A 121,592-nucleotide genomic window follows, 5' to 3' on the forward strand; every position below is an offset into this window, starting at 1 on the left:
ATATCGCCCTTGCGCCCTCATTTATGATATCCTGCCGCCGGGCCTGCTATAGCGAAACTTTATTGTTTGAGAAGAAACAAAAACGGAAACTGTGCATGAAAACCTGGCTGGGAAGACGGCGATAACATGAATTTTCTGTTCTTCAACGAGAAAAAAAAAAATCGCAGACACGACACAATGACGGCGTTAATTATACAACGCAGTGTTTACGATCATATTAACAACTAACATTAATATCAATAACTCCTCTCGCTTTAGACTTTACCTTTTAGAGCTTGTTCTTGTCGGCGCAATATAAGTTTATTGCATGTATAGCTACGAATCAGATTATGAAGAATGATTAACAGCATGCTTTTCCTTTATTTCATCCTTTCCGTAAGGTTTATTTATTTATTTATTTATTTATTTATTTATTTATTTATTTATTTATTTATTTATAATTTTTTAAATAATGATGACAATATTCACTGTCTAAGCATTCCTCGGTATACTACCAACAAATTACGCCCCTGTACCCAAGTAGCCTACCTAAGTTAATTTACATTTCATGTAAAAAATAAGAAATCAAAAAATACCAAAGTATTATGCTAAATAACCGTACAAACGAACATGTTTGTTGTTTAACTTTCGTTGATAAAACAACACAATACAGCCTATAATAATGTAGGCTAGTTAAATAGAAATAACTTTAACTGCTTGAAACAGTAAACGTTACGTTTTAGAAACTTCACAAATACTAATCAATAATAATATAAATAGTAACGTAGAACAAAAATATTAGCCTAGGCTTGTAACAACATAAGTCAGATGTTGAAAAACCTGGCTGGGAAGACGGCGATAACATTTATTTTCTGTTCTTCAACGAGAAAATAAAATCGCAGACACGACACAATGACGGCGTTAATTATACAACGCAGTGTTTACGATCATATTAACAACTAACATTAATATCAATAACTCCTCTGGCTTTAGACTTTACCTTTTAGAGCTTGTTCTTGTCGGCGCAATATAAGTTTATTGCATGTATAGCTACGAATCAGATTATGAAGAATGATTAACAGCATGCTTTTCCTTTATTTCATCCTTTCCGTAAGGTTTATTTATTTATTTATTTATTTATTTATTTATAATTTTTTAAATAATGATGACAATATTCACTGTCTAAGCATTCCTCGGTATACTACCAACAAATTACGCCCCTGTACCCAAGTAGCCTACCTAAGTTAATTTACATTTCATGTAAAAAATAAGAAATCAAAAAAGACCAAAGTATTATGCTAAATAACCGTACAAACGAACATGTTTGTTGTTTAACTTTCGTTGATAAAACAACACAATACAGCCTATAATAATGTAGGCTAGTTAAATAGAAATAACTTTAACTGCTTGAAACAGTAAACGTTACGTTTTAGAAACTTCACAAATACTAATCAATAATAATATAAATAGTAACGAAGAACAAAAATATTAGCCTAGGCTTGTAACAACATAAGTCAGATGTTGAAAAACCTGGCTGGGAAGACGGCGATAAAATGAATTTTCTGTTCTTCAACGAGAAAATAAAATCGCAGACACGACACAATGACGGCGTTAATTATACAACGCAGTGTTTACGATCATATTAACAACTAACATTAATATCAATAACTCCTCTGGCTTTAGACTTTACCTTTTAGAGCTTGTTCTTGTCGGCGCAATATAAGTTTATTGCATGTATAGCTACGAATCAGATTATGAAGAATGATTAAGAGCATGCTTTTCCTTTATTTCATCCTTTCCGTAAGGTGTTTTATTTATTTATTTATTTATTTATTTATTTATAATTTTTTAAATAATGATGACAATATTCACTGTCTAAGCATTCCTCGGTATACTACCAACAAATTACGCCCCTGTACCCAAGTAGCCTACCTAAGTTAATTTACATTTCATGTAAAAATTAAGAAATCAAAAAAGACCAAAGTATTATGCTAAATAACCGTACAAACGAACATGTTTGTTGCTTAACTTTCGTTGATAAAACAACACAATACAGCCTATAATAATGTAGGCTAGTTAAATAGAAATAACTTTAACTGCTTGAAACAGTAAACGTTACGTTTTAGAAACTTCACAAATACTAATCAATAATAATATAAATAGTAACGAAGAACAAAAATATTAGCCTAGGCTTGTAACAACATAAGTCAGATGTTAAAAAAAAACTGCGTCTCTCCGCCTTTTGTTTTCTATTCATATTTTAAATTCTTTGCCAGAAAAACTAACATGTTGACTTTGTTCGGTTTAAGCGGAGACTTATTTGAGATTACAATGTTTCCAGCAGCACTGAGACGTGTGCCTGTAGCGCATGCAGATACTGTGGCAAAGAGGGTATCTTGCTCCGCCGCCTGCATTTCTCGGAAACCAGCTCTACATCGCGGAGCGGCGCGTTCTCAACTACCAAATATGCTGCTCCATTTCTCATCAACGTCTACTATTTATCAGTTTCTCTTTTGTATTTGGCCATTTTTGAAAAGGCCTCTCTGCCATACCTGGCTGGACTAGCTGGGCATTTGCGTTCAGTAGATGACACCGGAGCTGGCTCCGCATTCCATGGGCTGGGTGACATGACCGCAGCTCTGGAGGTTCGACGTGTTTGTCCATTTAACACTTATTTTTCTAAACAAGTCCAACAAATAGCTTCATCCTAATTATTGATTCGCCTTTCTCGTTCGCCACGAATCCAAAATGTTTCCAGATTGGCGCTGAGCGAGCATAAGCAGAGCGTAAAACACTGGCTGCAGTCAGTAAACAATTTAACAGATGCCCCGTCTGCAGCCAACTTTAAAAATGTATAAAGCATATTTTAATCGTTTAACTGATACCATTCATCGGTTACAAACGTGCCCTTTCGGTTATTGCTTAATCGGTTATTTTGAGCATCCCCAACTAAACCGCATGTGCAAGCTCTATTTTTTTTTTCTCTCACGGCCGCACGCCGGAGATCCGGCATGGTGCCGGAATACTTTAAGCCCTGGTAAGATCATGTTTATTACTAAGAAAACTAAATCAAAATTATATTTTAATTGAACACATCTGATCACACAAGGTACGCACAGAAAAGTCTGTTTAGTGTTGTGGAAAGGCAAAGCTGAATATCTGTGGTTAAACTGCCACCCAGCGGTCAAAAGCTGCTGGCGCACCAAGTACCGCTGTCGCCGCGGTATGAATGGCGCCATAAGGAACACATTGAAGTAGTAACATCTGTATATAAATATATTAGTGCTGTCAATCGATTAAAAAAAATAACTAATTAATCACACTTTTTTGAAAATTAATCCCGATAAATCCCATTTAAAAGACTGAAACTTGTAATTTTGGCTATTCAAATGTAACATTTATGTAAACGCAAAACAAAAACTATTTAAGTTCAAAATATAATTGTTTATTAGAATTTTTGTTTAACTTGTAACACAGATTTCTTCATGTAAACAACATACCCACAATAAACCATCAAGATCCTGGCTTGACAGCCATATTTATTACATAAATTAAAACACAGGCATGGTAATGCCATTTGAATTTCAAAACAATCAATGCCAATAAATAAATAAATTATTTCCAAGTTGGATTCTAAGTGGACTGCAAAAAATGCCAAAATACAGGCATTAAAGGGCACATAGGTTACCCCTTTTTTCATATTTAATATAAGTCTTTTGTGTCCCCAGAATGTGTCTGTCAAGTTTCAACTCAAAACACCCATCAGATTATTTATTATAGCTGTTTGAAGTGTCTATATTATAGCTGAAAAAAAGTTGTTGCTGGTTTTTTGTACTGGGCCTTTAAGGCTAGTCCTCCCCGCCCACCGTTCCCACGTGCCTGTCAGCAATCACCGCCCTCGGCTGCCTCAGGAAGCAGATTACAGCGAGGACACACACACATAGCGCAGACACATACACACACACATAGCGTAGACACACACACACACACACACACACACACACACACATAGCGCAGACACACACACACACACACACAAAGAGAGAGAGACAGCGTGTTAAGCTTTGCACTCATTTTGCACGCATATGTGACATGATACTAGTAACATCCACTGCTGTATGGATGTCTGTTATGTTAATGTACAAAAAAAACCTGATTTAACGTCCACAAACCGGGATTGAAGCGTCTTCTTTTATAATTGTTCATTCTGATTAAGTGAATCGCTATAATTCATTATTCACGTGCACTGTTTTAAAACATTTTAAACTTGTAAAATGCTCTCTTGATCACATTTGATGATGATTGATGATCCTAGCGAACTGAACAGACCTTTTATTCCCGGTTGCTTTGCGCTCGTCCTCTCGTGTTGATATGATTATACATGTGACTACCGGGACATGTTAATGCGTGCAGCTGTCACTCCTACGTCAAGTTGCGGTTGATCTGAAAACCGCTCCAATTGGTCCATCGTTTTTATGTTGTTAAATTAAAAAAAAAAAAGGACTGGGTGTGTTTATATCACCCTAATATGACAGTTTATACACTATACTTACACACATTTCTGTCCAAACAGCTTGTAAAGTAGATTTTTCACCATAGGTGCCCTTTAAAAATATGGAAAATTATAATAACAATAAAGTATTGAATACAAACAATTGTACTCATTGTAAAGTTGTATTGCTGTGAGTTGAGAACATTAATTATAAAGTAGAAACAATTTAGCTTCGTCCTCCTTTACATTCAGCCAGTTGCTAAAACAGTAAAGTCTATTGACATTATCGGGGGACAATGTGGACCTTTTCTTTTGAATGATGTGAGCTGAGAGTGCAACGCAATCTCAGCTCACATCATTTAAAAGAAAAGAGCTGAGAGTGCAACGCAATCTCACAGCAATTTGTAACTTTTGATTTAGTGGCTACGGACAATGACGTTAAGGCAGGTTTGTCATTTAGGCAGGTTTGTTGCTAAAACACACACACACACACACACAACGCGCGCAGGACAGGGCAGCCCGAGCGACTCCCTTCAGATTCAACACGCATGATCGCGTTCATCAAATTTGCTTAAACTAAGCGTTCTAAAGTATGGCTGTATTTCACAAGGATTCTGACACAACAACGCGAAGCATACACTTTACACAAGTTACGTATAAAGGGGGAAACATGTCAAACTTACTGAAACATTGGAGGGCGCATGCTGAAAGCAGAGGAATGCTCTGTCTTTGACAGTTCACGACTTCATCTGGCAATTTCTGAGTACATTTACATGGACACCAATACTCCGATTTTAATATGATTAAGATGATAGTCTTATTAAGAGTCTACCATGTAAGCAGCGATTTTTGATTACCTTATGGCCAATTTCCACTGAGTGGTACAATACGGTACGGTTCAGTTTTGTACGCTTTTATGGCCGTTTCCACTGTCAAAAGGCATACCGAACCAAACCGTACCGTACCACTTTTTCGGCACCCTTTCGAAAGGGTACCAAACACAAGAAAGGGTACCAAAAGGCGGAGCTAGACGTGCAGCTGAACGCTATTGGTTTACAGAGAGGCGTCATTCGCTTACGCAACAAGCCAGATTGAAAACAAAAAACGCGTCATGTTTAAAATACACAGCTGACGAGCCAAGACATAACAGCGGAATTATATATACATATAATAACGAGCCATGGTCGACCTGGGCTCAAACAAACATCATGATGAACAGCCACAAAGCCAAGAAAAAGAGCAGATTTACCCTGTGCCCTGTAGTTTTTTATGAGCCAGTCTGAGGCACGAGGGGTTTTGCTATCTTGCTTGCGCTCGCGCGTTTATATCTGAAATAACAAACTTCTTGAACTGATGATGATAACGTGCACTTGATTATTGACGTGCTTTTGAAACCCGATCCTGTCAGACATTGACAAACGCGAGAGTAAAGCGCGAAAAAAAACAAGGGAGGAGCTGGAAAAAAAGGAGCACATTTTATCAGCAAACGTGAACAAACTGCCTTGTTTTACTATTATTATTATTATCACCTTTTGGACTAATATGAAAAATGATGGAATTGTTCTCTAACAGAGGCTACATGTGCTGCTCAAGATTACAGACACAGATGAGAGGTTTACACTGACTGTAGGCTATGTTTTGGGTTGTTTTTTAACCTAAATACGGACGAAATGTCTGCTGTGTGTAGTTCTTCTGTAGTTGGTAACATGTCGGAGACTGTATGGGGTGGTATGTGTTTATATATGTTCATTTATTTATTTATTTATTTAATATAATTACAGATGTTACAGTAGGCTGTTTCGCACTGTCATTGATCTGCAGTTATAATGAACTCATGTTCATAGAAAAGTTAGTAATAAACATTTCTACACAAGTATTTATGTTTGTAAAGCATCTGTTTTGTTAGAAGTGCTTCTCATATGATATGTGAGCAACCTGTACAGCTTTATTGTAGACATTTCCTCGACGGAGAATGACGTCGACTGAAACTTTCTGTCGTACACCACGCCCACCAAAAGGGTACCCTTGGTAGTGTAAATGCAAGCTTGATAAAAGTGACCCGTACCGACCCGAACCAGTCAGTGGAAACGAGCAATTTAGGACCACCGAGTCACGAAATGTGGAGGTTTTTCTTTCCGTTCGCCATGAATCAGAATCAGAATCAGAATCAGAAAGAGCTTTATTGCCAGGTATGTTCACACATACGAGGAATTTGTTTTCGTGACAAAGCTTCTACAGTGCAACAGGATTACAGAGACAGGACAAAAAACAGATAATAAATATATTTTAAAAAATAGAAGTAAGTAGTGAGTGCAAATATACAGATTGACAAGTGTATGTACATGTTTATTACTATATACAACGTTATATGTGCAGCTGTTATGTGCAAATTGGCATGTAAAGTGTGTTGTTAAATAAGTGTATATGTGTATAAAGTGTATAGCAGTAGTGATGTTGGCTCCACAATTACTATCATCAAGTGTTCATGAGATGGATTGCCTGAGGGAAGAAACTGTTTCTGTGTCGGGCTGTTCTGGTGCGCAGTGCTCTGTAGCGTCGACCAGAAGGTAACAGTTCAAAGAGGCAGTGTGCTGGGTGTGAGGGGTCCAGAGTGATTTTGGCAGCCCTTCTGCTCGCTCTTGATAAGTACAGTTCTTGGGGAGTAGGAAGCATTGTACCAATGATTCGCTCAGCAGTCCGAACTATTCGATGTAGTCTTTGGAGGTCGTATTTAGTAGCTGAGCTAAACCAGACAGTTATTGATGTGCAGATGACTGATTCAATGATGGAGGTGTAGAACTGTTTCAGCAGCTCCTTTGGGAGGTTAAACTTCCTCAGCTGACGAAGAAAGTACAGCCTCTGTTGAGCTTTTTTGACAATGGAGTCAATGTGAGTGTCCCACTTCAGGTCCTGAGAGATGGTGGTGCCCAGGAACCTGAATGACTCCACTGCTGCCACAATGCTGTCCATGATGCTCAGTGGGGGGAGAGCAGGGGGGTTTCTCCTGAAGTCCACTATCATCTCCACTGTTTTGAGCGTGTTGAGCTCCAGGTTGTTGTAACTGCACCAGACAGCCAACTCCTTAACCTCCTGTCTGTAAGCAGACTCGTCACCGTCCTGAATGAGGCCGATAAGTGTGGTGTCGTCTGCAAACTTCAAGAGCTTCACAGAGGAGTCTTTTGAAGTGCAGTCATTTGTGTACAGAGAGAAGAGCAGTGGGGAGAGGACACACCCCTGGGGGGGCGCCAGTGCTGATTGTACGGATACTAGATGAGAATTTTCCCAGCTTCACCAACTGCTGCCTGTCCGTTAGGAAGCTGTTGATCCACTGACAGACAGAGGTGGGCACAGAGAGCTGAGTTAATTTGGGCAGGAGAAGTTTTGGGATGATAGTGTTAAACGCCGAGCTGAAGTCAACAAACAAGATCCTCACATAGGTCCCTGGTCTGTCTAGGTGTTGCAGAGCATAATGCAGTCCCATATTTACTGCATCATCCACAGACCTGTTTGCTCTGTAGGCAAACTGAAGAGAGTCCAGTGAGGGTTCAGTGATGTCCTTCAGGTGGGCCAGCATCAGTTTTTCAAAAGACTTCATGACCACAGATGTTAGCGCCACCGGTCTGTAGTCATTTAGTCCTGTAAGTTTGGGTTTCTTTGGGATGGGGATGATGGTGGAGCGTTTGAGGCAGGAGGGCACTTCACACAGCTCCAGTGATCTGTTGAAGATCAGGGTGAAGATGGGGGCCAGTTGGTCAGCACAGGATTTTAAACAGGCTGGTGTTATAAAATCTGGGCCTGGTGCTTTTTTCCTCTTCTGTTTCTGGAAGACCTGGCGCACCTCCTCTTCACTGAACTGTAGGGCAGGTATGAAGGGGGCAGGGGGTGGTGGAGGTGTTAATGGTGGCGTGAAGAGCAGTTCAGAGTGGGTGTGGGGGGTTTTCTCAAACCGGCAGTAAAACTCATTCAGGTCGTTTGCAAGTCGTTCATTGTCTACAGTGCTGGGGGATGGTGTCTTGTAGTTTGTGATGTTTTTCAGACTTTTCCACACGGATGCTGAGTCGCTGGAAGAGAACTGACTCCTTAGTTTCTCAGAATAGTTCCTTTTGGCGACTCTGATCTCCTTTTCCAGTGTGTATTTGGCCTGCTTATACAAGGCCCTATCCCCATTCCTGTAAGCAACCTCCTTGGCCTGACGTAGCTGTCTGAGTTTTACAGTGAACCATGGTTTGTCATTGTTGTATGTGCGGTATCAAATTCCATTAAAACAGAAGTCAAAAGTTAAAAATGAAACACCCGAAATTAGATGAAACTCTGGGGGAAATGCTGGATGGCCTGGTAATGCGACATTAATTGTTTTATACTGAAACTTGCCTTGAAAAAGTGCTTTCTTGGTTTTATCCATATGTCTTTGCACGTTAAACACACGTCTGCAACAACAGGAAATAAAACTGAAACTGCCTTAAAAAAAAACATTTTAACGTGTTAAATATTTCAAATTAATCGCATGCGTTAACGCACTAATTTTGACAGCACAAATATATATATTATATATTATTTTTTTCCTTTTCCTTTCTCTTCTCCTTCCTGTTCTCTCTTTCCTCTGGTAATCTCATCCCCTCCATTCGTATCGTATATCTTTTGTTTTCATGTTTTTTTCTACATTATGTGCTCCACACTCCTATCCAGTAGGTGGCGGGAATGCACCAAAAGTTGGTCTGCCAACCGTCATTAACCCCACAAGAAGAAGAAGAAGATGAAGAACTTCCCGAATATATTACAGTGGCATGCATCTCGCGATGATCACCGGTAATCTGTTCTGTGCAGAATTTGCCCATCTAAATTTACCGTCTAAATTCTGAGGAAAGGAGGAGGCTCCAAGATGGTGGCATGTTAAGATAACTTTTAGTAGCTCTGCTGATTAAAAAGTAAATAATTCACGTAAAGTGTCTGCGTTAAACTGGTAACTTTAAAAACTTCTTGAGAACACCTTTAAGTACTTTATTGTGGTTGGAATATGCCAAAAAGTGCAGAGAAACGTAAAATTCGGGCGAAAAATCTGATGGATGTCTCTGTCGAAATGCCCGACTATGCAGCTTCTGGTAATTCACATCCTGATTCTGAAAATATTGTGGATGTTTTTTCAACTTCTCTCCCTGAAACTCTGACTAAGCCTCTTTCAACGAAAGGGAAGATGGAAACTATGGAAGACGTGACCGCAATGCTATCGTCTATTTCATCACTGATCAATGAGCGCTTTGATTCTCTGGAGTTGGTGAGTGCTAATGCTATGAAAATTGAGGGTCTGAAAAATACCGTAGACTTTTTCTCTGCTGAAATCAAAGATGTGAAAGGAAAAGTCAACAACGTAACCTCGCGGTTACAACTTGGAGAGCAGCGGATTGACACATGTGAATCCGTTTTAGCTGACCTGGAGAGATACACGAGACGCTGGAATCTTCGACTGAAAGGGCTTCCAGAAAAAGAGAAGGAAAACATCAGGGATGAAATCATTCGCATATGTGAGCAAACACATCCTGACAAGTTCCCTTTTGCGATCGACTCTGTTCACAGATTGGGGAAAAAGCAGAGTCCAAATAGCAGCAAATCTGCTCCTCGTGCTGTTATTATACAGTTCACTTCGCAAATTATCAGGGATGCTGTGTGGAAGGCAGCAAAGTCTTCGTCTTTTCTCAAAGGTAATGGGATGCGCTTTCTGGAAGACCTTACTCTATTTGACAGGGAAACGCAGAAAATGATGGCCCATGGTAGAAGCCGCGCGCACTGCTGGAAAATCCGCTTATTACGTGGGCGCTCGCGCTCGCGCTTACATCAATGGGGTTGAGATTTGTTTGAAGAAGTATAAAACTAATTTCTGTTTCTTTCAAGAGTCTCATTGTACTGTTAATGACTGTAAATTCTGGAAATCACAGTGGGGAGGTGATGCTTGGTTTTCACATGGATCTGAACGTTCAGCAGGTGTTTTAACTCTAAAGAATAAGTTTGCTGGTGAAGTTCTACATCATTATTGTGACCCTTGTGGGCATTGTATTTTGTTGGTGCTTTACGTTAGTAATATCTATTTTTTTTTATTTTCATTTCAAGAGTTCACACTTAGCTGATGATTAATTATAAGCTTGTTTGGCATGCTGTCCCGGGAGAGAGCCCTGAGTTCCTCAAGCCCGGGGCTCTCTCCCATTGCAAGGCGAGAGGGAAGTTTGAGCTCAGGTAGATCTCGAGAACTCCCCCGCTGTAATAATCAATGAACAGCCAGTGATTGCTCTTGAGAGATAAACATTTACTAGGAGCATGTCTATAGTGCCAGTTTGGATTAGTCAATTAACTTATGTTGCATGTTTTTTGGACGGTGGGAGGAAACTGGGGAACCCGGGGGAAACCCACGTGAGCACGGGGAGAAAATGCAAACTCCGCACAGAAATGTCTGCTGGTTTGGTAAAGCCTAGAACCAGAGACATTCTTGCTGTGAGGCAACAGTGCTAAGCACTGGGCCACCGTGTCACCCATCTAGGAAGAAGGAGGAGTAGGGGTGGATGGGGGGATTCTTCAAAACGAAGATAGCGGTGGTACATAACCCAGGGTATTTGTAGTAGCTTAGGAGTCGTCTGATTGGTGCACTGAGAATTGGATAATGCGGATCCAGCCGCTAGCAATCATAAGCACGTGATCCTCTCGAAATTAGTTTATAACTAAACTTCACTTCAAGAGTTCACACTTAGCTGATGATTAATTATAAGCTTGTTTGGCATGCTGTCCTGGGTGAGAGCCCTGAGCTCATAAGATCCTCGAGCCCAGGGCTCCCTCCCATTGCAAGGCGAGAGGGAAGTTTGAGCTCAGGTAGATCTCGAGAACTCCCCAAAATGCCTTATATAGCTCGGGACAGCAGCCGCGTATTTAAGAACCCCCCAAAATGCAGATGTAACAATGCTATATCCGGCTGCAGGATATATTGATATTTTAGGAAGAGAGGAAAGTAGACTCCTGCGGGAGTCCAAGCGGAAGAGTGGGAGGGGCTGGATTGACTCCTGAGGGAGTCAAAGCTTGGATACACTCCTGCGGGAGTGAGAGCTGGGGTGGGCAGGCTCCTGTGGGAGTGGGGAAAGGTATTGGACGGTGAAGACTCCTGCATGCGAGGGTGTGAGGTTGGCCAGGGGGGGCATGAACTCCTGCGAGAGTTGAAGCTCGTTTTAGTCACTCCTGCGGGAGTTAGAGCAGGGGATTGAGGGCCTAAGCGGAAGTAAAAAAGTAGCAGAAACAATGCTGAAAGAAAACAGTTAGCGGAGAAAATTTGCCGCAGGAAGGAGGAAATTATTGGGGGAATTGACAGATAAGGAGATAAGGGAGGAGATAAAAGAAGAGGTAGAAAGGTAGCGGAAGCACTCAATGCAGTAAGGAAGTAGAGAAAGGGCAAATAATTGCCAGGCGGAGGATCTCGACGCCAAAAGGAAGAAAAGGAGAAGGGATATACCTGCATGCGTGCACATGCACGCACACACATTCGCGCACACACACAAACACACACACGCAAATGCACACACATATACCTGCTCGTTCGTGTGTGCCTACCATTCCTAATGGCTGGGGGGCGGTGATAACTCCTGCGGGAGTCGAAGCTCGGGTTAGACCCCTGCGGGGCTCAGAGCTGTTGGGTGGGATGGCAAAGCATAGCAAAGCTTGGAAACGGAAAGGTAGGTATGTACATACACATCATATGCACGCGTGCATACACGACACACAGAAATGCACATGCACACGCGTGCATACCGTGCATACATGACACACACATGCACATACACAAGCACGCGCATGAATACACGCATACATAAAAACACATACATACGCATACGCAATACATGTATACATACACACACCCACACATACATACACACATACATACACATACATACACACACACACACACACACACACACACATGTACATATATATACGCGTACATGCATACATATTTATATATAACACACGCATACATACACATATATATACCCACACGCACGTACATCCATATACAAACATACTCACACATACAGAGGGTCATGCTCAAGCCCTTGTTCTGGAGTATTGTGTTAGCTGGTTAGGGCCAGCTGGGTTTCCTTGAGGTGTGAGCTCAGGCAGAGTGTCACTGCTGCGGCAGTGGTGCAGAGGGGAAAAGAAGCTCAGCTGAGCTTCTCTGCTGTTGCAGAGGTGCAGTGGAAGTTGGTATTGGAAGGCAAGAACTCTTCCGTGGAGGCAGTTTAACTGCTGTGGCAGTGCTGGGGAGTGTGTCAGTAGTGGTATGTTAGATGCAAGTGTATGTGAGCTCAGACAGAGCGTTACTGCTGCGGCAGTGGTGAGGAGGGGAAAAGAAGCTCAGCGGAGCTTTTCTGCTGTAGCAAATGTGCGGTGCAAGTCAAAATTGGAAGGCAAGTGCACTTCCGCAGAGGCGTTTTAACTGATGTTGTAGTGCTGGGGAGTGTGTTGGTAGTGAATGGCTAAATGGAGATGTGTGTGAGCTCAGGTGGAGCGTCACTGCTGCAACGGTGGTGCAGAGGGAGAAAAGGCTCGGCAGAGCGTTTCTTTTGTAGCGGAGATGCAGTGGTAGTCAATATTGGACCGTTATGAGTGCTCCTGCAGGAATGTTAAATGCTGTCAGTAGTGATTGTACAGATGAGAGTAAATAGGGGCTCAGCTAGAGCGTCACTGCAGTTGCTGGTTTGCTATGGGTGAGTGTAGCTCAGCGGGGTGCCTCTGCGGTTGCAGAGGTGCAGTGGTGGTCGGTATTGGAGTTATGAGTGTTCCCACTGGAATGTAAATACTGTCTGTAGTGATATGTAGAGATGAAGGTAAATAAGGGCTTAGCTAGAGCTTCACTGCAGTTGCCGTGGTGCTATGGGTAAGTGTAGCTCGGCGGAGCGTCTATACTGCTGCAGAGGTGCAGTGGGTCAATATGGAGGTAATGTGCGCACCCGTAGAAGCATTGCTGCTGTATGAGAACGTGGGAGTGTGACGATAGTGGTATTGGAAATTAAGGTGTATATGAGCTTGTTTAGAGCATCTCTGCTGTAGCAATTGAGCTCTGGGTGCTCCCTAAATGGGTGGGAGCTGTGGTGAATGGGCGTGAATAGGAGTATGGAATAGCTCAAGTTTGGAGGGAAAGTTAAAAGGAAGTAAAAAGTGGGAAGGGCAGTGAAGGAGCGCCTATTTTAGTAGGAGGGAATAGTGGGAAAAGGCAGAGTCGTGCTTATACCTAGAAATGTGTGTGGGTGAAATTCGGCTGGAGAGGATCAGCTGGGCTTCCCTGAGGGTAAGAATTTGTGTAAGAGTGCTTGGAGGGTTTGGAATGGGTATGTGGGGAGGGGATATCGAGGATGTATCCAGAACGTCCTTAGGAAATTGAGCTATTTGCTTTGCTTAATAAAGAAAGATGGAGTTTCTTCATCCAGCAAAGTTAGATAGGATGTGGTGAGGTGGATTTTGGGATTGACATTTGATGTTAGTTCAGAACATCTTAAAACTAAAAGGGGCTAGTGTGAATATGGCATCGTGGTGTGGGCTGGGTTAGTGGAAATGTATCCTTTGCATGGATTGTGAATGTATTTGGAATGGATGTAGATTGTAATAGGTTGGATGAGGGTCAGCTTCTGGGGCCGTCAGTCATGATCTCTGAAACGAGAAACCAAAGGGAATCAGAAATGAAATCTTTACAACATGGTACATGTACGCCAGACATAATAATTTGTTTTAGCTGATATCCATGCGAGGCATCTTAATAAGGGCATGGGTAACTGTGAATTCAAGCGCCTTTGTTAATGCATGGTATGATAGCCTCATTGACATGAAGTGCAAGGATGGTAGGGGTGGTCATTCGTCCCCCCATGGCATGGCAGATGGATGGAGAGCTGAGGATATGGGTTGTGGCTTGTCTGGTGGTCCTGGAAGTACTTCTTGAAGACAGATACCTCTTGAAGATCTATTGTCAGAAATGTCCTCCTCCTATTTATCAAGGATGGAGTTGTTCCTTTGTTATTATGAACTTGCATGTCACTTTGTGTATGGACATGAGAGTCACATTACGATTTAACTTCTGTGCTAGATGTGTTGAATTTAACTGGTTGGGTAAAAATGTATTTATTTATTTTATTTTTATTTATTTATTTATAATAAATATAATCAACTGCCAACATCAAACTCTGAACTATAAAGTCACCACTTAGAAGACACTGTGTGAATGGAATGTTGTTATAGGCTTTACTTTAATCCATTAACATTACGTTTGGAATCTCAATGCTATTAAATCACGAGCCTATCATTCACAAGGTCTTTGTAGCCGAGTTCATTCATAAATTGTCAAGAGAGAGGGCGGGACCATCTCGAGTTGGGAGCTCATTGGATGGTGACAAGTCTTCTTTCAGCTATTGGCTCAATGGGGTGTCAATCAAAAGATCGGCGGCCATTTTGTTGACCAGAAATACTAGTGTTAATGTGTAGGAGACGCAGCTGCGCTCCTTGACTAGATTGGATGATAACAGCGCATTCTTTCATGTTTCTCTACGCACGGACATGCCGCGGACCAAAGCTTAGGGACTAGATTGCCTGGATCTTTGCAGTCGAATTACTTTGGAATGTTATGGATCTGTGGATGGGCAGGAGGCTTGAAAGGTGAGTTATTGGTTGAAATTTCTCTAGTCACGTGAGTCTTGTCTTTCAAAAGCTTTATAGATGTTTAGTCTTTGTTGGGAAGTAGTTATTTTTTGCGAGGCTTCCCCTTAAAGCATGCGAAATACGTTACTGCAGGTGCACCGCTAAGAGAGCATTGAGTTATTTATTGCAATGGCTTAATCGCCGGTGTCTTGAGAGTTTGAGCGGAGTTCGTGGACGGTGATCGAGTTTTGATTGTGATCTTGCTGGAGAATTGGTTTTGAAGACACAGCGGATGCGTTGTAGTCGTTTTGAAGTAGTGGTGGTAGTAGTAGTAGTAGTAGTTGTTGTTGTTGTTGTTGTAGCAGTAGTAGTTGATTCGGAGCAGAGCTGTCTTCAAAACGAAGATAGCGGTGGTACGTAACCCAGGGTATTTGTAGTAGCATAGGAGTCGTCTGATTGGTGCATTGAGAATTGGATAATGCGGATCCAGCCGCTAGCAATCATAAGCATGTGATCCTCTCGAAATTAGTTTATAACTAAACTTCACTTATGGTTACAATTCCTCAAGTGAAAATAAGATTCTTTTTGAGAAGATTGAAAACAAAATAGTCTTTTGGCTAAATAAGTATCCATCTGGTATGATTTTGATGGGGGGAGATTTTAATATTGCCCCAGATAATATGTTAGATCGATTGCCACCCAAGAGAACCCCATGAAATTTAATGTTTAAAACATTTTATGGGGAAATATTTCCTTATAGATGTATGGAGGCAAAAATATTCAGACAAAAAACTTATACTTGGTGTATCCAATCCAATCCAATCCATCCATCCATCCAATGGATCCAATCCATCCTTCAGTGTATCCATCCTCTGCACTTCAATCACTGTCTGGTTCAGCTCAGCTGCCAAAACCGACCTCCATAGACTACAGCGAATAGTCCGGACTGCTGAACGAATCACTGGCACTACCCTTCCTACACTTCAAGAACTGTACTCTTCCAGAGTGAGTAAAAGGGCTCGCAAAATCACTCTGGACACCTCACACCCAGCACATTTCCTGTTCGAACTGTTACCGTCTGGTCAGCGCTTCAGAGCACCAAGCACAAAAACAGCCAGACACAGGAAACGTTTCTTTCCTCAGGCTATCTACCTTATGAACAGTTAAATATTCCCCTACTGTGCAATAAATATGTGCAATACTTTCTCATACGCACTTGTACACAGTACCTTATATCAATAAACAATGCAATACCTTCTCCATTCGCATTTGTACACAGCACCTTATAACCTGTATATTTATAACAAATCTGTACACACAATTCCACATCCAGATTTTTTGACTAAATGGGTCTCTGTTTAATGTTTATCGTCTTATTTTTCATATTTATTTTGTGTTGTCACTTTTCACTTTATGTACACTGGAAGCTTCTGTAGCCAAAACAAATTCCTTGTGTGTCTGAAGCACGTTTGGCAATAAAACTTTTTGATTCTTATTCTAATTCAGATTTTTCCAGACAGTCAATAATAGATTTTTGGCTTACATCTAAGAATGTTGATTATCACAATATTTCTGTTGACATAATTCCAACTCCTCTTACTGATCACGAGGCAATTATATTTAATATGCAGATATCCACTTATTATAGTCCAGCTGTCACGTTCACCAGCGATTTGTAACTCCCTTGATCGCTGGTTTGCACAAGGACTACAAATCCGCCATTTTGGGACTACATATTCATACATGCTCTCTGTTCACACACACACACATGCTTCCCCATTTCCATTGATTAGACTCCCACAGCTGTTGCAACTTCCAAGACTGATTACACACACTATTTATACATCTCACTCACTCCATGCCTTTGCCGAGTCTTGTCTACTGTATAGTGACTTTACAACGCGTTTCCTTGTCTTGTCTCACCGTGTATTTACCCTAGCCTTGTCTACTGATTTATCCTTGTCTGCCGCCTGCCTTCCGACCTCTCGCCTGTGACTGTTTACGATTCTGGACTGCCCATATACATCTGTTTGCACCTGTGTTGACCCTTGCTTCTCTGACAACGAATAAACCTGCACGTGGATCCTAACCTCAGTTGTCTCTGTCACTCCCCGTGTTACAGAAGACTCGGCCACCCAACATGGATCCAGCGGGTATCGCAATAATGCGTCTTCGTCAGGAAGCCCGGTCTATTGAGGAGTACGTGGAGGAATTCATCGAACTGGCACACCTAACATCAATGAGTGAGTTGTGTTTGATGATTTTCTTTCGTGGAGGACTTTCTGAGCCCCTTTATTCCACGATGCCTTTGTATGAACCCCAAGGGACTTTAGAAAAATACATTGATCTTGCACTGCAACTGAGTGGGTCCCCCTTCACCGTGGGCGAGGTGGAGGAGACCCCTAAATATTTTTTGGGAGGGGGCAATGTACAGCAGGACCAGAGGACAACAGGGCTTGCTGTACATCCCACGGACACATTAATGCTGGCAACACCCATACTCCTGTCTCCAGCTCACAAGATGGCCGCTTCTAGTCCTCCAGCTCACAAGATGGCCGCTTCTAGTCCTCCAGCTCACAAGATGGCCGCTTCTAGTCCTCCAGCTCACAAGATGGCCGCTTCTAGTCCTCCAGCTCACAAGATGGCCGCTTCTAGTCCTCCAGCTCACAAGATGGCCGCTTTCAGTCCTCCAGCTCACAAGATGGCCGCTTCTAGTCCTCCAGCTCACAAGATGGCTGCTTCCAGTTCTCCGGCTCACAAGATGGTTTCCTGTTCCGAGTCTGTTCCTGCCTTTGTTCCTGCCATAGTTCCAGTTCCTGAAAAACCATCGCCAGAGCCACTACTGCCAGAGCCACTACCTGAGCCACTGCTACCAGAGCTGCCAGAACCACTGCCAGAGCCACTGCCACCAGTACTACCAGAGCTGCCAGTTCCTCCAGAGCTGCCAGATCCTCCAGAGCTGCCAGATCCTCCAGAGCTGCCAGATCCTCCAGAGCTGCCAGATCCTCCAGAGCTGCCAGATCCCCCAGAGCTGCCAGATCCCCCAGAGCTGCCAGATCCCCCAGAGCTGCCAGATCCTCCAGAGCTGCCAGATCCTCCAGAGCTGCCAGATCCTCCAGAGCTGCCAGATCCTCCAGAGCTGCCAGATCCGCCAGAGCTGCCAGATCCTCAGTCACTGCCAGAGCTGCCAAATCCTCCAGAGCTGCCAGATCCTCCGTCACCTCCAGAGCTGCCAGAGCCACTGCTGCCAGTACTGCCAGAGCTGCCAGAGCCACTGCCGACAGAGCTGCCAGAGCTGCTGCCAGAACCACTGCCGCCACTGCCGCCTGAGATTCCTGAATGGCTGCCACCGCCGCCTGAGTTTCCTGAATGGCTGCCACCGCCGCCTGAGTTTCCTGAATGGCTGCCACCGCCGCCTGAGTTTCCTGAATGGCTGCCACCGCCGCCTGAGTTTCCTGAATGGCTGCCACCGCCGCCTGAGTTTCCTGAATGGCTGCCACCGCCGCCTGAGCTTCTTGAATGGCTGCCACTGCCGCCTGAGCTTCTTGAATGGCTGCCACCGCCGCCTGAGTTTCCTGAATGGCTACCACCGCCGCCTGAACTTCTTGAATGGCCGCTGCCGCCTGAGCTTCCTGAATGGCCGACGCCTGAGCTTCCTGAATGGCCGCGACCGCCGCCTGAGCTTCTTGAATGGCTGCCACCGCCGCCTGAGTTTCCTGAATGGCCGCCGCCTGCGCTTCCTGAATGGCTGCCGCCTGAGCTTCCTGAATGGCCGCCGCCGCCGCCTGAGCTTCCTGAATGGCCGCCGCCGCCGCCTGAGCTTCCTGAATGGCCGCCGCCGCCGCCTGAGCTCCCTGAATGGCCGCCGCCGCCTAAGCTCCCTGAATGGCCGCCGCCGCCTGAGCTCCCTGAATGGCCGCCGCCGCCTGCGCTTCCTGAATGGTCGTCGCCTGCACTTCCTGAATGGCCGCCGCCTAAGCTTCCTGAATGGCCACCAGGTTCATATGACCCACCGATGTCTGCTGAAAGCAAGGCTCCAGGCTCTCTACAGCTCCATGATCCAGGGCCACTGCAGCTCCACGCTCCAGGCCTTCCTCAGCTCCACTCTCCAGGCCCTCCGCAGCTCCACTCTCCAGGCCTTCCTCAGCTCAGCTCTCCAGGCCCTCCGCAGCTCCACGCCCCAGGCCCTCCGCAGCTCCACGCTCCAGGTCCTCCGCAGCTCCACGCTCCAGGCCCTCCGCAGCTCCACTCTCCAGGCCCTCCGCAGCTCCACTCTCCAGGCCCTCCGCAGCTCCACGCTCCAGGCCTTCCTCAGCTCCACTCTCCAGGCCCTCCACAACTCCACTCTCCAGGCCTTCCTCAGCTCCACGCTCCAGGCCCTCCGCAGCTCCACTCTCCAGGCCTTCCTCAGCTCCATGCTCCAGGTCCTCCTCCTCTACATGGTCCTGGCCCTCCATCCCTCCCCCTCTTCCGCCTCCGCTCCACCTCCCGCCTGATCAGTTTTAGGAGTGTCTGGAAGCCACTCTTAGAGGGGGGGCTCTGTCACGTTCACCAGCGATTTGTAACTCCCTTGATCGCTGGTTTGCACAAGGACTACAAATCCGCCATTTTGGGACTACATATTCATACATGCTCTCTGTTCACACACACACACATGCTTCCCCATTTCCATTGATTAGACTCCCACAGCTGTTGCAACTTCCAAGACTGATTACACACACTATTTATACATCTCACTCACTCCATGCCTTTGCCGAGTCTTGTCTACTGTATAGTGACTTTACAACGCGTTTCCTTGTCTTGTCTCACCGTGTATTTACCCTAGCCTTGTCTACTGATTTATCCTTGTCTGCCGCCTGCCTTCCGACCTCTCGCCTGTGACTGTTTACGATTCTGGACTGCCCATATACATCTGTTTGCACCTGTGTTGACCCTTGCTTCTCTGACAACGAATAAACCTGCACGTGGATCCTAACCTCAGTTGTCTCTGTCACTCCCCGTGTTACACCAGCAAAGCCTTCTTATTGGAAACTTAACAACTCCCTAGAGATTGTACGTCTCATTCTATATTAACTTAAAAAGGCTAATATAGAAAAAAATATTCCAATAATTGGGAAATGTTTAAATTTGAGGTGTCTAAATACTTAAGACACACTGGTAGTCACCTTGCAAAGGCTTATAAACAACAGGAAGATAAAATTATATTTGAAATTACCTCACTCTTTTCCAAAGGATTTAATAACTTTTCAGATATAGATAAAATAAAAATGGCAAAATTACAAAGTCAATTAGACAATATATATAAAAGAAAGGCAGAAGGACCCTTTATAAGGTCTAGGAAAAGATGGCTAGAGGAAGGTGAGCAGAATACTATTCATCAATTAGAAATTAATGGGGAAAAAAATATCAGATGATCCTAAAGAGATTTCAAAGTACTGCTCCGCTTATTATAGTAATCTGTATACATCACAATTTGATGATAAAGCCTCTAATAATTTTCTAAATTCAGTGGGTGAGATTGAAAAAATAGACAGTTTGGATAAAATTATGTGTGATGAACATATTAAATTTGAATAAGTGATCAACTCGATTCATAATTTGAAAAACAATGAATCTACAGCAACTGACGGTTTGACGTCAGAGTTTTATAAACTATTTGCTGAGCATTAAGCCACTTTTCTTCTTCTGGTAATTTCTGAAAGTTTATCTAATTCTATTCTTCCAGCTACTATGACTCCAGGATTAATAACCCTTATTCCTAAATCAAGAAAATATTTGAAAATTATGGATAATTGGCAACCAATTAATCTTTTGTATAATGATTATAAATTAATTGCTTCTATTTTTACTAAAATAATTTTAAAAGTTTTAGACTCAATTATAGACAAAACACAGTCAGGTTTTATGACAAATATACACATTTTAAATAATATATGATTGGTGCTAGATATTTTAGATTATTCTTATTTGGTGGATGACAAAAGCTTTATTTTATTCTTAGATTTCCGTAAAGCATTCGATACTGTGTAGCAAAGTTTTGTATTCTATTCTTTAAGGGTTTTTGGTTTTGGTGAATTTTTTTGCACAGCAGTTAAAACCTTATATAAAATGCCAAAAGTTCAATTAAACTTAAATATGGAACTATTATTAGACAGGGTTGTCCCATCTCCCCTTATCTTTTTCTACTTGTTACCCAATTATTATCTCTATATATTAAAAAACTACCCTTAATGGTATCTCAATTGCGAATAGAGAAGTTATTTTAAGTCAGTTAGCTGATGACACAACTCTCTTTTTGAAAAATAGTGACCAAATTCCAACTGCGATCAAAATAATTAGCAATTTTTCTAGTGCATCTGGTCTGTACTTAAATATTAATAAATGTGAATTGATGGCTGTTAAAGAATGTGATGTTAATAATATATGTAACATTCCTATAAAAGATAGGGTTACATACTTACGAATTATTATTGTTAAAGACCAATTGAAAAGATGTCCTCTTAATTTTAACCCATTAATTGATAAAACTAAAAAAGTAAAATTTTTGGCTTCAGAGAGACCTCTCTCTTAAGGGGAGAGCTCTCCTTACAAAGGCGGAAGGTATAGTCAGACTGACATATGCCTCTTTAGCTTTATATCTCGATAACCATACTAATAAAGATATAGATAAAATGCTATTTGATTTCTTATGGAAAAATCGAACTCATTATATTGAAAAGACTATAATTATTAATTCGTACGAGAATGGTGGCCTTAATTTCCTAGACTTCACCACTATGAACCACACCTTTAAGGTTATTTGGATTAAACACCATTTTACAAAACCCCAATGCTATCTGGAATTTTATCCCTCATTATGTCTTTTCAAATATTGGTGGTCTTAATTTTATTTTGATGTGCAATTATAATATAGACAAAATCCCAGTTAAATTATCTGCCTTCCACAGACGAGTGCTCCTATCATGGTCATTAATATATAAGCAGAATTTCTCTCCACATTGCTATTTCATTTGGAATAATAGACACATTTTATACAAGCGCAAATCTCTTTTTTTTATAATTGGTTTGAAAACAAAATTAATCTAGTTAGTAAGTTATATAATAAAGTAGGTATACTCTTTTTTTTTACAATAAATTCCTCTCTTATTACAAAATCTCAATTACCCAACAAGAGTTTTCAATTGTTATTAGTTAAATTCCTTCAGGGGTCCATAAGTTATTTAGAGGTATTAATCAAAACCATGCTTTTCATGCATCATCTTTTGATATTACTAAATCATATGTTGGCAAAACCTCTTTTACTACATATACCAACAGTAATAATAAGGCTATCCGTACCCTTTTCCAAAGAGAAATGATTACTGTACCTTATATTCATTCTTATTGGATGTCTTTATTAAAGGATCAACTGATTTGCAAGCATCAACTGATCAACTGACCACAGAAATATCATGTTAGGAATAAAATTAAAAATATATCCTATAAACTTCTCCACAGATTTTATGCAGCAAAACATTATTTACAAAAATGTAAAAGTGGGATTGATGTAAAAAAAAATTTTTGTAATGAATATGAGGAGACTGCTTTACACTTATTTTGGCATTGCACATACTCAGTTAACTTATGGAGTGAGGTGCAAAAAATTATTAATAACAAATTACAGTGTTCTAAACCTCTTTCATTGTTGTGGGAAAATGTACTTTTTGGCTTTTCTATGTACCCTAATCAAGAGGAAAATTGTTTTTATTTAATTAATTTAATTATTTTGCTCACAAAATTTTACATTCATAAATGTAAATTTACCAATAAGAAACCGAATTTTAAGGTGTTGATGACTGAATTATGCTTATATATAAGTAGTGTCAGAGACTCTCTAAATAAGAAAGCCCTGCGCACTTTAAAACTTTGTGAACACTACAATGTATTTATTTGATTATTACATATGTACATTATGTATATTTGTATTTGATTTATGCTTACCCCCTGGCATGTATATATATTTTTTGTACTGTTAAAATGTTATAATAATAAAAAAAAAAAATCTTAGGAAATTACGTCATGCACGCAGATTCGATTCAGGACCAGCACTGAAACCAGCAAGACCAAGCATCAAAACATACCTTACTAGCATATACTGTTTTTTTCAGCAGGGGGGCGCTACTGTAATGATGATAAGCATTTTTTTCACTGTGGGGACAAAAGTCTTCAAAAGTACAACTTGACTGTATTATTTGTGTCACCTTTAAAAATGCTCATGAGAAATTGTACCACTGTGTATTGATAGAGGTAAAGTTGTTTTTATATTCGTACATTCGGATTTCGGATCCTTAATAAAATATTAGAAAACTATCGTTTGCAAATTCCAAATAGCGAAACCCTACTAGCAGACAACTAATATCAAATTACAACATTGTTCATGGTCGAAGAAATAGTGCTCATGTTGTTTAATGTGTTACTTACATGCGACTTCAGACTGAATATTAAATATAGCGTGAAAAACAAGGGACTGTGTCACAAGTTGTCAGTTTGTTGAAAAACGATCAAAAGCAATTTAGCCAACTACCATAACAGTACACATCACTCACTTTTTGCATTACAATGACATTTTGTATGTAACTGTGACATTTGATTTGTTTAAATAGGTTTTGAAATCATGGCCTGTGTACACCATCTGTGGACCCTGCAGAACATGCAACCTGTGTCTTGCAGTTTTCCTTACCTCAGTTTTTGTGTTTTGAAGTGTGATATCAATGTTAAACATCAGCTATTTTATAATTGTCTTAACTAATTATTGTAGTACTGTCGTTTCTGTTTTTCTGTTTATGACATGTTGTTGTTCATTAAACTACCATTATATCATAAATGTTGTGCATTTATTATGATGATTTTAATTTGTTGATCCTACAATGATTGGACAACAAGAAATTAAGACCTTTACATACACAATGAAAGACACACACTACAGAAATTCTGCTCAAAAATATTTATATAAACTATTGTAGACCATATATTTCTCAAAACTTACTTGTGAGTGATAGACAATATTATTACTGATGTCTGATGTTAATTTGTTGATCCTACAATGATTGGACAACAAGAAATTAAGACTACTACATTTACCATGAAAAACATACTGTTGAAAACATGCTTATAAATATTAATATAAATTCATTTACAACATATATTTATGAAAATGTACTTGTGAGTGATAGATAATATTATGACTGATGTTAATTTGTATTTCACTCTGAATCTAGAAATCAATTATTTCTTATTTCTAAATCATTGTAGGTTCAACAAAATTATTTCAAGCATTTGATGTTTCATGTTTTGGTGTACTCACATCAATTGTTTTACTAATAATATTTATTTCAATATTTCTTTCTCATTATTTAAGTTTGCCTATAATCAACCTCCCATACATTTATAGATGTAAAAAAATACATATATAGCACTTTAACCAAAATTATTTCCCACATCATTCTTTATCATTTTATGTTGTACTCACATCAATTATTTTACTAATGTGCTTTTAAAGCTTAATTAATTAACTTTTAAAGCATAATTTCTGTAGTGTTTTTTTTTTCACTGTGAATTTAAATATCTTAATATTTTGTTGTCCAATTATTGTAGGATCAACAAATTAACATCACACATCAGTGATAATATTGTCTATCACTCAAGTAATTTTTAATAAACATATGTTGTACATTCATTAATATTTATAAGCCTATTTTCTACAGTATGTTTTCATGGGAAATGTAAATATCTTAATATCATGTTTCACAATCATTGTAGGATCAACAAATTAACATAAGACATCAGTCATACTATTATCTATCATTTACACATAGTTTTTCTTAAATATATGTTGTAAATAAATTTTTATTAATATTAATAAGCATATGTTCTGTTGTGTTTTTCATTGTGAATCTAAATATCTTAATTTCTTGTTGTGCAATAATTGTAGGATCAACAGATTAATATCAGACATCAGTCATAATATTGTCTATCACTCACATGTACATTTTTATAAATATATGTTGTAAATAAATTTATATGTAAATTTATAAGCATATTTTTACAGTAAATTTTTTTCATTGTGAATGTAATTTTAATATCTTGTTTCACAATCATTGTAGGAGTAACAAATTAAAATCAGCCAACAGTAATAATATCGTCTATCACTCACAATTAATTTTTTATACAGTCAGCAAGTATGAACCCATTGTTGTATAATTATTAGTATATACATAATAAATAATTTATATACACTATATTTTTTATATACACTTAGGCAAAATTAAAATAACTCATCTCATATCTTATGCATCTAAAGCATATTGACCAGATATTTATTTACAAATGCTGTAGTCACTGAATCTGAAATTAATTGCCATAGTCCCTTCTTATATTCATATTAATGATAATAATGTTTAATAAAATGACTCATGATGCTCCTCCAAATGATCTGATTTTCTCAAATCTTTATAAAGGTCTTTGACTCTGACATAAAATATTTGCCTACAGAATTCTTATTTCTCTTTTTCTCTAAGGATGCATGTTTGATGTCTTTAAGAAACAACAGGGTCAAAATTAGCGATTAGACATTACAGAAATCTTGCACCCTACAATTTGCAGTAATGTTTACATGTCAGCAACTGGTATAAGTAACAATTAAATGACACTGATATTCCCTCTGGTGTTTTTTTTTTTTTTTTTTTTTGCTAAATTTTTCTAAACATAAATGTCACAAGTTAGAAATGTGTTATCAACAGAGTAAAGTTCAACTGTCTTTATAAAACTTAAAAACAAAAAATATAAAGATTTTTAAAAATCACATTGAAAAACTACACTTTGTGTACACTTAAGTGTTTGAAAATTGGAGTCAGGCATAGATCATCCTTTTACAAAAAATATATAATAATAAAATAAATACAGTGGGGGAGAGTGGGGATTTTGCTATGGATGTCAAGGTTTACAACATCCTTCAATATATATATATATTTTTTTTTTTTTTTCTGTTAAACAGAAGAAACTCATATTGGTTTGGAACAAATCATGGATGAGTAAATGATGACAGAGTTTTCATTTTGGGGTGAACTATCTGTTTTTACCCATCGGATTCAGTGACCTAAAATTCAGATCAACTGTGTCAAAGAATAAGTGAGTCTGGTCAATATTGCTTTATAAAGGAGGAAGATGATGGACTGACACATAACCTTTATCAAATATTATAATCAGTCAGCATATGGGGTAACCTAACATATTTCAATGGTTATGAATATTATGTGTCATTTTCATTGAACATCAAGCTATCTACAAATAAAACATCTCAATAAATCTGAATGTCATTGAGAAGTTGATTAATTTCACCATTTCAATATAATTCATATATTAAATAAACACTTGAAATATATCAATCGGTGTGTAATAAATCTATATAATATACAAATCTATATAATAATAATTGTCTAATTGTAAAAGTAGACATATCAATAAAATAAAAAATATCCTACTTAATAATAATAAAAATAATAATAATTGTCAACATCATCATTAACATTATTAATATCATTATTAAAGTATGAATTTTTTCATTTCCTAATAAATATTAAATATTAAATTTAATTTCTTAATAAGTTTATGGAAGAACTTTAATGGAGTCGTGATATTTTGTTGTTGTTGTCTCCTGGTAGACTGGTAAAACTAAAAAATTTGTTATGAGTTTGAGTTGAAAAAATATATATAAAAAATATATATATATATATATATATATATATATATATATATATATATATATATATATATATATATAATAAGTATATATATAATATATAGAAATATTATAGTTTGTTCATTACAAACGCTAAATACTGAGTTCAAATTACATGTGACACAAGGATTCATAGCCATAGAAGTGTGTTATCCCTGTATAAACTTAATTATAATGCTTAATATTCATTTTGTGTCAGACCTATTCCTGTTTTATAAAACATTGATGACCAGATATCTTTATACAGGTGGATGTCAATAAATTAGAATGTCATCAAAAAGGTGATTATTTGACTAATTAAATTCAAAATGTGAAACACGTATATTATATAGATTTATTACACACCGATTGATATATTTCAAGTGTTTTTTAATATATGAATTATACTGAAATGGTGAAATTAATCAACTTTTCGATGACATTCTAATTTATTGAGATGTTTTATTTGTATATAGACTGATGTTCACTGAAAATGACCCATAAAATTCATTGAAATATGTTAGGCTACCCCATATGCTGACTGATTATAATATTTGATAAAGGTTATGTGTCAGTCCATCATCTTCCTCTTTTATAAAGCAATATTGACCATTCTCACTTATTCTTATACAGTTGATCTGAATTTTAGGTCACTGAATCTAATGAGTAAAAACAGATAGTTCACCCCAAAATGAAAACTCTTGTCATTATTCCAAAACAATGCTTTTGACCCTGTTGTAAGACATAAAAAAATGCACCCTTAAAGAAAAAGAAAAATGACTGCACTAAGACAAAGAGAAATAGGAATTCTGTAGGCAAATATTTTATCTGTCAGCGTCAACGACCTTTATAAAGATTTCAAAATCAGATCATATGGAGGAGCGTCATGAGTCATTTTATTAATATTAAACATTATTTTCAGTTAATTTCAGATTCAGTGACTACAGCATTTGTAAATAAATATCTGGTCAATATACTTTAGATGCATAAGATATGAGATGAGTTATTTTATTAAACATAATCAAACAAATGGCATTTCAATAGCTGAATTTCAGATTCCAGACACAGTTTTGATAAAATATATATTAATCTAAAATCTGGTCAAAATGTTATGCAAATAGAAAGAAGATTGCCTGACTTTCTTAACGTTAAACATTGTAATCTGGCATATGCAGTAGACTATTTAGATGGCTATGAATGTTACCTCAGATTCTGTGAAGCCGATCTACAGTGTCATGTCAGTAGTTTGAATCTGGAATGCATAAACTATTTCATAACGAAACCTACAAACTACGAGTCTATCAGGAGACAGCAACAGCGACAGAATATTTTTATTTTATTTCTTCTTTACAAGAATTTGGATGGTCAACATATCAGGACTGCATTAAAGTTCTTCCATGAACCTGTTTTCTGAATCCCAGGATTTAAAACATCCTTTTACAGCACCGCTCGACGCTGATCGCTTGATTTAAGTGTCTTCGCGTTCACGGTCGCGTGCATGAGCGACAAGCACGTTCCCGAGTGAAATTTTTACTGAACAGCGCCATCTGGTCACAGTTTTCGACGGGTCACAGATTTCGGCACAGCACACGGAGGTCGGAATTTGCGAATATAAAACCAACTTTACCTCTATTATGTATTGTCCCCCCACTGTTAAGTGAAATTTAAGCCCATGGTCAGAAGAAAGGTTTTGAGCTAAAACGGGCTGCCATCTGGAGTTCCATCTCCGCCTGCTACGAAGGATGCTCGTTTTCATTCTGCAGTCACATGAAAACTACGTTTCTCTCTTTTGGACAGGAAAATTTGTTATTTTCCTGTTATTGTGCATTTGCGTCAGAATATCAGGTGAGTACATGCGTTATCTTTGTCGTATGTCAGACATTTGTTATCCACAGTTTAGCGGTACGGAAACATTTAGTTTGTTTCTGTGTTTCAAAAATAGGTTGTAGGTCTTTCTTTGGAGACCCACCCCTTACTAACAAAGGTTCAGCATTTTTCCCCATCGATCTTTGTCAGTCACGTGCGTTTGTTGTGTGTAACGGTGTTCCGGAGAATAGAACTTTTTCACAGCGGAATTGAATACCGGAAGCGCCCTCCGAAGCACTGCGGTCACGCCATCTGCGGTTCCGAGAGAGACGGTCACGCTATCTGTGCTTTAAATTGTAGTGCGCGTCTACTCTGTGTTTTGCGGTAGATTAAAGACGCGTGTGTTTAATGCGCTGCAGTTTTATAATCTTGTTTCACTTTTATTCGCGTAAATGAATTCAAATGAGGGATAATCAGAAATCGTCACTTTTGTTCATATTTGGGTATATAATAATCATGAATTTGAATGTAGGCTATGCTATTATTCCTTTGTTTTGCTGTAATTGTGTTTTATTTGCGAGTTTAAAACAAAATTAATAGTATTAAAGTCATTACCTGGCTGTCATGACTATTCACATTCCTTTTCATATTTACAACTTACTATTTAGGTGTTTACTGTGCAATTATGACTGTTTTATTGGTTTATTTGTGGGGTTTTTTTGTTAATATTTTCCCCTTTTTCATGTGGAATGTTGCTAAATTAATGAAAAAAAAGTTTTTTTTTTGTTTTTTTTTTGTACGAATGTTCATTTTCCCTACTTCAATCACATTTAAATAATAACATACCAAAATCATGTGAAATACTGACTTTTTACCGAAGAGTCATATTAGAAAAATCATAAAAAAATAAAATCAAATTGTTTTCTGCCAACTCCACCAGATTATTATTCTGCATGTCCTGATGTACTACTGTACCCACTTTTCATATCATATTACTGTTGCATATTTTAATAATAGCGTGCTAAAATCATGGAAAATACAGTGTTTTTTACTGTACGGTCATATTAGAAAATTCATAAACAAATAAAATCAAATTGTTTTCTGCCAACGCTATAAGCACGCTAAAATCAAAACAATTTGATTTTATTTTTTAATGAATTTTCTAATATGACCGTACAGTAAAAAAACACTGTATTTTCCATGATTTTAGCACTCATTATTAAAATATGCAACAGTAATATGATATGAAAAGTGGGTACAGTGGTACATCAGGACTTGTAGAATAATAATCTGGTGGAGTTGGCAGAAAACAATTTGATTTTATTTTTTTATGAATTTTCTAATATGACTCTTCAGTAAAAACACTGTATTTTCCATGATTTTAGCACGCTATTATTAAAATATGCAACAGTAATATGATATGAAAAGTGGGTACAGTGGTACATCAGGACATGTAGAATAATAATCTGGTGGAGTTGGCAGAAAACAATTTGATTTTATTTGTTTATGAATTTTCTAATATGACCGTACAGTAAAAAACACTGTATTTTCCATGATTTTAGCACGCTATTATTAAAATATGCAACAGTAATATGATATGAAAAGTGGGTACAGTGGTACATCAGAACATGTAGAATAATAATCTGGTGGAGTTGGCAGAAAACAATTTGATTTTATTTTTTTATAAATTTTCTAATATGACTCTTCAGTAAAAACACTGTATTTTCCATGATTTTAGCACGCTATTATTAAAATATGCAACAGTAATATGATATGAAAAGTGGGTACAGTGGTACATCAGGACTTGTAGAATAATAATCTGGTGGAGTTGGCAGAAAACAATTTGATTTTATTTGTTTATGAATTTTCTAATATGACCGTACAGTAAAAAACACGGTATTTTCCATGATTTTAGCACGCTATTATTAAAATATGCAACAGTAATATGATATGAAAAGTGGGTACAGTAGTACATCAGGACTTGTAGAATAATAATCTGGTGGAGTTGGCAGAAAACAATTTGATTTTATTTTTTTATAAATTTTCTAATATGACTCTTCAGTAAAAACACTGTATTTTCCATGATTTTAGCACGCTATTATTAAAATATGCAACAGTAATATGATATGAAAAGTGGGTACAGTAGTACATCAGGACTTGTAGAAAAATAATCTGGTGGAGTTGGCAGAAAACAATTTGATTTTATTTTTTTATGAATTTTCTAATATGACTCTTCGGTAAAAAACACTGTATTTTCCATGATTTTAGCACTTATTATTAAAATATGCAACAGTAATATGATATGAAAAGTGGGTACAGTGGTACATCAGGACTTGTAGAATAATAATCTGGTGTAGTTGGCAGAAAACAATTTGATTTTATTTGTTTATGAATTTTCTAATATGACCGTACAGTAAAAAACACTGTATTTTCCATGATTTTAGCACGCTATTATTAAAATATGCAACAGTAATATGATATGAAAAGTGGGTACAGTGGTACATCAGGACTTGTAGAAGAATAATATGGTGTAGTTGGCAGAAAACAATTTGATTTTATTTTTTTATGAATTTTCTAATATGACTCTTCGGTAAAAAACACTGTATTTTCCATGATTTTAGCACTCATTATTGAAATATGCAACAGTAATATGATATGAAAAGTGGGTACAGTGGTACATCAGGACTTGTAGAATAATAATCTGGTGGAGTTGGCAGAAAACAATTTGATTTTATTTGTTTATGAATTTTCTAATATGACCGTACAGTAAAAAACACTGTATTTTCCATGATTTTAGCACGCTATTATTAAAATATGCAACAGTAAAATGATATGAAAAGTGGGTACAGTGGTACATCAGGACATGTAGAATAATAATCTGGTGGAGTTGGCAGAAAACAATTTGATTTAATTTTTTTATGAATTTTCTAATATGACTCTTCAGTAAAAACACTGTATTTTCCATGATTTTATCACGCTATTATTAAAATATGCAACAGTAATATGATATGAAAAGTGGGTACAGTGGTACATCAGGACTTGTAGAATAATAATCTGGTGGAGTTGGCAGAAAACAATTTGATTTTATTTGTTTATGAATTTTCTAATATGACCGTACAGTAAAAAACACTGTATTTTCCATGATTTTAGCACGCTATTATTAAAATATGCAACAGTAATATGATATGAAAAGTGGGTACAGTGGTACATCAGGACTTGTAGAATAATAATCTGGTGGAGTTGGCAGAAAACAATTTGATTTTATTTTTTTATTAATTTTCTAATATGACCGTACAGTAAAAAACACTGTATTTTTTATGATTTTAGCACGCTATTAATAAAATATGCAACAGTAATATGATATAAAAAGTGGGTACAGTGGTACATCAGGACTTGCAGAATAATAATCTGGTGGAGTTGGCAGAAAACAATTTGATTTTATTTTTTTATGATTTTTCTAATATGACTCTTCGGTAAAAAGTCAGTATTTCACATGATTTTGGTATGTTATTATTTAAATGTGATTGAAGTAGGGAAAATGAACATTCGTACAAAAAAAAAAAAAAAAAAAAACTTTTTTTTCATTAATTTAGCAACATTCCACATGAAAAAGGGGAAAATATTAACAAAAAACCCCTACAAATAAACCAATAAAAATAAATCATAATTGCACAGTAAACACCTAAATAGTAAGTTGTGAATATGAAAAGGAATGTGAATAGTCATGACAGCCAGGTAATGACTTTAATACTATTAATTTTGTTTAACTCGCAAATAAAACACAATTACAGCAAAACAAAGGAATAATAGCATAGCCTACATTCAAATTCATGATTATTATATACCCAAATATGAACAAAAGTGACGATTTCTGATTATCCCTCATTTGAATTCATTTACGCGAATAAAAGTGAAACAAGATTATAAAACTGCAGCGCATTAAACACACGCGTCTTTAATCTACCGCAAAACACAGAGTAGACGCGCACTACAATTTAAAGCACAGATAGCGTGACCGTCTCTCTCGGAACCGCAGATGGCGTGACCGCAGTGATACGGGGGAGTTGCTATCGGTCAATGCGAAACAAGGAGCCCCATAAAGACAGGTTGCTTAATGCTCGTAAGGTTTACTCAAGTCTGGAAACATAATTTAGCTCCAACACGCCGGATAATATAAAGATGTTTGTTGTTGTGTTTGAATACGATTCTATTAAAGCACTTCAGTTTTCCACTAATTACTCAATTTTAAAGCAAATATCTTCAAAACAGTCCGTCTGTAGCGTATAGAGTGTGTTTCTGAATCTTCAGGGTAAAGTTAGTTCCTGTTCCAGTTCATTTTGTTCATCTGCTTTGAATGTTTTTATTATTTATTTAAAGAACAGCAAATAACATTTTACAACACAAAAAAAATATATGCCAGGGGGTAATTATAAATAACATACAAATATACAAAATGTACATATGGAATAATTAAATAAATACATTATAGAGTTCACAGTTTTTTTAAAGTGGGTAGGCTTCCTTGTTTAAGGAGTCTCTGATGTTGGTAATATACAAGCATAGTTTAGTGATCAATACCTTAAAATTTGGTTGCTTATTAGTAAATTAGACACGCCAAAAAGTACATTTTCCGACAATGATGAAAGAGGTTTTGAACACTGAAAATTGTTAATAATCTTTTGGACCTCTGCCTTTTGACTGAGTATGTGCAATACCAAAATAAGTGTAAAACTGTCTCCTCGTATTCATTACAGAAATACAGTTTACATCAATTCAACTTTTACATTTTTGTAAATAATGTTTTGCTGGATAAAATCTGTGGAGAAGTTTATAGGATATTTCTTTAATTTTGTTTCTAACCTGATATTTATGTGGTAACAGCCACACTTTTTTTTCAGCAAATCAAGTCACCCTTTAATAAAGACATCCAATAAAACTTTATATAAGGAACAGTAGTGATTTCTTTTTGGGAAAGAGTTGGAAAAGCTCTATTATTACTCTTAGTGTTTACTGTAAAACAAGTTTTGCCAACATAAGATTTAGTAAAATCAAAAGACGATGGTCTTGATTAATACCACCAAATAACATATGGGTCTCTGAAGGTATTGAACCAATAACAGTTGAAAACTTGCAGGGTTATTGAGATACTGTGATGAGAAAGCAATTCATTGTAAGAAAAGAATACCATCTTTATTATAAAACTGATTAACCAAATTAATTTTATTGTAAAAAAATAGCATTTGTATTTGTTGTCTATTATTCCAATGTGGGGGAAAATTATGCTTATATATTAATGACCTTGATAGGAGCACTTGTGTGTGGAAGGCAGATAACTTAACTGGAATTTTGTCTATATTATAATTTCACATCAAAATAAAACTAAGACCATAAATATTTGATAAAACATAATGATCTCTGCTTTGAAGTGCATACTGCACATGAGCGTACTCTGGCAGGACATTCATTCCGGACATTCATTCCGTCTAATTAATTTTACCCATGGTTTCCTCTGTCCTTTGTCTTTTTGCGGAAATTGAGGTAAGGATGTTGTTTTTTTTTTAAGCTGGAGCAGCCGGGTACGCTGCAATAACAGCGACGAGACGACTCTGCCATTCTATCATACTCTGTTCCATTGGAACCGGATGTTGTTAAACGCCGTTTCGCTTACCGGAACCAGGAAGTGTGAAAAAGGCCTATTACGAGTTTAAACATCACTCTTTAGGCTAATACTACTACTTAGAATATGCTAAAAAAGGGGTTTACATTTATTTACTTTTACAGGTATAAAACTTTCCAATATATATTAATGTAAAACCCAAAACAAGGTGTTTTGATTAAACAATGATTAAGATTATTTTCTATAATGAAAGCATAAAAAAAAAAACACTTTAATCCAAATACATTGAGCAAAAAGACATTCCTAAAATAAGTGAGCTACACTTTAAGTTGAAGTTTCCCAGAAAGAGCAAGGTTCATCAATGTCACTTTTAAAACTTGAGCATAAACGGTTTGACAGGAAAAAAAAAAAGTATAATAATATAAATAATTTTATAATTATTTAATAAAATAGTTCTTTAACTTTAATCTGTTAAGAAACCTTTAGGGTGGCATGATGAATGATAATTATTTTAGTCTGTAAGACTTACTTGAAATAATATTTAGGTTATTTACTAAAATATATAATTTAAATTGTTCATGAAGCTAAATGTAGTAAATCGTATGTATAAACAAGTCAAAAATAAACCTGTTTATTTAACAAATTATTAAACAAAACATGATTACTGCAGTAAAATATTTGTAATCTTTTAATAAGCTTGATAAATAAAAGATAGAAAGGGTAAATATTTGTAGTCTTTTAATAAGCATAATGTGTAGAATACAGAGAGGGTATGAAAAGTTTATTGTTTGTTTTGAAATTTGTAAAACGGAATTTGTCCAATAACAAACCCAAAACACACATGGTTGTTGTCATGTGGTTAATCCAGCCAATCATGAAATATCAGTGTCGTCATCGCAGCTCCAGCAATCGCTCTTCAAAGGCCATGAAACCCCCCTCTTTCAGGTCAAGTCCAGTGTTGCCAACTAGATCCAATGACTAGTAGCTAAATGATGCCACATGACGTCACACTAATTTGCATATCAGTGACGTCATCACGTAGTATATTGGTGCGTTCGACTTCATGCTGCACAGATCGATCGAAATCTGTCTTAAAGCGGTGCATGCTGGTTAGAAATGTCCGGATTGACGCTGCGCCGACGCCACGTGACTGTCACATGTGGGATCAAAGTACCGCGACAGTGCTCCGAAATCAGATGACTGATATAGCCTATGCAGCATCTGAAGAGCAACTGCTAGAATTGCGATGATGACACCAATATTACATGATTGGCCGAGTTCACTGCATGACAACAACCATGTGTGTTTCAGGTTTATTATTGGACAACTTCTGATTCAAAAGTTTCTAAACAAACAATTAACTTTTGATGCATTTTACCATGCGTACGTACAGGGACACTGTATGGCGGAAAACAAAATTTGCATCAAGGAGGCGTTAATCAAACAGGATGTGGATGCTAGAGCCAAGTTATGGCCTTTAGTCGAGAAGGCTCGTGAGGAAGGCAAAAAGGTTTCGTGGAATGGCCCCTATGCTTTTGTTGCTGGAAAAAAGCTTTAACTTATTCCCTAAAATCTTCACGGAGCATATGTAGCTGAACGTAACTTTTGAGTTATCTAAGCAATCTCCAATTAAAGAATAACTAACGTTACATCCAAGACTTTTCTTTTTCACTATTGACTGTTATGACTAAATTTAATATGTAATTTGTTCCTACATAAGTAATTACTACTGGCTAAGGTTCATGTTAGCTTTATCCTCCTCTTTGCCGTTACTCGTTTACAGCGATAAGTTCAAGAAGTGTGCATTGTTAATTTTGTTCTATTTGCATTCAACTTTATTATATTTTTTTATCTGTTTCTACTCACTTAAAACAGTTGGGTTAAATAATAACCAAACAGGTAACCCATAGATGGGTCAATTTGGCACCAACCTTCTGTTGGGTTATTTTAACCCAATCCCATTGGGTTGATAAGGTTAACCCAACAAATTGGGTTATAAAAATAACTAATTTGTCGGGTTATTTTGCCAAAAAGTGGCCTAACCACTAAATAATAATAAATTATTATTATTATTATTATGATTATGATTAAAGTAGAAGTCATCTTTATATGTAAATAAAAAATACACCGGTTTTATTACATTGGCAAAGCTTTATTTACATCCCATGAATTTAGTGCCACTCCTCCCACAATAACAAACGACTGAGAGCAGTTTAGTTCATCCCCAAGCAGCAGGACAAGAGGGTTCTGTCTCTGTTGCTCCTCCTCTTCTAAGTACTGAACGAAATACAAGTATACACACATAAATTAAATAATGTCCAACATTTATTGTCATAAATAATGCACCTAGAAGTCACAAATCAACAAATTCTTGTTTTGTCTCCTGGTATGAGGGCCGAACCATCTTGCTGCACAATCTTTATAGCAGTGAAGAAATGATAGCTGGCTGAGCTGTTAAAGCACCATCTCCAAAGTGGGATCTCCAAGGCTGTCTTTATATCAAACAGAAAAAAACACAATAATTAAACTCAAAACAAGCCCCTTATATCAAAGGTGAAATGCTACAAAACGGGATTAAAACAGAGCTGTTATGCAGGATTGTCTCACCAGATGAAATGTCTACTTGAACTGGTAGATCCAAGGCTCTCTTCTTTTTTTGCAATACGAGAGGATCCGCAGTGATGGATCTCCCCAAACTTAGAGATGAATACACCCAAACATCAGTGACACCCATACACTACGGCCAATTTAGTTTATTAAATTTACCTATACTGCATGCGTTTGGACTGTGAGGGACATGCAAACTTCACACAGCTATGCCAACTGACCCAGCTCCAGGACATGATGGATTCGCCTCTGCGGCTGAATGAGTGTATGGGTGTTTCACCGATTTTTGGATGTGTTCGTCATTTACTCACCAAGTTGTTGATTTATTATTTTTTTCTGCTGACCACAAATGATAACTTAAAGGACAAAGCAAATCAAAAACTTGATCGTCCCCACTGACTTCAACAGGAAAAAAATGCTATGGAATTTCACACCAAGAATGGTTTAGTTACCTACTCCTCCATGTACCAAATGATGTTCGCTCCAACCTTAAAACAGAAATGTTAAATTTGCACATGTATGCCAGACCAAATAACAACAAAAATCATGTACTTACACAGTTTAGCAATGGAGAAAAGATAACTGGAAGTGGTCATCTCCAGGGGTACCTTAAACAGATAGTGAGAAAAAAAAGGATGAAAACGTGCACTTTTAGCTGCAGGATTAGTGTTTTATGTGAGTTGTTAAGGTGCATCTCATTTGCAAAGTTGGTGGGCAAATGAGGTCCATTTTGCATGGTCAATTGTGCACTGATGGTTATCAGTGTGCTCAATGCTCATGCTCAGAAACTTGCAAAAGAGTCAAACCCTTGATCACAGATTTCTACTGAAATAACCGGAATCTGTCAGTAAATTGTTATAATGCAATAATTAATATAAATAGGTTAATGTCTGTAATATCTCAATTTATTTGGTCAAATGTTCCAGGAGTGGAGTTCTAAAATTTCTGAACTGTGCTTAGACTCTATATCAGTCATCTGTACTTACCTGTGGCCTCATGCCTGATACGGAGTCTAATACTAAATTCACACTCAAATAAGGCACAGAAACACTTTTGAAAGAGGCATTTGTCTTTACACACTACCGGTGCTGTTCAGAGGAGTATAAATGCATTTACAGAAGAATTACAAATGTATAATTTGATTTTAAGACATATGGTGATGTAAAGACACCTTTACAGTATATGATACTGCTTAAGTGTGTGTATCTGTGCATTTTTACATCATGTACTGTACATATTACAAAATACAGAGCTGTTGTTTTCTCACCTTTCTCAACAAGATTATCAAGGAGGATTAAAGCTCGCTCTGTCTAGCGCAACCTACAATGAACAAACAAACAAAAAATAAAATAAACCACAAATTAACATGAGCTGACAGACAACATTTATCAGTTGAGTGGTCACAGCATCACTAAAATCTGACCTGAATTGAAAACTGGGCAAGGACAATGTATGTTTAAGGGCATTGTATTATTGTTTATCAGCATATATTACTACTATTATTATACAAAGCTAGCAGATGTTACAATTCATATATATATATATATATATATATATATATATATATATATATATATATATATATATATATATATATATATATATATATAATTTTTTAAGCTTATATTTAATTGTTGTATGACATATATAACCGATTAAACATTTATAAACGATCTAACATTATCAGGGTTGTGGTTTCATCCCTGTAGGTTAGTATGAGATGTAGGGAAAATGCAATTTTCAGGGCCTTCAATATAGGACACACAAACAGTAATAACAACATTTAACTTTTAATAGTTAATAATCAAGTACCTTGAAATGGATAATGAATCCTCTTCTGATAAAAGTCGATGTAGCAAGCTTCTGCTCTGCTCGTCCAGGATAACTTTCTCACGTTGCGATCCTTTCTGCACCCTCTAGCGGCGAATAATAACCAATAATAATATAATGCTCGGATTCCGTACTTCTTGGGAAAACTAGCAACTTCCTGAACAAAATGTAGCACATATATGTGTCTATATTAGTATTTAGTTGTTAAAATATAGTTTCCTAGCGAAAGGACAGTGTTTTTTAAGACAACACAACATACCTTCAACAAGACTGGACGCGACTCCGGTTTGATGTCTGCTGGGTCCTAAAGGCGAGAATGACAGTGGAATATCCCAAATACGTGTATCATTTCCTCCAAAACAACTTTTGAGATGAACACGGAGGTAGAGAAAGCGTTTTTATCCGCATGTAGATCGGCTATGAAGCGCGCACGCTTGTATTATCAATAATTAAGTCCAGGTAAAACAGATATAAAAACACGACACGGAGAGGCAATTTGATTTAAAAAAAAATAACAATATTACTGCATTAGAGCTTGCATAAACTTTATAACGCAAGAGCAACATCACGTACGCATATTAATACAGCGGTTCTGTGTCAGTTCAATCAGTTGACTGTTAAAATTCAAATATTGTATCCCAACTGGTTGAGTTATTAAATAAATAACCCAATAAAAGGTTTAAAATAACCCAACAAAGCACCAAATATTTTTTAACTCAACCATTGGGTTAAATAAATAACCCAACGTTTTTTAGAGTGTAGTTAAATGAAATGTGCATTATTCTAGTTAATAATGAAATTGAAAAACTTCGAGTTTAACTCTTTGAGTATTATCTCGTTAAATACCTGTGGTTTGAGAGATCTTACAAAAAGAAAAGCTTTATTTTTATATTGTAGGAAAATGAATGCTAATACTTCTACAAGAAACCCATTCTTGTGAGAATGATGAACATTTTTGGAAATCACAGTGGGGTGATAAGGCCTATTTTAGTCACGGGCCTAATCATTCAGCGGGTGTTATCACTCTCATCAATAAATTTAAAGGAGATATTGTTGAATCTCTGGTCTCTATAGAGGGTAGATGGGTTATTTTTGTCACTAAACTTGATAATGCAGTCTTTATAATAGTTAATATATATGGCCACAATTTAACTTCTGTCAACAAAGCTCTTATTTCATTATTACAGATAAAAATTGAAGCTTTAAAGAATAAATATCAACAGGCCTTTGTTATATTTGCTGGAGACTTAAATGAGGTTTTAGACAATTCATCTGACCAATATCCCGCAAAAATGAGTCACAGTAATGACATTTTTACTTTGTGTGATTATCTTCAAAAAACAGATACTTGGTGACATTTTCATCTTGATGTGAAGAAATATACTTGGAGTAATAATCTGCAAATTTATTAATCTAGAATAGATTTTTTCCTTGTTTCTCAACAGTTGTTACAATTTGTATTTGATGTAAGTCACCAGTATGCTCCATTTTCTGATCACTTAGTAATTAGACTAGTTCTGCAAATGAATCAAAAGGAGAATACCTTACATGGTTACTGGAAATTGAATAATAATTTGTTAAACGATAACATTTTTAATAATCAGATTAAATATTTAGCTAATAAAATATTCTCAAAAAGTGTGAGTAAGTCACATGTTGCTAGTTGGGATTATTTTAAATTTAAAGCTAGAGCTCTAGCTATATATCGATCTAAAGCCTTAAGAGTGGTTAAGGCCAGTAAAGAAGCTAATTTATTAAATAACATAAATGCCTTGATTAGAAAAGAGAATCTCGAAATTATTCAGTTAAAATCCTGTCAATTAGAATTAGATTAGTTGTATATAGAAATTGTTAATGGTGCCTTCATTAGATCCAGAGCAAAGTGGATTGAGCAAGGAGAGAAAAATACAAGCTTCTTTTTTTTCACTTAAGAAAATAAATAGTAAAAGAAAGTATTTCAGCTCTACAAATAGATAATTCCTTATCTAAAAATCCTGAAGAAATTGTAAATTTTATTTCAATTTTTTTTAGAAACCTTGACTCAGCCAAGCCAAAATGGATCTTACCTACAACAAATAGAAAACTATATACCTCAGATAAGTAATGAGTTTAAAATATTATGTGAAGCTCCAATTTCTTTAAATGAAATTAGGTATGCAATGAAATCAATGAAAAAAGGGAAGTCGCCTGTCTCTGATGGCATAACATTAGAATTTTTTATACATTTTTGGGAATTTTTAGAGCAACTCTTTCTTTTAATGCTTAAAGAGTGTTTAGAAAATGGAACAATGACCCCTACTATGAAATAAGATGTGATATCTCTCATTGCCAAACCAGACATAGACCGAACTATTATTGACAATTGGCGTCCTATTACTCTTCTAAATTTTAATTATAAATTACTTGCATCCATATTTGCCAAAAGATTAAAACAACATTTACATTGTATCATAAATGAAACGCAGACTGGATTTATAAAAGGATGTCGTATTGGTTGTGCTGGATCTTATTGATTATAAAATGAAATTGATTTTGATGCTATTATCTTATTCCTCGATTTTTAGAAGGCTTTCGACACCGTAAAGCACGAATTCCTTTTAGACTCTTTGAAAGCCTTCGGATTCCCCTTAATTTCTTAATGTGGTACAAATGTTGTACAAAGATATTAATAGCTGTGTAATTCTAAACTCATGTACTTCACCAAGATTTCCTGTGCTCCGTGGTATACGACAGGGCTGTCCCTTGAGGCCATTCTTATTTTTATTTGTTGTCGAAACTCTATCTATAGATATTTTACACAATAATAATTTGGTAGTAGGTATTAATATCTTTAACAGAGAGATTCGCATATCACAATTTGCAGAAGACACTACACTATTTTTAAAGGAAAAAGATCAAGTGTCTCCAGTTTTAACCATTATTAATGCGTTCTCTGATGCTTCTGGACTCAAACTAAATTTATTAAAGTGTGAAATTATTTGCTTGTACGACACCTTAGATGCAAAAATTTAAAATATACCAATCAAAAATGAAGTAAAATACTTAGGAATTAATATAACAAAAAATCTAATTAGCAGACAGTTTCTGAATTTTTCTGAATTGAAGATTATTATAGATTATTATAAGAAAAATATAATTTTAATAGTTGGCTCCAAAGAGATTTATCAATTCTAGGCAGAGACTTCTTAACCAAAACAGATGGATTATCTAGATTTGTGTACCCCTCATTATCTTTAGCAGTAGATAATCACTTTATACTTGATAATCAAGTTTTTCTTGATTTTATTTGGAATAATAAGCCTCACAAATTGAAGAAACATGTGTTATCAAATAAAAGGAGTGAGGGGGGGTCTTGAAGTCCTAAATTTTGATGACACCAATAATAAATTTAAAATCAATTGGCTAAAGAGATGTTTGCTTAGTTCAGACTCTATGCTGTATTTTATTCCAAACAATAAATTTAAAAAGATTGGTGGCCTTTCTTTTTTAATGAAGTGCAATTACTCCTTTGGTAAATTACCTATTAAATTAGCTGAATTCCATCAAACTAAGCTCTATTAGCCTGTAAACCAGTGGTGTAGTCGGGGCTATATGCACGTATACTCCGTATGCCTACTTTTTCCATGAGCTGTTTGGGTATTACCACGTCTGAGGATCAATAATTGCGTATAACCTCGGTACACTCACTTGTTTTGCTGATTAAACTTCCCTAAATTGCATGTATTCACGTCCCCTTTAACTGTATACCAAATGGGTTTTTTAACTCCCATCTTAATTTGTTACAATTGTTGCATTTTGTATAAATCGCGCCATTCTCCGCCCCCTGATGAGCACAGCAGCTGTGAGAAAATTTTGTGAGTTTTTCGAAGACCACGACAAGTCAACTGAGTGATGATATCTCGCTGAAATGCTCGGGTAAAATTATAAAACAGTATGGGCGTCGCTGTAGCCCTCCTATATTTATTTATATCTATTCAGCCCCCCTAAAAGTTTTGCGATTAGCTTATACTGTACACTACTATATTATCGACTCAGTCCCCTTTAATTTTGATATAAAAACGGCGGCAGACTTCCGCCGCTCCCTTTTCAGCTAGTTTTATATTTAATCAGCAAATCACAGCTGTGAGAGCACACAGTGTGTGTGTTTATCGAAAGATTGTTATAATATCTGCATATACAGAAACACTTGTATCACTTGTACCCCCAATGGGTCATGGAGGAGCAATCGGGTTTCCCTATCTAATGTTTCCTCGGCGCTCCCCTCATCATCACAGCTGCTTCCTCCAGCAAAAATACAGCTCTTAACGAACATTTCGCTATGTTTCTTTCAAAATTAACTATAAAATAAAACACATTACAGTGCATGTGACATTAACTATAGCATAAATTCATGCACAGGATTAACACAGTGACAGAACCACTCATTGAATGTACTAATTTCAACTGCATATCAGAGTGAAACATCACGTGTTGTTTCTTATTATTTATTTTTCCTATTATGACTTCTATTATGATAGTGAAATATGTGAAATAGCATGTACATTTTTATGTTCATATTTATGCCATTTTGAATTTATAAAGTGGCCGTTTTATTTGTTTAATATATGGAAAAAATTAATTGAATACAGAAAATGATTTGTACTACAGTAAACAGGTATGTTGAGCATATTTAGCTCATTCAGAACTCAAATGGCTTTGCCTGATTATGAAATACAGTGGAATACTGCTAGTTTGGTATACAACTCTACCATATTAGTCAAACATTTTTAAGTGTATTATTTAAAATTCTTACTTACATGCGTAACAATATGCGATTTAAAAGGGAAACTCCTAGAGGACAGACTCCTAGAGGACAGACTCCTAATAGCTTGGTTTAAAACAAGCATGCACAAATGTGACAATCAAACATAATAGCTGATTGATGTTTAAAGGAACCTAATAAATGTAAAGCCAGTAAAGAAAGTAAGTTTCTATATTAAAATGATTAAATAAGCTACATACTGTATCTTATTTGAATTTTTGAAGAAGTGTGCTTTGCCTTTGTTTTCCTGATTTTATTTTTTATTTTAAACTTACAGTTTATGTTAACAACATATAGTACTTGATATAGCTCTCTTGATTTTTTTGTACAGTATTTAAACCTTTACAAGTCCCTTTAGAGTTAAACAGTTGGGTTTTACCACAGCGTAATATATTCAGCCAATCTCTGGGTCTGCTGGGGGCACTATTAGCTAAATAAATCACTGAATAGGATTAGATTATTAGCATCTCCCTTTAAAACTAACATTTTTTTTTTTTCTTTTTAAATGGAAGGTTTTCCCAAAAAATTTAAATTTTCATCATTTACTCAACCTTTACTTGTTCCAAACCGGTTTGTCTTTTTTCCCTCTGTTGAACACAAAAGAAGATATTTTGAAGAAAGCTGGAAACCTGTACCATTGACATAGATTTAGTTTTTCCTTTGGTGTATGTTAATAGTTACAGGTAACGCTACGGTTACTAAAGTAACACTTCATTCCCAGAGGGAGGGAACGGAAATGCTATGTGGAAACTTCCACTATGGTGATTTCGTTAGAAACCAATCATCTGAGAGAGTATAAAAACGGGCCAATGAAATGCCAATGAGTTGGCAGCGTCAGCGTGCACAGCTGGCGTCAATGACAATCAGTCATGCTATAAAGATGCAGCCAGTGCCATGCTCGACATCCTTTTCTAGCTGAAGAGACTTTCACGCTCAACAGCTAAGGGACAATCATTGTGGCGAAGGAACATAGCATTGCTGTTCCCCCCCCTCGGGGAACGAAGGGTTACTTTAATAACCGTAGCATTCCCCTTCGGGTGGAGAACTCCAATGTTATGTGGAAACTTCCACTATGGGGAAATCTATGGAAAACGCCACAACGAAAGAACCTTACTGCGTCCCTGGCGAAGGGTGTGCCACGCAGTAGAGCGAGCGCACATACAACGCCCCGAGACACAGTCTTCCAACGTGTCCCCTGGCCCTTACTTACCTTACTTACCTGTTCAGGAACAGTTATATTTTTCGGGGAGTCGCAAATAACCCAGTAAAATAGGTTCTAATACGACAGTACGTTGGGAAATTGTTCAGTCCCGATAGGGAGGACGCTGCGGAGCTCACCTGCTACCCAGAGGGGAGACCTGGTGACAACCTATGGACTAGCCCAGGGATGAGGAGTCCTTGCATAAGGATGGTTTGCGGGGAGGGAAGACACGAGCCCGCCTAGAAGGGGGGACTAAACCATGGCTGAGTGAGCGTATGGGATCGCCAGCGGGGATCACGCATAGCAAGCACCTAACCCAGAACGCGGGCTGACCAGCGGGCATGCCAACAGCTTAACGGGCCAACACCTGGCTCCTCCGCTGAGTCAGATGCTTTGGGGCCTCGGAGGAACTCTGCAGGGTTCGCCAAATGGGGAACAGAACTGACAAAGCTGAAAAAGCGCACGTATCTCCGGGTTAGGGAGAGTAGCGCAGCAAGCGTATTTCGACACCTCAACCGAATCGTTTCCTCAATCACCAAGGGTTACCTAATACCCTTGAGGAAACTGGCTCCACTCGCAGATTGTAAGACCTTGCAAATGTATTGGGTGTCACCCAACCCGTAGCTCTACAAATGTCTGTCAGAGAGGCACCGCGTGCTAATGCCCAGGAGGATGCGATGCTCCGTAGTGGAGTGCGCTCTCACCCCCGGGGGACACGGCTCACCCTGGCTCGAAAAGCAAGGGAGATGGCATCCACTATCCAGTGGGCCAACCTCTGTTTAGATACGGCACTTCCCATCTGCCGACCACTGTAACAGACAAAGAGCTGGTCAGAGGATCTAAGGCTCTGAGTGTGGTCCACTCATAAAGCGCGAACAGGACACTACAATGAAAGGCTGGGTCTGCCTCCTCCGCGGGCAGCGCTTGCAGGCTCACTACCTGATCCCTAAACGGCGTGGTAGGAACCTTGGGCACATAGCCGGGCACGAGTCACTGACGGAAAATGCCTCCAGGTCCCCAACCCTCTTAACCGATGCCAACGCGACCAGCAGAGCTGTCTTCAAGGACAGAAATCTCAAGGATACTGAGTTGAGTGGTTCGAAGGGATCCCCATGTAGGCTCGTAGCACTACCGCGAGATCCCAAGAGGGCATAAGAGGGGGCGGGGTGGAAACATCCGCCTCGCACCTCTGAGGAACCAGATGATGAGGTTATGCCTCCCCACGGTGCCGCCATCCACGCATCATGATGAGCGGAGATGGTGGCCACGTAAACCTTCAGTGTGGAGGGCGACAGCCTTCGCTCCAACCTGTCCTGAAGGAAAGAAAGCACAACACTGACCTGGCAAGATCGGGGGTCTTCTCGGCGAGAAGCGCACCACTTAGTGAATAGACTCCACTTCAGGGCGTAGGCCTGCCTCGTAGAGGGTGCACTAGCCTGAGTGATGGTATTAACCACCGCCAACGGTAGGTTACCTAAGTCTTCCTCGTCGCGTCTATGGACCACATGTGGAGGTTCCACAGAACTGAGCGAGGGTGCCAGATGGTGCCCTGTCCCTGAGAGAGTAGGTCCTCTCTCAAAGGAACCCGCCCGGGGGGTGGGGGGGGATGGGCGTTGCGAGGAGGGAGAGTTCTGATATCCAGGTACGGTTGGGCCAGAGGGCTCAACTAGCAAGACCTGCTCCTCGTCCTCCCTGACCTTGCACAGAAACTGCGCGAGTAGGCTCACTGGGGGTAACGCATACTTGCGCATGCCCCGAGACTCGGGGTGGAGTCGCCATTCTCCCGGGGAAGGAGCTGCCGTGAGAGCCCATTGACCGCAGGGTTGAGCCCATCCGGGATGTGAAAAGCAAGCAGCGAATTCAGCCGCATATGAGCAAACGGCGAGCGAGCTGAGACATGCAGCGGGAGCGTATACCCCCCATACGGACGGCATACGCTACCGTAGCCGTGCTGTCCATCCTAACCAGCACGTGTTGCCCCCTCAGCACCAGTAAAAAGCGGCGCAGAGCGAGAAACACTGCCAACAGCTCTAGGCAGTTGATATGCCAATGCAGCTGGGTTCCCCTCCACAGGTCCGCAGCAGCATGCCCGCTACACACGGCCCCCCAACCCGTACTGGAGGCACCTGCCGAAACGACAACATGCCTAGACGCCTGACCTAGGGGCACACTGGCCCGTAGGGAGGAGGGGTCCTTCCAGGCGGTAAGGGTGCGGCGACACAGCGCAGTGACAGTCACTCGGTGTGTGCCCGCGTGCCATGAGCGTCTGGGGACCCGATCGTAAAGCCAATGCTGTAGTGGTCTCATATGAAGCAATCCGAGCGGCGAGGTCGCGGCTGCAGATGCCATATGCTCCAGGAACCTCTGCGGATGCTCGCGAGCCGAAGGGGCGTGAGGGCACCCTCCGCGAGCTTGGTGAAAACCAGCGGAGACAGAGAGCCCGAAGGGGAGGACCTTGTATTGCCATGCTCGACCTTCGAACGCAAACCGCAGAAACTGCCGGTGGCGTGGAAGTATGGAGATATGAAAATACGCGTCCTTCAGATCTATTGCTGCAAACCAATCCCGAGGACGAACGCATTGCGTGATGCGCATCTGCATAAGCATTCCGAAGCGCAGCCTGTGAAGGCAGCGGTTCAAAACGTGCAAATATAGGATTGGCCATAGCCCACCGCTCTTTTTGGGCACGATGAGGTACGGGCTGTAAAACCCGCACTCCATCTCGGCTGGAGGGCCGGCTCGATTGCATCCTTCGCCAGGAGGACTGCAATCTCCTCTCGCAAGACAGGGGCAGACGCAGGGCTGACCCTGGTGAAATACACACCCGTGAACCTGGGAGGCCGTTTCGCGAACTGAATCGCATAGCCGAGTCTGATCGTATGGATGAGCCATTGCGATGGGCTGGCCCGCGCTAACCAGGCAGGCAGAGCCCCCGCAAATGGTCCCACCCGCACGATGGAGTGAGTGGGCTCACCCGGGGAGCGTGGGGGTCCCACGGGAGAACAGGAGACGATATGTTCTCGTCTCGCACCCAAACTCCAGAAAGAGGGGCTGGGAGTGAAGAGAAAGGAGACCGTTCTCTCGCGCTCCATGAGCCATTGGCGAAACGCACCGATCCTGCGAGCTGGAAGGCATAGCGTCCCAGACTGGCAGTGTTCGGGCTGTCACATCCGGAGAAGGGGAAAAATGCTCTTTCACTGAGGATTTGATGTCGTTTTTTTTTTTTTTTTTTTACGCCGTTAAATAAAGTGCCCCACCCTCCAGCGGGGAAAGAGCAAATTCCCTCCTCCCCAGATGGCCCGTCTCAGGGACGCTTCACTGTCCGTTTTACCGAACTTAGCGGCGCGCTGGGCGGGGGACGCTGGTTGCCTGTGCGATGCTCGGCGCAGCCGCGTGGCCGGAGGCGCAGGCGGGCGTCCTCGGCGAAAAAGCAGTGGATGTGGATGGCTCGGCAGGGGGGAGCAGTCATACAATCCCGCCGATAGAGACATCGCCCATAGCCCACCGGTGTCGCCGAACAGGCCAGCCTGGAATATGGGTGAGTTAAGAAAGCGAACTTTGTCAATGTCACGCACAGCACCAGGTTTAGCCTGAGGTGGCATTCCTGGATCACGGATGTGATCATCGTCCTTCCCAGGGCACACACAGCCGACTTTTTTTTTTTTTTTTTTTAAGAGCATAGTCGGTTGCGGCGCGGAGCTCATGCTCAGTCCTGGGTCGGAACCATCCTCGCGCAACCGGGCCAACGCCTGCGCTTGGTAGCGCTGGTAGGTGGCCATAGCGTGCATGGTGAGGGGGAAGGCGCACGCAGCACACTGCATGAGCCTACTGTGCCCATCCAGGAAGAAGGGGATGGGGAGGCTTAGAAGGTCTCGCCTTCATCCTCCGCATCACACCCCTCTAATCGGTCCGGCCGCGGGGCTGGGGGATAAACCATCTCCAGAGCCACGGCCGAAGCAGCCTGGGGAAGCACAGCCACAAAGTCTGCTTCTGGATTCGACGCCGCGCTCATCATCCCGGAGGGAGCGAGCGGGTTTGAATCCTCGTCAGACCTTGACAGCCCAACCTCCAAGGATGGTGAGGATGGAAGCGCACGCAGATCGGGCAGAATAAAGTGCCCTCAAGACTGCGTGAGTTTACTGTGCACTTCCGGGAAGAAGGGGACTGGAGGCTTTGAAGGTCTTGCCTCCTTATATCCTCCACATCACACCCATCTAGTCAGTCCGGCCGCGGGGCTGGGGGATAAACCATCACCAGACCCACGGCCGAAGCAGCCCGAGAAAGCATGGCCATTATGTCTGCTTTTTAGATGCCAACGCCGCGCTCTCCACCCCGGAGGGAGGGAGTGAGCGGGCTCGCATCCTCATCAGACAATGACAGCCCATATTCCGATGCAGCGATGGACATCTGACCCCCGGTGTCATCAGGTGAGAGAGCGACCACCCAAGGACGGAGCGCTTCTCTTCACCTGAAGCTTGGATGGAGTGCGTGGAGGAGCGAGAGGTCCGCAGCCCGAGGGCGGCAGATTTACTCCCACTAAAACCCTCAGATCTGCCCGAGTGCCAACCGCAGTGCGGGTGACAACTGGGGTGGTTGGCTCTTTTGCAAGAGCAAGCCGCGATCTTAACTGCGCAACAGACATGACATCAGTGATGGCATGTACTGCCCGCGAGCACCGCATTAATATGCTGGACCCCCAGACATGAAACGCTGTGCTCGTGCCCATCATCCGGGGATAGGAAACCACCGCATCCAGAAACGCACGGTCGGAGTGACGTCTTGAAAAAGACGCGCTGCACGACCGTGTTGCTCTTTTAGGAAAGCTTTTTTTTCCCTATATACAAACCGCTCTTGGAGGACCGGACCCAAAGAACGCCAGGCAGGGAGAAATACCCAGCTCGACCATCTGCCACTGCGTATAAGCGCTCTGGACCGGGAGAAGCTGCTTCTCGATCTCTCTCTGTAGACACAGGTTGGAGATACCCTCAAAGATTCTCTCAGAAGCTCCGTGAAAGGCTCTGAAAGCAAAAAGGATGTTGAGCATAGCACTGGCTGCGTCTTTATAGCATGACTGATTGTCATTGACGCCAGCTGTGCACGCTGACACTGCCAACTCATTGGCATTTCATTGGCCCGTTTTTATACTCTTTCAGATGATTGGTTTCTGACGAAATCCCCATAGTGGAAGTTTCCACATGGCATTGGAGTTCCCCATCCGAAGGGGAACTGATGTTAAATTTTATATATATATATATATATATATATATATATAGCTAATGAATTAAAGAAACATTTACTTTCGTCGTTCATTTGTCATTTTCATTTAAAATTTGAGTTGGGGGCTATAGTACACCACCTTTTTTTTAGGACTACACCACTGCTGTAAACTGACTTACAGCCACAATTTCTCACCCCACAAAACCATGTTATGGAATAATGGAGACATTAAGATAAATAATAAATCTTTTTTCTGGGATAAATGGTTTAACAAAAACATTATTTTTGTTTCTGATCGTTTTGATAGTAATGGGGATCTTTTAACTTATGAGAGTTTTATGAGATTAATCAATTCCCTGTTCGATATATGGACAATGTCAATCATAAAGGCTATACCTACTGGATTACTATGTCTGATGAAAGCAGCTCTTAGTTATGAGACAGGTTCCAAGCAATTGTCACAGTTATACCTAGGGGGAAAATCTATTTTTAGTCTATTTAGAAAATCTATTTTTTGGTGGAAAACATGGTTATTACCATATAAATTCTGTATTCCTAATAAAATGAAAGAGGTGGACTTTAAAATTTTGCACAATATTTACCCATGTAATGCACTTTTATGCAAATTTTGTGATACTGATATTTGCACATTTTGTAAAAATGAGTGTGAAGACATTTTTCACTTGTTTTTTTTTTCTTGCAATGTATCATCACTGTTTTGAAATGATTTTACTTCATACTGTTTTTCCAAGGTTAATATGAGTGGTAATTTGCACTTTAAGGATGTTATTTTGAAAACCAAAACAAGTCGTTAGAAGCCACTGTGAACTTTTTTATACTTGCTGGGAAATTTTACGTTCACAAACAGGTTCCTTAAAAAAAAGTCCAATCTTTATAGACTTCCTATGTGAAATAGAACATTTAATTAAATCACTTAGATTAATTGAAAATAAGAAATGTGCTTTCTTGAGCAAATATGATGAGATCTTTCATGTTACTTGAATATTTATCTCTTTTTTTATTGCATTGTCTTTTAACTTTTTTATGTGTTGTATTTTGGCTTTGCTCTTTATCTTGTGCATCTAATGTGATTATTGTGTAAAAGAACTGTCATCTTTTACTGTATTTTAAGTTGTATTATACAGTTTCTTGAAGTTAATAAAAAAAAAAATCAAAAAAAAAATCACATAAAATCTGAAAAAAAGTCTGTCATGTCTCTACTCTCTGAGGCACAGTGTATTATATTATATTAAAACATTACATCCAGATGCACCATTAATAGGTTCTCTTATTAACATATTACTTTGCGTGATGACGTCATTACGAAATCGCAACTCTTTATGTAGTATACAAAATAATTAATGTTTTCTCAAATTGACTGGCCATCTAAGCAAAAACATTATTTGAAATATGTCCATTTAGATTTGTATGAAAAATAGAATTAACTATTTGTAAAAGTAATACAAACACTTTTTGATAAGATTTTTTTTATTTTTAAATATAACACTGATAACGAACAGTTACATTCTTTTAAACATTCACAGCTTGTGTACTTTTTTCAACTGAAATTAAAATAACACATTTGTGAAAGTAACAACAATTATAGTATTATTGGAATTTATTGCTACCTAAATTACCAACAATTATACATGTTAACAAATATCAGTTAATTAACAGTTATGAAAAACAATCTGAGCTATCAATTTACTCTACTGAGTGAAACCTGCAGCCATTGCGCTTTTGAGTGACTTGAAACTTAAAAAAATGGTTAAAAAAATTGCTAAAAGTAGCCAAATTAATGTTTAAAATTGCTAAATTTGTTGCTAGATGCTTTTTCAAAAAACATTGCTAGGGTAGTATGAAAAGTTAAATTGCTAAGTTGCCAACACTGGTAAAGTCTAGGGGGAGCTTGAGTTCCAACTCCCCCTCCTATAAACTGTACATCCACCCAACCCCACCCCCAGTGACATCACTTGTAGAAGAACTGCAAGGAAGAAGGAGCTGGAGCTTAAGCTCCCCCTTGCTGGAGCTTAGCTCTGTCCAAGTGGCTCTGCAGTGAGTACCACTGAGAGTCTACCTCAGAAAATGTTTAAAAAATGCTTAGAGATGGGCGTGGAGCTCTGCGGGCAGAGGGAAGAGTAGGTGTGGCCAGCAGTGCAGGGGAAAAAGAGTGGAGAGAACACTTAGCTCACAAAATGAGACTCAAACCGTGAGGAGACGCATGACTTTATAGTTTACAAAGTTAAAATGCTGAGAAATAAACAGTAAGTTATTTAATGCCCTGCCATATTTGTTATTCGTAATTTTATTTACACATAAGCACAATTTTTTTCTATAATCATAAAGATAATATAATAATCGTGTTTATATAAACACTATAAATGAGGAGGACTTCTCTCCTCATCAATCATAAATACTGGATAGCAGTTCAGCACGTCTCTTGCCCTGTGTATTCCAACCATTAGCCCTGCTAGTAATCTAGAGGATTTTAAACATGTGCGAACAAAGCAGCACGGATAAAGGTGATGAACCATAGACTTTATCGAACTCAACTGATAAAAGACAAAGTCCGCCATTCTCCAATTCTTGTATAGCTCTCCCGACAAAAATGCTTGCTGTAAACCAGGGGCGTCGCTAGACCCAATTCACTGGGGCACGTGCCCCAGTAAAAATCTCCAGTGCCCCAGTAAATGCATTGAAAAGTAGAGGTTTATGTCTAGCAACGCCCCTGCTGCAAACCAACAGTTTTGCTGTATCGGACCTGACGGAATCGAGGGGGAAAACATGCAAGAAACCTCGTAGATCATGGAAACAAACACATACATGCAGACACGATCTCACCCAGTCATTGAGTCTCCCAGCTTGGCAGGTCTGCTTTGCCTTTGAAAAGCACGGGCTCTCATGAATAATCAATTCAATTCAATTCACCTTTATTTGTATAGCGCTTATGCAATGTAGATTGTGTCAAAGCAGCTTCACATAAAAGGTAACAGTAAATAGGAACAGTGTAGTTCAGTTTGTAGTGTTTAAGTTCAGTTCAGTTTAGCTCAGTTCAGTGTGGTTTAATAATCACTACTGAGAGTCCAAATACTGAAGAGCAAATCCAACGATGCGCAGCTCTACAGATCCCGAACCATGCAAGCCAGTGGCGACAGCGGAGAGGGAAAAAAACTTCACTAAAGGCGGAAGTGAAGAAAAAAACCTTGAGAGAAACCAGGCTCAGTTGGGCACGACCATTTTAATTTCTCCGCTGGCCAAACGTCTTGTGCAGAGCTGCAGTCTCAGTGGCGGAGGCTGGAAGCTGGCCTCAGCGAAGACTCGTCTGTCTCTGGAGCGTCACAGGAATCAGTCTCATGTTCTCCACTCTTCCATGACCATCACAGTAGTTGCTCAGGATTCGGCCAGGTCCAGGATATAAAAAACCTTGGGATCATCTCGTCGTTGGTCTTGGATCGAATCAGTGACTCTGCATAGTCTGAGGGCCTCGGGAAGAGTATCCCCAGGTGGAAATGGAGAATAAAGAAAATAATTAGCGTAGCTGATGTTCACAGTGTATATCAACAAGATGCATAACCTGTGTGGAAGCCCCCTAAGTGGTGCACTAAGTGTATGCTTTACTGAACAGATAGGTCTTTAGTCTAGTTTTGAATTGGGAGAGTGTGTCTGAGCCTCGGACGTTATCAGGAAGGCTATTCCAGAGTTTAGGAGCTATAAATGAGAAGGCTCGGCCTCCTTTACTCGACTTTGCTATTCTAGGTACTACCAGAAGCCCTGAGTTTTGAGACCTTAAAGAGCGAGTTGGATTGTAGCGAGACAGAAGATTGGTTAGATAAACAGGAGCTAGATTATTTAAAGCTTTATATGTAAGAAGCAATATTTTAAATTCAATACGAAACTTAACAGGCAGCCAGTGTAAGGAGGATAAAATTGGGGTGATGTGATCAAATTTTCTAGACCTGGTAAGAACTCTGGCAGCTGCATTTTGTACTAATTGAAGTTTGTTAATAGAGGATGCTGGGCAGCCAGCAAACAGTGCATTACAGTAGTCCAGCCTAGAAGTCATAAAAGCATGGACTAGCTTTTCTGCATCTGAGATGGATAGCATACTTCGTAACTTAGCGATATTTCTCAGATGAAAGAAAGCAGTTTTTGTGACATGGGATATATGATTTTTAAAAGTTAAATTGCTGTCTAATATGACACCCAGATCTTTTATAGTAGAGCTAACGCTAACTTTGTATCCCTCTAATTGTAGGTCGAGTTGTGAGATCTGCTGTGTACAGGATTTAGGCCCAATAAGTAAAAATTCTGTTTTGTCTGAGTTTAAGAGAAGATAATTGTTGGTCATCCAGTCTTTAACATCTTTAATACACTCAGTTAGCTTGGACAGATTAGACGTCTTGTCAGGTTTAGTTGAAATATATAATTAAGTATCATCTGCATAGCAGTGAAAGCTGATCCCATGTCTTCTAATAATGTCTCCCAGGGGTAGCATGTATATTGTAAACAGCAAAGGGCCTAAAACTGATCCTTGAGGCACCTCGTATTTTACTGGGCTGATTTGTTAAGGCTGTCCATTAATATTCACAAACTGGTAACGGTCAGATAAGTATGACCTAAACCATTGTAGGGCATGTCCCTGGACACTTGTAGACTTTAAGCGATTAATAAGGATACCATGGTCAATGGTGTCAAATGCCGCACTAAGATCGAGTAGAACTAATAGCGAGATGCACCCTTGGTCAGCAGCTAAGAGTTAATCGTTGGTTATTTTCACTAATGCAGTTTCTGTACTGTGATGAGCTCTGAAACCTGACTGAAACACTTCGAAAACATTGTTGGTCTGCAGAAAGGAGCATAATTGAGCAGAAACAACTTTTTCTAGTATTTTAGATATAAATGGAAGGTTTGAAATAGGCCTATAATTAGCTAAGTTGCTGGGTTCCAGTTGTGGTTTCTTAATAATAGGTTTAATAACAGCTAACTTGTAAGGATTTGGAACATGGCCTAAAGATAAAGAAGAGTTGATAATGTTAAGAAGAGGTTCTCCTATAACAGGTAGCAATTCTTTCAGTAACTTTGTTGGAATTGGGTCCAATATACACGTAGCTGATTTAGAGCTATTTATAATTTTGTCTAGCTCTTCCTGTTCTATGATTTTAAAGCACTGAGGTTATTTAGATTCAGAGGCGTGTTTACTGGATCTGAAGTATAAGGCGGTGCAGAAAGTTTAATATCTCCTATTTTCTGTCTAAAGCCTTCTATTTTATCACTGAAAAAATTCATGAAGTCATCACTACTAATTTGCGGTGGAACGTTTTGTTTCAAAGATGACAGATTATTTGTTAATTTAGCAATGGTGTTAAATAAGAATCTAGGATTGTTATGATTATTTTCTATCAGTTTGCGGAGGTGCTCAGCCCTGGCAGATTTTAAAGCCCTCCTATAGCTGGACATACTGTCTTTGTATGCAATTCTAAAGACTTCTAAATTATTTTTTTTTTCCATTTACGTTCCAGGGCACGGGTTGCTGTTTTGAGAGCGCGGGTATGACTATTATACCACGGTGTAGTTTTATTCTCTCTAGCCTTTTTTAGTTTGATGGGTATTTAAAGTGCCACAGTATTTAAAGTGCTAGTAAAGATGGCATCCATACTGCTGGTTACTACATCAAGGTCATTTGCGTTTGCGGGTGAATTTCGAAGTAGAGAAAGATCAGGTAAGTTATTTATAAATTCATCTTTAGTGGATGGAACAATAGTTCTACTAGGGCGATATATCGGAGCGGATCTGCTAATTTCAGGTAAACACAGCTTATATAGTAAGAGGTAGTGGTCTGTAATATCATCACTTTGTGGTATAATGTCTACATCAATGACCTCAATTCCATAAGACAGAATTAGATCTAGTGTATGCTTTAGGCGATGGGTTGGACCAATAACATTTTGCTTTATTCCTAGTGAGACCAGCAAGTCCATAAACGCGAGCCCTAATGTGTCGTTAGCGTCATCTATGTGGATGTTAAAGTCTCCTACAATTAGTATTTTATCAGTTTTAACTAGTAAGTCAGAGATAAAATCAGAAAACTCTTTTAGAAAATTGACATAGGGTCCTGGGGGTCTATATATGGTGATTAGAGCGAGAGATAACATAGGTTTTTGCATAGTGTTTGGAAGGACAACATTAAGCGCTAGTACTTCAAAGGAGCTAAACATAAGTCCGTTTCTCTGATTAACATTAAGAATATCACTAAAGATTGACGTGACTCCACCACCACGACCAGTTTGATGAGCCTCATGCTTATATAAGAATCCTGGAGGAGTTGCCTCATTTAAACTAATATAGTCATTTTGTTTCAGCCAGGTTTCAGTGAGACAGAGTGCATTAAGATTGTTATCTGTTATTATTTCATTTATGATAGGTGCTTTAGGTGCTAGTGACCTGATGTTTAGGAGACCAAGCTTCATGAAATTTGTATTTTCACTTTTTAGTGTTTTTTTCTGGTTTAATTCTTAATAGATTATTTCTGGAGCACACAGTACATTTGTTTCTTGATCTAATAATACGAGGAACAGACACAGTCTCGATGGGGTTAGCTAGGTATGCATTACTGTTATTTATGCGGGACGAATAGGAGTCTGTGTGGCTAAATTGTGAATTTTGTGAATTTTTACTTACTAGTCAGATAGAGCGAAGTATTCTGGTGATGTTGTCCGACTGGAGTTCAGCTCCAGCTCGACTGGGGTGCAGCCCGTCAGCGCGAAAAAGCCTAGGACGCTCCCAGAAAAGATTCCAGTTATTGGCAAAGAGCAATTTCTGTTCTTCACACCATGTTAATAGCCATTCATTCAGAGCAAAAAGTCTACTGAACCTTTCATTTCCTCGGCGGTAGGTAGGAAGCGGTCCAGAAACGATGATCTGCGTGGCGGGCGAGGTTCGTCGAACCGTCTCGATCAGGCTCCTGAAGTCCTTCTTCAGGATCTCCGTCTGCCGGAGCCCGGTGTCGTTCGTCCCCACGTGGAGGACGACGGCACCGAGGCTCTCGGCAGCGCTCAGGATAGTAGGTATCTGTGTAGAAATATTCTTAACTCGGGCACCAGGGAAGCAGAAAGTGCGTACTTTGTTACCTTTGGAGGAAATGGAGCGGACGTGGCGCACGATTGAGTCGCCAATGATGGCAACATCGCGACCCGTCTCGCGGAGAGGGGCGAAGCGGTTCTCCGTGGGGATCTCGAACACCGGAGGAGGAGACGTTCTGCCCCGGGACCTGGTAAGCACCTTACGCGGCTGCACCCAGGGGCCGTGGTAGCCGGGAGTCGGCGTCAACGACGCCTGGGTGAACCGCGTCCTCGGTGCGCTGGGCCTGGACAGAGAAGCACACGGGGTTGAGGAAACAGGGAGATTGTCGTTGTATCGAACACTTACCTCAGACGAGCGAGTACGGGTTAAGAGCAGAGCCCTGATGCCCTCTCGCTTCGTCTCCAGTGAGCGAATCTGGGACTCCACCGCTTCCAGCTCCAGCGCCTCCATCGATGCCTCTCCTGCACTCAAGGACAGACACGCATGCGACATTGTACAAGGTGAAGAGCAAAGCCAGAAAGTGAGAAAATAAGTGAGTGAAAGAGGTTGGTAGCTTTAGCTGACCAGCGGTGCTAGCAGGCTAAAGCTACAAACACCAATCGGATGCTCGAGAGACAGAACGTTTAAAAGTAGATTTGTTTGTATGAGTGTGTTAGGGGATTGTTCACCCCAAGTAGGAGAGATAAATATTTAGTGAATGAGGAGGTATTTTATGATAAAAATGTAAATTGCGAATCTAAACTCCAAACAAACGCAAATCAAGCAGCAGGGTCTTCTCATAGGATAAGAAAATTCCGCTATGAATAATAATGAGAAACTGACACATCATCACTCCACTTGCAGTTTTGCGCTACGTCACCGATTTTGGTCCCACCCCAAAAATTATTTTAAACCCGGAAGATGAAATTAGCTGACAAAAGCTCAAAATTATCCTGTTTTTCCCACAATTAAAGCTGACAGGTGCTAACGTTGTCTTAACTGATGCACATCACACACAAATCTGTTAAAATCTCAAAAAAGTACCCCAGGGTTTCTTGAACCGATGCTGCACCGGCTGAAGGCTAATTTATACTTCTGCGTCAAGCGCACACGTATGCTATGGCGCAGCCTACACATGGAGGCATAGCCCTCGCTGTGGCCGACGCTGACGCGCACCTCTCAAAAAATGTAACTACATGTCGCAACGACGCATACCGCAAGCTCTGTGATTGGTCTGCTTGGAAACGCTGACCAGTGTGGGCGGAACCGAGAGCCACGCGAGCCCGATGGATCGAGTGTTTACAAGTGTCGAGTCTCGTGAAGGAGCTCCAGATGGAAACTGTTGTTTTGTGTTTACATTATGATTAAAGTTGTTGCACGTCTGCCTATTCCCACCTCAAAATGAGCGAGTTTGAGCCACTTGTACATTAAGGTAGCGTTCAGAATAAAACAAAACACCAGCGAAGAAACTCTGCACAGAGGAACATAAACACCTACTGCCAGCTACTGTTTCAGAAGTGTTGTTGCAGAGGAACACAAACAGTGCGCAGAAGTATAAATGCATGGCTACATGCAAGGCATGCAATGGTCATGCCAATCACTCGACACAGATGTATTAACCAACCTTGAATTATCAGTCGTCTGATCTTGGAGCGCTGTTGCGGTACTTTGATGCCACATGTGACAGCCACGTGGCGTCGGCACAGCATCAATCCCAACAACATTTCTAACTAGCATGCACCGCTTTAAAAGACAGATTTCGACCGATCTGTGGAACGCTGGATGAAGTTGAATGCACTTTTAGGTTCCCCCTCCAAAGCGCATGCTCTGCGTAGTGAATCAGCTCGTGTTGGTTTTGCTGTATTAGCAAGCCCAATGTTGGTTGCATTAAACAATTTTTAATTACCTATTGATGTGCCACGTTATCACCAGTCATGTGTTGGCAGAATGAAGTAGGGCTGTGCGATATTGAGAAGAAAAAAAATATTTTGCAACATTTGTTGCAATGTAAAAACAATTTCACCAAATGGGTTGAATAGCTCTGTTTGGAAATAATTCATTAATTTACATTCATTGGGATGATTTTGTAGGGGACTGATTGAATCATGCATAAAACACAAAAACAATTTACACACATAGATAAATAGAGTAAAGCAAAGACAAAAATGAGATAAACTGTTTTATTTTTGGAGTCTAAAAGCATATATACAGAAATTGAATAATCGAATGTGAAATAACACTAGTCTTCTTTATAAATAATTAAATACAATTAATATTTGTATAAGGTATAAAAGTTATAATTTCGTGTGCCTGAATGTACTAAACTCTTTGAAATCACATGCAAAGTATGATCTTTCACTTAACTTTGGTTAAAATCTGCAGCTACTCCACAAATCACATGTGCTCTGAACTGCTGTGCTGCTCAACTTCTGACTCCACATTGCAGATGTGACTACTGCGGATGAGCACATTGCAATATTAATGCTGATAACATATATTGTGCAGCCTATAATGAAGATTGTTGCCCAGCTTGCTTTAGACACTTTTGAAAAATGTGTACATATTTTTGGTTGGTTTGCAAAAACATACTTTCAAAAAAAAACAAGGCAACACTGAAATTGTGTAGGGTTGTTCAAATAAAAAACTAATTTAATGTAGGCCAATCATCTTTTTAATTTAGGTCTACCCGTGTTTTTAGTAAGAGATGATTTTTTCCTGCAGATGAAAACTGTTAAACTTAAATCTGATGTTGAAAAGGCAATGTATTGTTTTTAAATACTCAGAAGGTAAACACTTTCCTCTGCTTTGGGAAAATCCGTATCTCTTTGTTTTCAGTGTAAAGACATTTTCTGCAGATATGTTACAAATGTATGTAAATATTTCATTTAAAACAACACAAGTATCACTGCGATTTATCTAAAATAAAACACACTAGAATTTGTGCAGTGTAGTATAGTTTATTTTTTTCAACAAGGCAACTGTTTGAAAGAAACAAGTGTGCACGTGCTTACAACAACAGCATACAATAGACGTGTTCACGCAAATAATATTTTTTTTTTTACAAAATCTGTGGTGAAAGAAACACTGGGCTTACGCAAACATGGCAAAACAACCATGAACTGATTCACTTCGCGGAGCGAATTCATGACGTCATGATTTGTGTACACAAAACCAGCCTTAAAGTTGCGCATGTGCTGTGATGGGGAACGCGGCGAATGGAATTCTCCGGAACAACAGCACATTCACGTAATTTTGGGGTATTGCTTCTTCTATGAGCAACCAGAGGCAAGACCTCATTAATTGAAACTTTTAAATATTGATGGCATAGTTAATAATTCTAAAAAAATAGCTCATTATTGTGCTAAATTTTATAGCAATCTTTATAAGAAAAAATATTCGGAAGAGGGAGCTTGTAATTTTTTGGAATCTGTCAAACAATACAAAACTATTTCAAGTAATGATAGAGACTTTTGTGATAAGCACTTGACTTTATTAGAGGTTATTCAATTAATTACCTTAAAAACAATAAGTCCCTGGGAATTGACAGCCATACTTAGTTTTACAAATTATTTTCTAAAGATTTGTCTCCATTTTTATGGATTTTGAATAAGGTAGAAGGAAACTCTTCCTTTAACCCTTATGCAAGGATTATTTACTCTTATCCCAAAACCCAAAAAAGATTTGCTTTAAATTGATAACTGGGAACCAGTCTCTCTACTTAACAGTGATTATAAGGTGTTAGCTATTATATTTGCTAATAGATTAAAATCTGTACTGGAGTCTGTAATAGATGAGACACAATCTGGGTTTATGGCCAAAAGACATATTGTTAATAACACAAGGCTGATTCTTGACTTATTGGACTACTCAGAAATAATACAGGAGAACTGTTTCATTCTTTTTCTAGACTTTTATAAGGCATTTGACTCATTAGAGCATACATTTATTGTTATAACATTATATAAATTTGGATTTGGGGACATGTTTTGCAAAGCAATTAAAACTCTTTATAATAATGGCACTTCTTCAATGAAATTAAAAAATGGCACCTCACCAAGATTTGGCTTATTTAGGGGGGTTAGACAGGGGTGCTCTATATCCAGTGGCTGTTCTAGACCAGAGTGACTGGGGGGCCGGGCAGGGCCCACTTGTGCTTTTAGGGGGCACACTTTAACATGCATCACAAACTACTTTAACAATTAAGTAATTTTTTTCATTTATCACTTTGCAGTCTTTATAAACAAACTCATTAAAGAGCCCATATTATACATGAAATAGGGTCATATTTAGGTTGTAAGGGTCTCCAACAACAGTCTAATATGCATGCAAGGTCAAACAACACTTTCATGGTCTTATAATCTGCATTTATTTTTACCTAATTATCCCAGCGACTCCCATATGAATCGTTCAGCGATTCATTTGTTCCCAAACCCGTCCTCAGCGCGAAGCTAATCTGTGCTGATTGGACCGATGACAGCCTGCTGCGATTAGTCGACACGGACAAGGCTTCAGCGCGAGACAGAGTGCTAATGAACAATATAAAAGTAGTCACAGTGCATACACAAACTTTATAGTGGATTTTGGCTGCCAGTGGGTGAATGTAAATACAGACGATGGACTAGAAAATACTGATGACTAACTATTTTATTGAGCAAAAAGTCCAAGAACTGGCGAGATCTCCTAGCCTGTCACAGTCTTCTTGCTCTTTTCACACACACCACGCACGCACGCACGCACACACACACACAGGGCCAGCGCGTCCATAGAGAAGCGGCTGAATAGAGAGGGCGCGGCGCTCAGTTATATCCGCGAATACCTCCCCCATATGAGAATATAAAGAGTTAACCTGATACAGTACACGCGGTTACAAGTAACAAAACACAACTAAATACATAATTTGCAAGCTAGAGTAAACGAGGCAATTTTAATCGCACGTACTTCTGGTGAAATGGGGTAAGAAACTGATCCATGATGCACTGATCCATGTTCTGACAGTCTTTACTGATCCTTCCTTTAACAAACCGATGAAGTCTTCTTTGTAAGCATATAGTTTTCAGAAGCACTCGATCTGCTCAAGGCTGGGCTATATTGCTGAGGTTTCATCTTTGATTAGACTGTCCATAATATCCATTCAATTCAATTCAATTTAATTCACCTTTATTTGTATAGCGCTTATACAATGTAGATTGTGTCAAAGCAGCTTCACATAAAAGGTCACAGTAAATAGGAACAGTGTAGTTCAGTTTGTAGTGTTTAAGTTCAGTTCAGTTGAGCTCAGTTCAGTGTGGTTTAATAATCACTACTGAGAGTCCAAATATTGAAGGGCAAATCCAACGATGCGCAGCTCTACAGATCCCGAACCATGCAAGCCAGTGGCGACAGCGGAGAGGGAAAAAAAACTTCACTAATGGCGGAAGTGAAGAAAAAAAAAACCTTGAGAGAAACCAGGCTCAGTTGGGCACGATTATTTTAATTTCTCCGCTGGCCAAACATCTTGTGCAGAGCTGCAGTCTCAGTGGCAGAGGCTGGAAGCTGGCCTCAGCGAAGACTCGTCTGTCCCTCGAGCGTCACAGGAATCGGAGCGTCACAGGAATCCATCTGAACAGCGTGACTTCATTCGACCGGTGTCTGTCTGTGTCTGTGTATGTGTGTGTGTGAGACTTTTTTTCTGTTAGTGGGCGGGGCCGCAGGTTTCAAATCTCCCGGGTTTGCGCATGCAACTACTTGTGTTTCGTAGCCGCGTCATCACGAAACACTTAATGACTCGTTATCAAGACGACTCGTTGAAGCACTATGAGTCGACTCTTTTATAGATGAATCAATAGTTTTAAACACTGTACACTTACAGATTTAAGCCTTAGCTGGATATTTCACTTTACTTAGAGCTATGTTGCACACTACATGGAAGGGCATTTTCAAAAACCCATAATATGGGCTCTTTAAATAACTTTAACTTAAAATAATCTTCCATGTTAATTTATTTGACAAGTAACTTTGTATTGTAGTAGGATAACACATTCTAACTTTCAAGTACATAAAGGCACATTTTTACACTTGTAAACTTTAACAGATGCTGTCAATTTTTTTTGCCCTCCCATTAATTTAAAATAATGTTTCCCATGGGATCTTTAACAAACAGGACATTTTCACAGTATTTCCTATAGAACAAAAATAATTCTTCTGGAGTCATAAGTCTTATTTTTTATAGTTTGTCTTGAATAAAAGCAGTTTAAAAAAAAAAAAAAAAAAAAAAACAATTTTAAGGAAATTCAAGAAATAAGTTCAAATTCAAGAAATATTTGCTGTATATTTTTTGATTGTCTACACAACAAACCAGGTATTGTACAATAACTACAATAACTTGACTAATTATTCCAATTATTTCCTAGTTAACATAACCTAGTGAAGTCTTTAACTTACACTTTAATCTGAATCAAAGACTAAACAATACTTAAAGGAACTTTGTCTGAATACAACTATATCTCACAAAATAACTATATGCTGTCACCATGGGAAAGATAAAAAAGTAGTTATTAGAAAGTAGTTAAACTATTATGTTTAACATCGTGTTGTGTAAAAAATCATGTCTTTGAAGACTCCTGCTTTGTCACTACTGAAATCAAAAATGATTGAAGGCAAAACTAAATTCAAGATTGCATTTCCTAACATAAAACTATGTGCATTCAATTTCTGATTTATAATAGCCTATGGATAGCCGAGGACTTTAAAAGTTTTAAAATCCCTATTGAAAACAAAAGTCTAATATAATCAACAGTGGACATTTTGATAATTTTTTTTTAGAACATGAACATGACTGAATCTTTTTATTACCTGTGTCAATTTGGGGGTTAACTTCTGAGGAATGCGGGGAACTGATGAGCACAGCACCGTCACTGACAGAGAGAGCGAGTGCGCGCGACACCGATAGCGCGAGAGAGGCTCCAGTCATGTCTCAGTCAGGTCTCTCTTTCAAAAGGAAATTGTAACAACCCCATATGTGAAGTTTTTTTTGGATGGAAATATATGACCAGATTCAATGGAAAAAAAGTTTGGTCTTTGTCTGTAAAATATATAATAACTAACAAAATTAGAGAAATTTAATTTAAACTTACAGAGATTTTACCCAGCCTAGATATTTTTGAAAAGATTTAAGTCAGATATAGATACATGCTGCTCTTTCTGTAATATACCCAGTGAAACTGCTGCTCATATTTTTTGGAATTGTCCTCATGCACAATGCTTTTGGATTGAACTTTATTTGGTTATTCATCACAAAATACTACCGGGATTCTTGTTATCTTTTAAGGATATCCTGTTGGGTTTTTCAATACTCCCGATGATAAAAGTAAAGAATATTTCATTATTAATCTCCTTTTAATCCTTGCAAAATTTCATGTGCAGCGCTGTAAATTCTCTCAACGGAGACCTTGTTTTATTGTTTTTGAAAAGGAACTTCAACAGTACATTAGAGCTATTGCTTCTTCTAAAAATCTTAAAGCTATTAGAACTGTTAACTTTTCTTTTTTAATTTTCTTAACACATGATTTTATATTATTTTTTGTTTGTTTGTTTTTTTTTGTTTATTTATTCTCTTGTATGTGCTTATTTGATGCTTTACTTCTCTGTAAAACCCGTGTATACGTTACGTAACAAATTTGTATGATGCTGTTATTGTTACCCTGACATCATTAAAAAAATTAATTAATTAAAAAAGAGCAACCAGAGGCAACTTGAGAGAGAGATACATGCCATAAAAAGGGTCAAGCTGGAGAAGCAAAAGAAAAACGAGAGTATACTGTACCGCAATAAAATAAACAAAGAGGCCAGGGATCGTTGTTTTGATAAACTGTCTTACGTTCAGGATATATAACGGTACATAAGATGATGGTCACGGAATTTGGTGTAACACCGTAATTAACTGCAAACCAACGAAGTGCTGACCCCTAATTGCTGATGATATTATTGACTGGTCATATATCATCAATGTCTTAAAACATTTTTTTTTTGTTGAAACATTTTTAAAGTACAGTAAGTATTTCTAAATATGTATTGCAGATTTTTGTTTCATAGTTAAATCTTAAATTTACATTTACAAATTATTTGACAGATGCTTATATCCAAAGTATTTTACAAATATGAACACAAAATTTAATCAATGCAACAACAGAACAAAAAATGTAAATACTATTATAATTTTAATTTACAACTCCAACATTCAGATATGTTGAAAACAAAAGAAGATATTATGAAGACAGCTGGAAACCTGTAACCATTTGTTTGTTATCCTACTATGAAAGTTAGTGGTTACAGATTTTCAGCTTTCTTCATACTCTTCATATCTTTATTTGTGTTCACCAGGAGTAAGAAACTCAAAGGTTTGGAACCACATGAGGGCAAGTAAATAGTAAGTCAATTTAAATCTGTGGGTGAACTATCTAAGGCCAAACTACTGATTGACATACTTAATCTTTAACAAAAGCACTTTTAGTTAAAAAGATCTTTTTAGTTCAAGTTATAACTGCTTACCTTGTGTTTGGTTTTGATAAATAAACAAAAAAACGATTAAACAAATTGTGTCATCCTAGATTTATTTACATTATTTACATATATATATATTCAGGCATTGAGGAAGAAGTCATTTCTAGAGCAATATAAGATAACATTTACGCAAAACACACTCATACACACAGTGGAAGAAGAAAAAGAAGAAACAAAGTTCTAAAAATGTAAAGGCATTTGCAAAGACTGTATCAAATTAGCACAATGCATTTATACATCTGGGTATTTACAACTACAACTACATTTGACAACTACAGCTCATCTACACTACATTTGGTTATTGGTTTGTTTGTGCAAAACAGACAGGTCCAACAGGTGGTTTACTTCTACACATCTCTCCATACAGTTTACATTCAGTTCGTCTCCGCTACCTCCTTAGTGTTGTGTGTTTCCTCCTTAGTGTCTCTCACCATCTTCAACTTTTTGTGTCTCCTTCTCTGCATGTTGTTCGTCCAAATCTTGCTGAGTGTGTGTAGTGTCTGTCTGTGTAGTTTCTGTGTGGCCCAGATGTAGAGATGGTGCTCAGTCTGGGTCAGTCTCCATTATCTCATATGCAGTTGGCCAGCAATGATAAAATTAGATGTGTATATCCAGCAAAAAATATTACACATAGAAAGAATATGCAAAAATAAATGTACTGTAATGCTACATATTTATAGGACTGACAAGTTTGAGCATAAGAAACCTGAATTGATTTAAAAAAAAAAACTTTTAAAGCCTTAAATTTATTAACTAACAGAAAGAACATTTACTGATAATTTACTCATTCATTTATCATCCAATATATTTATTTATTTCTACAGCGGAAAATAACTAATTTAAAAAACTAAGCTGCAATCTGGAGGTTTAAAACATTTAACACCAAATAAGTGCTCTAAATGTAGAAAAAAAATCCTTGAATGTCTTCAACAAAAATTTGATAATAAAATTAAAAGTTTTTTTTATTTGTTTTCAAAAGGGACAGTCGAAACTTTTTGACAAGGGGTAAGTGAATCTGGAAATGTCAGTTGTAACTGATTTTCAATATTTTAACAAACATGCAATACTATACAATCTAAAATTCGTATGCGCTAAGTTGACTCGATTGGATTTAAAATGAAGTTCGACGCCCAAAACTAAAGTGTTACATTGAAATAAAATAATTATTTAAAGCCTAAGCAAAGACAACTGTAAAGTTGCTTAAATATCGTTACGTACTTACCTTGATCAAAATGTTGAAAGGAAACATACTTAAACAAAGATAAAGATGTATTTTTGCTTCTCACTGCTGCAACCGAGGACATGCGATGCATTTGTTATTACCACTTCATTCTGTCCAAATCCTTTCTTCCAAGTGGGAAATTTCACATATCTGTCATTATCATGAATTTGTTTACCTCTCCGATCATGTGATTTATTATTACAGGCCTTCACACAACAAGAACATAATGTAGCTTTGCGAAAGACACTGAAACCTTGTAACAGCTAATGTTAACTCGGATACCCCACAATCGGCAGCTAGACCCATAATACATCTCAGCGTTCACAAGGGTGATGTCACCTGTCAAAGACCAATACATGAGCTCGTTTGTCCTATTTTGATTGCTTTGCCATCGTAAATAGTAAAAAAAAAAACATTGAAAAAGGCTTTCTGACCAAACGGAGTCCTGGTGTGACTTTAGTTAACATTGATCAGTTTTGCCAATTCTAACAATTATTCTTCAAGAGTCCAACATTTAGCTGTGCATGAAAACAAATGGCATAAGCAAAGTCATCTTTTGCTACTGTATTGTTTTTTAAATGGCCATATTTTGACTGAGGAAATATAAATGTTCTAGTCAGTTTGTTATTTCCCTAATAAATTACAATGGGCTACAGTTTTTTTATTTAAAACTTTTTTTTCTAATGATGGATTTATGATAAAAATGCTCTGACATGGTATACGCCAACTTACAGCATATGATGGCCCATTTTACTTGTTATTAGAGTTCTGATTGTTGTGCTTACTTTATTGCAAATATAATGCATAACTACTACATATTAATGCCACCTTAATCGCCTCCACAGTTCATCATGTTGTATTAACTGTGTCCCACTAACATGTATCCACCTTTTTCCACACGTCTTATGTGTTTTAAATTCTTGGTTTCACTTCCATTAAGCTTGGTATTTTAACTTTGAATTATATGTATTTTCCAGGTGTACGGGTTATTGGGCATGACACAGCAGTTGAATATGGAGAAGATGCTCAGTTGTTGTGCCATCTGACTGAGACTAATGCTTATGATATAACTCGTATTGTGTGGAAGAAAACAACAAGAAGGACAACTAAGGAGGACATCTTTTTTGTCATTAGCCAAGGTAACATAACTAAGCATATAAATGGATTGGGGGACAGAGTACAATTCATTGGGAACTTTGCAGAGAGAAATGGATCAATTCAGCTGCGGGGAATGGAGTTTCTGGATGAAGGGACCTACACATGCAGCTTCAACCTTTTTTCTAGTGTGCCATTAGAGGTTGACATCAAGGCCTCAGTTTTTGGTAAGATGGCTTGGTCATATTATTCTGTCATAATGCCTGAATGTATTCCTATTTTATGGTTTCTAACAATTCGGTAACTTGTAGAGTTGTTTAAAACATACCATGGTAATTCATTCATGGTTATTATGGTTTCTTTCATCCTGTGGAAATATTTGTGTTTAGTAGGGCTGCAGGGATGTTAGTAGGGATGTTTTTACTCCAAATATAACTTCAGTCAGAGTGTTTGAAATAAGTCCTCCAAAGAAATTATGTGGCTTCTGTCACAGATAAAGGCATGCAACATATTTCATAATAGGATTCTTAGCAGTAACAAAGGCATGGCATACTTCATTATCAAGAAAAATTATAATAAGAACTAAGATAAACCATATTCTTGATGGTCATGGGTTTATTAATCCTGTTTAATCAATGAAAGTTGTTTAATCTTTTGTTTATTCTACAAAAGCTGTAAGGATGTCCTGTAGACTGTAATTTGCTACATTTCTTTAGGAGATATTTGGTTGTTCTGTTTGACTCGCCAGAGCAATCGGGAAGATTTTATTCTGATCACATCATCATATTCTCCTCACATGATGTGCAAGACAATCTCAACTTTGTAAATCGCAAATGTGCTCTTATGTTGCTTAATCGTTTAGCTCTAGTGTTAAGTGCATTTTTAATATGAAATTGGAAAGACCTATAAATCATGAGTGGATCAAGAACAGAATTAACTTTGGTCACTGTTCACATTTAATGATGAACTCAATGTATTCTATTTTTTTTTTTTTAATGTAGCTCGTCCTGCTGTTACTGTGAAAGGAGAGGAGCCTGTTGCTGGTTGTTTAGAAGTGATTTTGGCATCATGCTTTGCCTCAAATGCAAGGCCTGCAGCAGAAGTGACATGGAGATTAGGAGATCTGGAAAATTTTCTGAAGACTAGAACCAACCATACAGTGAACGCCAATGAAACCATTACAGTTGAATCTTACCTTCTAGGTGTCCCGTTCAAACATTTACACAAGAAGAACATCCAGTGCGTGGTAAAACACAACACCCTGAGAGAAGACCTTGTACTGAACTACACAATAGACATCCATTGTAAGTGAACAACATAAAGTAAACATTGTAAAGGCTTCAGTATACTTCAAACAAAGTTCTTTTTTTATCTTCGTTTGAGGGCAAAAAGAAGTTTGAAAAGACTGACAGTATAATGTTTTCTACATTCAAACACCCCTGGATGAGAAGAATGATTCACATCTTTTTATAATTGCCACAAACAGACACTGAATGGCACCACATTTTCATAGAATAGATGTCTTGTTTTTGCTTTCAAAATGGAAAAAACAAAGAAACTGTTCGTTTATGCCAAATTGGAACCTTCTTACTTAAAATAAAAAGGTTTTTATGTTTTTACATAAAATGAAAATGTGATAAAACCAAAATGAATTAACAGCTTTAAAATCTGTCCTCTGTGTAGGTGGAAATCACACACCCCTGTCCACTGGTCTCTCCAACTTTAACCGTCTCTCCAACTTTAACTCTTTAAACTTCAAACCGTGCTGTCATCAGCTGTTTGTCAATTTTGGAATGTTTCCTTTTCATAACTAGAAAAGTGATCGATTTTTGTCACTGATGTACAAGTCTTTCCTCTCTTTATCTTATGTAATTTTTTTATTTATTAGTGTGTATCTTTTGTTTATTATTTTGAAATGCAGGATATACTGGCAAGTTAAAAGTGCTGTTGTTTCAATGATTTGAAGTACTCATTTGAGATGCAATTTTGCAAAATATTATTACACGAAATGGGCATGAAGTAAGAATTGGAAATCTCATTGTTTGACCTTGCCTAGTGTACTCTATTACAGGTACAATAAATGACAAAACTTGAAAAAAAAATGCAGCATGCTCAACCTATATTAATGTTTAAATAGTAAAGTTTAATAGCCATTATAACATATTAAATAGGAATTGCTTTCTCAGCTAATAACAGATGAAAACCCTAAAATAACACTTAAAGCCAGAGAAATTAAGTGTTTTAACAGTGCATTTATAGACATCAATCAAAAAAAAAGTTTCTAACGTCCCTAACAAGAATGTTATCTGTAAAGATAAATTTAGCCATGTAATCAGAATAATATAAACTTATACCAATTTAATAAGTGACTATTTTTGTACTGCATAGGTCAGTGTTTCCCAAGCCTGTTCCTGGAGGCACACCAACAGTTCATGTTTTGGATGTCTCCCTCATCTGACCCATTAACTTCAGGTTTTGCAGTCTCTTCTAATGCAGAGTTTCTCAACCCTGTTCCTGAAGGCACACCAACAGTACACATTTTCATCCTCTCCCTAATCAAACACACCTGAAACAACTCATCAGAACATTAGAAGAGACTCCAAAACCTGAAGTTAATGGGTCAGATGAGGGAGACATCCAAAACATGAACTGTTGGTGTGCCTCCAGGAACAGGCTTGGGAAACACTGGCATAGGTGGTAAAGTATCTGCATCTGAAGTTGAATTCGATTTAATAAATGCATTTACACAATTAAAGTGGCCAAATTTAATGGGATTCAATTCAAACATTCTTTGATCACAGAGATGATTGACAAAATGATATTGGATTCTGAAGATGATATTCCCGGTAGTTGGCAGCAAGTAATTGTATTAATAAATGAGTGGTTTAATTAAACTGATTCGTTTGAATCATGATTCATTCACTAAGTGTTCCTACTGAATGAACGGAATCCAGCTGTTGGCGAATGACATAAGATCATTGCACGCAATATCACTGATATATAACACTGCACAGCATATTGAAGTCATGACTGCTGCATGTATTACACTGAAGTCGACTCTGGTCTGCTGGTCACTGCAGATGTATTTGCTCCACTCTGTGCAATGAGATGTGAAAAGTACAAAATATTAATTTAAGGCAAGCACAGATTGCCGAATTTATGCTTAGACAAAAGTCCATAAATTAAGAAGTTATTCTGATGCAGAAAACTGAAGAACAGCTGATGACTGCACGGATTGAAGTTTGTTCAACCAATCAGCAGAAAGGGATATGTAATTCCCACCCACAGAGAGAACCAATTTTAAAGCAGTTAATTCATTTTAGTTTTATCACATTTCTTTTTGTGTGCAAACACAAAATGTGATGAAAAGAAAAACAAATTTTTGAATTTTAAAAAAAATATATATTTGTGAGAAGGTTCAAATTTGGCATAATGAAAACATAACAAGAAAACCAATAATACACACAAACCCAGAACACACCCACAATTGTGCAATTATCACTGACCAATGGCAGTTCAAAGGAGTGATTTTTTTTTTTTAACTGCCAAAAGAAATTTAAAAAGAACTTTGTTTCGAAGAGAATTTCTTCAAAATGATGTCATTTCACCTCATTCTTAGATTTTTTTTTTTTTTTTTTTAAGTATACCGTGGACCTTAGGGTATACTGTTATGTGCCTTTAATATAGAATCAAAACGTACTGTTACAAGTACATCTCTCTATGATTGATTAATTTTGATGGCAAATAATTAATCTTGTGTTGTAACAGCTAAAAAGAAATAGGACATGAAGATAATGATAAACAAAGAAATTTATTCTTTCTTGGTGGCACAGTATCAGAGTAGCCTAATAGCTGTAATAAAGGAGTAAAGCATTGACATTAGCTTCAGTAAATGAGTCACATGTTGATTCACTGCTCTGATGGATTTTGTGTCCTGATGGATAGTAGGGTGACCATATATCCTCATTTTCACAGCAAGGTCCTCTTTCTAAAAAAAAAAAAATGCGTAAGGCTGGGATTTCTAAATCTCCTAAAATGTTCATATTCGGCTTTTTGTTTCTACAGTTGACATTTACTTTTTTTCCTTATTCTATATCTTGTTGCCCATCACCATTGGTCAGTCATGCAACGTTGGCCAGTGCGTATTAATCCCAGAGCAGCACGGCAACAGCCAAGAGCACTGTTGTCAGAGGATGCCACATGGCTCCTGAATAGCGTTAAAGTGAATTAGTAAATTTTTTTTTAAAATTTCAGCTGATTTTTTTATTTTACTTTAACCTATTGAAAATTACTTCCTGCTTTGCTACTGTTCGGACGTCTTTTCCTACTGCTCTGCTCCTCCCACTCTTTTATATTTTATACTCTAATTTTAACTTGAGCCTATCAGCACAGTGCTCAAACGACACAGCTTGAAAATCAACATCGAATCTACAAACTTTCTGGAATACAACTCTACCAACGAGAGGGGAATTATCGTCTAAACAATCCTCCCGCTACCAACTGCTTACATTCCTGAGACGGGAAAACACAGCTGTGAAAATGGCTCTGAATCATATTGATTTGGAATCTCCCCGCTGCACCAACTGCCACAAACTTCTACAAAAGATTGCAGTTCTTGAAACAAAGTCATTCGCGATCCGACCAGAACTGCCAGATTACACAGGATCGGTTTATTGTGGACCCTCACAGCACATAGCCGGTGAGTCCTATAAATCTACTATAAACAAGGTGCGAGACCAAAGGGTACTAGCTGGGTCAGATCATGAAGATCTTACACTGCTGCTTTAGCTTTCTCTACCCCAAATATAGCTCGGACTCAAATACAGCTTCAGAACAGATATGAAGTTTTCAGTAATATGGGTGAAGAATCCCCAAATGCAGTCAGACAGAGATTGCATGACTCAGCAGCTAACTCTGCATGGAACGGAGGCTCAAGGCCAACTAGACAACAGCATTCTGCTTCGATCGCAGCCGATATAAGAACATTGATTGTTGGAGGTTCAATAATCAAAAATTTTAGGAGCAGAGCAACCATGACATACTGCTTCCCTCATGCAACAGTTTCTGATATAAACAAAGAACTTGAGAACATATTAAGGAAACATGAGACTGCAAAACGGATTATCATGTGGGGAGGAATAATAATTGGAAGGACTGCTCAAGAGAGATTTCTGTGAGTTATTGGAAACAGTTGAAAGATTGAAGATTCAGCCATTCATCAGTGGACCACTCCCTGCAAGAGGGACAAATATGTTTTCAAGGCTCCTTGGTCTAAATGCATGGCTGCAGAAAACATGTAACATGAAAGGACTGAATTTCATCGACAACTTTAATCTCTTCTGGAACCAAAGACAACTGTTGACATCAGAGGGCCTTCATCCAAACAAGCTTGGTACAAAAGTGCTAAAAGACAACATCTACTTCTCCCTCCATCATCCATCAGCTGTGTATGCCACTGAACTGAATGGCGCGCACACACACACACCTAGCAATGCCTGAATAACCACAGGACTTCAAGTCAGCTCCTGTGTGGACTTGTGACTGACGCATCCTACAAGGACAGTGAAAACACCACGCAGCCACAACAACCACTGATAACGGACAAACTGCAGTCTGTGCCCTGCACACTGAGCTCAACACAGGCAGACTGTGATGCATCAGAACAGCGTCAAGTCTCAGCACTCATGGATTATCTCCAGGTAAACATATCTTAACAGCCAAAAACCATTCAGAAACCACTATTGTTATCAATAGTAACCTCTGAATTTGACTTTTTTACCATTGCTGGATATTTTAATATTCACATTGATAATCCAGAAATCAATGCTGTAAAAGAACTGATGACTGTTTTTAACACTTTTGATATGACTCAGCATGTTCAAGGACCCACACACAATCGTGGACACACTCTTGATCTACTTATAACTAAGGGTTTACACATTTTATCTGATCATTTCTATATTTTCTTTGATATATTGATCACTCCAGCTATTAAAGACAGATCTGTCTCTGTCAGAAAGAGATGCATAAATGAGAACACTAGTGAGCAGTTTATTAAGGCCATATCGCTAGCACAAAGTATATCTGCAGATTCTGTTGATTCTCTCCTTGGTTTGTTTAACTCTAAAGTTAAGAATGTCATAGATGACATTGCTCCTGTTAAAGTCAAGAAGATGACTAGCAGACAGAGAGCCCCTTGGAGAAACGCAACAGCAATTCAAATGATGAAAAGACAGGGCAGAACAGCTGAGTGTATGTGGAGGAAGATGAAACTAGTAGTCCATTATAATATCTATAAAGACAGTAAACACTGCTAGGCAGACTTTCTTTTCAAACCTTATAAACAGCAACATAAACAATGCTCGTACACTCTTTGCAACAGTAGAAAGACTCACCCCCCCCCCCCCCCCCAGTAGGATTCCCAGTGAGCTACTTTCTGAAAGCAAATGTAATGAGTTTGCTCATTACTTTACTGACAAGATCAATAATATCAGAAAGGCAATCAGCTCATCTAATCAGCCAAGTTGTGTCGACGTCAGACAAGCTCAACCACAACTTAAGAAATCAGACATTATGTCCGATTTCATGGCAATTACTGGTAATATCTTAGAAGAGACCGTGCAAATTATGAAAACATCAACCTGCAGTCTTGACATGCTCCCCACACCATTCTTCAAAACGGTGTCTTGTTCAATACCTGTTTAGAAATTGATCTTCTAAATGTGGTAAATGTTTCACTTCTCTCAGGGATTTTTCCTAACTCACTTAAAACTGCAGTTGTTAAACCCCTCTTGAAGAAGAGCAACCTGGATAACACCCTATTGAGCAATTACAGGCCCATCTCAAATCTCCCTTTCATTGGCAAAATCATTGAAAAAGTTGTTTTTAACCAGGTTAACAAGTTCTTAAACTTCAAGGGATGTTTAGACATCACCACATCACAGTATAGAGAGCACTCTTATAAAGATAATCAATGACATCCGCCTAAATACAGATTCAGGCAAACTAACAGTGCTGGTACTGCTTGATCGCAGTACTGCAAGTTGACACTGTCGATCACAGCATACTTCTGGATAGGCTGGAAAACTGGGTTGGACTGTCTGGAATGGTCCTCAAATGGTTCAGATCTTACCTTAAAGGGAGAGGTTACTATGTCAGTATAAGTGACTGTAGGTCAAGGTGGACACCCATGACATGTGGAGTCCCACAAGGCTCGATTCTGGCACCTCTGCTGTTCAACCTTTGTATGCTCCCTCTGAGCCAAATAATGAAAAAGAACTAAATCTACCACAGCTATGATGATGACACTCAGCTAAACTTAGCTTTACTGCCTAATGACTACAGCCCCATTGACAGCCTTTGCCAATGCATTGATGAAATTAGCAATTGGAAGTGCCAAAACTTTCTTCAGTTAAACAAAGAGAAAACTGAAGTGATTGCGTTTGGGAACAGAGATGAGGAGTGAATGCGTACCTATTCTGTAGGGGTCAAACAACAAAAAATTATGTCAAGAATCTTGGTATGACTCTGGAATCAGATCTGAGTTTCAATAGTCATGTCAAAGCAGTTAGTAAATCAGCATACTATCATCTCAAAAACATTGCAAGAATCAGATGCTTCGTTTCTAGTGAAGACTTAGAGAAACTTGTTCATGCTTTTATGAGCAGCACGGTGGATTACTGTAATGGCCTCCTCACCGGCCTTCCCAAAAAGACAGTCAGACAGTTGCAGCTCATCCAGAAAGCTGCAGCCAGGATTCTGACCAAAACCAGAAATCAGAGCACATCATACCTGTCCTTATGTCTTTACACTGGCTCCCAATTACATTCAGAAAAGATTTTAAAGTATTATTACTTGTCTATAAATCACTAAATGGCCTAGGACCTCAATACATTACAGATATGTTTACTGAATACAAACCTAATAGATCACTCAGAACTTTAGGATCAAATAAACTAAAAATCCCAAGAGTTCAGTCAAAGCAGGATGAATCGGCTTTCAGCTACTATGCCCCTCACTGCTGGAATCAGCTTCCAGAAATGATCAGATGTGCTCCAACATTAGGCACATTCAAATCAAGACTGAAAACACATCTGTTTAGCTGTGCCTTTACTAAATGAGCACTGTGCTACGTCCGACAGATCGCACTATATTATGTTTCTCTTTTCTTTTTTTTTTTGTATTCTTTTATAACCTGCTTCAACACATTTCAATCTGTTTTTATCTGTTTTTAATCATTTTATTGTTTGTTTTTTATTTTCTTGTACTTGTCTTTTATTTATTCTTGTTTATGTAAAGCACTTTGAATTGCCACTGTGTATGAAATGTTCTATATAAATAAACTTGCCTTGCCTTGTCTTGCCTATTGAAAAGAAACACTGTCATATAAAATGTGTTTTTTTATTTAATGAAAATCTTTTCAAATTAGTAATTTAATATTCTGCTGTTGCGGGCCAAAAGTTTAATGGAAATGTTTTTTTAATGTATTAAGTTTAACCAACATATTTTCATTGCCGTGAATAAATCTTCATGTATTTACAATCACCCTCAACATCCCCCACCCTGCCTCTTTTTTTACAAACTGAAATATGGTCACCCTAATCTAGAGAAGGGTTTATCAAACTGGTTCAAACCAGTTATTTCATCTATTTGCGACTCTTTTAAAATGCTTAATTAAATCAAAATTGTATTTATTCCTACACTTTTATACAAAGTTGAAAGATGATGGCTTTAGCAAAGTGTTTTTTTCCATTTACATTGAATCATTATTCAAAGGTTTTTGTTTCACATACGGTGAATTTTGTTTATGAAATTTATACTTTTGGTGCTTATTTTTTTTCCCTAGATCCTCCTGAGTCAGTTATTATAATTCCTGATAGTTCAACAGATGTCAAAGAATTCAGGTGTATAGTGGATAGTAACCCTCAGCCAATCCCAAGGGGTTACAGCTGGACAAGGTAAAAAAATAGTCAATCAGGTTCAGTGTTTTTTTCTTTTTTTAATAATAATTAGCACACCTAACCCTACCCCCTAATCCTACCCCTCACAGTGACGTCACTAGCTCCATTGAGTGCATTTTGTCTAACATTGCAAGTCTGAGACTTGCAGTTTCAGCTTGCATTATCAAGGTTTCTTCCAGATATTATTGGTTTTACTGCACACTTATGTCTGAAAGGCCTTCAACATTTATATTCTTGATTATGAATGCTGCATTTACATTTTTATCAGTTTATTTTCAATTGGCAGGGAAATTTAGACAGATATTAGCAAGTTGAACGCTGTTGATCTGATGTGTTATGACAAGGCATTACTTTTTTCTTTTTTAAAAGTTGCACTAGGGCAATAATTTGCTTTTTTTTCATATTTTCAACTGCTGTGCTCACAGACTCCAGGACTTAATTACAATATCGGGGAAAAAATCATGTGGAAGTATAGGAAGCAAGAGAAGAAATGATACAACAGTAATAACTACAAAACTGTATAGAAATCAAGTGAGTCATATCACAGCAAGTTATGCTGTTGGTTAAAGATTTCAAGGTCAAAAACAATAAATACGAAGGAGAATCTTTCACAATAAGATAACATTTGTTTTCTTGTTTCTTACTGTATGCCATGTCTCCATATCATATGGCGATGGTTTGGATGCATGGATGATTGAATTTACCGCTGAATATCATGTGTACTCACAAATAATTGTGGAACATTCTCATTTATATTTCTTACCTCTCTCTTTTAACAGAGTCAATAAAAGCACTCCAGTTTATGAAGGCAACAGACTTCCTGTACAAATTATGAATCCTGAATTGAATGGCTTGTACATCTGTAATGCTTCAAACAAATATGGAAGTGCATTAGGTTCTCTGTATGTGAATGTTCACACTGGTAAGTCTAACTGTAAATCTGAAGCTTTTATTTTTATAAAATCTAGAGAATTGTCTTTAAACAAAACAGAATTTCTTTCTTTGACACATTTATTAAATACATTATTCCCAGAAAACCTCTGCAAAGTCAGTAATTTATTAATTTTGTTCTGTAGTTGGTTGTTATATCTATGGTAAAAGCCCTTACTGTGCCAAATCCAGCCCAGTTTTAAATGACTTCTTTCATTTCTATCAGTTAATGAATTTTCTTCTTTAAATTATGCAGCATGAGGTTAGACTGGTTCTTACTGTACTGAAAGCAGATTCAGAATATTAGTTATAACGCAAGACATAATTTCTTTGAGACCAATAAGTAAATCAAATTAATCCATTAGGCACTTTCTTCACAAAATTTCTCTTTAAATGGTCACTCAGTCTTGTTTACATTCAACACAATGTTTAAGAGTTTATTTAATTAGCATAAAGCAAAATGGATTAACTTTTACTATCTCCAGGAGATAACAGGATATAAAGTATTCACAAACAGTAAAATATTTTATCACATGGAGTTAAAATTTAGGGTGACATGGTGGCTCAGTGGTTAGCACTGTTGCCTCACAGCAAGAAGGTCACTGGCTGGAGTTTTAACTGGGCTAGTTGGCATTTCTGTTAGTCCCTTTATTCATCAGTGGTCGCCACAGTGGAATGAACCAACTACTTATCCAGCATATGTATTACACAGCGGATGATCTTTCAGCTGCAACCCAGTACTGGGAAACACCCATACACTCTCACATTCACTACAGACAATTTAGTCAGTTCACCTATAGCGCATGTCTCTGGGCTGTGGGGGAAACCGGAGCACCCGGAGGAAAACCACGCCAATATGGGGAAAACAATTACACACAGAAATGACAACTGACCCACTGAGCCATCGTGTCGCCTGGTTTTGTTTATAACAATACAGCATGAAAAATAATAAGGGAAATGTCTGCCATTGAGATGAATGATTTAAGTTTCCTGTTAAACTTTCTTCTTTATTCAGTTTGTGAGACTGAAAGAGGGAGAAAATATTAGGGAAATTAAGGTTATGGAAATAGAAGAAGGCTAAAGAAGCCTCAAATTATTTTGCATGAGCCCCAGTCTAAGGATCTAGATCCCTCTTTTTTGCATGCCCTTCCTAAAATAATCTTCAGCAAAGCAGAATAAATAGAGTAAGAAATGATTGCCATACTGTGAAGAGTTGCAGTCTTTAAACTGTTCAGAGCACTGAAAACATGACGGAGAAGTTTTGTATGTACTGTACAACTAAAAATCTGCTACAGTGATACAGCATTGGTGAAATTTGTCCATTGGCTTGCAAGCTAAAATACAAACATGTACTGGTACTGTGTTTGCCATTAAAATCATGCTCATTCCTTTTAAATGCAAACAATGGAGCCAGATAAGTCTCAAAAATAATACATTTAGGAAATAAAATTCACAAATATGCAGCACCATCCACATTTTGAAAAGATCTAATTGGCAAATACACCAGTAAAAGAATAAATATTTCCTCAAATGCTTACTCACATACATCTTACTTGAATAAATGCAAAATGTTTGCACAAATTTCAAAGTTTAATGAATGTTCTTACTCGTTAAGTCTGGTTTTCTTCCTAATATACAGGGCTGCCACTAATGACTATTTATATAGATTTTTCGATAGACTGATGTAGCAAATATTCAACTGTTGTAAACCAGGGGTGCTCAACCCTGTTCCTAGAGATCTACCTTCCTGCAGAGTTTAACTCCAACCCTGATCAAATGCAACTAAATAGGATCTGAAGGAGCACTTGGTAATTAAAGACAGGTGTGTTTGATCAAGGTTGCAGGTGAGTTATGCAGGAAGGTAGATCTCCAGGAACAGGGTTGAGCACCCCTGATCTAAACAATTCTTTTTAAAACAAAAAAATCTTTAATTTTACTTTAGTGGATTTTATTCAACTTGCAAATGTTGCTTTCAGTATTGTACCATGAAAAAGTACAACTGTAAACAAGCCCTTGACAAAAAAAATAAAAGTAAAATAATCAAAGCTAAAAAAAAAGTATGCATGTTTTTAATCTGAATAGCAATATATCCACATGTTCAATAGGTAGTTTATGCCGCTACCCACGTAATGGAATGTAATTAAAGTGGGCAAAATGAATTAATTACAGTAGGCTACATTATACCTGCACATCATAAACACAGATCAATCAAACCGTGACAGTTGTTCCCCAGCGGGAGGGGAACTCCAATGCTATGTGGAAAACTTCCACTATGGGTATTTCACCAGAAAGCCAATCATCTGAAGAGAAATAAAATGGGCCAATGAAATGCCAATGAATTGGCAGCGCTTAGTGCATGCAGTTCACAGCAATCACAATCAGTTGTGTATAAAACTGCCAGACATGCGTCACTAAGCAAATTTTGTTTTCAAAAGCCTCGTGTGCAGTCTGAAAAACATGTTTTGCTGGCATCCTCCGACTTTGAGAGAGAGAGAAAGCTGCCATCTTTTTTCTCCTGGCGAATGATGCAATCGAACTGGTCCCGTGCATCCTTCACAAGCAGCCACTCAGAATTCTCATGCAGTAGCACATCGCTCGGTGCGTCTGTCCTCAGGATTGATTTACAGCAATAGCCGCTAACCTGAAGGATGCGTACATTCATGTCTCCATTCTTCCACACCACCGGCAGTTTCTGCAGTTTGCGTTCGAGGGTCGAGCATGGCAGAACAAAGTCCTCCCTTTCAGGCTCTCCGTGTTAGCGGGTTTTCACCAAGCTCGCGGAGGGTGCCCTAAATCCCCTTTGGCTCACGGGCATCCACATACTCAATCATCTCGACGACTGGCTGATTATAGCTCACTCGCAAGATCAGTTACTTATACAAAGGGGCAGGGTGCTCTAGCATGTCAACCTGTTAGCGATTCGAGTCAAGTGAGAAAAGAGCAAACTTTCCCCCATACAGAGCATCTCTTTTCTTGTATTGGAGCTGAACTCGATCACCATCACAGTGCGGCGAGCTGATGCTGACCTGAGAGAGTTCGACAGGAAAACTGTGGTCTTACTGAAATCATTTCAGAGGCTCCTGGAGTATGTGGCATCCGTAGCCTCAGTCTTGCCGCTCAGATTGCTCCATATGAGACCGCTTCAACATTGACTTCACGTTCAGTTTCCCAGATGCGCATGGCACGCGGACATGCACCGGGTGACTGTCACTTCGTTGTGTCACCACGCAGTTGTGCGTGGCTTTTAGTGTAATGTAAACAAAAGATATGTTAGACGAATTATTACAAATTATTAAAATGATTGTGTATGTATGAACACAAATGATAACAACAGTTCATACAAATACCTACCTAATATAAAGCTTAAATTTACATTAGATGTGATAATCGTGAAACCATGATTATTCTTCCGACTATATAATCGTACAACCAAAATCTAATTGTTGCATCAATAATAGTTATGCAGCGCAAAACATAAGATATCAGTGCGTCTGAATGAAGCCTACTGAAGCAATGCACTGCTTTTGTTGTTCTTTGAAATACAACATTTGAATGTTTGTAAAAAAAAAAAAGAAAAAAAGAAAAAAAGCCTATTGTAAAGTGCACTGACATTATGTAGTTTTATAATACAATATATTAACATTTTTAATGTAGAAAAATACAACGTGGGTGTCTCAAAGAGCAAAAATTCAACAAATGGGATGTTATATGTTGTTGTGTCATCACTCATATTGCAAGTCAAATCTCTCTGGCCCCTCCCTCATTTTGGAATGCTTTTCATAAATGGGCCCCCATGACAAACTGATCGAATAGCCCTGCCTTAAACAGACCCTGCATTTCTACAGGCCAGTGTGCCTCTAGAAAAAATGTTCAGAGCATTTTGTAATTTTGATGGATGCTTCCAGTACGGGTAGGGGGGGCTATAAGTTGCAGGGCATGCAGCTGTGGGTCCGAGAAAAGGAACCTGCTTGCATTGGCGTATCAATTGCCTGGAGCTGTTGGCAGTGTATCTTGCTCTTCACCATTTTTTTACTGGTGCTAGAGGAGAAACACGTGCCGGCCAGTACGGACAGCATGGCAACGATGGCGTATATCAACCGCATGGGGGATATCCGCTCTAGCCACATGTCTGCTCCTCTGGAGTCTGCACCTCTGGAGTCATACGCGGCTAAATTGCTGCGTGCCGTTTACATCCCGGGTTAATGGAGACTCCAGCCAGAGTCTGTCCAGCTGATATGGGCACATTTCAGGGAAGTCCAGGTTGCCCTGTTTGCTTCCTCCGAGAGCACCCATTGCCGGTGGTTTTATTCCCTTATTTCTTCCCGAGGCCCCCCTCGGCACGGATGCACTGGCCCACAGCTGACCTTGAACATGCCAGATCAGTGTGATGTTATCCTCCTTCAGTTGGCTGTCCCCTCTGCACTGAGGGGTTGGTTTAACGATCATCTCCGCTTTGAGGACGCGGGAATGATGGCGCACTGGGAAAGCATTGCTTCATTATCCAGTTCCTCAGAAGCGTGAGACGTTAGATGGTTAAACGCATCCTGTCCCCCTCTCATACCCTCGTGGAGCTCTCTCTTTAGTCGAGGTCTGCTTGATCCACTTGACTCAGTATCTTTAAAATTTCTGTCCATGTAGACAGCTCTGCTGGTTGCGTTGGTATCGGTCAAGAGGGTCAGGTACCTGGAGGCATTTTCAATTAGCGAATTGTGCCAGCAATTCAGGCCTTCTCTCACGTTTTCCTACAGTGCATTTTTCAGACCACGTAGTGAACCTGCAAGCACTGCCCATAAAGGAGGCAGACCCATCCCCTTTCTTTGCTGTGTTCTGTTTGTGCACTGCGCTATGTGACCGCATTGAGAGCTTAGGACTCTAAGCAGCTCCTTTTCTGTTATTATCGGCAGACGGGAAGTGCTGTTTCCAAACAGAGGTTGGTCGACTAAAAAGTGGATGCCATCTTCTTCCCTTATCAGTGCCAGGGCAAGGTGTGTCCCCCGGGAGTGAGAGTGCACTTGACTAAGAGTATCGCCTCCTCTTGAGCGTTATCACGTGGTGTCTTTCTAACAGACATCTGTAGAGCTGCAGGTTGGGCGACACCTAATACATTAGCGAGATTTTATAATCTTCGAGTGGAGCCGGATTCTTTATGTGTGCTGGATAATACCAGTGAATGAGTAAATTCTGTGTGGGGTTGAAACACGCTGGCTTCGCCTTTCTCTCGAACATGGAGATACGTGTGCTTTTCTTACTCTGTTCAGTTTCCCATTTGGTCAACCCTACAAAATTCCTCCGAGGCCTCCAGCATCTGAGTCAGCGGATGCCTGGCCTATAACATTGTTGGCATCCCCATTCAATCAGCACACGTTCTGGGTTTAGATGCCTGCTATGCGCGATCCCCACTGGTGATCTCTTATGCTTCACTCAGCCATGTCATAGTCCCCCCCTGTCCAGGCGAGGCTGTATCTTCTCTCCCCACTAACCATCCTTCGTATGCGTACTCCTATGGCGGCAAATCAATGCCAATATTAATCGAGCGCAGCGGTGATGTTTGCGCGCGAGGAGAAGTGAACCGTGAGCAGATTACAGATCGCACAGGGGATCTTCACGCGCAGAAAACAAGTCCCGCGCGCGCACCTCATCATCTGTGCGCACGATGTACGCTCTCGCGAGCGAGGTCATGCCTACAGCGCGCGCGCGATCAGTTCTCTCCGCTCGCTCGCTGGTTCTTCTCTCTGCTCGCGCAAAACATTTTGGAATTTTGTCAGTCCTAGGGCGGGACTTGGTTCACTTGTTATCTCTAGCGCTATTGGCTACTCTACCTTTCCGGAAGTTAGCCGGGATTGGACGCCGATTAAACGACGAACCATAATTCACGTGATCTTATCATCACCTTAACAAACATGGCTTCAACGGACCAGCACGTAAGTAATCATTTCATTTATAATGAAAATTATTGCCTTTGTTAGAAAAGGTAGTTATTAGAAACTTTATTAACAGGCGCCCTGTTTACTGACACATTGTCTTGTTAAATCAACTAATCTACTTAATCTTTAATTTATATTTAATTTACACAAAGCAAATTAAAATTTTTATTATGCTTACTTTGTAGTCAAAGTGTCAATACTTCATCAATATATGCAATTGCACCATTGAAGGTAGTAAAACTACATTATTCACAAACTAGTGTATACTTTATATTTGGTATTCTGCTCAAATAAAGTATATAGCATTGCACACTGTATTTTTTCTTTCACATTTAAGTTTTCATTATATAAATTTTGTTTAGAGGGAGCACTGCAAAAAATGCTTTTCTTGTTTAGATTTTGTCTTGTTTCTAGTATAAATATCTAAAATCTCTCATATCAAGAAGAATTTTCTTGACGAGCAAAACATATTGTCTTGTTTTGAGAAATAATATGTTAATATTAATTGAGTTTTTGCCAATGGGGTAAGCAAATTAATCTTGTTTTTTCTTTTGACGTAAGATTGTTAAGGTGATGATAAGATCACGTGAATTATGGTTCGTCGTTTAATCGGCGTCCAATCCCGGCTAACTTCCGGAAAGGTAGAGTAGCCAATAGCGCTAGAGATAACAAGTGAACCAAGTCCCGCCCCAGGACTGACAAAATTCCAAAATGTTTCGCGCGAGCAGAGAGAAGAACCAGCGAGCGAGCGGAGAGAACTGATCGCGCGGGCGCGCTGTAGGCATGACCTCGCTCGCGAGAGCGTACATCGTGCGCACAGATGATGAGGTGCGCGCGCGGGACTTGTTTTCTGCGCGTGATGATCCCCTGTGCGCTCGCGAGCTGTAGTTTTCTCGCGTGTAGATCTGTAATCTGCTCACGGTTCACTTCTCCTCGCACACAAACATCACCGCTGCGCTCGATTAATATTGGCATTGATTTGCCGCCATATACTCCCCCTTCTCAGGGTTAGTCCATATGTTTTCCTGCCACCAGGTCTCCTCATTTGGGCAGCAGGTGGCCTCCGTAGCATGACTTTTTCAGCTAGAAAAGGTGCTTAGTGACTCATGTCTGGCAGTTTTATACACAACTGATTGTGATTGCTGCCAGCTGCGTGTGCTGGCAACTCTTACTCTTTAGATGATAGTAGTCGAAGTTCTATAATGGAAGTTTTCCACATAGCATTTCCGTCTGCCCCCCTTTGGGGAATGAGGGGTTTTGTTCTCAGTCCTCACACCACAGTGCTTTGAATATTTAGCATATTTTTCTTATTTAACACAACCAATTGAGATAACCACCTTGTTAGAACCAAGCTCCATGCATCAACTGTTCTCCGATTTGACAGGCTCCCTGTGAACTACACAACTGATTACGCTTCTTCACACACAGATGAAACCAACTAGACAAGTGTAAAATGTATACATCTATAAATAAATATGATTTAAATTCACATATTGCACAATGAAGTGCAGTTTGAGTGATACACTCTTTCCCGAGTCTTCTTCACAGGGCACTTGATGTCAAATTAGTATAAATAAAGTATACATTTGCTAGACAAAAACACCACGGTTTTCTCTGGCAGGCCATAGTCCATAATAGCTTCATGTTCTGGATGTTTCCTGTTCATGTGTTCATGCATCAGGCTTTTGCTGCTGTGCTATGATAACACAACAGTATTTCTAAGGTGAGTCAGGTGACTAAGGTACCTTTGACAGACAGGATGTGCACTGCTCATGCAAGTGGCATAGATGAAACCATTATTTAATTTTTCTTGTTAAAGCGTGAAAACGAAGTTTAAATGGTTAAATACTATAAAATATTTGATGATTGATGTCGACTAATTAGCGGTGCCTCTGTTATATCAACGAATTGTAGCTGTTATGCATAACTTAAAATAAATTAATAAAAATGATCCACAAAATAAATAAAAAATACAAAAATATATAAACATCATTGTCAGCCTTGTCAAAAACAAACAAACAAACAAACAAAAAAACAATTATGTTGTACAATTTTGAAATTGACATTTTGGTAGCAATCCTGTTTTGTGTGCAATATGTACTTCTGACCTACTTATCAGTTATTTCAGAAACTGGCTAATAACTTGATATACTATCTCTAAATTTACCCTGATCTTAATTAACCAATTATTTTCTTGTGCAAATATGCCACAATTATGTTAAATACACGTACTCTAAAACACATTGCAACTCCCGAACTTTAACTAACTCGATCAATTATTTTCTAGAAACAAGCAGCATCTGTTGGGTTCTCTTCAGTCTAGTCATCATTGTAGGTCTTGCAGTTGCTGTTGGTGTGATTTTCAAATTCAAGCGGTGAGTTTTAACACTTCATTTGTTACAGTGTGACAAGAGGGTGTGTGTTGTTTGTTTTGAATTTTGTTTAAACCATAGCACAAAGCTTGCTTTACACATGCAATGCCTTTTTAATGTGCTGCTATGATGAGTGGGATTATAAACCATTAAAACTGTTTTTTTACACATAGGTATGCATATAATACCTTTAAATTTCAAGTAAACTCAAAATAAGGATTGACAGTTAAGATAATTAAAGATTTTACAGTTTTATATTCATAGAAACATGTAATAAATGTCTGTAAAAAGAGTACATAATTAAAAAAAATACTGTATAATAAATTGCCTCAAATCTGACTCTGGAAATGTATGTCAGAGTCAGATATATTCAAGGTGTTCAAGAGATATTGGCTGTAAACTATTGTTTTTTTCTTAATTTTAGGGAATGGATTCCAGTACCAGTTCTCGGTCAAAATGAGCAGGTGTGTTTTATTCATATTTTTTCTGTTTGTATCATTTTATATCATGTATTTACAAACTACTGAACATAATTGATTTTTTTGCTTGGTAAAAATAAAATAGATTTCAAAAGAAGTCTCGGTCACACTTTACAACAATGGTAGAGAACTTATGGCTTGCGAGCCACATGTGGCTCTTTGACCCAAAATGCATGGCTCTCCAATGGCTCTTTAAAAAAATGCATTTTTCCCCAAATAAAAGAGAAATGGTGCTAAAAAAAAGATTCCCGACCCCTGCTTTACAATATAGTTAATGTAAATAATGCATTTACTGACATCTATAAATAATACATTTATTAAAGAATTTATTAGTGTTAGTAAATGAAAATACAGTTGTTAATTGTTATTCTTGTTAAATCACAGTACATTAACTTTTTTTATTTTAATAAAGCATTAGTTAATTAACTTTGATTAATACATCCTGTACAAGCATTGTTCATTGTTTGTTCATGTTAATAAATACATTGCTATGCTCACAAAGGCTGTATAAATTTGATTAATGCTATAAAAGAAAATACAGAAAATACTCACTCACTTACTTGCATTTTTTGGCTTATTATATCAGAGTGACCCGGCGGTTGGTTTGTGACCTCTTTAGGCCACGCCGCAATCCGAACAAGAGAGGCCAACAAGGTAAAAGCAGTAACTGTGAAATACATTAAAACTATTTAAAAATAACTGTGATCTATTCGAGTATGTTTTAAGGGGGTTTCAGACATGTATATCATTGGCTTTACTCAAAGACAATGCATTTTCTTATTGGTTTAATTTGCTTTCTCAAGGCAACATATATATATATATATATATATATATATATATATATATATATATATATATATATATATATATATATATATATATATATATATACATACATACATACATACATACAATTTTAATAATGTTTAATAATGATTACATAAGCAAAATTTTCTTAAACTTTTCCTACAGAGAGGCCTCTAGAGAAGTCTGAAGGACAGCTGACATTTAACTGCAAACAACTTTGCAAAAATTCCTCAGCATTACAGCCATCATTTTTCTGACGAGTGCTTCAGTAATCTACACTCTTACAACGGGGGTTTTGTCGGCCGTTTGTTAAAAAAAGGATCAGAAATGACTATTGATCAGAGATGTATAAAGTACTAGAGACCCAGACTTAAGTAAAAGTACAAGTACTCTATCAAAAAGTGACTTGAGTAGAAGTAAAAGTGCTCTTTAAGCACCATACTTAAGTGGAAGTACTAAAGTATTCAACATTTTTTGTACTTAAGTATTGCAAGTAGTTTATTTCAACATTTACTACTCAAGTACTGAAAGTAAAAGTACAAGTATTGTGTAATGTAGTTATTAAAGAATGCAGTCAAAAGACATCATATTGTTTTGTTTATTTTAAATCTCTTTTTTGGGGGCACGTCATTAAGCAGAACGAAAAGAATCATGACTTACAATACTGTTTTTCTCTCACGCTTGAACCACAGATTTGACAGATTATAACAGCTTTAACACACACCTTTCAAAGTTGTGTGTCACAAAAACAGTCCATAACCCACTCAAAACGCTATTGAAACCCATTTTCGGAGCACAATTTACTGGTTGTAAACGCTGTAAACGAACGTTCTAATTCACTTGATTTTGATTTATTGTAAAAAAAAGAAAACGTGTATATTACTGTGTTAAATGAAAATCTGAAATATTTTATGGCTTATGGCTATGATTTAGTATTTAAAAATGTTTCATTTTGATTATGTTTTAATTAAATTGGTCTTAAACTTCATATTTTTCATATTTTTATAGTATATTTATTCATTCTGGTACTTTTACCATAAACCAACATCTCAACCATTTGGTAGAGGCTGATATTTTAGAAATTATGGGACGTGTTGGGGGAAAATGTATTGATTGTGTTAACTAGCGACATTAGGAGTTAAGAAATGCAATAAATAAAAAAATTCTATTGGTTTTTTTCTTGGTGTGACAGTTAAATGGTTACCTGTAATAAAATTGTGTCCTTTAATACAGCAGTAATATATATGAACTGTACCCTTAATTTGACCCGCTCAAAGAAAACACTCTTTCTAAATGTATCAAACAAAACTCATGCACAGAAGACAGCATGAGCATTTATAGCAAATAAACTAATGTAAATATTCTCCCGCCTGCTTTTTAAACGCTGACAGGTGAGGTCTTACACCCCTTTGATTGGTTATTGTTTTCACCTTCTCAACAGAAAGGGCTGCTATCGGCTTTAGAAATGAAAGCGTTGTTCACTGATGGCGGGAAGAACAGCCACTGTTATAGTCTATGTATGTATATTATGCGGTTATCACAGGTAATCTATAATAGACACAGTGGAGAAAACTTGCACCTCATACACGCCCAGGTCTGGATCCACAAGTATCGCTTTAACAGCTAAGAGGAGATGAAAAGTTACCTCACAAACAGGCCAGCGGGTCAAATGTCCAAAGTGAGAGAGGCAGAGATGGAGTCTCACAACATTTCTCTGTAGTAGTGAAATAGCGGCTCGTGTGCTGTGCCGCCTTCACTCGCCGTCGCGCCTCTGTCCTTCGCCATAGTATTGCGACACTGCACATAGGAGATAAATGACGTCAGTACGTAATAACCCGTTATGATCTATTACTGAAAAAAGAAAAGGAAGGCTTTAAAGAGTAAAGTTTGTAATTGACTGTTTACACAAAGGGAAAGGATAACATTTATTGAAATCATTTCAACAAATAATTATTTAAAAATGACACATATTTTTATACTTTTAGTTTCTCACTGGAACCTAAAATATGGCTTGCAAAGTAACACAGAAACTAGTCCTGTTTCACATGCGTGTGTATTTATTTTATTACAAAGGTTGAATGTCTCATCTCATCAATATTTAAGGTGACAACTGTCGACTTATATAGATATTATAAAGAAACAAGCTCCAGTTCTGACCTTGTATGCAAAAGTCAACCGAAAACTGAAATATGACAACTGCTTTTCTTAATTCATTCAACCAAGCCAGATTGTGATGATGAAATTTCTGAAGCAATCATAAAGCAAGAGCGATGGGTTTTGTTGCACTGTGTTGTGGGAATCAGAATGACAAAATTTTTTTCGGGTTCCCCAAAGCAACCAGATACTGATCGCCTAGAGGAGAGTGCAGTTCAGAGCTGGTGATCACCACTGTGTCTGGACCCATCGAATGAAGAAGGTTTATCACCTGAAACACAAACAACCATTTCAGTTACTGTCCCACTGTGGCAAACGCATGATTACCTTCTGGTTTTCGATGAGCCAGCTGGGCCATTTCTAAAGAACTAAAACCTAACCACACCCAGCAAACATGTTTCATTTTAAAGCTTAAGAAGTCCAACAGACATCTAATAAAGGTCAAAACATAGACGTTTTGGCTTAGATAAGGATAATATTGGGCTGTCAGTAAAGATCTAAAAGAGTTTTAAGGCGCTGTTTACATCTGATATTAAAATGCATTTTCGTTGATGCGATCAAAAGTGGACTACATCAGAAAGGTTTTGAGATTGTCCACTTTCCAGAGGTAGACGAAAATGCAATCAAGCCTCAAAAACTGGATGGTTTGTTGGATGGTCTGTCTTTTCTGCATCATCAATTCCTGATCCTTTGCACAATGTTTTTTTTTTTTTTTTTTAATCACGTAATTTAATTACATTCGATGTTTTAAAATAATTCTTAAATAAATTTTATTAGTCAACTAATGAACCCTTTTCACAAGGTGTTTATGATGTGTTTAAAGGCCATCAGCATCTTTAATCCTTAATGTTGTTTTTTTTAAAGGATGTACATTTAAAGAGCCATACCTTTTACAATCTTTCCACCTAATTACAAAAAATTTAAATAAAAATAGAATTACTGCTTATGTCAGGTGTTTCTGATGCAGCATTAGCATACGCTGCTGAGATATCCAGAAATTTGAAAAGGGCTTGGTGGGTAACTACCTCTAAATACCTCAGCAAAATGGTGACTTTTAACATTCCATTGCCATGGAGCATTTTATTAACATCAATTTTATTCCTAATTACTTTTTTAACTGATTATGACACATATGGTGTGTGGTACCTGTGAGTTGTCCTCACTTGTATTAAACACTAAATACTGCTTTGAACAATGTCATTATATAAACACAATATCACTGTGTTTTAAAAAATGAAGTTTTCAAAAAGCCACTGGCCAGTCAGAGTGCAGTACTAATTGGTGCATAAAGCATAAATCAGCTTTAAAAACTTACTTCAACAGCATTTTTTTCTGAATGTATTTTTCTCCCACTAAGGAGTCGATAAGACAAAAAAAATGTATTACACATTCACATCTGTTGGGTGTGTCATAGTGACATGTCTTGTGGGGCAACCACAGGCATAAATCATGGAAATACAGTCCTCCACACATAGGAATTTTTTGGGGGAGAGTTTTTTCCTTCTTTGCATATACAGTAGGACATTAGAGACATGACTGGAAATCTGGGACAGAGAGAGGGGAGTGAGATCGACAAATTAATACATGACATGAGCAGCTTATTTTGTTGTGTCACAAAATACATTATTTAGAGTAATACTTTTTTTCACAATTTGTACACAATTTTACATGCCATTGGGTGGCTACAGACAAAAACATGAATAATAGCATTGTGATATGAGATTTTTGTCATGTCGCTCAGCCTTAAATGGGAGCTTAGTCAGACAGGAAAGCATGTGCACACAACACTGATGCAAACATTTGTATATCTCAGGCGCAATTTGGAATGAGCATTTGTTTAGAGAGGGGCATTAACTACACTAAACTATCACCACATGGCCTGAGATTCCTACTGAAATATGTAAGATATCAGCATATGTAGGGGTGTGAAACAGAATGTAAAAAAAAACTTTTTTTAACGTATCAAATTTTTGAGCATATCAAACAAAACTCCAGCACAGGCACAGAAGATGACAGGATCATTTAGAGCAAATACACAAAATAAATAATATCCTTCTTGATTTTTTAGCGCTGTCAAGTGAGTTCTTACAGTTTTTTCTTAACGCTTAAACAATTTTGAAATTAAGGCTCATTTTGTCAAAACACCACACAATTTCCACATCCACACACACAAACAGCAGAACACATCAGTTCTTTTGCAAAATGAAACACTTCATTTAAAACTTTACAACATTATAACAAAACAATTTTAACAGTGTACAGAACACACATGCTTCATTCAATATAAATCTGTTTGCTTCGTTTTCACACTGCTGTAATCAATTTTAAACACTCGTATAATTTCTAACTGACTAATACTGATTTAACCCTTATTTCTGGCTGGTTACACATCAGTCTCTCCAACGTGGGTCTCATAAATAAACATGGGTTACTAGGGTGATAATTCGTTTCTTTTTCTTTAATCTGGAGCATCGACATAACATTCACAAACAGCATTACATCTGCCGAACTTCCTTTTTTTTCTCTCTCTCCTACTTTCCGGTGCGCCTCCCTTAAATGAGCCAGAGCACAATAACTTTCACAACACCTATTACAGTTTTTCTTAGTTGTTTACACACAATTACTTGTACTAAGACAACAACATGTAACTGATGCACCAACCCCCTTAACCAATTTGGCTAAACTACAAGCACAATTCCTGCTTTACACTTAAATTGCAGGTTTAAAACACTTTTTTCAAAACACTACACACAATTCTCTGCATTTGGCACAATTTTCCTGCATAAAATCTCTTGTTTTCACAAGGAACATACTGTCATTCAAAATTGTAAAGTCAGTTGTCCTACTTTGCATACTAACTCATCACATAGGTACTGGGTTGCACACAGAATTGCAATTTAGAAATCAGAGCTCATCTGGTTTATAACAGGTTCACTGCCCACCCACGTTTTTTAGTTGTTTATCTCTCTCCATATTCTCCATTTCTCAAACCTATTGAGGAGTATTTTTTTGCCTGGGGATGGAAAGTGTATGACCGAAATCCCCACTTTTTTTTACTGAAACTGTATTCAGTAAATACTATTGTTGATGGTATATGTAGACCACGTTATGTGCATCTTTGTGTTGGTTGGGATGAACAGTAAAATATATTCGGTACCACGTATTTGTGTGTTTTGTATAAAAAACAATATTCTAAAATATTTTTCAATGCACTTCTGTAGGCCTATGTATGTCTGTAGCAAGTGTAACACTGAACAAAAAAAGGCTAACAGTAGGTCATTATGATGAATGGAGAAGAAGTGGTCATAGTGTTTTACATTAAGCACATCAGTGTTCAACTGTTCTTATAAATGTCTAGTCATGTGAGCTTGTGTGTGTCATTTAAAAACAGAGTACCATTTTGAGAAAAAAATCACACTGTTTTGAACGTAAAGTTTCTTTTTGCAGGAGAATTGAATGGTTTTGCCCAATGTGTGTGTGTTTTGTGATTTGTGTGCAGAGTTCTGACAATATGAGACATGCTTTCAGAAAATGTGTGTAAACAATTGGGAAAAACTGTAAACTTTGCACCAGACTTTTGAAAGTAAATAGAAAATCTTTCTAAGTAGATTCAATAACATTTTTACATTTAAGTATAAATTAACAAAATATAAATTAAAATAATTAATAAAATATAAGGTTACACTGATATAATCTGGGTTTGATTTGTTTCAAAGGTATTGCTATCTGTAATGCTAGCATGACACTTACTCAGCTTCAAAATGATTGGGAGTGATTATGTCTGCAGCAGGAACAACTCTGTTATGGTAGATGGGCAGCAGGTTCTCAGGAATGTACTGGAAATAACATAGAAAATGATCAGTTCTCTAGCCACACCAGTGACGTGCGCTGAGGTTTGTGGCTGGTGAGGCACAACTCTTTCAGGGTCATATTTACATGCACTCAATATATTTGCCAACTATTGTTTCATATATCATGTCACCTTTTATACACATGGCAGGTACATATCGGGCAAATGAAGATTGAAAAAAATGTACAGCAATTCCCAAAAACACCAAGGTGCTACAGACAGCCTTTAACAAGCGACACAGCATAACGGCGGATGCGCTCTCTCTCTCTCTCTCACTTACAAGCACACACTCACACAGACAGGATCTGCACACTGGTCTCACCTTTACTTTAAAACATGTCTTGAATGACTTTGGAACGATCATTATCTCCTGTCCTGTCCTTTGTAGCACACCCTTTAGCTCCTGCATTGGTCGTGCATTTTATTTATGTTTGAATAAAAGTCCAATTTTGAGAAATTTGAGCTATCTTATTAACGTTACATCCATGGTTTTTGCAATCAGTCAGAGCAAATCATAAAATAATGGACTCCTATTGAACTTTACTTGGTAGAAGAAAATCAACCACCGAACAAGAATAACTGTGAGCTCACGCGCCCCCTTCATTGCGGCAGAGCTACTGTCTGCCTCTCCTCATGTCTTTTCAATGTGGCTTTATGTCAGATCCTAACGCTAAATAAGTGACTGACATAATTGAAATACATTACCTATCATATGCAAAATGAGAACATATAATAAAAAAGGTCTACAATGTATAAAAACATTTTAATAAAGTATTACACTGGTAGCATACACTAAGTGAGCAAAAGCCGTGCCAGTTTGCAGGGGATTGTGAATCTGACGTGAGGCATAGCTTGGTGCTCCCTCACCTCGCTTCCTATGCTGTAGAAACAGGATATACGCAAAATACAATGATTTTGATTATTAAAAGAAATTACATTTTATAGCACTCATAAAATCAATAGAACTCTTGATCTACTTTTTACTTTTACAGTTTTTTACAGACGCTAAGACACATTTCTCAATACTTAGGTCACTTTTACAAAACTCTTCTCACAATTCTCCTAACCGACTTTCAGCTTGGCTAAGCAGTTCATTTCACATTCAAAATGCACTACAACTACCAAAACTATTTATTCACGTCTCAAATAAACTCATTCTTCCAGAACACTAGCAAAGGTTGACAGCCGACAAACACACTTTGTCACCCACAAAACAATGACCTAAAAAATACTAACAACATGTAGCATTACACAGTGTTTTCTTGTGTACAAGGACACATCTCTGTTTATAATTGCAATATATATTGTTTATAACTGCAATATATGTTACTGGAATGAATCAGACATAATGCAGAATTCGTCAATATTTATTTATTTATTTATTTATTTTTTATTTTTTTGCATTAAGTAATTCCAAAATACAAGAATTTGTATACACAAAATGCACTGATGCAATAGTAATGCTAATCTGGCTGGTTAAACTGCATTTTTAGATGTGAAATATGTTTCAATAAAATATTGCTGTTGAATTTTGCTGTCTTATTCAGTTGTGCATTATGTTATTGTTTTGAACATAAGATTAACAGTTTTGAAAACAGTATGTAAGCACGTGCAAAATGTCCTGTACATACAAAGATTTTTAGCAGTTGTTGTGTCTGAGTGAGAAAAGAATTCATGAAATTTGAGAGATGTAGTCATTGAATGCATTTTGTGCCAAAATAATGATAACTGATCCTCAGTTTAACCCACATAGACTTCTGTTGCGCTCACTGTGGGAAGAGTTTTGCAAAAGTTATCTAAGTATTGAGAAATGTGTCCTAGTATCTGTTAAAAACTGTAATCAGATAACTATCCGATTAGCGTCATTTCTGTTGTCTAAGGTAAGCGGGCTGTATGCGCGTGAGTGATATACTTATTTAAATGTCTTTAAATGCACATACAGTTTTAAAACTTTTACAACAACCGTAAAGCAAAACAAAACGTATTTCCCACATAAAAACTATCCATAAGGCACATAGGTCTATGTGGTTTTGCGTATTTATTTGTTTATAATATATAACGTGGATTGTAATATAATAAACCAAGAGAGTAAATCTTTGTCATGGACCATATTTATTAAAAATAAGCTTAAAATGTTGTCTGTAGCAGGGTGGTGCTGACATCACAGGCGAGCGCCCTGAAGGCAGTGCAGTCCGGTTATAGCCTAATGTTAGCTTTTCAGTTCTTGCGTTGGCATTTAAGTGTAAATGTAATGAACTGTGTTTAAACACAGATCTTATTATTTTCAATCTACAAAAAGCCTATGGGAAAATCCTATGGTGATTTTATCGAAGGAACCAGTTTTATGCTAGCAGCTGATTCGCCTACGAGGTGACGTCATAGTCCCTCCACTCTGTAATGCTGTTCGGGTAAGACAGAAACCAATAACAAATAAATAACGAATAGGCTTACTTTATGTTCAGTGACTAACATCCATATATTGCATCTGCAGCAATCATTAAAGGCGAACAGGTATAAAACGTCCTCTCAGCTGTTAATGTGCACAGCTTTAACACACCCGCAGTCATTGGCAACTCCTCTCACTGCACTTGTCTTCCACAACACACCCAAAACAAGTGCGGTTTTAGATTTCTGACTTTGTGAGCTGTTCCAGGGCAACTAAAATCCTCTGACAGAAGGTTGACCCGATAAAGAGCAAATGGACGAGCATTTTGGTCACAGCAAGAGAAATTGATCATTTCTAATCTGTGATTTCTAGAATATAGATATACAATATTCAAGTCCACCAAAAGGATTGGTCATCCATGAAAGACAAAATCATGAGAGAACAAAATAATGTGGAGCATCTCAGTGGGCAACTGGTTTAACACTCTAAAGCTGTCTCTGAAATATATTTGGAGACAAAGTTATAGCTAAGGAACCACTAAAATCACAATCAAATTGTGGATCGAGATCAGAATCAGAATCAGAAAGAGCTTTATTGCCAGGAAGTTGTTTTCGTGCCAGAGCTTCTACAGTGCAACAGCATTACAGAGACAGGACAAAAAAAACAGATAATAAATATATAAAAAAAAAATACAAGTAAGTAGTAAATGCAAATATACAAATTGACAAGTGTATGTACAACTATATTACTATTTACAATTTTATATGTGCAGCTGTTATGTGCAAATTGGCATGTAAAGTGTGTTGTTAAATAAGTGTATATGTGTATAAAGTGTATAGCAGTAGTGATGTTGGCTCCACAATTACTATCATCAAGTGTTCATGAGATGGATTGCCTGAGGGAAGAAACTGTTTCTGTGTCGGGCTGTTCTGGTGCGCAGTGCTCTGTAGCGTCGACCAGAAGGTAACAGTTCAAAGAGGCAGTGTGCTGGGTGTGAGGGGTCCAGAGTGATTTTGGCAGCCCTTCTGCTCGCTCTTGATAAGTACAGTTCTTGGGGAGTAGGAAGCATTGTACCAATGAATCGCTCAGCAGTCCGAACTATTCGACATAGTCTTTGGAGATCGTATTTAATAGCTGAGCTAAACCAGACAGTTATTGATGTGCAGATGACTGATTCAATGATGGAGGCGTAGAACTGTTTCAGCAGCTTCTTTGGGAGGTTAAACTTCCTCAGCTGACGTAGAAAGTACAGCCTCTGTTGAGCTTTTTTGACAATGGAGTCAATGTGAGTGTCCCACTTCAGGTCCTGAGAGATGGTGGTGCCCAGAAACCTGAATGACTCCACTGCTGCCACAATGCTGTCCATGATGCTCAGTGGGGGGAGAGCAGTGGGGTTTCTCCTGAAGTCTACCATCATCTCCACTGTTTTGAGCGTGTTGAGCTCCAGGTTGTTGTGATTGCACCAGACAGCCAACTCCTTAACCTCCTGTCTGTAAGCAGACTCATCACCGTCCTGAATGAGGCCGATAAGTGTGGTGTCGTCTGCAAACTTCAAGAGCTTCACAGAGGAGTCTTTTGAAGTGCAGTCATTCGTGTACAGGGAGAAGAGCAGTGGGGAGAGGACACACCCCTGGGGGGTGCCAGTGCTGATTGTGCGAAAATAGATGAGAATTTTCCCAGCTTCACCAGCTGCTGCCTGTCCGTTAGGAAGCTGTTGATCCTCTGACAGACAGAGGTGGGCACAGAGAGCTGGGTTAATTTGGGCAGGGGAAGTTTTGGGATCATAGTGTTAAACGCCGAGCTGAAGTCAACAAACAAGATCCTCACATAGGTCCCTGGTCTGTCTAGGTGTTGCTGAACATAATGCATTTACTGCATCATCCACAGACCTGTTTGCTCTGTAGGCAAACTGAAGAGAGTCCAGTAAGGGTTCAGTGATGTCCTTCAGGTGGGCCAGCACCAGTTTTTCAAAAGACTTCATGACCACAGATGTAAGCGCCACCGGTCTGTAGTCATTTAGTGCTGTAAGTTTGGGTTTCTTTGGAATGGGGATGATGGTGGAGCGTTTGAGGCAGGAGGGCACTTCACACAGCTCCAGTGATCTGTTGAAGATCAGGGTGAAGATGGGGGCCAGTTGGTCAGCACATGATTTTAAACAGGCTGGTGTTATAAAATCTGGGCCTGGTGCTTTTTTCCTCTTTTGTTTCTGGAAGACCTGGCGCACCTAATCTTCACTGAACTGAAGTGCAGGTGTGGGGGAGGCGGGGGGTGGTGGAGCTGTTAATGGTGGCATGAAGAGCAGTTCAGAGTGGGTGTGGGGGGTTTTCTCAAACCGGCAGTAAAACTCATTCAGGTTGTTTGCAAGTCGTTCATTGTCTACAGTGCTGGGGGATGGTGACTTGTAGTTTGTGATGTTTTTCAAGCTTTTCCACACGGATGCTGAGTTGCTGGAAGAGAACTGACACCTTAGTTTCTCAGAATAGTTCCTTTTTGCGACTCTGATCTCCTTTTCCAGTGTGTATTTGGCCTGCTTATACAAGGCCCTCTCCCCATTCCTGTAACCAACCTCCTTGGCCTGACGTAGCTGTCTGAGTTTTACAGTGAACCATGGTTTGTTATTGTTGTATGTGAGTTGAGTCCTGGTAGGAATGCACACGTCTTCACAGAAACTGATATAAGATGTTACAGTCTCTGTGAGCTCGCCCAGATCGTTTGCAGCAGCTTCAAAAACACTCCAGTCAGTGAGGTCGTAGAGGCTTGTAGATCCCGCTCTGTTTCGTTAGTCCATCTTTTCACAGATCTTAATACAGGTTTGGCTGTTTTCAGTTTCTGCCTGTAGGTTGGAACGAGATGAATCAAACAATGGTCAGAGTGTCCCAAAGCTGCTTGTTGGACGGAGCGGTATACATCCTTTATTGTGGTGTAGCAGTGATCCAATATGTTACTGTCTCTTGTGGGACATGTAACATGCTGCCTATATTTTGGCAGTTCACGGGATAGTTTTGCTTTGTTAAAATCCCCGAGAGTGATTACATTATGTAATCATTGTATTACATTATGTATGATTACGATTATGAACAACGGGTGTTGTTGCTCTATCACTGTGATCTGATCAGCTAGTTTCTGTATCGCCAGGCTCGCGTGCGTGTGCGGAGAAACAGTGCTTCGAGATATGGACAGCACAGAGATCAAGACAGAGATCAAGAGTACTGTATGTTAGGGGCATAGGTTGTGGGATGTATTCTTTAGGTTCAACTTGACCACAAACATGGCTAGCTTGAACAAATATTAAATCCTGAAGGACCGGATAATTAAACATGCACAAAATGCACAATGAGCCCTCCCCTATCTCTATCCTCCAATCGCAGCTCCTGTTACAAATCAAAAAGGACACCAACTTCTGACTGGGTCAGCGAGGTGTCCATCTTCGCACCTCATGCTTACGCTGAATAATTCCAGCCAAAACCTAGCTAGCAAGGTTTTTATGGATGGATGAAGTAGCCATTCATCTGACCTTTACAGTAGATACACAGTAGTTTACGCATTTAGTTTTAGATTAAAGCCTTGCGTATTTTCCGTGCGTTTCCGCCTATGTGCACGTACGCACTGTTGCCAACTCAGCAATTTTGTTGCTAGAATTAGCAACTTTTCATACTACTCTAGCAACTTTTTTTTCAAAAAGCACCTAGCAACAAATTTGGCAATTTTTAACATTCATTTGGCTACTTTTAGCTATTTTTATAAAGTCACTCAAAAGGGCAATGGCTGCAGGCTTCACTCAGTAGAATAAATTGCTAGCTTTGATTGTTTTTCATAACTGTTAATTTACTGATATTTGTTAACATGTATAATTGTTGGTAATTTAGGTAGCAATAAATTCCAATAGAGCTATAATTGTTGTCACTTTCACAAATGTATGTACACAAATGTAAGTACACAAGCTGTGATTGTTTAAAAGAATGTAACTGTTCATTATCAGTGTTATATTTAAAAATAAAAACTGAACAGCGGACGGGGGAGGAGGGTGGTTGAGGAGGGGAATCAGTAAAATGAGGTGTTCTGGCACAAATTAAGCCCTGGTTATATCTCTGAACTTTAAAAATAAACCAATATAAAATGCTGCGCTTCCCACCTACAGTCGCAATGACTTTTGGGCCTTCTAGAGCGAGTTCGGTGCTCAAGTCTGCATCCATGCGTCCTCGATATCAAGAACACATCGGGGAAGTTTCAAGCGTCCTCTGTTCTTGCAGTCTTGAGTATTGGAACTGAACTTCGGCAGTTGATGATGACGTGCGTTCTTGTGAAGACCGGTCTTGCCAGGTCACCTCAGAAGAACGAACTCGGGAGACCGCAACAACAGAGAACACGTGCTTTGAAAAATGAGATGCTACGTTCTTCCCATAGACTGTAAAATATATGGACGGAGTATCCGTGACGTCACCCATAGGTTTCTGAACACGGCAAAAGAAGCTACAAGTAGGCGCGGCCAACCGTCGACATTTTGTTCGCGCGTCATCGCACCCACGGCGGGATACCAAACAAGGGCAAAGAGGCGGAGAGTGAGTGGAGCTACAGACGCCTGCTGGCACTTTGCTTAGACCTGGCAGACAGATTTTACTTTGGGAGAAACGCTTGATACTTTATTACCTGTGACTCGTTTGTGTTCTGACCACATGTGCTTAGCTGTACACTATATCAATAAAGATTTTAGACTTTCAAAAACACTGCTGTAATACATTGAGCCACTAAGCATTGTTCTTATGACGTTTTTCTACAGGAAGAAAACGCGAATTACTTCCAAACACTTCAGATATAGTGTGTGTTAGTAAATGCAAGACTATTGATGAAATCCAGGCATAACACTGTATGATAACGCTTCAGATGACTGTTCTAGAACCTACAACTAATCAATCTGTCACATTCTGGAGTGCTTTACGGGTCTAAAGAACATTATTAATGATAAATGATCTTAAATAAAACAAATACATTTATAGAGATGGTATATAAGTATATAACTTTACTCACATGGGAAACGAGGCCACGTGAATGGTTTGTGAGCACAATTAAGTGCACACAGCATCCCATATCATCTGATAATTGTAAGAAATAAGTCCAAAAGGCAGCTGACTGTGTAAAGCCACATGAAACAGAACAAAAATACGATGAATATGCCGAGATCAGTGGCCAATCTGCCGAATTCAGCTGAGGTGAAGTGACGGCGACCAGCGAGACCTAGCTGTCACTCAAGTGGCCACGCCCTTAATTATGCAAACTTAATATAACCTAAAATAAAGGAAATGGATGAGTTATAAAAAAATTCACCCCCCTCACAGTTGTCATGGAGGGTAATAATAGCTATATGAACCAAAATCGTTCTTTGTACCAGGCTGTAAACACCTTTTTTTCTGCTGTAAAGTTGGCCATTCTAACAGTGGGCTAAACTGCAACTTGCTCTATTATGGAGCCAGGACTAGCGGAATTTTGATGAATTGCAGTTTCAGTTACTTCCGTATTGGCTTCCCGAGGGAGAGCGGGAGGTTGCCGCTTGGTTCTTCCTGATGGTCACATGACCTTCAAGTGTTTTTAACTGAAAATGATTTAAACATCCCAGCATTCATACAACGATTTATAGTTTTCTCCTTTTCAATCTATATATAACATGCACAAAAACACGTTGCACAATACAAATAAAACATATTTTAATACAAATTTCAGCAAATAAACATCCCTAATGTGTTTATGCCTTTATAAAGATTTTCACAGTAATGTTTATATTCACCGTTTCATTTTGGAAAACTCCTGAAGAAAATAAGTTATATCTCTGAAATTTAATAATAAATCTATATAAAATGCTGTGCTTCCCACCTCCTTCAACCCGTCGCAATGACTTCTGGGACTTCTCCAGCGAGTTCGGTGCTCATTGGTGCATCCTCGCTGAAGAACACATATTGAGAAATAGCCAGCATCTTGGAGGATGAAAGGCGATGAACGGACGCGGAAACATGGATCAACAGCCTGGAATAGCCGCTAATCGAGCCATGGATTCAGAAGCTGTGTTTACATATGCCATCCATGTTTAGATCGGTAAGTTTCAACACCATTTTCTTGAATGTTTGTATATTTTATCACATAGTTGACATTTGTTGTTTTATGATAGCTGTACGCACTGTGCGTACCTACAACGAGACGAATTATTGCAGTTTTTTTATTTATTTATTGCGTAATTTAAATTGATTATTAAACAGTATACACTTCAATATATTGACAAAGCAAGAAAGAATGACAATAAATAAAGGTGTGCGTATGTGTGTTTTAAAGTGTGTCTATACTTGCATGGTGGGAGATGGGTAAAGAAATCTATTGGCTTTAGTTTTGCTGACGGTTTTTCCGCACGCAAAAAATTACAATTCAGATAGCTATTGTTAAAACAAGGTTCAAAATGAGTAAACGTTCTTTAAAACATAAACTTAATTGAGACATTTGCCAAAAGGCCTAAAACTAATGAGACAAATACTGATCCCACACACGGAATGGAGACCGCAGTCTCATCAGCAGCTGTTGCCCTAGCCAGGGAAACTGTCTCTTTCATTAAACAGATCAGATCCAGCTGCTGCGCAGCCTTCTCACATGGAACCACTACCATTGAAGGTGTTTTAAACAATTTCATCTGACAGACTGGCATTAATAAGCATACATCTCCATTCTCACAACGAGTTTCTGAGTTTTCTTACCCTTCCAACCGAGTTTGTTCCACCGAAGTAATGTGGGAACATGTTCAGTGCTGTTACTTTTTCTATTTTATCTAGAAGCTAACTGACCAGCAAAAATATTTAAACATAGAGACAAACTATATATGCTAATTATATTTTTGTTTGAGCTCGTCCACTACTCAACTGTGCAGGTGGATGATTTTCGATCAGTGGAAAGTAAGGATTTAATTATTGCCTCACTAATTGTATTGTATCACAATCTTCTGTCATATATGTTTGGAATTTTTTTATGTCATAATTTTAAAGATTACATCTTGAGCGTCTGATTTTTCCTTGGTGCTGATGTGCTTTTATTACATTTAGATTTCAACAAATCATTCAAATTAAAAAGGAAACTAATTATGTCATAACGAATGCCCTTAAATAATGTACCCATTGAGCATCTGTAAGCATCTGTGTTTCTTGTATGATTGAGGGAAGGGGGCAGGGCGGTGCTGGATTTGTGAGTACCTTGGAATAAAATCCTGCAGGTGCCCCTGTTAGCAGCCAACAACCATCAAAGTACAACATTGTTCTCAGACAATTAAATGGTGCTAATGTTGTTTTAAAGTCATATTTACATGTGATTTCAGTCCAAATATTCAAAGACCAATGGTAAACAATGTATGGGGCTGTCACTGAATGAATGTGCAATTTTTTTAGAAATATGATTTTTGATGCATTGTTTTTGTTATCAAAATATTTCGAAATAAAGACATTGATATGTGCAAATACGTCTAAATGTCATTTTGAAATGTTTCTTAGACTACATAAACAAAATTAATATGTTTGAGATGTGTAGTTTCTGTAAGCTATTACTTAAGAAAATGCTTTTATTTTAATTTTTATTCACAAAAAGTCCAGGTGTTTTTTTTTTTTTTGTCAATTGGAGACTCCAAATGTACACCAAATGAGGAAATGACACAAATGTTGATCTGAAATACTTTTTTTCTTGTGTGGTTTTGTAGGCAGAACAGTTTTGAATCGATATGCATATATGCATTATGTAATTTTGACTCACTTGGTCATTTGGCTACCAGGTGTCCATTTGAAGTTTCCAAATGGCTTTTTAGAAAGGACGCCTACATTTTTTTTTTTTTTTTAATAAAAGCTTGCAGAAGCTACATTTTTGAGAGTATCATCATTAAATTTGAATCAAAACATAGTCAGACTTTCCACTTTATCTCTCTGGTGTTGCCATGCCATTATTAGATTAGATTAGATTTAACTTTATAGTCATTACACATGTACAAGTACAAGGCAACGAAATGCTGTTTCGGTCTAACCAGCAGTGCAATAGCAGCAAGTGCAGGATATAGGTATAAGTTATAAAGTGCAGTTATAGAAAAACTATGGTAATATTTACAGATGGATGTACTATGAACATTATATACAGGTTGTATTAGCTATGAACAGATTTACAATAAATTAATATATGTACAGGATGCTATTATAATCAGGAGTATGCAGATAGATAAACAATTACAAATGTCCATGTGCAGTGGGTATGTACAGTTCAAATAAGTGAATCAGTGCAATGTAGTGCAATGAATATGTGCAAACTTTAAATGTGTGAATGTTAAATAGTGCAGTGATTGTGAGGAGTATAAGTTAGAGGAGGGGGGGGGGGGGGGCGCAAAAGAGTCAATGAGGGGAGTTCAAAAGGGAGACAGCTCTGGGGGAAAAGCTGATCACATCCATTTTTCCTCTAATGAATTTCATTGAAACTAATCACAATTCACTTTCACCGATATTTTACCATGTTGTACTCTGTTTATTTACTACTTTGAGTTATTTTGACCCATGGGTAGCAAACAAGCCAATGTCTAGTTTCAAACAAAACCAGACTTGTGAACATAGACTACAGGGTTCAAGAGCTACAGACATTTATGTTTGGGTAAGCCAGAAAATGCTCAAAAATGGGGCATAGGTTAAAAGGTTCAAATTTTGCACACATTTGTTCTTCTGGGGTTATTGGAACATGCAATTTTAAATACCTTCTCTCTGCTATAGGGACCTAACCTCACAGTAATGGTGCATGTACTACTGCAAAAAAAAAAAAAAATTAAGTGGAAGTTGTGATCTGGTATCATGATAACTTTATTTATAATGCTGTGGAAAGGAGGAAAGTTGCCATTAGAATTTCCAAAAATGGATAAGCAAATATTTAAAACATATTCAGCAGCCTTCTAAAGCACTTCACTTTGTGCTCTGGGTATTCTTTGTATACTTCCTTTCAGATTTTCTTTCTTTTTTTTTCATTGCCATTCAGATTTTAGCTCCAGCTTTCCATAACACACCTGCACAGATGTTTCTAGAAAACCTAGTAAGAGCTTGATTAGCTAGCCCAGGTGTGTCTGATTGGGGGTACAACTAAACTTTGCAGGACACTGACCCTGCAAGACTGAGTTTGGGCACCCCTGCTTTAAACCATCAGCAGCAGATTATGACCTTTCCAAAAATAAAGTTATGATGAACCAGCTTTGTTAAACAGCCTTTTATCCACTTTAACTGTCCACACAGTGTATCACTGTTTTAATTAGTGCATCTAATGGTTAGAAAGTTGGACTTGTGATCCAAAGGTCACAGGTTCAAGTCCAGACACTGGAAGGAATAGTGCATCTGAGGAGCAAATAACCATAACTTTTTTCCACCCTCAATACCACAGCTGAAGTCACTGACACACTAGATTTTGAGCATACGAAAATCTGACGTACGGTGCTGGGAAAAAGGGCACGATACGTGAAGTTTATTTATAAACTAATTTCAAGAGGATCACATGCTTATGATTGCTTGAGGCTGGTCCTGCATTATTCAAACTACGTTTCACCAATCAGACAATTCCTAAGCCACTATAAATACCCGAAGTTCCATATAACAGCCATCTTCGTTTTGAAGACCGCTCCGCTCTGTATCGGCAAGCTATTGCTACCAAAACAACTACTTCAAAATACATCTCCATAGATCAAAATACATCTCCATAACTCCAACAAGAATTTCAACAACAGCAACATCAAAATCTTCAACTTCAAACTGCCTCACACAACGCCGTGTCTTTAACTCAAGATCACAGTCCAAAATTTTTTGTCACCGTCCATGAACTCCGCCTAAACTCTCAAGACACCGGCGATCCAAGCCACTGCAATGAAGCTGAACTCTCACCGCTCTCCTAGCGTTGCACCCGTGGTAACGTACATAGCATGCTTTAAGGGAAAGCCTTAAAATAACTACTCCCCAACAAAGACTAAACATTTTATAAATCTTTTAAAAGACGAGACTCGAGTGAAAAGAATGATTTCAACCAAAGATACTCACCTCTCAAGCCTCCTGCCTGTCCACAGATCCATAACATTTAACAGCTTGTAATTTGACTGCAAGGGTCCAGCAATCCAATCCGTAAAACATTAGTCCACAACATATTCATACGTTGATCCATATCTATGGAACGCACTGTTTTCATCCAAACTAGTCACTGGAGTGCATTCAGTAGAGTAGCGTCTTTCACACAGAAACACTAGTGATTTTTGGTCAACAAAATGGCCGCCTACCTTTTGCACTTTTGACTGACACTCCATTGAGCCAATAGCTGAAAAGGGAAGTGTTACCATCCAAGAAGCTCATAAAACTTGAGATGGTCCCACCCTCTCTCTTGACACTTTATGAATGGACTCAGCAAAAGACTTTGTGAATGAATTGGGCCAGAGATGCTTGTGATTTTAAACATGTTATGATTCCAAACGTAATGTTACTTAATCATGGATTGAAGTACAGCCCATAACAAACATTCACACAGTTTCTAGTAAGTGGTGACATAGTCTTTTAAGTTCAGGGTTTGATGTTGGCAGTTGATATATTTATTAATAAAAAATATATAAAAATTATTATTAATTAAAAAAAAACCTCTGCCACATCTGATAGCCATTTAACTTCTGAAAAAATTATTACCCAGCTAGTGAAAAACATTCAACACATCGAGCACGGAAGTCCAATCGTAATATGCCATAGTGACTCATTTGTCCATACACAAAAGTGTCATATGCAAGTTTATAATGGAAAGTCGGTTGGATGCGAAAACGGCAAAGAAACAAACTTCCCGCTTGACTGGTATTAATAGGAGAAGGACATTTATGACAAAATGGAGTTGTTTCATCCACTGACTCTGTGTTAGCTAAATTTGCATTTTAAACAATTTCTATATCACTAAGGGGTTTAAACTCCACTCCACTATCACTTCACCTACTCAGTCTTCAAAAGTTACTTCCAGGACCACCAGACAAGCCACACCCCATATCCTCAGCTCTCCATCCATCTGCCATCCTGAGGGGGACAAATGCCCAGCTCTACCATCCTTGCACATTGTGACAACGAAGCTATCGTACTACTAATTAACAAAAGGCGCTTCCATTTATCGTTGCCCATGCCCTTATTAAGACACCTCGCATGGATATCACCTCAGGGAAGCCCAGCTGATCCTCTCCACCCACATGCATTTCTAGGTATAAGTACGACTTTGCCATTTCCCCCTTATTCCCCCTCCTGTCAACATAGGAACTCCTTCACTACCCTTCCCCTCAGCTCCGCTGAGCTACACTCACCCATAGCACCACTGCAACTGCAGTGACGCTCTAGCTAAGCCATTATTTACTTTCAGGTCTATAAATCACTACTGACAGTATTTATCATTCCTGCGGGAGCACTCATAGCGCTCCAATACTGACTACCACTGCACCTCTGCAACAGCAGAGACGCTCTGATGAGCCTTATTCTCCCTCTGCACCACTGCCACAGCAGTGACGCTCTGCCTGAGCTCACACACTTTCATTTAGTCATTTACTATCGACACACTCCCCAGCACTGCCAGAGCAGTTAAAACGCCACGGCGGAAGTGTACTTGCCTTTAAATATTGACTTCCACTGCACCTCTGCAACAGCAGAGAAGCTCCGCTGAGCTTCATTTCCCCTCTGCACCACTGCCGCAGCAGTGACGCTCTGCCTGGGCTCACATACACTTCCATTGAATATACCACTACTGACACAGCAATTTAAACGCCTCCACGGAACATGTTATTATTGACTTCCATTGCACCTCTGTAACTGCAGAGATTCTCCGCTTAGCTTAAATTCTACTCTCACCACTGACTTCCAGTTGCAGAGATGCTCCGCTTAGCTTAAATTCTCCTCTGCACATCTGCACCACTGACTTCCATCGCACCTCTGCAACTGCAGAAATGCTCAGCTTAGCTTAAATTCTCCTCTGCACCACTGACTTCCATTGCACCTCTGCAACTGAGCTCACATACACTTCTATTTATTTATACTATTACACTCCCCAGCAGTCACAGCTGTTAAAACGCCTGAGTAAGACCTGCCACAGCAGTGACGCTCCGCCTGAGCTCACATAAACTTCCATTTAATATACCACTACTGACACAGCAATTTAAACGCCTCCACGGAAGCTGTTATTATTGACTTCTATCGCACCTCTGCAGCAGCAGAGATGCTCCGCTGAGCTTATCCTGACATTTTATCACCATCATTTTAAAAGTCTCTCTAGCAGAGCTCTTACATCCTGCATTCAAATAATTGCATCTGTCTCACTCTCCCATCCGGTCATAGCAGTTAAACACTACTACAGGAGCACACATAGCATTTGCAACATCGGCTGCCAATACACCACTTCAGTAGTAGTGATCACTCTAACATAAACCATTCATACTCTGCACTGGTTCCATCTTTGCTCCTACAAACCCTCCCTTGGTACCATCCTTGTAACACTTTCCATTCAGCAGCCGGTTATGGCTTTGATCTTTATTGCTTTTTGGGGGGTTCTTCAAAACGCGGCTGCTGTCCTGAGCTTATAAAGTCATTTTTAGGAGTTCTCGAGATCTACCTGAGCTCAAACTCTCCTCTTACCCTGCAAATGGGAGGGAGCTCCGGGCTCAAGGATCTTATGAGCTCAGAGGTCTCTCCCGGGGCAGAATGCCAAACAAGCTTTATAATCAATCATCAGCTAAGTGTGAACTCTTGAAGTAAAGTTTATTTATAAACTAATTTCGAGAGGATCACATGCTTAGTTTATTCCCGCATTATTTAATCTATTATTTACCAATCAGACGATTCCTAAGCCACTATAAATACCCTAAGTTCCATATAACAGCCATCTTCGTTTTAAATAATTCCTCCTTCCACCCCTACTCCTCCTCCGTTCCTAGATGGGTGGCATGGTGGCCCAGTGGTTAGCACTGTTGCCTCACAGAAAGAACGTCACTGGTTCTAGTCCTTACCAAGCCAGCCTTGCTGAGTTTACATGTTCTCCTTGTGCTCACATGGGTTTCCCCCGGGTTCCCCGGTTTCCTCCCACTGCCAAAAAACATGCAACTTAAGTTAATTGACTAATCCAAATCAGCACCATAGACATGCTCCTAGTAAGTAGTTATCTTTTAAGAGCAATCAGTATCTGTTCATTAGCTACTACGGCAGGGGAGTTCTCCAGACCTACCTGAGCTCAAACTCCTCTCTCGCCCTGCAAATGGGAAGGGGCCCCAGGCTCAAGGATCTTATGAGCTCAGGGCTCTCTCCCGGGACAGCATGCCAAACAAGCTTCATAATCAATCATCAGCCAAGTGTGAACTCTTGAAATCAAGATGATTAGACAATGATCAAGCAAGCAATTTCTGATCTTCTATTGGTTTCAAGCATTTTATGCAATTTTGCAGGTCAGAGTTAAACAAGCTTGGGAACAAAACTTTGGAATGCAGTGACGTGCAAAAATTTCTTTTCCGTGGCATTTCCGGCTTGCTGCATTCAAATGCATACAAATGGAATTTTATGGGGTGAAAAGTGTAGCGTGACCATGGCTTGAAGTGAGTCCCAAGAGAAAGACACCAATCCCTCAACTGCTCCCCAGACAGCCCACAAGTGTACTGTATATTCATCGGTGTGAGTCGCTTTGGATAAAAGCATCTGATAAATGCTAAAATGGAATTTTAGTTTACAATGATCCTCTTTTATCAGGCACATAGGCAAGCAGCGGAAATGAAGGATTGTGTATTTACAGACCTCAACCAGTCTGATTAAATAGCCTAAACTGTAATTTTCTGCTTAAAAAGCACTTCAATTCAATTCAATTCACCTTTATTAGTATAGCGCTTTTACAGTGTAGACTGTGACAAAGCAGCTTCACATAAAAGGTCACAGTAAATTGGAACAGTGAAGTTCAGTTTTCAGTGTTTAAGTTCAGTTCAGTTTAGCTCAGTTCAGGGTGGTTTTAAAATAACTACTGAGAGTCTAAACACTGAGGAGCAAATCCAACGATGTGCAGCTCTACAGATCCCAAACCATGCAAGCCAGTGGCGACAGCGGAGAGGGAAAAAAACTTCACTAATTGGCAAAAGTGAAGAAAAAAAACCTTGAGAGAAACCAGACTGAGTTGGGCACGACCATTTTAATTCCTCCGCTGGCCACACGTCTTGTGCAGAGCTGCAGTCTCAGCAGCGGAGGCTGGAAGCTGGCCTCATGTTCTTCACTCCTCCATGACCACCATAGTAGCTGCTCAGGATACGGCCTGGTCCAGGATATGGAAACCTTGGGATCATCTCGTCGTTGGTCTTGGATCGAATCAGTGACTCTGCATAGTCTGAGGGCCTCGGGAAGAGTATCCCCAGGTGGAAATGGAGAATAAAGAGAATAATTAGCGTAGCTATTCATAGTGTATATAAACAAATGCAGAAACCTGTGTGGAAACCCGCTAAGTGGTGCACTGAGTGTATGCTTTATTAAAAAGATAGGTCTTTAATCTAGTTTTGAATTGGGAGAGTGTGTCTGAGCCTCGGACGTTATCAGGAAGGCTATTCCAGAGTTTAGGAGCTACAGATGTTACTACTTCAATGTGTTCCTTTTGGCGCCATTCATACCGCGGCGACTGCGGTACTTGGTGCGCCAGCAGCTTTTGACCGCTGGGTGGCAGTTTAACCACAGATATTCAGCTTTGCCTTTCCACAACACTAAACAGACTTTTCTGTGCGTACCTTATGTGATCAGATGTGTTCAATTAAAATATAATTTTGATTTAGTTTTCTTAGTAATAAACATGATCTTATGCTCGCTCAGCGCGCTTCAAGTTTTGCCGTTGTGTGCTGTGTGCTTGAGCGGAAAAGCGTGTTACTTCTGTTTCATTGTTCAGTCAAATGAAAGCACTTCTGTTGAGGTGACAGCGGGGTTTGGGTTGTCAATGTGAGTATTGCAAACTTTTAAAGATGGAGGAGAGTACTTGTGGTCGCTGTTTCAAGTTATCCAGAGTTGTATTTATAGACCTTGAATATTACAATATTATTAAAATTACAATTATAACATCGACAGCAACTCGACTCGCGCACACCAGCTGATTCAGTCGTTTTCTAGTGACATACAAAAGAGTGCAGGGCTTCTTTTTTTTGTCAACCATAAAAGGCAGAAAAATAAGTGTTAAATGGACAAACACGTCGAACCTCCAGAGCTGCGGTCATGTCACCCAGCCCATGAAATGCGGAGCCAGCTCCGGTGTCATCTACTGAACGCAAATGCCCAGCTAGTCCAGCCAGGTATGGCAGAGAGGCCTTTTCAAAAATGGCCAAATACAAAAGAGAAACTGATAAATAGTAGACGTTGATGAGAAATGGAGCAGCATATTTGGTAGTTGAGAACGCGCCGCTCCGCGATGTAGAGCTGGTTTCTGAGAAATGCAGGCGGCGGAGCAGGATACCCTCTTTGCCACGGTTGCGAAAAAGTATCTGCATGCGCTACAGGCACACGTCTCAGTGCTGCTGGAAACATTGTAATCTCAAATAAGTCTCCGCTTAAACCGAACAAAGTCAACATGTTAGTTTTTCTGGCAAAGAATTTAAAATATGAATAGAAAACAAAAGGAGGAGAGACGCAGTTTTTTTTCAACATCTGACTTATGTTGTTACAAGCCTAAGCTAATATTTTTGTTCTTCGTTACTATTTATTTTATTATTGATTAGTATTTGTGAAGTTTCTAAAATGTAACGTTTACTGTTTCAAGCAGTTAAAGTTATTTCTATTTAACTAGCCTACATTATTATAGGCTGTATTGTGTTGTTTTATCAACGAAAGTTAAACAACAAACATGTTCGTTTGTATGGATATTTAGCATAATACTTTGGTCTTTTTTGATTTCTTATTCTTTTACATGAAATGTAAATTAACTTAGGTAGGCTACTTGGGTACAGGGGCGTAATTTGTTGGTAGTATACCGAGGAATGCTTAGACAGTGAATATTGTCATCATTATTTAAAAAATTATAAATAAATAAATAAACAAATAAATAAATAAATAAATAAATAAATAAATAAAACACCTTACGGAAAGGATGAAATAAAGGAAAAGCATGTTCTTAATCATTCTTCATAATCTGATTCGTAGCTATACATGCAATAAACTTATATTGCGCCGACAAGAACAAGCTCTAAAAGGTAAGGTCTAAAGCCAGAGGAGTTATTGATATTAATGTTAGTTGTTAATATGACCATAAACACTGCGTTGTATAATTAACGCCGTCATTGTGTCGTGTCTGCGATTTTTTTTTTTTCTCGTTGAAGAACAGAAAATTCATGTTATCGCCGTCTTCCCAGCTAGGTTTTCATGCACAGTTTCCGTTTTTGTTTCTTCTCAAACAATAAAGTTTCGCTATAGCAGGCCCGGCGGCAGGATATCATAAATGAGGGCGCAAGGGCGCAATCCCATTGCACTTGACGACTGAATTTGGTCCTTTCTTGTTCCTTTTATTTAGGCTATTTATTCATTCATTACCGATATAGTCCTACTTTTTATAGTAATAATAATGCAGTTTCGCTATTACCGATTTTATTAATGAAGGCAACGATACCGTTTACATTAATGTAGAAAGATCATGGTTTAAGCACCAAACAAGTGGTTTAAATTATGTTAGTCTCCTTATTTCTTTCCGTTTTATTTTAAATATTATAAATGTTTAAAGTTTTAGGTAAAGACGTCAAAATATGCCCACACATGCAAGCTAAACTAGATCATATCTGAGTCATCATGCTTTATTACCCAACCAAAATCAGCGAGGAAAAAATAAATGTTTTAAATTAAATTATATTTAAATGTTAAATTAAATTAAAAAAATGAATTTAAATTTTAAATGCCATTTAAAAATATTTGCTAAAATTAATGTGTTACTTAGTTACATTTTTAGGCATTAGCCAAACAGAAAGCCTGTCTACGGTAAATCCACACGCACTAAATAGCCTACCTTTTTCTTTTATAACACTGTAAACATAACTTCGCAGGTCGATCATCTTCAAACGCAAAAGGCATTTTTAAGTGTCCTAACTTGACTGCTGCTGTAGAATGGGATGGTTTTTTTTTACATAACTTTAAACGTGTGCTTTAGCTATGTCAAAATGAAAGCAAATTTTTTTAAGGGTTCTGCGTTTTGTCAATTGTATAGCTTAATAATAATAATATTAATAATAATGGATATAACAAATTATAATATTATAGTATAGACATTTTTACTAGGCTACTTTAATATTAATCCCTAACTGAAAAACTAATGTGAAAATGACTGGCAGCTGTGCTAAAATTAATATAATGGCAAATTTCTTCTGCGTTTTTTCCCTTTATAGCTCAATAGTTTTATTCAAAGAATTAGTTAAGCAAAACATGAAGTAAATTAAGCTGCGTGTCTTCGTGATATCCACTAGTCCAGTTTTCTCCAGTGTGAGTTTAGAGTGCGCCTCCACCGCATGCGCATTTATGCCTGCACCAGATCAAAGCAGGTGTAATGTCCAGCACAGAGCGCTGTTAGTTGTGCGTTCAACCAGCAATACCCGCTCCACTGTCTACAACACACAAATACTCGAACTCTTTATTTGTGGACTTACTTTTGATAATAGGCTATATCATTACCTTTATCCTGATTCTATTTTTATTTTTATTATTCTATTTTTTTTATTTTATTTTCTTTGTGTTATATCCATAATTGTTTGCACTACTGCCCTTTATGCACTGTCTTTGTCCGCAGTGACGCTGCACTGCTTTGGCAATACGAATGTACAGTTATTTGTCATGCCAATAAAGCACCTCAAATGTGAAAATAGCCTAGGCAACAAATAACAAATCGGAGTCTAATAATAAAATAAATGCCATTTTCATTTTCATACATGTGTGGGTTTTGACAATATGTGTTTAATTAAGCTATAAAGATTAGCCTATCAGATGAAATGCATAGTGAAATATTAAATAAATGTCTCTTTTGCTGAATATTTAATTAATCTATATCTTTAATATTTTTAAAATCACCTCGCTTTGGCCCAGAGAAAGAGGCGCGCGGCACCAGCGGACCTGTGCTTTCCCAAACAAAGACGTACAGTAACTTGCAGGTGAACTATGCATAGTTTTTGGGGGGAAAGAATATAGTGATGAGTGTTTCCCAAAACCCTTAGTTTCTCTGTCGCAGATCCATCATTTGAATCACGTCACTATTAACCCTGCTTTTATTTATTAAATGCTTCCCAACGCCGCATTTCTGTTGCGCGAAAAAAAGCTGCTGCAAATAAACATTTATTTTAGTTATGCCAATGCCATTTTAATAGTTTCATTATAGTAGTTGCTGGTGTGCTTCATCTGCGTGATTTTGATTTGACATTCTTCCGCTAAACTTGCACTGTCTTGGCGTAAATGGGCTGTGAACTGTTGCTATTGAGGCTGAGGCATCAAGGTGTGAATAGGCTATAGTTCTCTCTTCAACTTTCAGGTTTGAGGTGGGGGAAGAAGTGGCAGAGGCAATTCAAATGTACCATCTCTAAATTAAAAAAGGCCACTTACGCGGCATCTGTGTGTAAAGATTATTACCTTATTTTTATTTATTATTATTATTTATTTATTCATTCATTCATTCGTCATTCATTTTCTTTTTGGCTTAGTCCCTTTATTAGTCTGTAATTGCCACAGCGGAATGAACCGTCAACTTATCAAGCATTTGTTTTACGCAGAGGATGCCAGGAGGGCCAGCTGGGGCTTCGGGACGGAGTGAAAGGAGAGGCAGGACTTTGCCCCGAGTCTGGGAAAGATGGCTTGCCGTCATTACACTAGTTTTCCGATGGCACACGAGTTACATGCGCCAAACACATGAACAAATAAATTAATAAATAAGGGAAAGAAAACATCTAGCCTTATAGGCTGAGTTCTTTTTGATTATAATCGCCGTTAAGTTTCCGTTTTAAATGTAAGGCTGTTGCATAAAATAATAAAATTGCATAAAATAATACAATTTTAATTTATAAGTGACTTTGCTGCGTCCCCCTTGATGTTTCAATAACGCATAATAATCTATACACCATATTAAAGACACTTAAATAGTCTACTTAACACTTTCCTTAAGATCACAGAATAATATGCAACATCTAATTCCGGGGATGTTCTGGGGGCAGGGTTTGCATGCAGCTAGCCCGACAGTGAAAACGCGACATGATTTCGGCCTCACTGATGCCCATTAACACCTGACAGACAAGCTTTTGGTTATGAGAAGGGGGAAGGGGTCTCCACTCTTAAGTGTTTTTCACAAACATGAATACACAAAATCCAAAACTCCGACATAGGACGGATGGCGTAACAAAACCTATGCGTTTAAAAACGAAACCGCATTAAATATGGGGCCTTATGAAAATGAATGTTTCTATGCACAACAACTTCTGAACTGAACTAGGCTACCTGTACCTGGGTGGGCGATATGACCTAAAATTAATATCACGGTATTTTTCATCTTTTGAACGGTGATGGCATAATATCATGGTATTACTTTCAATAGCAAAATAATATACATCTCAAGGAAGAACGGACAAAAGAAAGTCTCACTTCTATCACTCTTTAAAAGTTTCGGTTTGGGTCATTGTAAATGCTCAGTCTCGTTATGAGCTGATCTTCATTTCTCTGTGTTGGTGGAATAAAGCAGGCGAGTCAGCCGCACCAATTTATGAGCAGACAGAGCAGGATTCTCGCGATGACCACCAGCGCAATACCGCTCTTTGTTATGAGCTGTAGTTTCAGAGTAAACTTAGTAAAGGCGAGTTTCTTTGGCAATGATGTGTACAGTGTTAGATTTTATATTTAGCGGACATTTGCGCTGAACACGCGGTGAATGCAACGCATCGAGATTCGGGCACCTTCTCCGAAAACACTCGATTGATCTCAGCTGGTGGATCAACATTTACCTCATGTCATGATCGCTGTCATCTGCACCATTATTATTATTAAAACTTTAAGTGAGGTTTGCAAACCTGTGCACTTTTCACTTTTCAGCCGTTTGCATTTCCTGCAGTAACAAAAGCTCCCTGTTCATTATATTCATTATATTCAGACACACAAATGCTCCCAAATATATTATGAGGGCGCATAGATTAAATTTCGGGCGCTCATGCGACCAAAATGGTTGCAATTTCGAGCCCTGTAGTATAAGGACATGTATTCAGACCACAACTGATCATTTGAAGAAAATTGAATGCATTTAGAATTAGCTATTATTGATGTAAATGCAGCCGTTCAAGCCGCACAAAATTGATTTATTACGGTATTGACGGTATTAGAAAATCCATGTCGTGGCGCAATGTCACACCGGTGATGACGATGACGATGGGTTAGTAATTATATTATAACTGGTTATGTTCAGGTCAATGAAATAATACCTTTAATAAATAAAATATGTTCGTAAGAACGTGGTGGGCCAGTGATTCCGTCGCTGTCATCAGTGGTTTAATGAGCTCAGGAGAATTCTGCTTTGCATTTTTCTATGCATTACTAACATCACTAAACCAGACATTTGTTTTATAAGTTAACCAAATATTCGCAGAGATTCAGCAGTTTTTTTTCGGACACGTTTGCCAGTCAGTGAAAAAAAAGTAACCGTGGCCCTGTTTGCAGGTATTAATATTCGTTTTTTCGTCAATCTGATGCAACTTTTATTATTTATACAGGACGTTAAAATGCAATTAAAAGTTTCAAATCAATTAAACTCAATTTATGGAAAGGCTAGCCTATTTTATGCATTAAATATAACTAATTTCCTTTATTTCTGATTAGACCATGCATTTTAGACTATTTTACAATTGTAATATGTGCATATGCTTTTTTTAAATAACATTCGTTTAACAAATATTTTAGCACATCGAAAGTAATTAAGTGACCTGTTTTTTTTTTTTTTATTAAAACCTTTATGCAAAAGGATCAGAGGATAAATTATCGTAGGATAAACGTATATGGAAAAACACCAATTGACGGGCTCTGCTTTCGGTTTTAAAAGAATCAAGCAGCTTTAAAAAATATAATTTGCTGAAGAGAAATGACAGGAAAAAAGAAAGAAAAAGATTAAATATATAGTACTGTTAAAAGAACATTTCTCTTTAATATATTCTTTCGACTCCGAAGCATCAGCTAAGATTATGATGAATGACGGAGTTTCTCTATTGCCTGCTTCAGCAGTGCGTCCCGGTCCCGCAGGTTATGAACGAGGAGGCGGAGAGAATGCGCTGTTTAGTTTCGGCTTGATATATTTAAATAAAAACTAACACCGAACTGCTTTATAGCTCAAAAAGTTAAACTAAAATGCACAACTCTTGTTGGTTGCGGGATGCACAATGAAACGCGCCATTATTTTAATTCTATATTCGTGAAGAATGAGCCATGAGATTGAGATTTTTGAAGGTGCTCTTTAGCGGCGAAGTTCCTGGCAGAGTAGCGAGTGAAAAAATGTGCATAAAGAAATTGGACAAGAGGAATAACATTTTAAATTATATAACAAGCATCTTATTCTTTCTAATCCTCGCCCAGTTTTAATACAAGTTGTGTTTTTTTAAAATTTGTGGCTGGGAAGTTTATTAAGAATATATTTATAATTATATATAATTAAATAAATACATAATTATATATATATATATATATATAGAGAGAGAGAGAGAGAGAGAGAGAGAGAGCAAAAAATAATTTTTATTATACTTTTAGTGATCTGCTTAAGGTAGGTCAATTTATTTTTTTTGCTTTTGATGAAGCAGCATTCAACTTAAGCTCTTTAGACCATGCCCCTGACCGTTTCTCAGTGTTTCGCCGCAATATCTTTAAATAAATTATTTATTTAGGCATATTTTCATTATTAATTTATTTTCATTATTCGTTTATTATTATGTACAATAATTCAGACATAAAATAAGATAGTAAAATATAATCAACAACGAAAATGTTAATAAAAACATAAATAAAAACATAAATGAAAAAGTCTTGTCTTAGTCCTATCAAAACGGCAAACACTAAAAGCAGGCTAAAAGACTGCTTTATTTATTTATTTAAGACTACTTATTGTACTGAATGTTTGTGCTTTCATGTTAGTTGTCTTTTATTTCTTCAATTCCAAAACGAGTCCTCTTTGCACTTAAAAAGTTTACAATAAAGTGTGTTAACAAATTTTAAATGATTAATGAAGGACTTATAATGCTCTGACCTATTGTTTAATATCATTTACTAGCACAGTAGCATATTTAAAGCTGCTGTAAAGGCTATTTCTTTCCGTTCGCATCCCGTCCCTTTGCGCCCCCTGGCGGCTTTTTCACAAACTGCGGTCTTACACTAAAAACAGAGCAGCAGTTATTTCAAACGGCGGCGGTATAAGCCACGGCGGTAATAGCCACTTTGAACTCTCACCTACTGTATAAATGAGAAGGCTCGACCTCCTTTACTCGACTTTGCTGTTCTAGGTACTACCAGAAGCCCTGAGTTTTGAGATCTTAAAGAGCGAGTTGGATTGTTGCGAGACAAAAGGTTGGTTAGATAAACAGGAGCTAAATTATTTAAAGCTTTATGTGTAAGAAGCAATATTTTAATACGAAACTTAACAGGCAGCCAGTGTAAGGAGGATAAAATTGGGGTGATGTGATGAAATTTTCTAGACCTGGTAAGAACTCTTAAAGTTTGTTAATAGAGGATGCTGGGCAGCCAGAAAACAGTGCATTACAGTAGTCCAGCCTAGAAGTCATAAAAGTATGGACTAGCTTTTCTGCATCTGAGATGGATAGCATACTTCGTAACTTAGCAATATTTCTCAGATGAAAGAATGTAGTTTTTGTGACATGGGATATATGACTTTTAAAAGTTAATTTGCTGTCTAATATGACACCCAGATCTTTTATAGTAGAGCTAATGCTAACTTTGTATCCCTCGAAATGTAGGTCAAGTTGTGAGATCTGCTGTGTACAGGATTTAGGCCCAATAAGTAATAATTCTGTTTTGTCTGAGTTTAAGAGAAGATAATTGTTGGACATCCATAACATCTTTAATACACTCAGTTAGCTTAGACAGTTTAGACATCTCGTCAGGTTTAGTTGAAATATATAATTGAGTATCATCTGCATAGCAGTGAAAGCTGATCCCATGTCTTCTAATAATGTCTCCCAGGGGTAACATGTATATTGTAAACAGCAAAGGGCCTAAAACTGATTCTTGAGGCACCCCATACTTTACTGGGCTGACTTGTGAAGGCTGTCCATTAATATTCACAAACTGGTAACGGTCAGCTAAGTATGACTTAAACCATTGTAGAGCCTGTCCCTGGACACCTGTTGAATTTAAGCGATTTATGAGGATACTGTGGTCAATGGTGTCAAATGCTGCACTAAGATAGAGTAAAACTAATAGCGCTAACTAATAATCGTTGGTTATTTTCACTAATGCGGTTTCTGTACTGTGATGAGCTCTGAAACCTGACTGAAACACTTCAAAAACATTGTTTGTTTGCAGAAAGGAGCATAATTGAGCAGAAACAACTGTTTCTAGCATTTTAGACATAAATTGAAGATTTGAAATAGGAATAATTAGCTAAGTTGCTGGGGTCCAGTTGTGGTTTCTTAAAAATAGGCTTAATAACAGCTAGCTTGTAAGGATTTGGAACATGGCCTAAAGATAAAGAAGTGTTGATAACGTTAAGAAGAGGTTCTCCTATAACAGGTAGCTATTCTTTCAGTAATTTTGTTGGAATTGGGTCCAACATACACGTAGCTGGTTTAGAACTATTTATAATTTTATCTAGCTCTTTCTGTTCTATGATTTTGAAGCACTGTAGGTTATTTTGATTCAGTGGAATGTTTACTGGATCTGAAGTATAAGGCGGTGCAGGAAGTTTAATATCTCCTATTTTCTGTCTAAAGCCTTTTATTTTATCACTGAAAAAATTCATGAAGTCATCACTACTAATTTGCGGTGGAACATTTTGTTCCAAAGATGACCGATTATTTGTTAATTTAGCAATGGTGTTAAATAAGAATCTAGGATTGTTGTGATTATTTTCTATCAGTTTGCGGAGGTGCTCAGCCCTGGCAGATTTTAGAGCTCTCCTATAGCTGGACATACTGTCTTTGTACGCAATTCTAAAAAATTCTAAATTAGTTTTTTTCCATTTACGTTCCAGGGCACAGGTTGCTGTTTTGAGAGTGCGGGTATGACTATTATACCATGGTGTAGTTTTATTCTCTCTATCCTTTTTTAGTTTGATTGGTGCCACAGTATTTAGAGTGCTAGTAAAGATGGCATCCATACTGCTGGTTACTACATCAAGGTCATTTGCGTTTGTGGGTGCATTTCGAAATAGAGAAAGATCAGGTAAGTTATTTATAAATTCATCTTTGGTGGATGGAACAATAGTTCTACTAGGGCGATATATCGGAGCGGATCTGCTAATTTCAGGTAAACACAGCTTATATAGTAAGAAGTAGTGGTCTGTAATATCATCACTTTGTGGTATAATGTCTACATTAATGACCTCAATTCCATAAGATAGAATTAGATCTAGTGTATGCTTTAAGCGATGGGTTGGACTAATAACGTTTTGCGTTATCCCTACTGAATGTAGTAAATCCATAAACGCGAGCCCTAATGTGTTGTTAGCGTCATCTATGTGGACATCTATAAAGTCTCCTACAATTAGTATTTTATCAGCTTTAACTAGTAAGTCAGAAGTTAGAAAATTGATAAAGGGTCCTGGGGGTCTATATATGGTGATTAAAGCAAGAGATAACATAGGTTTTTGCATAGTGTCCGGAAGCATAACATTTAGCACTAATACTTCAAAGGAGCTAAACATAAGTCTGTTTCTCTGATTAATATTTAGAATATCACTAAAGATTGATGCAACTCCACCACCACGACCAGTTTGACGAGCCTCATGTTTATATAAGAATCCTGGAGGAGTTGCTTCATTTAAACAAATATAGTCACTTTGTTTCAGCCAGGTTTCAGTGAGACAGAGTGCATTAAGATTGTTATTTGTTATTATTTCATTTATGATAAGTGCTTTAGGTGCTAGTGACCTGATGTTTAGGAGACCAAGCTTTATGAAATTTGTATTTTCACTTTTTAGTGGTTTTCTGGTTTAATTGTTCAAAACTTCAAAACAATGTAGTGTAGTCTATAGACTTCTATAGACTATGGTCAGCATGTCTTTTACAATCAGTGAAATATATTATTTATTTCTGTTGAGCTCCTAATACCACAGTTATAGTTTAACTTGTTTTATCGTGTATTCTGCATTTCATGTGGCATAAGAAAGAGATACAAGTAAAAAATAAATAAAGTCAGCATAATGAAACAGATTTCCATAAATCATAAATTCCATTTGAAATGTATTTCTGAATTTCATGCACCTTTCTGCTGTTCAAACTCACTATATATATAATCAGATTTTTTTTTAATCACAGATTTTATTGCTGTTTTGTGTTCTAATGATAAGTGCATTCTATTTTAGAAATAAAATGAATTTAAAATTTTGTAAATATGTTAGTTTATCTAGAGGTCTAATTGACCATAAACATAACATGTTACTATCCTTACATTAGTACATTCAGTATACAGTATGCAACATCTTTAAGAAAGAAAAGAAGGAAATCTATTAAATACCAAAAAAAAAAAAAAATGATTTGCATTTAAACACACACAGACAAATAATGATGTACAGAATAAGATAAAACCAAATATTAAACTCCTTAATTAGTTACTTGTCTGGAGATTTTAAAGGAGAAATCTGCCCAACGACTGCAAACAAGCACACC

The 121,592-nt window shown here is 38.2% G+C and overlaps 1 protein-coding gene across 2 annotated transcripts; it reads left to right on the plus strand.

Annotated features, from left to right (window-relative positions):
* Nucleotides 1-28,432: 28,432 nt before the first annotated feature.
* On the plus strand, nucleotides 28,433-88,522 carry si:ch211-141e20.2 (poliovirus receptor). Of its 2 annotated transcripts, XM_056464842.1 has the most exons (9): nucleotides 28,433-28,724; nucleotides 67,755-68,099; nucleotides 68,874-69,176; nucleotides 76,718-76,829; nucleotides 77,612-77,754; nucleotides 85,974-86,061; nucleotides 86,483-86,522; nucleotides 87,124-87,191; nucleotides 87,510-88,522. In XM_056464842.1, exons 1-8 carry the CDS (start codon nucleotides 28,622-28,624, stop codon nucleotides 87,145-87,147), a joined length of 1,158 nt encoding a protein of 385 aa, XP_056320817.1. In that variant the 5' UTR covers nucleotides 28,433-28,621; the 3' UTR covers nucleotides 87,148-87,191; nucleotides 87,510-88,522. The 2 variants fall into 2 exon arrangements, with proteins under 2 accessions (XP_056320817.1, XP_056320818.1); XM_056464843.1 differs by lacking the exons at nucleotides 85,974-86,061; nucleotides 86,483-86,522; nucleotides 87,124-87,191; nucleotides 87,510-88,522 and adding an exon at nucleotides 77,258-77,363 and having other exon boundaries at nucleotides 77,612-77,704.
* Nucleotides 88,523-121,592: the final 33,070 nt, after the last annotated feature.

The sequence above is a fragment of the Danio aesculapii genome, chromosome 9, assembly GCF_903798145.1.
Source record: "Danio aesculapii chromosome 9, fDanAes4.1, whole genome shotgun sequence".
NCBI lineage: Eukaryota > Metazoa > Chordata > Actinopteri > Cypriniformes > Danionidae > Danio > Danio aesculapii.

Excerpts from the sequence above, each read along its gene's own strand:
- si:ch211-141e20.2 (XM_056464842.1), top strand. The coding sequence starts at position 28,622 with ATGCTCGTTTTCATTCTGCAGTCACATGAAAACTACGTTTCTCTCTTT. Across the intron at positions 68,100-68,873 it reads CATCAAGGCCTCAGTTTTTG|CTCGTCCTGCTGTTACTGTG; the intron begins GTAAGATGGCTT and ends TTTTTAATGTAG. Across the intron at positions 76,830-77,611 it reads AGGGGTTACAGCTGGACAAG|AGTCAATAAAAGCACTCCAG; the intron begins GTAAAAAAATAG and ends CTCTTTTAACAG.